At 37.4% G+C, this 113,999-nt stretch overlaps 2 protein-coding genes and 1 long non-coding RNA gene across 4 annotated transcripts; 1 reads left to right on the forward strand and 2 right to left on the reverse strand.

The window, feature by feature from the left end:
• The first annotated feature begins 4,959 nt into the window (after positions 1-4,959).
• cpne5a (copine Va) lies at positions 4,960-84,301 on the forward strand. Of its 2 annotated transcripts, XM_042004335.1 has the most exons (21): positions 4,960-5,409; positions 28,600-28,640; positions 29,427-29,473; positions 35,282-35,385; positions 36,408-36,447; positions 37,351-37,365; positions 37,524-37,600; positions 48,514-48,577; positions 51,828-51,931; positions 53,456-53,560; positions 56,829-56,870; positions 57,166-57,241; positions 60,602-60,655; positions 61,201-61,262; positions 71,382-71,428; positions 72,427-72,608; positions 75,279-75,406; positions 76,911-77,013; positions 80,448-80,505; positions 80,722-80,795; positions 81,793-84,301. In XM_042004335.1, the coding sequence occupies exons 1-21, from the start codon at positions 5,300-5,302 to the stop codon at positions 81,979-81,981; spliced, it is 1,722 nt and encodes a 573-aa protein (XP_041860269.1). In that variant the 5' UTR covers positions 4,960-5,299; the 3' UTR covers positions 81,982-84,301. The 2 variants fall into 2 exon arrangements, with proteins under 2 accessions (XP_041860269.1, XP_041860270.1); XM_042004336.1 differs by lacking the exon at positions 37,351-37,365.
• On the reverse strand, positions 58,953-67,191 carry LOC121651879. The gene is made up of 3 exons (XR_006012518.1): positions 67,179-67,191; positions 62,667-62,671; positions 58,953-59,209 (listed from the first exon to the last, which is right to left on the reverse strand). It is a non-coding gene; the product is annotated as an uncharacterized LOC121651879 (long non-coding RNA).
• A 13,440-nt stretch (positions 84,302-97,741) lies between the features above and the next one.
• Positions 97,742-104,442, reverse strand: dclre1b (DNA cross-link repair 1B). Its single transcript, XM_042004997.1, has 4 exons — positions 103,717-104,442; positions 102,906-103,071; positions 102,615-102,797; positions 97,742-100,925 (listed from the first exon to the last, which is right to left on the reverse strand). The coding sequence occupies exons 1-4, from the start codon at positions 103,912-103,914 to the stop codon at positions 99,763-99,765; spliced, it is 1,710 nt and encodes a 569-aa protein (XP_041860931.1). The 5' UTR covers positions 103,915-104,442; the 3' UTR covers positions 97,742-99,762.
• Positions 104,443-113,999: the final 9,557 nt, after the last annotated feature.

A 113,999-nucleotide genomic window follows, 5' to 3' on the forward strand; every position in this document is an offset into this window, starting at 1 on the left:
TGAGCTTTAACCTGCATTTGTGGAAGCACAGCAAACTGTGCTTACTGACAATGATTTCTAGAAGTGTCCCTAAGCCCAAGTAATGAGCTCCATGGCAGAATGATGCTTGTTTGTAATGTAGCACTGCCAGAGGACATCTAGAATTGATTTGCAGCCACCTCCCTTGCACAGAGATGTACAGTATCCAGGTTCTCTGAAAATTTTGATCAAGTTGTAAAAAGATTGGTGAATATTTAAAGTCTTCACAATTTTGCATTGAGAAACATTATCTTGAAATTACCTCACAATACACAGAGATTTTTGCCCATCTTTATTTTGGAGAGACTCTGTTTCTCTAAAATGTTCTTTTTATAAGAAATAATTTAATTGACCTGCAGCCAATTAAATGTTAAAAGTCCCTCCAGTTGTCTTTTTTCGTTTTTTAGGCATGGAATTGGGGTAACAGTAATAATAGTAGATTTAAAAACTTGGACAAAAAAAAAAAAAAAAAAAAAAATGACAGTAATTTCTTTACTCAGATAATCAATCCATTATTTACTTGCATGGTATAAGTTTGTAAATCATTGCTGTTTGCATGTCCTCCTTTGTGCAGCAATAGACAAACCATTTACTTTAATTGTTGATTTGCTCAGCACATCAAATTGTCGGCATTTCAGCCAGTTCCTCTGTATAGAGCAGCTGTCGGTGGACACATCCTTCCATGACATTTCTGTTTGAGGGTAGAACTTGTAAGCTGTAAAACTTTAACTAAATTATTTTTAATTATTCTTTCGTAGAACAACGTATGTGTTTAGGTCATTGTTTTGCAGAAATATCTACTTGGGATTCAGCTCCTAAACAAAACATTCTGACATTTGTATTTGAGATTCATTATGTTAATTCTGAATGAAATCTTCCATAGTTAATGCAGAACTGTTACACTCGGTTACAGCACAACAGAGACATGAAACTACTACAGCCATGTTTCACAGATGTGATAAGATTATCATGCTAAAAAGAGCTCAGTGTGAGAGAGGTCTTTCATGGCTACATGTCTGCACTCTCTTGAAATACTTGACAACCTCTTTTTCACATATGATATTCTAATTCCCAGATTTTTTTAAAATTCCCTCTTGTTTAAATAAAACAGGGCACAGAATTTCTTCATTGATCAACAACATATGGCTAATTCAGAATTTACTCTAAATCTCAGATTTTTACTTTTGCGTCACGGATATGTACAGTTGGTTCATTTTAATCAGTGAATAAAAAGTTAAATGTAATTTTTTTCTCATATTTATTTGAACAGGATCTTCTTAGGATTTGTGTGGAAATATAATGCGTTATGTCATTTTTATGCAGAATACAGATCAAACACTCAAACTTTAATACACTGATTGAGAATTAAAATGGCCCAGTTTCTTACGATGCTAATAAATTATTCTTAAAATAAAAAACAAACAAACAAACAAACAAACAAAAAAAAAAAAACCCCCAAAAAACAAAACAAAACAAAAAAAATCTAATTTTATTATTTTTAGTGGCAAAAAGTCTTACAGCAAAGATTTAACTTGAATTAAAATGGAATTAACTGAGAGGTATCAATTAAAAACGTCTTGGGACTTCTCACTGATGAGAGTTTGAGCCTGAAATAGCATGTTGATTGTGTTGGTAATCTATTGGTACAATAAGGAGGTTTAGCCATCTTGTCACTCCAAAGTGTCTTCTCACTTTGTATTACAACCTTATACTCACGTACTGCAACGTGGCATGGAGGAGCACTTTCTCTATAAGATTTTACTGGGTCAGAAGCGTATTGTTAGAATAGCATTTCGATCAGAACCATGCATATCTTCTGCATCTTTTCTTTCAGAAACTTAAAACTCTGTCAGTTCATGAAAATAATATTTTTCAAATATGTATCTTAATCTATGAGATTTTGTCAACTGATGGAAAAATTCCTAAACAGTTCAATATTTACTTTAAAGCAAATTAATCCGTTCACTTACACAATACACGTCAGTCAAAAGATCTCAATCCTCCCAAATATCTTATTTGTAGAGGCCAATTCTCTATCCGTTTTAGGAGTACTACATTTTGGGAGCAGTTTTTCTATTTGGCAAGCCATTGTTCATCTGAAAAACAGCAACATGACTGGAAAATCTCTTAAAACCTCTGGAAAAGTTATTAGACATAGAAGAAAAAATAATAAAAAGACAACAAAAGAGGTGTTCACACAGTTGAAAACCAGTGATAAACTGTATTTTTTTCTTAAAAAAAAGGTGTTTCTTATCCACAGTGTCCCATATAAACAGGTTTAAAAGAAGCTCCCCTGTCTGTATCTCCTGTGTGATTCTGCAGTAGTGTTGGCTGATGGCAGCAGGCTGCGAGTTTGTGCTTTTAACAACTAAAATATGTGTCTGAACACCAAGACAAGCAAACATCTGTTCTTTACTACGATCATTAAGGGAATGTGCTTCTTGTATTTCTTTCATGGTACATTTGGAAAATGTTGCTTTACAGATGTTCACTTCAAAGTAGATGCATGGACTGTTTCCAGGCTGAAAAACTAAAATGCTTGTCTTTATTGTAAGGCTTCTTCATAAAACAGGAAATGCAAGCAGCACAGATGGAGATCTTTTCCCTCTCTCACATTTTGTGGTAGAATGCTTTCTTAGGTCTTTGTTAAATTAATGTAGATATGTCACCTGAGACAAATCAGATATATCCTGCATTGAAAATTATGCTTAAAGCTACATTTATTTCTATTCTAATTTATCAAATGACTTTGTGCCATGTGAAAATGGGCTGGTACCATGCTACCGATGATTAATCTGCAGAGGAGTGCAATCCCAAATCACAGCTTCTGAGTTTCTCTTTGCTTATTGTTGATACGTTTTCAATTTCACTCTTCCTTTTGTTTTTATTTACTTTTTTAAATAAACACTATGGGCACTTCTTGCCAACTTGTCTTTGAAACCAGTGGGGACCAGTAGGGTAAAAGGCAGAGTGTACTCTACCGAGAGTTGGGAACACCTCGGGATAACCCAGGATGGTGAATGTGGCCGCGGAGAGGAAAGTCTGGGCTTCCCTGCTTAGGCAGCTGCCCCCGCGACCCAAGGCAGAAAATGGATGGATATTGCCAAACTTGTTTTATGGTTGCACTATGTAAGAAGTACAGAAAGACCCCCCCAAAAAACACATATAACTGTTGCAGTGCTATGTAAGTTTTTACCACTTGATTGACCAGATTGCTGTTTGATTTTCTTTTTATTTACCTGAAGTAGCTGATATTTTGTTACCATAGGGAGCAGATGATTACATGTTTGCTTTTGTGCATTCTGTTACACTAGTGGACCTATATCTCATTTTATCATCTAAAGTTTAGGATCTAATGTTTGCCCCAGAGAAGTAAAAGCACTCAGGAAAATGTAGAGTGATAAAATGCCAAACACTGTAGGTTATATAACTCTGTAGCCATTTGTAGAGCAGAGAAGTTTTCAAATTAAATAAAAAATATAAACTGCACATAATAAAAAAATATATAAATTTGTAATCTATTGTGCCAATTTTAACATATTTTTTGTTCCTTTAGACTTTCACCCCTATGTGACCTCCTATTGTTATTGATGCTGAGGCCTGCTTCTGATGCAGAGCAGGTGTGGGCGGTAATACTGCTTACACACACACACACACACACACACACACACACACACACACACACACACACACACGCACACACACACGCACACACACCCTACTGAGAGAGTTTCTTATGGCCATAATTACACTCTTTCCACAGCTATAGGAAGCGGGTTGGCTGCAGGTAGGAATGGAGGAGAGATTCTCAGCAGGCAGCAAGGAACAGTGAGCTGAAGGGAGCTCAGAATCAGTCTACCAACAGCCACTGCCAGTCCCAATTACAGAGTGAACATGAATAATGGTAAATCAGTGCTCTGTTGGTTCAAAATACACAACATTATGTGCCCAGTCAGTCCAGTTCTGAGACAGATCCCCCACAATTCTTGCTGCTCAGAAATGACAATTGGAGAATGATGGATGGCGTGTTGCATAGACCACACTGAGAATGTCGCTGCATGAATATTTGACATATGAACTATGTAGGCACGTAAAAATGTTCCATATGAGGAGGTTATACATTTGAATATGTCACAAATTGTAGCAGCTGTGGGTGTTTGCCTGAAAATTGATGATTTATAAGGCATTTGATGTTTGCATGGGGAGTATACCATTTATTGCTATAAAAATGTTTCAAAGTAGGAGAACTTTCTTGGGATATATCTTTTCAAAGCACAATATATGGAGTAAATCCCTAATGACTTTCTAATAGTATGTCACAAGTAGTAAATCTCTTATCCTATCTCAATTTTTATGTATTTGAATTTGGTTGTACATGATTTAACAATACAGAGAACCTGGAACTCCCCCCACCCCCCCCCCAAAAAAAAAAAAATTTTTTATTGGCAACACCAAGGAGAAATGAACCACTGACTGAAGCTGTGGGAGTCTGAGGAGCTGTCCAGATGCTGAAAGAGCATGCAGCCTCCCTGTTAATTATAAGCTGGTTTTAGGGGCTGGTGTGATTTAATAGAAGCTAAGAACATGTAATCCAAACGTTTATTTTAACATTTCTATTTGGCATTAATTCAATGCATGTGGGTTTATTTGATAAAAACTCTCGTGTAGGCTGTTTTTTCTTTTCTTGAAAGAAAGAAAGAAAGAAAGAAAGAAAGAAAGAAAGAAAGAAAATTGCTTTCTTGTTGGTTGTTTTAGTTGAGTTAAAAAAATTGTCAACCCTTTCCGAAATATCAGAAGGTACAGTTCGTGGCGTTTCATGTTTCGTGGTCTAGTATTTTCTGTTAGAGACCCTTCAATACAATTTGCACCAATAAACAACTATCTGCCCGCCACAGATCACCAGACTGAAACTACATGTCGGTCACAGCTGCGCTTACAGTTGGAGAATGCGGACGGGAGGGGCGGAGTTCACTGCATTTACTTTTCAAAGCTCCTCTGGCTCAGGCAGAAGAAGCTTCTTCTTTGTCCGAAAAACAGCGGAGTTGGCGTGGATGCGTCTTGGCATGTGATCCCACTTAGGTTAAATCAGTCGTCTTACTACTGCAGCCTCCAGTGAAACTTTTCATGCGGTTGCCCGTCCAACGGACAGTACCTGGCAGGTTTGTCTGGACCGTGTTTGCTTCTGCTCTCTTGTCCGCTGCGCTCCGGTTCTCCACCCTCGGCTCCCCAGGTTTAGAAGGACTCACGCGGCCAGTGGAGCAGGCCTGGGTCTCCCGCACGCATGGAGGGAGACGTTATGGACAAGGTGGAAGCCACGGCGACGGTCTGTGACTTCGACCCCATCAGCGGGAGCATCCCAGCCACCAAAGTGGAGATCACCGTTTCCTGCAGGTGAGTCCACAACGGTGCTGGTGGTACCGTGTCTGCGTCAGCGTTTGGCAAGCTTCGCGCGTTCTGGCTACGTTTTACTGTGTGAGATGATCAGACTAGACATTATGCGTAAGGAGTTTAATTCAAATGATTAATTAATTACGGAACAAGAACCTGAACTGCGCTATTTTTTTTTTTAAAAAAGGAAAAAGAGCAAAATGAAAGATTTTAAGAATAAAAAAAACTTTACAGGAGAATGCTATACACAGTCCTCATCCGCCTATGTACAGGCGCACCAGACGTCGTTAAAAATCAGAGCAAATATATGTAAATGTAAAACTGTGAAGTAGAAAAACAGTTTTCAGTCAGTGTTGCAGTTATTTAAAAAGTTAGAGTTAATCATCTTAACACAAAATTGTCCCTCTGAACTTTTACGATTTTGTTTGCACGTTCCTTTATCGTCCAGATTAGCTATTTGGTGTCTCTTTCATCCAGTGTCAGGTACAGTGCCATGTATTGCTTTTGCGCGCGTCACGTATGGAGATATCTGCCGCGATTGACGCGAGGTTCCCCTTGAGGCAGCGTGTCAGGCGTGAATCTGCTTTCCAGGCTCCGACAACGACACCAGTTTGTGACAGAGGTGTAGAAATAAATGGAGAACATATTTCCCCTGAAATCTTGGGATAAAGCCCACTAAATTTACTTATAGAGTCGTGGGAGAAATATGCCACGAAGATTCGAGGAGCCTCAGTTAGGTAGGGTGGGGCAGCGCGGGTTGCAGGTAGAGACCCTGGATGGATTACGGAATGGTGCTAAAGCATATCTAAGCTTTAAGTCTTGAAATACAGGATGTACAATTATAATATATGTTCACATGAAATGTGGTGTCAATCAGTGTGCGACATTTAACCCCGATCTATAGAGTTATGCTCTCTGTCCCTCCTGGTCTATGACTGTGTTATGTAAATGAGACAAGAAAAGCACCAAAGCTGCTCAAACATTATGACTACATTTTTATTTGGTCTATTTATTCATTTGATGTTCACTCTTACCCATATTATTGATCTGGATTAGGTTAAATGAAATAGACTGATACCGTTTCAAATTACACAGTTAGTTAACAAACTCAGTGAAGCTCCCATTTTGCTGACCTTATAATCCATTTTGGATATAAATTAGTCACATTTTGGAACAAGACACTTAACCTTTATGAGGTGGACAGGCTTGAGGATGATGCAGCTGTAGGTAATTACTTGTCTGAGGAGAATGAGCAGGAGGGAATATTGTATAAAAAAAAAAACAAAAAAAAACCTCCCTTTGATTATGAATTTGGTTTTAAAATACAAGAATCTCTCAAATTTAGGTAAATTGACTCTATGGGAAGATTGTGTTTAAGGCTGACTTAGGAGTCTCATTTTGTCCTTGCATATGTGAATATTTTTATCCATTATAGGTCATTTGTTGTGAGTAGCATCTGGAGCTAATTTCCCAAATCGATTTGATTAGATTCACAACAACCTGATTCAATTTGGTTTCGATTGAATCTGATTCGATTCAGCATCAATTCATTTACAGATATTTATTTACATTTTCAGATAATTGTTCTTTATAAAACACTGAGTCCGTTTACATGACCATCAAAGCCAGACATGTGGGAGTGTCTACATGCACTTCTTAAAATAATATATTTAAAAAAACATTGGCTACATTTACTGGTTAGTGTTTCCCCAGGTTCACAGCCAGAAATGCTGTAAAACACAACCCACTCAGGACAGAAAACAATTCAACATTTTAAATGTTGGATCAATTTTAAGCTGTAAGACTGCTGATAAATTATTACAATGACGGTAGATTCAGCTTGTTCAGGTGTGTGCATTCCTGCATTGTGCATGATGTTTTCAGCGTTAACACCGGAGCAGGAGAAATACTCTGGCTGCTTTATTCATATATAGATATGAATAAATGAAGAAATTAGACTTTAAATGAATTCTTTTGTGACTTGGTGCTGTAAAGAAAACAATATCAAAATAAATGAATCTGACACTGTACATTGTAGTGGGGGTGGTGGGTGTTGTTATAATGGTTGGGAAAACTTCCGGTCAATTAAAAGATTTATTTTGTAGCGTGTACATGCATGGTGAAGACACTTCCTGTCATTTTCAAAACATTTGATTTATTTTAACAAGGTGGAGCCCATGGTCTTAGTGTTAGCTGCTAATGTGAGATATAAGCTGCTAAATAGTTTACAGGTGAATGCATTTTAAAGGTGAATGAAAAATCAAAATTTGGCATTATCTCAGTGACAGATGCTGATTTCGGATGGAACTGATCATGCAACCTTTTAATTGTGCATATATGCTAAGATTGATATTAGATTTATTAAATTTTAATGGATTCAAATCAATTAATCAATTATTTAAACCCAGCCCTGGTTATTACACAGTATTGCTTTACCCACCTCAGACTTTACTCTAAGCCAGGATCTGCCTTGAAATTCTCAAGCTGCAACTCGCTTGTCTGTCTTTCATTTTTGTCCAAACACAAAGCTGTTCCTGGACAGTGTGATAGAAGGAAAAAGTCATTCTTGTTTTCTCTGGCTCTTGAAACATTGCCTGCTTTAAATTCAGACTTGAAGTCCTGTCTGTTCTTCTTTGTGACTTGTGGAGATTGCTCCAGTCTGACCTCTTACAACTGCTTCAAAGATCAAGATCTGGGCAGACAGCTCAAAAGCAGACCACATGAAGTACACAGCCATGCATGCAGCTACTCTATCAACTTATCAGAGAGTGTGTCGTCAGTCTTTCTAATAGAGGCATACAGAAACAATGGGTATTATGAGGGGGAAAGAGGCACAGGCTCCACAACCCTGTGTAATTGATTTAGTAAGCCTGAAAGCTCTGAGATTGCAGTGTGCATGGAATTGAACTGGGCTGTGCAGCCCTACAGGCATTCTCATAACCCTCTGCCAATATTGCAGCAAGCCCCCTGACAAACTGGAAGAACTCAAGCAGACAGACGCTTATCAAAACAAGTACATATCACTGTGATAGCACATCGTTGCCTGTCTACGGCTCTGATTGGTTTTGCTCACAGGTCAACCAGTGATCTGCACCTCCAGTAGCTGCTTCTAAGCTGGAAGGGCTACACAACAGCTCAGTGATACGATGGCTCTTCACACTCAAGTGGCCTCTTTTCTTACATCTGTCTCACATTCCAGTGAATCCAGTTCAGTGGGTTATGACCAGTGGTCCCCTGGTATTTTATAGGCTTGACCCTCTATCTTAAGTTGTACTAATAAATGAGTTAGTTATTTAATATTTAAGCAGTTCTACTTAATGTTTTAGTAGTTTTCTATGTGGTTTGTGACATCATGCTTTAATTATGAGCAAATGTAAATCTCTGGATTGTAGAAAGTGCCCTTTCTATATCTCAGCTTACCAGGCTGTCTGAGAGTTCCCATGTACAATGGCTTGAGGAAAACTGGGGCTTTAGCTCTGCTGTTTCACCGTGAAGCACCCTTTTAGCTACAAATGTTGGAAAAAATGTGCACACAGACGAAAATCATTCAGACCCTTGAGGCTTGACATGCAAAGATTCTTTGAAAAGAGATATTTTTTTCACTCTGTTTCTCTGTGGCTTGTGACAGTACAAATAAAGATAAAGATGGTTAGTAATGACTGTAAATGTAATATGTTTCAGTAATATTTTTTATTTATTTACCAGAACCTGACTTTTGTGCACAGTTATCTTGGACATAAAGTGTATACTCTTAGTGTTCAGTACAATAATATACAAAAAAAAAAAGAACTAGAAGCACTCAGAGAATGTAGACCTCCACCTAACCATAGGGTCACTCACCTGAGAAAACCCCAAAAATAGCCCACCCAGTATCCCCTATATTTTGAAACTTTTGGATCACCAGATCCAGAATATAAACATGATCTGGGTCAAACAATGTTGGATTACAACATCTACCATGATGTCATTTTGTCATTTTATTTTACTTTTATTTTTTGCTAATGATTCTGGGCATTATCTGATAGTTAGAAGCTGTAATGGCAAAATTATCACTATCTCTCAATAGTACAGAATTCTTTAAAAAAATTTCCTGAATCCAGATGGTTATCCAGATCACCCGCAAAATGTAATCACTTGCTCATTTATTGCATTTCTGACATTTCCTGAAAATTTAATCAAAATCTGTTTAATATTGTTTGAGTTATGTTACTAACAGACAGACAGACAAACTAATGCTGCCAAAAAAAAAAAAATTAAAATAACAGAAGTAGAAGAATGAATGCAGAATAAGCTTTGGCTATGCTCCAACAACTGAATGAGGAAGACTCAGATGGGGGAGAAATGAGGCTTTTACCACAACAGGACCAAGTTAGGAGTAAAAATTCTTGTCAAAATGCCGAGGCAATATTCAAATCTAGCTGCAACTAGAATGGCCTGTTGTGGTGTTTTATAACGTTTTGGACATCGCTGTAATGAATGCATCTGTCCTCTACTGAAGCTGCATTGATGCCAGAATGACCCGCCGTGTATTCATTATTAAGCTGTCAATGTGTGATACAATAAATCAATATCAGCTAACACTGAGTGCTCTGTTTCGATACTTTAGTATTATAGTATTAGTATTATTTTTTTCTTATTTTTTTACCTCAAACAATTGATAAAAAATATACATACACATAAAATGATATAATTTTGATATATGTTAGCTGATAAGTGAATGTTGTAAGCTAAAAATTATTTGACATTTTCTAATTAAACGACTGGAGAACTGGGTGGGCTTCTCTGGCACTGCACTACACTGGTTTAAATCTTATCTAGAGAATAGAGAGTACTTTGTGTCATTATCTGAGCAGACAAAAGTTACATGTGGAGTTCCCCAAGGTTCTATCCTGGGGCCTCTTCTGTTTAACATCTACATGCTCCCACTGGCACATAAATGGTCATAAAGAATAACCAAATTAGTTACCATAGCTATACAGAGGACACACAGATATATATTACAATGTCACCAGGAGACCAAGGCCCCATACAGGCTCTTGGTAAATGCATTGGGGAGATTAATGACTGGATTTGTCTAAACTTTTTCAGTTAAAAACAAAACTTAGGTGATTGTATTTGGAGCCAAAGAGAAACCATTAAAGGTCACCACAGAGCTTCAGTCTATACACCTAAAAACCACCAACCAGGCCAGAAATCTGGGTGTATTGATGAACTCAGACCTAAACTTTAAGAAACACATTAAGGGAATTACAAAGTCAGCCTACTATCACCTTAAGAATATATCAAGGGTCAAAGATCTGATGTCTCAGCAGGACCTGGAAAAACTAGTCCAGCTTTAATCTTTAGTCGGCTTGATTATTGTAATAGTGTTTTTACAGGTTCTACCTAAAAAATCAATTAGACACCTGCAGCTTATTCAGAACTCTGCTGCTTGAGTCCTCACTAAGACCAAGAAAGTGGACCACATCAGTCCAGCTCTGAGGTCTTCACACTGGCTGCCTTTTCATCAGAGAATAGATTTTAAAGTTCTGCTGCTGGTCTATAAAGCTCTGAATGGTTTAGGACCAAAATACATCAGTGACCTCTTGATCCATTATGAACCTGCCAGAACCCTCAGGTCATCTGGTTCCAGTTTCTTATCAGTTCCCAGTCAGAACCAGACATGGAGAAACTGCATTCAGCTTCTATGCTCCACATGTCTGGAACAAACTCCCAGAAAACCTCAGATGAGATGAAACACTCAGTTTATTTAAATCCAAGTTAAAGACCCACCTGTTCTCTGCTACATTTCAATAGCTTTTATTTAGAAGTTAAAATCTACATCTGGTTCTTTTAAGCTGGAATTATGTTTTAATATTGTCTTTCTCCACACTGGAACTTTATTTCTAGCATTTTATCTATTTTATTTTAGCATCTTCCTTCTGTTTTTATTTCATTAACTGCATTTTTTTAATCTTTGTTTTTTTTAATACACGTGTATTGCTTTCTGCACCCTGCTGCAATGTTTTATGTAAAGTACTTTGAATTGTCTTGTACATGAAATGTACTATACAAATAAATTGGCCTTGCCTTGACTAATTGAAATACAAGCCTGAAGTAATCCCACATGCTAACCAAATAATTATTTATTTATTGAAGCTTTGTCTATTTCTAAATGATTGAAAAAATTCAAAGGGAGAAAAAACTGGCCTCTGTAAATGCTACTTATAATTGTTTTTTAATGCAGCGTTGGCAGGGTTTCAAAATGACCCAGCGGTTCTAGGGAATACTGGAATGCTGGCAGTTCTAGTGTTAAAATTTTTTTTCCTGGATCCAGGCGGTGATCCAGATCACCCCCAATATCTAACCAGTTGTTGCTTATACAATTTCTGAGATTTACTGAAAATCTTATTAAAATACGTCCATAACTTTTTGAGTTATGTTGCAAACAGGCAGACAGAAAGACAGACAAACCTCCGCATTGGCAGAGGCTTCAAGAATGGGAACCTCCCTCAACCAGCAACATGCAGCATTGCTAACGATGATGCTAGTGGCGCATAAGTGGCACTTATCGCTTTTACAAAGGAAACATACTCAAAACTTGAGGCAAAGCTGGATAACTTTCAGAATGTTGTTGCTGATCACCACCAATGCATTACAAAACTGGACCTGTTTGCAAACCAGACCGAAGATTACTGGTGGGGTGTGCCAGCTAGGTTAATTACAATGGCCACTGACAATGCCAAGCTCTAGGCTAAAGTACTGGACTTCATTATAATGTAGGTACAGTAAAGGGACACATTCTGATTACTATCAGGAATGGTGACCCTCCTCTGATCCTGGTTGTCTGAGACAAGCTGAGATACAATGATGCTCCTATTCACATTATTGAAGAGTACAGCCTAGGAGTTGTGGAACAACACGCTGAGTGTTGACATGGACCTAAAGAACATTAGCATTAAGCCTGCTCCTAAGTTGTTCATCACATCCAAGGATAACTCAAGAAAATATCTGCCCTCACTGAGGGAAGCTGAGGATTTTAATAAATCTTGCTGTCAACTGGGTGTGAAGCCAGAAGTGAACTGACTTTTGTTATCCTTAATGTCTGCAACTATTGTGTTTCACAGTCCACTTCTTGCTAATGTGTAACTGTTTGCCATGCTAATTACACTGCTGTAAGCATTGCCCTTTCAGGTGTTGCTGTGTGTGAGTGATGCATCATTTCATTTTATTATCAAGCCTACCCAGCTGCGTTTGTGGCTGCCCCCTTTGAGTTTTTTTGCTTTTATCTTTGCACTCTATCGGTCAATCCATTTTGTTCAAACAATGTCATTACCATTTTTTTTTATAACTTAATGTAGGAGAAGTTGGGACCTTTTCATAGAAAGAGGAAATTTCTTTGGTGCAAGTGAAAAGTACTTTTTATGCAGTGGACACCTGACTTTTACATTATGTGGGGATTTCAGGTGTGTGTAGGACTTAAGGGGCTGAAGACATTTTATTCCAACAAGCTTTTAATTAGACTTAGGCTCTTATGACTGACTTATGTCTTGCTCATACAAGAACACCCCCCCCCCCCCCGTTCTTTCTTCCTCAGCGCTACTGAACACTGATGCTGAGCCATAACTTCCACAAACAGTGCACTTAAATCAATATCCTGCAATGTGAAGGGGGTGGGAAATCTTACAAAACTAGAGTGGATTATGGCCCATTTGAATGATTTTAATGGTGATATACATTTTATTCAAGAAACACATATGCACAATTAGGTGATAATAAAACTTAAAAAGAGATGGGTTGGTGAGGTGTTTCATTTAACTGTAAAGCCAGGGGCATAGCTATTATTATCTAGAAGGGTGTTCTTTTCATATCCAATAAATCAATTTTGGATCTTAATGGAAGATATGTAATAGTTTCTGGGATGCTCCAGAGCATCCCTATTTTATACATTTCCATCTACGGTCCTAACTGAGATAACAGCTTCATAGATAACAATCTGTTTTCATCTTTTCCAGATCTGGGTAACCACTATATAATTATTTGAGCTGATTTTATTTTTGTCCAAGATCCAGTACTCACCTAACAAAGCTGTTCCACTGACCAAGTCGGCTAAGACTTTATTAACCTTCACACATCAACTTGGCCTTACTAACCCATTCCCAGGAACTTAAGTCATTCAATCTTTTTTTTCCTCCATTTTCACAGTTTCTACTCACATTTTGATATTTTTTCTTCTGGACGTTAGATTACTATTCAGAATAGCTATTTGATTACCATAGTATAGCAATATTGGATTATGCCCTAACCTCTCTCAAAATATAGCCTTACGTGCATGACCTGGCCCTTCAAAAATATGGAGGTTCAATTTTTACAATTCCAGATTACTATATATTTTAATCTTAATGGTTTACCAGACATGAGCAGAAGTATCATTTGGGAGGCATCCAAGGCCAACATTAGGTATCAGCTCATCTCTTTTACTTCAAATAGAAAGAAAGTGGAGATCTCTTGCACAATCAAACTTCTAACAGGCATTAAAATATCAATCCATCATCATCAATCCAGATCAGTCTGTACAGAGAACGTGTTGAGTTACAGAGTTGTAAATGATTTCCACTGCAAAAATCAAAACCCTACTTCTTAAATCTAGACAGTGTTTTTATGAATTTGGGGACAAACCTTGACAAGACCCACACTGATCGAGAAAAGATAAGTAGGACCTTTGCTGAATTTTACACTACTTTACATACCTCTATTGCCCCCCACTCCCTAACAACACCTTAGATAATATTTTTTTTTCCTTAAATACACTGTGATGTGGTAGAAACCATATGCATCCCCATCACCACAGTAAAGGTTCAGGAGGCCATTGTTTCCTTTCAGAATGGTAAGTCACCTGGGCCTGATGGCTTCATTGCCAAATATTGTAAGGGTTTTTTTTTTTTTTTAAATTTGTTCAGCCCAGTTTTAAGGGTTATGTATAACGAGGCATTCACCCTTGGTCGCCTTTAAGACACCCTATCGGAGGCCACTATTTCCTTCTTAAACAGGACAAATACCTCCATCTTTGTAGCAGCTACCAGCCACTATCACTTCTGAACATTTACTTTAAAATACTGTCCAATATCCTCTTCTTACGGCTGTAGCTCAACCAAATAATTAGTCCATTTTTGGAGCTCCATCTTGCCGCTGCTTCATGCATCTCCTCTGTGCTCTCATCCTTTGAGGAGTCTTCAGATGAATGTTCAGAGGAGTCAGGAGCTGTTCCCACCCTCATGCTGATGTTGAGAGCCTCCTTTGTGCTGTAGTATCTTGCCATCTTCAAAATGACTACTCATGCACTACTGCTCATATTTATAATCTATCGCTTGCATAAACTTCTTGAACAAAACCATAACAAAGTCCAATTTAGCATTGGTGCTAGCTGCAGTTGACATAACAGTACCTGAGCAAAAACCAAAACAAAATCCAAATTTGCTTCGGTGCTCACTGAACAACTGGCAAAGTACCTGAGTAAGAACCAAAACAAGCCCAATTTCTGCCAGCTGAGATGATGATAAAAAAAGATGAACATGAAAGACATGAGTGAACATGTAGACTTGAGTGGACATATGCACACACATGCATACACATATACTATATATGCACAGACCTTTGTTTTTATACATGCACACCATTATCTAACACCATTTATGACACACATTTATCATTTCAACAGTATGACACCCTGGCAGAAAACAGTAAAAAAGTGATATTTTACTGGATGGTGTAAAAGATGAAGAAAATTACATCATCTGGTGGACTACTATAAAAATCCCAAGTTTAAGCCTTTTCCTTCACAATTAAAACTTTATATAAATGAATGCATCAATCTATGTTATAATTAATGTGGGGTTAAAAAAAATGCACTTTCAGTAGCCGTAGGAACAAACTTGTCGGTTTTTAAGTTAGTTAGCCGATTTAAGCTAATTCAAGGAACTGACATTAAAATTTTGAAAAAAAAAAGAAAAAAAAAAAACCTTTGGCAAGTTTCAGCTATTTATATTCAACACAGCCAAAATGGCATGAAAATTTGACAAAATGGTTCTAGGGTCTACCTGAAGAGCAAACTATTATTGATTAATGGTCCAGCCAGGGAACTCTCACACTCATTAGTTTAATTTAAAGGGTCTAGTGGTGGTTTTTGATACCTGGGCATTTGTGTTTCCACATCTTTTTTAAATCTTTATTGTGATAACTTTGCCCCTCTAATTGAAAAGTCCAAGGGGGACTTTACCGGATTGGTTCCCTCCGCCCCTTTTTCATGTAGATTGTATAAATATGATCAAGATGGTTATTTTCCCTAAGTTTTTATATCTCTTTCAAAGTCACCCTTTTCTCTGGACTAAATCCTTCATTTGATAGATACAATAATTTTGTCATTCACATGGAACGGTAAAATTGCAAGAGTTTGTAAATCAACCTGAAATCTCCCAAAGAGGAAGGAGTGTTTGCCCACTTAGAAAAGATAGACAGACAGCCAGACAGACAGAAAGACAGACAGACAGACAGACAGACTGACAGACAGACAGACAGACAGACAGACAGACAGACAGACAGACAGACAGACAGACAGACAGACAGACAGATAGATAGATAGATAGATAGATAGATAGATAGATAGATAGATAGATAGATAGATAGATAGATAGATAGAGAGACAGATAGATAGATACTTTATTGATCCTGAGGGAAATTGTGTGGCAGTCTCACTCACATTCACACCATTATGACAGAATCACTAGAATCAATAGAATCATCAAGCAAAAACATATCAACATCTAAAACGTTTAAAAGTAGCAATACATAATTAAATGATTACTAAAATCAACTGTAAAATAGTTAAGGCAGTACAAGAGAGGAGCCTGGAACTTATGGAGCTCCTCTAGTGGGAGAAGACCGGGTTCTGGGGCAGGCTCTGATTGGACAGAATCTCCCTGATCTTAGAGAGCGTCCTCTACTCCAACACTTTCTCCACAGAGTCCATACACAGTCCAACCACAAAGTCCACTTTTGGTATGAACCGGTTTAGCCTCTGAATGTCCTTTATTTTAGTGCTGCCCCCCCAACACACAAGGGCATAGAAAAGGACACTGGATACAATAGACTGATAGAACATGTATGATAACTTAGAGCAGACCCATCTGCTACGCCCCTATCTGTACACAGCAGCCATATTTACTGACCAGCTGCAGCCCCAGGTACTCATAGATGCAGACTAGCTCTATCTCTGATCCATCGATGTTGATGAGCTGCAGAGAGGTTAAATGCCTAGTGGAAATCAAGCACCACCTCCTTTGTTTTAGAGGTGTTCAGCAGGAGCTTGTTCCACTGGCACAAAGTCTTTCACCCTGTACTCCCCCTCTTCACCCTCCCTAATACATGCAACAATTGTAGTGTCATCTGCATGTGACCTGTATCTGAGTTGTAATGGAGGTCAGTGGTGTAGAGAGTGAAGAGAAGGGGTGACAGCATTGTGCCCTGAGGTGCTCCAGTGTTGCAGGTCAGTGTTGAGGACCTACAGTACCCCACTTGAACAAACTGTGGCCTGTTGATCGAAATGTGTGTAACACAAGTCACACGGTGGGGGTCCACAGCCATGAGGTCAAGTTTCTCTTGGAAAAGGCTGGGGTGGATTGTATTAAAAGCACTGGAGAAGTTGAAGATCCCCCACATCCAGGTATGTGAGAACATGGTGTAGAAGATACCCATCTTCTCCTGGAAGGCAAATTGGAGGGGGTCCCTCTCTGCCTGCACGTGAGGTTGCACCAGCTGCAAGACGAGTCGCTCCAGTGTTTTCATCACATGCAACGAGAGAGTGACTGGCCTGTAGTCATTCAGCTCCTAAGGCCGACCCTTCTTTGGAACTGGAACGATGCAGGGCGTTTTCCACAGTTTCATCTCCAGCTTCTTGCTGTATTTCTCATTAGCCTCCTTGAGGCAGCTTTTCACTTCCTTCTGCACCTCCCTTGTCTTCCCACCGTTTTTGCTTCCAAAAACACTCTTCTTCTTATTCAGGACTTTCTTCACCTCACAAGTAATCCACATTTTATTGTTGGCAAAGCAAATCACTGTTAAAAATAATAAAAAGAGGCACCACCTGGTGCATACAAAAGTTAAAACAGTCAGTCAAGCACCCCAACGTACCCCACTGCACCCTCCAGGTGCCCCCCTCCCCCCTTCTTTTTTTTTACTGTGATCAATCCTCTGCTCACAGCCTCCATCTCCACTCTCTGCCTAATCCCTGCCTAATTACCCAATCGTGTCTGTGTCCATAAAAATCTGGATCCAGATCTGAAAACATGTTGGTCTGTCCAGACCTGATGCTTTAACCTGTGTTTATAAAAATTGTGCTTTTAAATGTTCTAATGATGCCAGATTCCATGTTTGGCATAATGCCAGGATAAAATCAGTTAAGGATCTGTACACCGATGACATTTATTCATCCTTCTCACAGCTCTCAGCCTATAACCTCCTCCCTATAACACACACTGCCGTTAGAACTGTGTGGGAGGAAAGCCTTGGAACTGGCCAGCAGTGGCACTCTGCTTTGCCCCTTCTTCAATTTCCTTTGATCTGTGCAGAAATATATCCTTCTGTGACTGACACTTGCAACAGATGTAGTTTATCCCCTGCTAACCATACTGGTATTTTTTGGTCCTGCTCCAAACTGGGATAATTTTTCACAAATTTTTGACTCACTAACCAGGTTATATGGCGTTACAAGAGATGTGGGTGAAGAGACAAATAGACAAATATCCTTTTTTTCATACTTGTTTATTAAAAAAAAAAAAAAAAAAAAGGTTGAAAACATTGGGAATACATGATGGGTGTTTTAGTTCAACAAAACCAACACAAGAACAGCCTGAATCTTTACTTCATTGTCATTTAACGACAGTTAAAGGATTTCATTGGTTATCTTTAGCATTTCAAAAGACACTGCAGGTATGCTGTTAAAAGTGACAGCAGCTGACAAATCCCATTCCTTTCCCTGTTTTCAGCCTCCCACCTGATAGCTTGTACATGAAACTTTATCAGCCCCCACCACCTATTCCATGGGGAGGAAGACGCTGCATCTGGTCTCTTCTATTGCTATGTTGCTCCCCGTAACCATTCAATTTCTGCAATAGATTGGTTAGAGTAGCGTTGTATCGAATCACTGCATTCCATAGATGAGGGATCTAACTCAACCAGGCCAGACTGCTTCCGAGGGATTTATTACCTGGTGAAACACACAAGTGGTCACACGAATGCTGGCTTCCTGATACAAATAGGTCATTGATTGCTTTTCCCTGTTGTCAAATAAAAGCTTGTGGCATCTTGATCAGGTGTGTTTTTGAAGAAAACATTGCAAGGAGGAGGCATAATGAAATCATCAGGACCATTAGGATATGTGCCATCGCTACTTGATCTGTCAGAAACAATTGTTGAAACTGGCAGTTGGAATTCAACATGTGTAAGCAAAGTATTGTTTATTTGAATGGTTTGAATGTTGTAATGGCTTTTCACTCTGTGGATGTTGTTGTGTTAATAGCTGTTATAGTTGTTGCTCTCATTCAGTCCTGGTTACAGGACTTTCAGACAGACCCTATGACCTGTTTTTTTCTGGTTGAAACATCCTTTTGTTTTGCCCTGGCAGGCAGCAAGTTGGAGATGAACTAGTTTTCATTGTGCAGGAACATGAAATATTAATAAAAGACCTCTCTGAGAAAGAGAGACATTTCAATTTGCAGACTGACCTGGGGCAAGCTTTCAGCTTTTATCTTACAGGATGGCTTGTGTTTATGAATGATGTGCCATATCTGTTTTGGAATCAAGGCTCAGAGACATAAGAGTGCCAAGAGAAGGAAAATTGCTTCCTTTTTTTGGTATGCTATGGTTGAAATTCTGGGATCTATGACTGTAAAATGATTTTAGATCCTAAATATTAGGTTTGTGGTGATATCAGTGTTAACCTTTATGTTATTAACAATTTTTAATACTCTTTGGAATATATGGCAGCATGTAGAATCTATTGGAGCACAGTTATGAGTGATATGCCAGAAGTTTACAACGCTGCTTGTTTTCTGTGTCATGTTAAAATGTTGCTTGGATGACAGGAAAAGTTAAACTGGAGGTGTAGCAATAAGAGATCAAAGTATTCCCTCGTGGCTCTGAACTATCAAGCTGCATTTGTCACTATTTTCATGAAAACTTAAGGGTAAGTAGAGAATGTTAAAATTTGTCGAGGGATATTTGACCCAACATCCCAGCTTGTCTGGGAATTGTTGGTGGCAGAATTGCAGAAAGTGTGGCAGACTGCTCACAAAAGTTTTGCCACACAGTTGCATATGTCAAAGGTCTTTCACTTGTTGACAATCTTAGCTGTAGAGAGGAACAAACTACTCATTGCCAGTGTTCAGAGTATTCTGTTTGATACATTGGAGTATACATGTTACAGAGCAGCAAAAAAAGGACTTTTTGCCTGTGTGGATGAATATGTGGCCCATTGGTACACAGCTGTTTATAAACCTCAGTACAAATGCAACTGTACTTCCACTGCAGGGAAAACCCCAGCATGAAATGATTATTATAATAATGCAATATATTGGATTTTTTTCACCAGTAGACCTATATTATTAATATTTAATCAAGTTTTGCAGGTTGACTGCATGCACATACTTTTCCCACTTAAAACATCAATTTTCTCCTATGTCTCCTGTTGTGAGATTTGCATATTGTTATAATTTCTCTAATCTTGATGAACAGATACAGATGCAGACATAAAACCCATGTATTTTGGACATGCTCGTTTGCAAGTCAAAAAAAAAAAAAAAAAAAAAAAGTTTAAACCATTATACAAGACATGCCGTATTAGACTCTCATGAATGGGCATGTTTTAGCCCTTGCTGATGATGAGCTGTTGGAATAACATTTTATTTTGTGTAATCGTTTAAAAAAAAGCTGGAAGAAGGGATTCAAACCATTAGATTTTTGTTGCCATTTTTGTTGGCTGATATTCCATTTTAAAGACATTTCAACTCACGCAGATTGTGTGCCAATATCACTGTGTGCCTCGTTAGGAGTTACATGTTTTTCTGAAGTAAGTTTTCCATATGCTTATTAGGTGCCTGCAACAGGCAATTTTCTGTTTTTTTTTTTTTTGTTTTTTTTTGTCTTAAACTGAAACCATTTGCATTGGATGAATTTGATTGAAAACTTCAGGAGACTGCATCACCTTTGAGTGGAAGTACCTGGCAGTCACACACTAATACATAAAGCCCCAATTTAAACAGGTGATTTAGGTAAAAAGTTATAAAAAATACCCAGAGAAATCAGAATAAATGTCATAGTTTTTTTTTTTTTTCTGCAAACTTAGGCAACTTAAAGCCTTATGGAGGCTGTCTTTTCTTTGTTTGTTTGTTTGTTTCTTTCTTTCTTTACCCTTACCTAAAGCAAAACAAATATTGGTAAAATGCAAACAATCTACAATATAGAGCTTACAAAACATTTTCATTTATGCTGAAGCGCCTGTAAATATATGTCATGAACTGTTGCCCACCTTTTAAATTTTTCCAATTTTGATCTTATCTGGCTATTCATCAATGGAGACTGACACAGCTGAACAAGTTGACTAACAGAAAGAATAACTTTTATATCATCATTTTTGACCAGTATGAAAATGGCTTCAAGAAACTACAAATTCAACTCATTTCACGAAATTAAGCCAATAAGGTGTTATTATCAGATTTTTGGCAAGCAACATGGTACATTACACGGCCAGTCAGTTTCTCTGTGCATGTTTATGTGTGCCTTAAAGTGTCCTTATCTCAACAATGATAGTGTCGGTCAGTTTATGTTTATTCAGTCTTGACTAAATCCTAATCTTTTGATTTGTGCCCAGAGATGCTATTTTCAAATTTTTTCAGTCATTGAACTGAACAGAAGAGTCTAAAACCATTTGTGAAATTGTCAGGAAAGAACTGTTTGTCTATTTTAACACATCACATTATCTGTGTTTGGAAGTTGGAGGGATTTGTTAGTGGTGCTACATACATTAATGTGAGACAGTTGACTCAGTTTTTACTTCTGCCCCTGATGTTTTATAGTAACTTTACTTTAAAAATATTTTTGGATTCATTTGCTGTTTGGAAGTATTTAAACAGTGACAAAGAGGGTTAAGTTGAACTTGGCCAAGGTTAAGAAATATCAGGGCTTGTGTTAAAGCAAAGAATGTGGAAATGTCCTGTGTTAAAAGAACTTATAATTGCGATATTTACCACCTTGACGAAACACACACAAAACTTACTGAAGACACAAATCGAACTTCCAATTGAAATACTTTATACTTTGACAGTTGTACTGGGTGCTTGTGTTCATCTGCACATATACAAAGTTATTTCAAGTTATTTTGCTTTTTGCATGTGAGGCTAGGCTGGCTGATGCCAGTATATCATCAGCTGTTTCCACACTATATGGCACTCTCAGCCCTGACTAACACCAGTTATTAAGATATCTGGTTTGCATGCTTTATTGTGATGATCGCTGTTGAGATTGACTCCACATTTGACTGAATCCATGCAGACTTTATTTTATCTTCCTTAGTTTAATGATGTGTTGCTTTCATTTCAAAGCCATAATATGTATGAGCTTAGAAACGCTTTACTGCGGCTGATTCGGTTTCCAGTGTACAATTTAAAGTATTCTAAAACCATGTCACCAGTCAGTAAAGTGCATGGATAGAGTATGTCTTCAAAGGTATTTGCAGATTGTTTTTTTTTAGATGGAACGGAGAGAGGAAGGGAAATTGCCTTGAATTTACACTAGAGTGCAGAGTGCTTTGCCAGGGTTATAACAGCTTTATAGAATTGATGTGTTTTTTTCCTGAGCTTCTTGCAAAAAAAAAAAAAAAAAAAAAAAAAAAAAAACCTTTCTCTGCAAAAACCAATAACTGTCATAGCGTGCAATTAGCATTGATATTATTCCCTAGTCAGACATTAGTTACACACCAAAAGCCAGTCCAAAGCAAGGAGTTGCAGTATGTCTGCACATTCATTTATTATATCAGCAGAAGAGCAGCTTTATGACTGAGATTCTGTCACTGCCCACGAGATGGCTGTCAAGGGAGTGCTGTGCTGCAGGTATCACCAGCCTGAAGAGATCCCAGGTTGAAACTGTATAATTAATCGGATGGAGCAGAAGAAGAAGACACCTGGTGCCATCACAATCAAAGTCATGGATCTCTTACTAATCAAAGGACCAGAATATACTTTGAATGGAAGAGATGAGATTTTTTTGAGGTACAGACAAGGCAGCATTAAAACATCCAATACAAGCAGAGATAATTTTGAATAACAAAACACAGAAATTCATCTGTGGCTGCTTTGGTTTGTTTTAATTTGAGAGGTGGTGCTTATGTATCTTTTAAGCTTGCCAACATAGCATATTGTGCTTTTTTAAGGTCGCAAAAGTCCCCCTGAGGATGAACATTTCTGTCTAAATAATGGGATTCCTCTTACTTGCATTGAATTGGCTAAACCCTGCAGCTTCATACGCCTCCTCTGCTTGGTTTCATGAGCTTTTGACCCCCAAAAACTGCCTAAGGATGTAAAAGACAAAAAGAAGACCTACTGACCCTGTGAAGCGTGAGTGGAAAGACTTTGTCTATCCTCAGTCAAAAGAGAAAAGGCCATAGGGCAACAAAGGAACTCAAGTGCCAGAGTAGCCCTCAAAATGCAAACCATCTTTCACTTTCTCCTCTCAGCCATCTCCATTGTCTCTAATGTAATATAAAGACTTTTCTTTCTTTAACGGGTCAGACACTTGTCTTTCAGTCTTGCATTTGTGGTGTCCTTTTAAAATACAGTATGGCTTCAGGTCATTGGGAGGTTAGATGGAAAACTATTTAAAACCACTCTAGCCTAACTTAGATGCTGGTTCTGCAGGGTGACAATTATGATTTTGACAACTTTAAAAGTGTGGGAAAATGAAAGGACTACTGACAAAAAGGAGCTGTGGGGTGCAGGAATCAACATCTTAGTTTGATAGTTAGCCACATGGACCATAGAGCTCTACAATTATCTAGCCAAAAGAGAAACGCTCTCCTTAATATATTATTTTTAAAGATTATTCATATTTGATGTGTAGAAAAAAACATTTATTTGTGCTTTAGTATAGCTTAATATATTTTTTTACTAAATTTGCTGGTGCCACTTTAGTTAATTTGTAATGAAAGTGTGTATAATCAATGACTATCAGTTGAAGTAACTACTGTAAAAACAAAAAATGACTTTATTAGGAAATGACTTGGCAGAATAGAAAACCATTCTTTTCTTCTCAAGTGAAACTGGATTTCAATAGTTATAGTTTACTTGCTCTGCATTTATAATAATAGTATTAATCCACTCCTGGCTGCTACAAGTAAATGTTGAAGTTAATAGACAAGATTAATGTGCTCTGAATTTTAGTGATGGTGGTGAGATTAAGAGGAATTGGAAAAATAATGTTTGCCATTTCCATATATTTGAAATTATATGGCCATGGTGGTGGCAGGAGTGGTTTGGTCTGAAAGTGGTCTGATACGTAAAATGTGCTAGGAATGAAAAGTTACTATATCTAATGACATTTGTCCTACTTTCAATGAACTTCTTCATCAAAGCTTTTTTTCTATATCAACTTCCTGGATAATGATCTGGTCTTATCCCAGAGAGCATAGTACTGTGGAAGGAGTTAACTTTTTAAATATGCAGTGTTATTTCAGTGAAAACAGACTAAGATGTTAAAACCCATCCTGCAGCACAGATGTGTGTACTCCGGCCATGTGCACAGGAAGAAAATGGATTAATTTGATGCATACATATGACTGTACATCATTATTTCATATAATAAAGATGTTTTAGAACAAACTGAGACTCAACATGTAAAGTCATGCCAAATGGAAACAGGATGTTGCTGTCCTCATCTCCAAGTGATCCACTCTCTGTGCTGGAGATGGACAAGATAATTGTTGGAAAGATATTGATGCCACACAGAAACAGGTGGCTACAAACAGGCACTTAGTCATGGATGTTTTTTTTTTCTACAATGATAATTGCTCTGACAATTTTCCAACTGTTGTCAGGTCAGCCCAAGGCTAATGCCCCATGAGGCTGGATCTGTTATCCTGTCTCGTATGCCTGTTTTTATGTAAAGGAATGCAGAAATACCTGTAATGAATAGTGTCGTATTGGTTCAATTCAGTTTTGAAACCTCATCTATATTCATTGAAATACTCCTGTCCCCTACAGGGATGAGAATGATTCTCAACTACGTTCCAGTTATTTATAGATACGGCTCACAATGAGAGACCAGGGCTAAGACATATTTATGTTTTTGTGTTATGCTGATATACTGATGAGATCATTGAAACCAACAGAAAAATGGTTTCTGATCTAAAATACTGAATGAAATGATTGACGACAGCACTGTTTCACCTAGTAAAGGTAATGTCTGGCTTATTACATCTTGTGAAATGAAATGAGAAAAATTTAAAGGAAATGATCCAAGTCATTGGGGAAACTCATAATTTCCCTTCATCTCTCTCTCTGGGAGAGGCTAAAAATAAAGATGGTAGGAATAATGTTAATGCAGACACTAGTTTTTTTTTTTTAAATAGTCAATGATCCAGTCAGTATCTGGATACTTGAGAAGGTGACCCAGGAAGGAGGTTAGTCCTGTTAGGGTGTATTTATTATAACTTATTCATTAAGATGTCAGCTTGTCATGACCCCAGGCCTTGGCCTTGAGTTTGTATGTAAAGATCTATGTTTGGTTGCAACCAGGTGTTTAACTGGCTGCCTGGCTGCAGAGTATCCATCTCCCATGCGGGACACCAGAGTTTGTTTCTCTTAGGGGACGAATATCAACACCTTCCAGTTGGCTCCTTAGGCCCTTAACGTCACTGCCTAACCACAGTCGCTTTGGATAAAAGTGCCTGCTAAATGCCTGTAATGTAATGTAATGTAACGTAATGGCTGTGCCATCACCCGCCTGTGATTGGCCCAATTGCCTGATGTCCAACCGGAGCTTCTCTATTAAAGATGGCTGCTGACGATCATTCAGGGCAGCTGTGATCATTCAGCACAGCTTGCTACTTGCAGTCTTGGGACTTGGTGTTGCAGTGTGTGTGTTTTGGCTGAATTGTGATTAGATTGACTTGGTTTGGTGATTTCTTTGAACAAGCTTGGTTTGGATCTTTTTGCTTGTTGTGTAACATTGTGAATGGCTTTAAGCTTTTAAAATTGTTTTGGTTAATATTGAAATCCCTTCTTTGCCTTTTGCTTTCAGAACTGTGTTAATTTACCTTTAGTCCTTTTGTTTTGAATGTTAAATAAACCTTTTACTTATACCTTTTAATTTCTTGTCCTTAATGTTGCCACCCCCTTTCCCCTAGCAGAGCCGGGGTTGTAACATTGAATAGGGGCTCGTCCGGGAGATGTTACCTATTCTGTGGCTTGTGAAAGATAAGTACTGGTTGGTGCTGTGCACTGGATTTTACGGCTGTCAGCTAATTATGCCTGTCACAATCAACAGGTACTTGAGATCATACTGGTGTCTTTATTCACCAGGATGGAAACAACAAGATGAAACTAACAGAAATGTCATATTTTCACATAGTTTTGAACAGTTGACTGACTGGCTGATAAATGTACCCTTGTTTCATCCCTCCTGAATGGACATATCTTTTTTAATCATATTCTTTAATTAATTTCCAATTAATAATGGTTATTTACATTATTCTAATCTTTATCTGGTTATTAGTATCCTTATAGTATCCTTATAATTGTAAAAGAACACTGATGAATTCATGTATTTGCTATTGTATGTATGGAATAAACCTCTTGACGCCTGTTGTCACATAATTTTTACAAACCACTTCTGGCCTTTGTTTATTTTATTTCTTTTTATCTTACTAACTAATTTATTTGATTTTATTCATTTTTTATGTATTTATTTAGATAGGTATGTATTTATTATTTAATATTATTGTACTTTTTATTTTCTTAATTTTTTTCCAGTATTTATTTGTTTGGTATTTATTTTATATTATTGTAGATAAATTGTGGTTTAAAGGGGTTAATCATCAACTATAATTTCATAATCTTGACAGCCATACACTTACATCTACACAGCACAAGAGCAATAAAACATTTTCTGTTTAATTTCTGTTTTAAAATGAAGTTGTTTTCTATTCTATACATTAATGTTTTGTTTAAAAATGTTTTAAAATGTAAGATTTGAAAATAATCACACAGATGGAGTTTTTCCAAGCCTCTTTCTTGGCTTTTGTAAAGGATAAGGAGGCTTACAGAATTTCAGTATACTTATTTGTCTTTTATTCCAAGAGCTAAAGGTTTTTAATTACAGCCTTGCATGCTGTCACTCACTGTGTTTAAGAACTACTCTTTGTAAGGGATTTTGAAAAAATAAAATAAAATAAAATAAATAAAAAGCATTGTCTTTAGGCTTTAAGAAAATGGGCCGTCTTCAATTGATGAATGTTTTATTGAAGTACATGATAAAATGTGTGAGTCTAGGATCTACTCTAGTTGAATATTTCTTACATGGACACAGAAATGTACTAATAAGTCAAATGTGAAACATCACTGTTACATTAATCAGTTTAGGCCAATAAAAGGCAGGGATGGGCAGGTCACATCTTTGCATTTCTGGATGGAAATAAAAACTGAATGGCAGCATACTGAATATACATCCAGGGTTGCAGGGAGTCAGAGGCTATCCCAGCTCTTGTCAGAAGAGAATGAGGGCACAGCCTGGGCAGGCTGATATTAGTGAATATGATGCACATATGAGGCAAATTAGAAGCTGGTTTACTCCACAATACTTGACAAATAAGTAGGTGTACAAATATACTTTGACCTCTATGGCTTCTAAACAATCACATAAACTTTGTAATATAGTTTATTGCTTTTTTTTCCCAGAAGTCAGATTGACCACAAAACTTTGCTCTGTTGTACTTGTATGCTCTGATTGAGTAGCTAAAGTATTAACCATCATGCATTTTATTTTTCACATAATGAGAGAACAGTATAGACTATTTAAATAAAAACTACTCATCTGCTCATGCATGATAGTTCAGAAATGTACTTTTCTATGGTACATACAGTATTCATTAGAGTATGGGAATCCACTAATATACTATTTTTATTTTTGATATGTAGTTATCTGTTGTTTAATCACTAAAATGGATAAAAATAGCCAGCTATCTAGTCTCTTGAGCATTCCCAAAGTTGAAAATGTATTCCGAGTAGGATTTCTCAGTTGGCACATTAAATAATGTAGTGATACAGCCATGCAAAGCTTTGTTTTTTTTCATTGGCAGAATATCTCATTTAATTTTAATACAGAATGAATTTGTGTCATTTACTTCATTGTGTTGCCAGTGTTTTTCTTGTAAACACCCTGTCTGGAAAAAGACTTTCAGCCATTTCACCTGCAGTTGTGACTATGCACATTGTGTCAGAGATGCTGCTTGGATCCGTGCTATTTCTGTGGCTTCTGGAAATGTTTTTTTATTTTTTTTATTTTTATGATAGCTAACAACAGTGAGAACAGAACATTGTGTAAAAACTTTGTAAGACAATAAGTAAGAAAGCAATATGCTAAGCTTAGTATTATAGCAGTCCTATCAGGCTACACTAAAAAAGCAGCTGTCAAATTTCATGTTTGCTTTTCTTTTTAAAATTGTATTCTAGTTGGCAGATTGTAATAAAATGTGTTAGAGGATTTTGTCATAGACTGAAGACCAACTGTAAAAGTCTGATTTAGGTGTGCAACAGCTATACATATATGTATTTGTCTTTCATTTAGAAGTAAACAGCTTTTTATGCAATGCACATCTTCCTCTGTGTCCTCTCTGTCCTTTCTTACTTTACTGTGCTTATTGCACTGCTCGCTTGGAAATTACGTTTCTAGTGCAGGATGGTTTTTGTGAAGCAAGTGTGATTATGAATTATCGTGCACTTACATCCTATCTTTTTGCATATAGCATTTTGTGATTAAACTACACAAAAGAAGGAGGGGTTACATTTGTTTAAAGGCTGATCCACATTTTTATGCCACAGTCATAGATTTATTACAGTATTATACATACATGCTTAACTTGAATGAGATTTTAATTGTTTTCTTCTCTTACAGGAATCTATTGGACAGAGACACTTTCTCCAAATCGGACCCATGTAAGTTCTTAGTTTTTGCAATGAAAGAGTCTAGTTTTTTCCTGCAGGAAACTTCACTCAGAATATTACTCATTGAAACCTTCTGTCTTTTTACACTGCTTTACTTTTTATTTTTGCTGAGCTTAACTTTGATTCAGTTTACTCTGCTATTTTGAAGTGTTTTTTCAATAACTGCATATCATTTGCACAGTAATGTGACAACCTTTCCTCACTGGGAGCTAAAGTACCATAATGCATGCTGGGTATAAACTACAGCCCTTGAATACAAATGGCTAATTTTTGGTAAGACACATTGTGAATTGCCATAAAGGCATTTTTGTTATATTCCCCACAGAAAAGAGAATGGAGGAGACAATTTAAATAATAGGAAGGACGTTCAAGCCCTGTGTGCATGCCTGAAACAGAACAGTGGGATGTGTGACAGGTCACATCACCTCCATCACACCTGCCACAGCTTAGTTTTTAGCCACAAAACTAAATAGGAATCAGGAGAATCTCTCCATTATGAAACTGTGTTTTGACTTCACGGCTTACACTAAACTGTGCCTTTTTTTTGGAGGTTTGTTCTTTGCACATGGGTGTCATTTCTAGGATTATTAGGCCCGTCACTTTTTTCAGCTGCCTGGGTGTGGCAGGAAAATTAATGCAGAGTGTCTGCACAGAAGGAACAAAGCAAACACTTTTTATGGATATAGGATACTTGATTCAGATTGTTCAGTGACACTGTGTCCCTCTGTTCTCCCTCTCTTTCTTTTTACCTCTGTTCCCCACTGCCTCACATCTCAGTGGTTGTGTTATATACCCAGGGAGTGGAATCCAAACAATGGAGAGAGGTAAGAGATCACAGCCATTCCCTCTGTGAACACAAGTGAATCAATGCATTTCTTTTCCATGACAGCCTGATCTCTGTTTACAACCCCCCCTTCCTCCCGTTCTCTCTCTTGAGGTAAACGCGGTGTGCCAATCATTTGCAAATGATTGACCCTGTGAATACTGGTGTGCTGGTCAGCACTGCTTTAGCTGTGACTGATTGACTGATTAAGGTGGCAGTCACATGTATCTCTAAAGATTTTCCTCTCAGCATGAGTCCCTCTGGCTGTTGGAAATGGGGCCTTAATTAGGCTAGAGAGGCTAATAAAGCTGGCAGAGGTTCAAGCAAAACACAGTCTTTTTGGAATAATTGTGTGTAGTTGTGATCAAAATAGATGGAAATATCAAGAAATAACATGATAAATTATGTGATTTTTCTTTTTATTATCATTCTTTTTCTTTTCTTTAATTTTGTTTTGGTCTTACAGCTCAGCCGTTCCTTGTGAGTATTAGTCTGATTGTGTATTAGTGATGTTTTTTATTGTACATACTAGAGATGCACAGGCATATTGTGGGTATCAGCTGGTATTCTTCTAAATGGATAACAGCAGTTGTTGATATTTTTACTGGATATATTGCTTTGACTTTGCCCTGAAAAAAGATTAATTTACATTCAGTTTGGTAAGACAGAAAAATTACAGTTTAACTGGCCAAAAAGACTTTAGGGATGTTTTAATTTGTTTATTTTTTAAACAGAGGATGTTTTTCATGTAAATTATTGTCAGAAGTTTTTTATACATTTGTTTGAATGAATTTGTGTTGAATGAATTATGATTATGATTGTATTATTATTGATTATAAATTTTATTAATGAAAGTGGCAGAATGAGATGTAATTAAGATTTGAGATGTAAACTATAAATATAATAAAAGCCTTATATATATATATATATATATATATATATATATATATATATATATATATATATATATATATATACACAAAGACCATGAAATTGCATTTTAAAATGATGGGGGGAGATTTAAATGGCGAAATTTAAATGACAACATAAATGTCAACAGTCAGTGCAGTAAAAAGAATTAGGAAGGCTATGAGAAAACTCTCATATGCTTCATAAGGTCATTTAGTTTGAAAACAACGTTCAGATTTGAAAGACACACTGCTACACATAGTATTACTAAATTGCTTAATATTGATATGATTTCTATCTTTAAGTAATGTATGTGCTGGTCAGTTCATCAGTTATACTACACTAACAGCTCCAGTTTGTTTTGTTAATACATGTGACTGGTAGGATGTTTTAACCAACAGGTTAAGACATCTTAGCTATAGAATATCACGGGACTGTGTTGACTGTTTGCATGAAGAAGGCTGTTAAAAATCACAAAAATCTCCATCTATCTTCATCAATTTGTTATATTGTCAAAAAAGTTTAGAATATAGAGAACTTGTGACACAGGGATGTTAGATTAACCAAAAAAAAAAAAAGTAAAATGGAGAAAAATTGTGTGTGGAAAACAACAAAGATCTCCTCAGAGAAGAAAATACCAGGTATGATTCAGTTCACAGAGCTTTTGACGGAGTATGAGCGCGGAGGTACAGGGAGGATTGACATGGCGTAAACCATTCATAAATACATAAATCCAAACCATACTTACCAGTTGACAGAAGATTTTCAGCCAAATATATACGAATGGCCTGCACAGAGCTCTGACCTAAATCTCACAGAGCACATCAGGATATGATGGAGAAGGAAACAACTGCCTGGTAATACTGCTGTAAAGACTATTCTACAGTCATTCGGCAGATGCTTCTCTCCAAAGCTCTCAGATGTATTAACTGCACTAACTGATTGGTCACAATGTTTTTAAACTATTTCTTTTAAACTCTTTTTCAAATTAAAGGATGGCAAACTAAATATTAAAACATCAAGCCTTACAAGTCTGCTCACTTGTGACGTAATAAAATTCATACATTTTTAAGGCCTGGGGAAATGTTTCTTCAAACTACATGCACTGAAATTATAAATGCACTACTCTCTCTCTTTTCTTATTAAGGAAACATGGCTGTATAAAAAATTGTGGAAATTATCTGTCAGTCTCTTCGGGGAGACATTTTAGTCATGCATTTAGAATAAAAGCAGATATAAAGGTGTCACAAGGGCTCCACGCAGACTACAAAAAGGCTGCATAAACACCACCCATCTGACTTCAAAAAGATGTTGGGCCTGCATATCTGACTGTAGCCAGCTATCTGACTTGCTTCTCAGAGGTTATATCTGAAAACCTGAATAAATATAAGCTTTATCTCACTTCCATACTTCGTGAAGAAAGTGTGAAACTGAGAAACATATTTCACTAGATTTGGAAGTGTACACAGGCACACAAGCCATTTCCATCATCATACAAAGATCCCTGTGTCCCCAGAGATTTATGTGAAATGATGCAATCAACAAGCTGTATTATTGGCTCTAGTTCCAATCAGTTGTGCTGTAAACATGCAACCAATTTCATAGAGTGTGCTGCATTTCGGACAGCAAGGGTGAGCAAAGTTCACTTTTCTTAAATTAACCCAGGCTTACCGACCAAAGCCTCCCGAGGTGTTTTGCAGAAGCTCTGATCTATTAGTTTAAACAAGCTTTCTAAAACTTTGCACAGTTGCAGTTTTTGAGGTCAGCCATTTGGGCAAAAGTAAAGTAGGAAACATGCAAAAAATTATGTTTATTCAGGGTATAGTGTATGCCATTCCTTCTTGTTTCAATGCTTAAAGAGTTTTACCCTAGAAGAAAATCATAGTAACTGGATGAAACTCCAGCTCCAGAAGTAGATGCATAATCCTCTGTACTTTCAAAGTATTCACACACTGGTAAATAGAAATGAGTCAACTGCAATGTATTCTTGGACTTACCAAGATTTATTAAAAAAAAAGTTTAAAAAAGTATAACTACTGACCATAAATTACATAAATGTATTAAAGTATGTCTGAGTAGTTAAACTGTTGTTTTTAACCTACTGGTTTTGAAGGTACTTTCAAAATAGTTTGGTTTGGACTAAAACTACAGGTGTGAAATGTTCCACAGAACATGGTCCAAAAGAAATTTTCCAAGTCCAGATCAAACTAAATAATGGTTCAGTTCATCCCTGGTGTGAAAATGTTGTACTGTGAGAATGGTTTAGACTTTTGAATCATTTACAGGAAGTTACAGTTGTACAGACCAAAAAAATGAGGGAAAATTAAACACAATAGCATTTTAGTGTAGAGGTGAATTCAATCTTCTGAAACTGAGACTCCCACCCAACTTAGTAGTCTTTGCCAAAATGGAGTTTTCAAGACTGGCAGGAAGCTAGGAAGATGACAACGTGGATGGTGGTACCATTGCTCATAGGCAGCGTTTCATATTTTTTGTTGGTTCGTTTGACAAATTCATTCACCAATTCATTCAGATAGCAATAGGCCACTGGGCACGACACTGGTTTCCAAACCACTTAATGTCAAGTTTAAAACAGTGTAGATCCTGTAGCTGGTTTTCAAAACATAGGTATCTATTTCACCAGCTGGTTGGTGAGCTAGTGTAGTGCACAATGTGAAACCAAAGCTAAACAGAACAAATATATACAATCTATCAAAAACATAAACCTTGTTGCAGACTAAATAATCAAATTGCTTTGAAAGAAAACAATTGGAGAAGCAAATAATGCTTGAGCTTGATTATTTTAAAGGTGGGCAGCTAACCTTGGCTCACAAAAAACACAAGTCCATTGTTCTGATAAGAAGTACCAGTATGTAGCTAGCACAGTGACATTCTGTGTCTAAGCCAAAGTGTTATTTTACTGACTTACATGCAAGTGTTACCAGGCATCAAGAATCATCTTCAAGAGAGAAGAGCCTCCCACACCTGTCACCACTGGTTACAGTGCCCCATCTTGAGCTGAAGGACTGTGGGTGCAGCCCCAAATGTTTCTCCATGAAAGAGATACAGAGCTGTGTTTTCAGTACACATGACAGCTGGCTAAGCAGCAGAGTCAAGCTGTGCAGCATTGATAAAAGCTAAGCGTCTTTCTAGCCCCTCTGTCTAATGTGTTTTGGTTTGTCCTGGGAAAAGATATGGCCGGTTAAAGTTCCTTTCACTGTGCCACCAACCATCTGTCTGTAATCCAATTAATCTTTTATGGGCCAAACTCTCCCACTGGCTTCTTGTCATTCATATACCTCAACTACAGGAGAATATTGTAATAACTCTCATGTATATATTGTGCTTTCTTTTCCAGTTCCAGACCCTTTGACACGTGTCCCCATAACAAATGTATTTGGTCTAATGATCAAAACACAATAGGAGCTCATCACCCTGTTACCATATGACTTTAAAGTATTCGTTTCCAACTCCCTCATTTGTAATTACTTCTATAGCAAGACAGCTTTCCTCTGCCCACCACTTTCACTTGACTGAGCAGCTGACACAATAAAATCTCCCCGAATTCATACAAAGCCTGGCCTTTCCACTTCAAGCTCCTAGACGGTAATCTCTTTACCAAGATAGATTTTCTGAAGCACTGGCTCAAAATGTTTTCTGGCTGGTCTTATCAGAGGGGAAGAAGTGCACATCGGTAGCACTCAGACTCTGTCCCCCTTCCCACAAGAGTTAATTTTAGCATTTTGCAACCTTGACTTTTACATCTTGGTCATGTAGTTGCCATGGTAGGGTTTACCGTGAAGAGAGGGAGATTTATTATTTCCACAGACGGCTTATCAGTGCTGTAGTTTCGACTGAACTGGCTTTTGTAAGGCCTGGGACAAAATATGCTTTAGCCCCCTTGCTATCACACTCATGGTCTATCACTGAAATAGGTCCCTTTTCTCTCCGAGATGTCACCTTCTTGGCATCAGCTGTAACGGAGCCCTCACATGTCCTACGCACAAGAAGGGATGTAGTGCCACATGGCACTCAATCTTTTGTGACTTTAGACACACTTTTATATTTAATAGAAGGATTCATTTCAATAAACCCAAACTCTTGACTGTAACACATAATCTAGCTTTACTGTCTTTTTGCTTCCATTTTGGCTTCAGTTCAAATTGTTTCTGCTGCTGTTGTGTTACTTGTATGCTCCTCTTTTAAGCCTCACTTTGAGTTTTACCCCTGTAATCCTGCTGTTCCATATCCTCATTAGGCCCTTGCACTGCTATTATTAACTCACTGTGTCAGTTTATGGTAACTTTTTAAGTTGAGATGTTTTATTTATGCAGCATAACATCAGTTCTCTGAGTATGAATTATTCATTTTGGATACAGTTTATGTGTGTGTGTGTGTGTTTGTGGAGGAGATTGTAACACAATGTGTTGGATTGTTTTCCTGCACATCACCTTAATACAGAATTGTCCTCTTTCATATTTTCTTCTTGACATTAGTTGATAGAAGTTTACAGCTATTTGCATGGTTTTAAGGACAAAATATGAGTTGTTTTCTCAGACTTTTCACCATCTTTTTAAAATTCTCCACCTGCTGCTTTTAAGTGGTGACAATGGTATGAATGTGAAGTTGATAAATTCAATCTGTGTAACTGCAATCAATAAACTACCTTTTACTCATCCCCTGCACAAAGAGAAAACATGGTGAAAGAGAAGTGACACTGACTTCTCTTAATTAAATAGGATCTAATGATAATCCATGACTACAGTTTTAGGGGGTAAACAGAAGGGGCAGGGGAGATGTTCTCTACACAAGGGAGTGCATAATGTGATGACTCAAAGCTCTGTGCTCAGATCTTCCTTGCCCATCTTTTCTTTCCCCTTCTCTTTTGGTTCTGATCCAGTTTGGGAGAACAGAGGTGATAGACAACACACTAAACCCAGACTTTGTCAGGAAGTACATCCTGGACTACTTCTTTGAGGAGAAGCAGAACCTGCGCTTTGACGTGTGAGTTATTCTGTTTGAACTGCTTTGAATACACAAAGTGTGTGTGTTTCAGATCTTCTGGCCTCCAGTTTATTCTCCTTTTCACTGTTAGGTTAACCTCTTTTTTGTTCATCGCCCTTCCTTGTCCCTTCTATTGCTTCACCCCCCACCCACAACCCATTTTCCTGTCTCTCAATTTCATTTCCTTGTCAACAGCTCAGCTCTCTCCCGAGGAATTATTCAGTAGTGCAATGTCTCAGTAGTCATTTATTTAAAAGGAGATTGGTATAAGCATTATAAATATTTCATTTAAAGTTTTTATCCATAGTCTCCCTGCTGCAAAGTAAAGCAAAGACCCCTGTCCTGCCCTTTTCCTCTTGAAAAGGCCAGACTGATGACCAGGTCAGGAAGGTGCAGTTTCATTTCAAGATCTCTGAGGACAGGGTCAGGATCATTCTTTCCACCACTCTTCTACCTCAAAGAGAGGAGATAGGCCTCTAAAAACCCATACCCCTCAAGCATGAAGTCCCTGGTGGACTTAACAAATGTATACAGGACTGAGCTGGAAGTCTCTGAGGATTTTTAGGCTCTTAACGAATTCATTCGACATGCTTTCATTTTACAGCATTGAAAGCTTGTTCGGGAAAAGGAGTGAGTGCACCCCCTCACAATTAGTGTTACTCATTTACATCTCTGTTTTATCACAGAGTCGGGAGCTTGGGTATACTCAGGTTTAATTACTTTTACATTAAGTTTGACTACCAGATGCTAAAAACTTTCTCTGCTGATGGGCTGTTTCAATATGTCTCCCCTGGCTCAGTATGGAAATTACATCTCTAAACTGTAGAATGATTTACTTGATTAAACGTCAAATTATTGCTTACGCATGTTTTTTCCTGGGTGCCTCCCACTTGCCCCTCCAATGACCCAAGTGTAGTATTACCAGGAAATGTCTATGGGCTCAGTGGTCAATGTATTTGTAACATCTGCTGTGTTACTCATACCTGAAACTTCTATGGTTTGTGGTTTCTTTGCGATTTCAGATATGATATTGATTCAAAAAGTCCAGATCTGGCCAAACATGTAAGTAAAGACCTTTTTTATTCGGATGAGAAGCTTGACTTTAAATTATACCTGTGAATTATCAGTGCATGTCTCTGATATTTAGGTTCTATGCAAACCAAACATTGCAGCATCCATATGTTCAAATATATTTTGAAATAATGAGAGAATTGTTTCAAACAACCCCACCCCCCATAATATCCATCTCCACCAGAGCAATGAAAATCAAAGTTTCACTTGCATCTGAAATAACCTCATTACCCCTTTTTCTCTAATAAAGTGAGAAGTGAAACATTATGCATCATTATCAAAGCTGTTCATTGCATTTTCCTGTGTATTATGTTAGCATACAGCATACAGTATGCGTTTGTTTAAAAATGACAGCTTTTTCTGCATAATGTGTTGATTCAAAGCGGAGTGCGTAACCGAAGTTCATACATTCAGGTAAACTTCTTATTTAAGTGAATGTATGCAATGTTGTCCTATATGCCGAAAGCTTTGACGAATAAACACAAACATTACAAATAGTGCAAAATAGTGTATTTGACAGATTTGGTTTGCATACTACTGAAATTTTCATAATAGCCAATGATGCATTTGTCATGTTGATTCTTTGATTGTTGTGTGTTTGCTCTGTGTTTCGTGCTCTGGATGTAAACTGTTTCCTGCACCACTCTTGTCTGCCTCCATCCTCATTCCTCTCGTGTTCATTTTTTTCCTTCCTCTGAGACTCCGTGACCATACCGATCCCTTTCTAACTATCTGCTCTTTCACATATCCACTTTTGCTCTTTTTTCTTGCACCTGGGTGATGACAGTCTGGTATTTGAGTCATGTGTCTTTTGTTCCATGATATGCTCTGTTGTGTCATTGCTGCTGCCTGGTCTTTCTCTCTCTTCCTCCTCCTCCTTCTCCACCCTGGAAGCCCACCGACTTTAACGTACGTGTCTGCCTCAGACGTCATAAAATATAACTGTACAATGCATATAATGATGCTTAAGTCCTCACCAACTCTCCTTGTTACTCCCTGTAATCCACTTGAATGCCCCTGTCCTGCATCTGTCTCCATCCCACTTTATGCCCTCCACTTTATGGCAGGACTTCCTGGGACAGGTCTTTTGTACGCTGGGGGAGATTGTGGGCTCACCTGCCAGCCGCTTGGAGAAACCTCTAGCGTGAGTGATCATTTTACTCTTCTGTTTACCCTCCAATTTTGCTATTTGGAACTGTGCGATAAGAAGTGGAGCCACTTTGAAGATGGTTTTGTATACAATATATCAACCAGAAAAATTAAACAGTTTAAAGGTTGGAAAACACAAGTGTTTTAATATTATCAGACAATAAAAATTCAGCTGACACACTTAAGGAGATATAAGAATATGTCTTCCTTTTGGGACCAGCTGTATTACACATTACAGTGCAAAATTAGACCAATGTGCTTAGATGAAAATTGGTAATTGAACATGATCGGGTGCTTCCTCGGTACAATCACTATCATTAGGCAGATGATCTAGCACAGAGAGTGGATTGAAGTCAGCATGCGATGCATAGCAGTGTCAGCGTCATGTCGACATAAATTGGGAGGTATGAAGCATTGAATCCACAGATCTCTGGCTCACTCAGTTCTATGTCTTTTTGAATGTGGAAACGATGGGGCGCTCACAAACTCCCCAAGCCAGCCCTGCTAGGTGGGAGTTTGTGAGAAGGCTGTGGCTTTGGTGCCGACCATGAACTCTGCCAGAGACTGGTGGGCTGGATTACAGAGCTCAGTGCCCTTCAGTGCTGAATAAGAGGATGAGGAGGATCAAGAGACAGTGCTCACCAGTATGCTGAATAAGGAGCTTCACACCCCACTTCAGATGCAGGGAGGAGGATCAGCATTCCCAAGCAGACATGATTGAAAAAGTAGGGATTCCACAGCTTCAGTAGAGCACCTTGATCACAGCTGAGATAGTGATGATGATCATGTGTCTCCACAGTATACAAATAGTCTGCTGTGTTGTTATTAACTGCCCCGACAGCTTTTACATTTGGGAGTTTATCAAGCAGTTTAATTCGGTCCTTTTTGAGCTGCCAAACACTGTCTAGCCTTAATGAGATTTTCTCACATGTTGTGACAGACTGTAGACCAGGAGTTTTTAATGGCTATGTGCTCAATTTCCTTGTCGTGCATCCTGAAGTGACAGTTCTTCTCTGGACCGTAGCTTTGAGGAAAAGCACTTGCAGGGACTGAAAAAAATGTTAGTCATGCTTAAACAAGCCCTCCAAAGTCAAACTGCATCAAATGACCTGCTTAACAGGCATTTCAGTACCCCTTTCCCTATTTTCCACACTTTATCTTTCTTTTATGCTTCTTCCATCCATTCACCAGATTCTTTTTTTCTGGCTTGACCCCTTTTTCTCCTCTTTGTGGTCATATTTCTTTATATTATTCCAAACCTCCTTTTGTATCTCAGGATCTCAATTATAGTTGCAAAATTTTTTTAGTATAAAAATGATCTACAAGCAAGGAAATGTAGAAATATGGACAGCACCATGTAAGGCAAATTGATTCAAACGCATTGATATAAAAGCAAAATTGTGAATAGTTGTCATTTCACGTGACTAGTCTATGAGCCTTTCATATATAAAATAATTTACTTTTAACACTGTGGCTGCAGTCTTTTTTTACTTATATTTAGCACCACAAATTGTATTTTCTTTTTTATTTCTGAAAGTACAGACATATTAAAAATCTTAAAAATGAGAGCTGTACTCTCTTATTGACACAACTATACATAGAGTTAAGTCATTTGTGTACTTTATGTAATGTACTTGCTTCCATTTCTGAACAAATTTCCAAAGACTTGTTCGTCTTTGGGATAATAATAGGCCATTATTAATCTAGGAACATATGCCAGTTTAGACAATATTAGCTACAATATACTGAATTAATACAGTGGTACAAATCCTGCTGTTTATACTCTATTGTTAATAAGTTGTGCATATCAAAGAAATTTAAAGAAAAAAAAATACAAAAAATTGGATGGCTGAATCAGATGAATAGCATCTTTATTGAGAAACAGAACCATGAGAGCTGCATCCCCGATCTCATGGGTCTGGTTCTGTGTATAGCCAGCAGGAAAGAATCAAGATGTAGTAGTAGTGTAGGTAACATGGAAACAGCAGTCATTAAACAAATGGCAATAACCTTTTAGCCTGTCAGCTGATTTACACCACACACTACGCCTATGAATTTAGCACAACATTAGCATGTTAAACCCATTAGCTCACTGTGACTGTGTCCTGTATGCTTCAAGCTGGAAGTGAACAAATTGTGGGTGGGTTTGTTGCACCCATAACAGCCTGGTAAAGGGAGGGGGATGTGATTTTTGAAAATATATAAAATAGTGTTTGAAAAAAAATGCATGCATCCCAAAAAGCATAAATTGGTAGCTATACCTCACATCAAAGGCTGACCTCAACTTTCCAAACTGTGGGGAAAAGAACTCATCATTAAAGGACTAATCTTGTGTTTCACTGGTTTGTGCAGTACTGAATTCAGAGTGGTGATTAAATAGGAAGGAGTACAGGTTTTTTGGTTGATGCAAAAAGCAAGTTTTTGTTCATTTATATGTGACTTTGTAGTAAAGACAGCCTCTTTCATTTGTGCAGAGCTGTTCTTTAATCTGATGGCAGCTGAATGAGTCGGTGTCATGTGTTAATGAACCTTGTGGTATTTTTTTTCTCAACAGTTTACAACAATGATCTCAGCCATAAAATATACTTATAAATACAATAATACAAAAACATGATTGTTTTTAAATCTCTGGCAGATGTAGGCAACTGGTGCTGCAACGTGTGTTACTTGAGGACTCCACTAAAGAACATTAGACTTAGAGACAAGAAAGATCTTTGAGATTTGCATGTAAACAAAGAGCAGGAGGATGATGAATATAATTAGTATTTTGTCAATGCTGAGCTCAGAGAAACTGTGGTATTTGCTCCTGTGCTGTCTTTTTTCCAGGCACTGCTACTGCTTCCCTTTAGTGGCTGGGGCAGTGCTTTGGGTTCTTCATTGTTTTTCTCAAGAGGTCCCTCATTAGTCTTTATGGTGCAGTGCCTCGCTTTATCCCACAAGGGAACGGGATCGCTACTAGATCGCTGTTTTTGTGGGAAGGAGGACAGTTAAAGCCAAAGTAATATGACTAGTTAAATTCAATTAAATCAGTAATAAACCCTAAATGTGGAGATGCTTTGAAAAGGTAATATGATGTCAGTGTATTGTTCTGTATATAGTTGAAGACAAATGTTATAATTTAGAGAGTATCTGTCTTCATAGCTCAACACAATCTGCACCATTGCAAAACCTTAAATGAGCCTAAGAGAGGATCCTGAAAATAATAAAATAGAAAAAGAAAAAGAAAATGAAAGTGTAGTAAAACTAATAAATTTTTTGTTAAATATTTTGTTGTTCTGATAAAGATCTAATCTCTCAGTGTGACATGTCTGATATACATAGAAGAAGCAGGATTTAGCAAATATTGTCTTTATTTATGTCAAAACACCATTAACTGTCAAGCAGCATACAAAGTTAAACGGGTTCATATTACACTGGAGTTCCAGTAAGTTCCAAACTAGATCTGACATATGGGGAAAAAAAAAGACTGTGACAGCAATAATCAATAATGAGTTTTCAAGGTTAGCTTCAACTGGCACATTATCTGATGCGCATGCTAAACGATATGTTTTCCCAAGCATTCCCACGTTAAATGAAGTGATAACCATGATATTTGGAAAATGACTGTTTCTGCTGACACCAGATAATTAGCTTGCTTTCAGTGACTAATGTTTTGCCAAAACTAGTCAAGATTTAATGCATTTAAGAAGCTTTTAATTAGGTTTGAGGCTGAATATTAAAATCAGTCGTGACAGTGCAATGTGTTAAAAATTTGCACAAGTTGTGTCAAACTATAACTTGAAACTTGAACAGTTTTATGAGACTGAGAAGGAGGTGTTAAGTCATTTTAATGTTAATTACTTAAACAGTAGTTTCTGATGTTATGTTAGCAAACATTATTTAATTCAAGGTTTGACTCTGAAATGTTGATCAGTTAGCTGTACTTTTCAGTTTTGTCAAATTATGTCATAAGAACATTTAACAGCTTTAGAAAGCTGAAGCAGATATATGCTCCTAGACTTGATAAAAAACAAAGATTCAATCACTAATTTTTACTCAAATACAGATTTTATTTTCTGTACCTAGCATTCCCCAAACCTTTTCTTTTAAATTAATACAACGCTAACCTTCTCCTTAGAATTAATGTTTGGTAAACTGCTGTTATTATGTAATCTAGTCATGTCACTACAAACTCAGGTTTGCCTAAGGAAGAGCTAAAAAGCAGTCTGAATAATCCTGACTTTATTGCTTTTTGTTTGATTGGCCTTCATGTAAACTTTAAAGACATCAAAAGCTTGAAGACCTGCACACCGGGATCTTGTGTTAACCCATGACTGAATAACCTGCTTCAAGGAGAGGTTTAGGGAGGAGTCGGTCGCAGCCTTGCTTTAGCAAGTTCAATTAGTTTCTATGATGGCATTTTTATAAAGCCTGATTTTAAAAAATCACATAACAACCAACTGAAAATACACTGTCAAATATAAACAATGTCATGCTAATAACACTTTAAACTTCAGGGTTTTTTCACATGGTGAAACTCACCTCAAGTTTACTCAGGTAACACTGAAGCAAACGGCATCCCTTGTCTCATTTCTACTTCAAAAACTCAGTTCTTCTTAAGTTGTTAGTTAATGTAGTTGGCTGACTGACTCGAGGCTTCACAGCAGCACTTCATCTAAGATGAAATGAACTTCAGATTTAAATAATGAGTGGGAGTGAAAGGAGTTCATTTTTATTTATTTATTTATTTTTTGCTTAATCTGAACACTCTTGATACTGCAAATGAAGAGCCGGAAGCAGGAACAGTGTTTTCTTAACTTTTAGCCCATGTTTGCTTGCTTTACGTAACTGGGAGGTGAAGTGTTTTAGGCAGCTTACGGTAATCAGCATCCTCTGCCTCAGAACATCACACACAATTAGAGCATTCTGCTGCCTCCCTAAATACCAATTTGGGCTCCAGGGCTGTGCACTAACAAGGGTCCCTCTGTAATAATGTGGAAAACCTAAGCCAAGCTGAGTGTGCAAGAATGCTTTTGTTCCCTGATAAACTAGGGATTTATAGGCACTGTTTTGGTTACGTAAATAACAAAAATACTCTGTAAACTATTTGTAAACCCGACTTTCCAACAAATTAGTTGATTTGTTAGTTTGTTAATAACACTGACATGATAGAAAATCTATTCTTTGTCATGCCGTGCAACAATTAATTTAATATATACAGTGGTTGTTAAAAGTTTTGGTTGTTAAAGCTTTGTATATAACACTCAATAGATTTTTTCTTCCCATTAATAATAGTATTAGGAGCAAAAACAGACAAGGAAGATTTTTACCCAGCAAGAAAGCCTAGCCAATTTGTTTTGTGGAAAGTGTTTCTGTCATGACCAGATGTATTATCTGCTGGAAAGGTCAGAGAACAACCTGAAACGCAGTGAATTAGTGCTCTGCTGGCTCATTTGAAAACTTCTGTGTTGCTGATCTTTATAGCAGCTGAAAACAATCTGGGCAGGGCGACAGTGCAACATGAATTCACTTTCCTTTGCCCAGCACCAGAGGGGCGGGGGGGATGGAGGCGGAGAAGTTTAAGTTTTGCTTCATAAGGGAGCGAAGTAAGATTGTTGATGTCACACACCTGCAGGGGAAAAGTGGGATAAAATGCAATTCACCTTTTAAGTGTAACAAAAATGAGAATTGAGCTTTTCTTGCCGCTGAGAGAAAGATGTTGTACTCTTTGTAGTTGAAATGGACTTGATATGTCATGAAAGGTTTGTCTTCTTGGCAGGGGAGAACACAGGAGTTGGAGTGAGCTCACTGTTGTGGCTTGAGCAGTTTTAGCATTTAGATGGGAAAATGTCCTTCTGATTAACATCTTCTAATCTTCCCCTTCATTGTCAAAACAAGTGATTTCTAGCTTGCAGGTGGTTGATGAAAGCCTCATTTATTTAGAATCCCAAGAAATCAAACACTGTTGTAGTAATTAAAGTAGCGTTGAAATTTATGTAATCAAAATGCCAACACAGGTCTCAGTTTGTCAGAGCACACGCTTAAAATGGAATTTAGTTTTAATTTAATAGGATGTTAAATTTAATGTCCGTGTTAACATGTGTATTGCGTTTGCTGACTGAAGCTGTTGTAGTGATCATTATTTTGCACCCGGTTAACAAGTCTCTATAGGTCACACGGTGGCTCCATTAATGATCACATTGGTGTTGGCGATATGGTGGTGATACATGTAAACTGGTATCCTGACTTGCAACTTGTCTCCACTGGTAAAAGAGCAAACACTTTTATTTGCTTGTTGTGTTTTTGCATTCATCTGACATTCTTCTTCACTTCATTTTCTTGCCCTATTTACCTTTGTGCTCATTTTTAACAAAGATTCAAAGAGCTTCACACAGTTTGCCTTTAGCCATCTGCTTGACACGCTAGCTGTAAAACCAATATGAGGCAGCTCTCTTTCTCTCTCTGAGGACTTCCATATGCATTCTGGTGTCATTTAAAATTAACTAGTGCACTTTTCATCCTCCTTTACCTTTTTTTTTTAATTCCGGTGAGGTGAGGGATTATAAATGCTTATCAGAGTATGTAGATCAGGGGGATTAGTTGTATAATCTCATTTAAATCCACATAGAGTCTTGCCAACCTTGTCTAATTCTGTCAGCTATGATCGGCCCACTGCCCCAAACGTTTACAGTGGCACACAGCCAGGTGGTCTGTCTGTCAGTCTCTCTGTTGCTCTTTGACTCAACTGAGTTCCAGTAAGATTAGTCAATTTATTGCAATCCCCTTGTCATCTAGACAGATTCACTGACCTGGGCAGTCACTAATTTCTTTTGTGTAATAAAGCCTTTTTGTTCTTCATCCTCTAAAATGATGTGTAACACTGGTTTACCTCCACTTGAGTGTGAAATTGCAAAATATTTTATTTATTTTTTTTAGCATGCAGTCGTTTCACTGCTTAGGAAAATAGGACCAACCCTGCAATAATTGCAGTATGAAAAAGAAAAATCTTCCTATTCTGCTCTCACTTGTGTTGTTGAGAAGATAACCTCGCCCCCTTACTCTTGTATGCTTGACACGTTCCTGCGTTGTTAAATATCAAGACCATTCCTCATCCTAATGACCTAATGTGAACTGCATCAACAATGGCTTCTCTCCCTTTTTGGACTTTAATCTCACCCACCTCCATCCACTTCAGCTCCCCTGACAGGTAATGAAGAACATGGGCTTAGTGAATCACAATTTCACAACAGCAACTACCTCTAGATGGGAAATTATAGAAGCCATACATTGCCTCTGAATATTTCTAATGTAATATGTCATGCACTATAATCTTTTATGCTTGTTCTTTGGAGGGATAAATAGCTGGAATGTACTCCCCTGTGGCAAAAACAGAGAACCAGTAGTCTCATTGCTATTCTGTAGAACAGCAGAATCAAAATCTCTAGCCAAGTAATTGTAGTGATGCTGAAATATGCTGTTTGATCTCTTCCCATTCAGTTGATCAAACAGGGCATCTGTCAAGGCAGCTGTGGCTAACTCTGTTTTAGTGTGAGTGAGGAGAATGACAGCAGTACTTCCCTTCACTTCTTTCTCAGTTAGGAAAGCCACGTTGCTCCAAGGTCCTGTTTCAGTTATGTCTCGACTTGTTAGTTAACTTTATGAACCTTTGATCATCAGGGTTTCTCTTGAGGAGAGCAAATGGCAAATATGATGTTAATCTGACTGTAAATAAAAGCATGCAGTGTGGACAAGGATTGGATTGGTCATGACCAATCTGTTGGGTACAGCAGAAGCTTGTAAGTGACTTTATGAATTATGAAGCCGTGTGAATGGTGTTAAGAATCCCAGTTCTATAGTATATAGGTATGCAGCCCCTACTCACCTACTGTGATGTGATGCAGGGAGACTGTTATGTTTTACATCTCTTTAATCCTTCACGGAAATACAGAAGCCATGGAAGATAGCAAGCTGTCAACATGTGTCTTTGAAAAAAAAACTATCACATCAAAGCCCCTCAACTATCTGCACATTACTCTGATTTTGAATATCATTCCTAATAACGTATAATAATGTATAATAGCTACAATATGGGGCACTGTAGTTTGTGTCACCCCACATCCAAGAAACACCATCAAACACAACCCAGAAAGCAAATTGATGCTAAAAGAACAAAGGTGAAAGAGTTTTAAATAAAGAAATTACAGGCGGAAGGAGGACTCCCCAGTACATTTCAGACTATTTCATCATCTGTGTTTTTCCGCTGAGAAAATGTCTGTCAATGAAAGCTGAGGGAATTATGTCTCTTCATGCAAGATGATTTATATTACCTAAAGTCAAGTTTGAGCTGAAAAGCTGAATAGCAAAAGGAAGGCATGCACATTATAGTCTACCAGATGTACCATAGCAGGCAGGAACTGCATTTATCCATTCAGCACATGCTCGCTCTTCACATTAACAGGTAACTGTCAGAGAAATGCCATGCTCAATAATGCATAACTAATTTAAAAGACCACTGGCTTTGCAGTATCTGCCCTCTTATCAGCAGCACTGATTGGAGCAGAGAGATGCATCTGGGGTTGGTATTTCACCAATCACTGGGTCTTATAGCCCAGTTTGATGGGATTATCAGCCATTACTATGACCTCAAGAGATAATTTGACCTGGGGAGTTCACAGGGTTTATGGGCTGTTGGCGAACATTTTACTAGCTCTTTCACGTGCTAACAAACTACAAAGCGTCAGCTGGGAGTACAACATCAATAATTCAAGGACAGTTAATTCACCTTGAGAGCAGTCTCTCTGGACCTTAAAGACAGACCCTGAGAATTAAGTATGTCTGCCATCTGAAGACAATGACTTAATTCTATCTTTTGCCTCATTAAATGAGTTAAAAGCTTTGGTTACCAGATTTGTTTTGAAGTATTAATCATATTTTATGCCAGGGGGTCTACATTTGCTTTTCTGGAACATTGCACTACATCTATTATTGGCCTGAGTAACACCTTAAACCTTTGGACTTAAAAAAAAGGCAAATACTTTCTGCACTGTCAGGAAAGACGGAAGCACACTCTATCTCTTAATAGGTCTCTTGGTAAAATGAAAGTGGCTGGAAGTTTAGTTATTGCAGGTTTGTGCTTCATATTGACTTTGTTAATAATGAAAGCTTCAGACTGCCTCTGGTTTGGTATAGAATCCAGTATTAATGACAGTCAGATCAGCTGTCACAGCTTGATGAGGATCTGCAGCAAGTTTGACCTCCTAATGATTGGACTCCAGCTAAGGCCACAGCAGGACACACATGTAATTTCCTTCTTTATATGAAAAGATGACAGGAGTGTCAGCAGCTGGAGTGCTATGGTGATTGGAAAATTGAAATTCATCTTGTTCTGTGAAAGATGGAAAGTTCAGATAAACATTAAATAAAAGATTACAAATACTCTCAACAAAGGTCTGATTCAATATGTTGTGCATATATACAAGTATTGATTTACATACATATTTGATCTGTAAATACACTAAATGAAAAAAAAAAAAAGAAATTTTGTACTAAAAAAGGTGAGAATCGTAGTGTGGACCAGTGATTCATTAGAGCAGTGGGTTTCTGGTGCTACATTTTAAAAGTCTGATTGCTGTAGGGATAAATGATCAGTGGTAGCACTTCTACAGTCACTGTGGGTGAATCAGTCTGCAGCTGAAGGATCTGTTCAGAGGCCCTACAATCTTGTGCAAGAGGTCAGAGGCATTCAACACAATTGATGCTACCTTGGTTAGCATTCTCCTCTCCCTCATTAATGGATTTGCAATAGAGTTCAGAGAGCAGCCCAGTCCAGAGCTGGTCATACTGACAAGTTTTTTTCTTTTCTTTTCTTTTTTCTTGGCCTGCTCTGTCCATATGCACCCCACAGACCACAGAGTATAAAAGGATTGACACTATCAGTGTCATAGAATATTTTAAGCACACTTCAACCTTAGAAACAACTTTAGCCTTTCTTTTGCAGCATGCCAGTGTTGGTGAACAAGTCCAAGCATTATTGCAGTGAACACCCAGGTACTTGTGCTCCCCATTCACCTCAACATCCAGTCCCTGAATGTTCACAGGTGTCAAATGATTTCCTGTGGAAGTCTAGCACCATGTCCTCATCTCTTTTGTCTTGCTGATGTTTGTGTGTGGTAGATGAATGTGCCCAAGTTCTGAAATAGGTGAGATTCCATGTAGGAAAATCAAATTTTGTACCACTTATGAACAGGAAAAAATAAACCAGCCAAACAACATTTGAAGCATTAACTTATCTTGTTAAATAATGCCAGAGGATTGACAAGGAAATAAAAATGGGATGTGTAAAAACAAAAATGATCTCACTTTTGCTGTAATATGTCTTGATCACTTAATAAGATCAGTGGTAAACAAACCTGGAGAGTTTGATGAGACATGATCTCAACAAAGTAAAAGCAAATGTATTTACATTTTTTTTACCTTCACATATGGTACGAAAAGAAATCAAGCTCATTAGAGTTCTCAAACTGTCAGACTTAAATAGCATTGCCAATCTAAATAAGTTTATAAGTGAAAAACTATAACTTAAAAAAATAGTTGTTTTGTGAACCTGAGATAAAATGTATCTATAAATCTTATAAAACCTCAAGAAAAATATGACCTACACAGAATGAAAGGAAAAGCCTGCCTCTCACTATTAGATAGATTTCTTTCCTCATAAACATCCAGCTAACAATAAGAAGCTGATTGTAAAAAATATATATCAGCAGCTGATAAATTTTAGCCTGAAGAGTTTGCTGCTCTTTGGGGGGGACTTGTGGGTATTGTAAAGTACAACACAGTGTCTCTTAGTGCCAAGCCACTAAAATTTATATTTATCCAGGGAGTCTCTGTGACAGTTTTTATTGCAAAAGTGAATGATGTCTATTTTCACAGTGGCATACCTGGGAAGACATGTGGGACCATTATCCTGTCTGCTGAGGAGCTGGGAAACTGCAGAGTAAGTCCAAAAAGTTTCACTTAGTTTCATTCTGAAATTTGTTTATATAATAAACATTAAACAGTATTCACTGATCTGATTTTAACTGTCCCCTTCAAACAATGTTCCATGAAGTTTAATTGAACATAACTGGTGCAAAATGCACATTTAACACTACTCACAAGCCTGCTAAAGTGAACTAGGATGTTTAATATTCTTGCCGTCAGAGAGATATATTTTCTCATAAATGTCCCCATTAAATGGATACACAGTGTTACCGTGCAAATGTGTTTGTTATTTGGAAATTGTGTATATAGTGAATATTCTATGAGGTTGAATGGCTATTTAATGAGACTGCCTTCAGTTCAATCACTAAATCCTGCATTTGCCTCGATGTGTGGTGTGTTACTCCATGAGTCTGCATTAATAACCTGTGTCCACTAATGCTCATTGGCTTTTCCTCCACACAGCTACATGAAGATAGTAAATAATGACATAACTGCGCTGCCAGTGAAAGAGCAGAGAACAGCAGGACTTACTGGCCTCTTGACCACTTTGTACAGTTAGCCATCAAGCTTCTGTCTACATGTTTATGAGCTTGTAAGACAAGTAATGATCTGATGATTCAAGGCTTTGTTCTAATTGCAATTTGTTACTTAAAATCACTGGTTTGACAATGGTTTGATCCCTCCGTTTCCTATCAGGATGATGCAGATCAGCTGTGCTGATAATGAAACTGCTACGATAACCATTACTGAGTCTGCCCTGCTAGCCTATGACTGTCAGTGCTCACAGTCATTAAAGTTCTGCTGTGAGTCATCAGGTGTGTTGCATCTATGATAATAGGAGTTAGAAACATCAGTGTAAAGCACCACTTCAAGACACTAATATACATGCAGATGATCATTACTGATACAAATGACTGTTTCCTTTCTTCCACAGCCAATTAGAAATGTAAAGACATGACATATCCCCTCAGATCTGCTCTGTTCACACAGAATTTAATCCTGGCAATAACTTAGTCTTGTGAACAGAACTGAAAAATAAAAGAATGGACAGATAAGTGGATAGCTGCAAAAGACACTACTATCAGCACAAGTTTTATATCTGTGAATTATACTACTAACACCTGTGTGGATGGTGTTTATTCTGTTATTCACATGTGACCAATAAATGGAGGCAACAGAGTTACTGCTTTGCCTCAGGTAAACACTGCAACTCCTGCTTGGGGAAAAGGAGACCAGCAGAGCAGGAATCGGCAGGGGAAGTTCTGCAGGGTTGGCTTTCACCTTCCAGGTGGATTTGCCAGGTATCATTAGACAGAGCAACAGCCTCTGCATGCATCAAAGGCTTCCTCTTGGCTGTCGTTATCTCTGGCACATATGACAGTGGCTGGCTCATTTTCAAATCTTCCTCCTGGTCTTCCTACAGTTCTGATTTTAATCTAAGTAAACTCAGACATATGACAGCTGTAACCCAAAGTGTACATCTGCTTATGAATTAAAAAGAGCCAGTGCACAATGAAATCAAATTTAAGCTTATTTATAGAACCCATAATTACAAATGTGGTCTAAAGAGTTGTATCTGTACATCATGTATTCTTCTATATCCTTAGATCTTTAAAGTCCAACATTTGATTCAGTTGTTATCAGTAAATTATTACTTTTTTCTTCAGCTTTTTCTGTGAAGTGTAAAGACTGATTCTTACATTGATAAAAATCCTTCCCTTCAGGCTTCGAGCAAACACAGGAATGAATGGAGTAATGTATAAAGCATCTAAAGGAGCTGTGTTAGATCCATGTAATCCCTGCACATGATTTATTTGGTGAATCACTACAGTCTGGGATCCTGAGGATGTCAGAAAAGCTTATGTAACACAAATGTAGGTATTGTCTGCTTTGCTTTGTGTTCCTTTGAAAGACCAGTCCCACTTTGCGAAAGTACTATGTGCATTGCTCTGCCACTTATCCCATGCATCTTGGTAGAGCAGAGAAAAGATGCAGACCGCATGCAGTATTCCCCTGCTGCTACTGAATCTCAGTTGCTGAAATAAATGTTCAGCCTTTTCCCCACTTAATGAGAGAACACTGCAAAGCACCAAAGTGGGTTTGTGTTATCTGTGCCTAATGAAGGAACATGTCTATTTTTGACTGAAAAAGAACAAAAAACAAAAACAAAGCTTTGATTGCAAATGGCAAGATGACTAAGTTAGCTAATTTTTCAGAAGAGCTTTTCATGTGTTATTGTTCTATGTGGCTGATCATCTTTCTGTCAGCAGCTGCCTCAAAATAAAACAGGTTTGTGCTCCAAATCTGTGTCCAAACCATAAAGTGATGTGATGGGGTTAGTGAGAGGTCGGTCACAGCCGGGGAGCGCCACACTGATGTGGGTCAAAGCAATCAATAGAGACCCTGCTCATCACATTGCTGATTCAGATCAAATAGCTGCACTTCAAAACCTAAAAGCCCTGGGACCTGCAGGGTAAAAACAGCTCCTCTATTGCAGGGAAAAGCTTCAAATGTCTTGTTGCTTTATCATGTATTGAAACTGATATGATAATTAAAATCTTGACTTGGATATGCAGCATGTTTCAAGGCTAAAAAGTTGTGCAAATGGCTCACACAGTGCTAACAGTACTTGGTTGGCAATGAAAAAAGCTGTAGAGACCTAGACTATTATCCGTCCAGTGTGTCTGCTGCACAGCCTTATTATCATGAAATCCAGACTAATAACTTGACCACAGGAGGTTGGTTGAAATCAAGAGCATTAAGGGCTGTAGAGATTGTCCTTGATACAGCAGTACACATTGAAATGCTGCCTAAATAAGTATAATTATAATAATACTAGTCTTTATATTGTATCATTAGCTGCACTCGAAATCTCCTCATCCTTTTTGTACACAGCCCCCAACTCTCATGCTGCCTGTGCAGGGTTTTAGAATCCATTTCTGTGCTCATGTTGTGTGCCTCACATTGTAACTTATTATACTCTGCACAAATAAGGTATTTTCAGTACTGGCAATTAAAGAAATCGTAATGAATGCACTTGTAGATTTTGGAAGCTAGTGCCCAGTGGGTGGTTTTGCTCGCTCTTATTTGGATTCAGTTAGTATTTCTTTTCTTTTTCTTTTTTTGGTGTTTCAGTGCTCTCATATCTTGGGACATATAGTACATAAACAAAAAACAGAAGGCATAGCAGAGGTAGAAGTATAGACACATAATGTCTTTTAATTTTTGTTTTTCTTTTTCACTGACTCTTATTTCTTTTGTAGGATTATGCCACCATGCAGTTCTGTGCCAACAAATTGGATAAAAAGGACTTCTTTGGAAAGTCAGACCCCTTCATGGTCTTCTATAGAAGTAATGAAGATGGCACGTAAGTTTGTCAAATGGATCTTTTTATTAGTGAGCTTCTAAGTGTGTTCAAAGCCAGGTTGGAATTCTTAAAGATCCAAGAGAAAGGGAACCAAGATCGAGAGGATTAGATTAAGACTCCTTAAGCTTGGCTGCCTACAGATACAGTACATTGGTAAAACTTTATAATAGGTGCCAGCGAATTTACTCAGTTACTCTGCAACTTATTAGGAATGAATCAGGAGCAAATGGTTCATTAATAAATTAATTATTAATGCATCATTAGATTGCCATTCCTGTGAAATCGGACAAATTAGCTTTTTTTTTTAAACATGTCCTGTCCAGCATCATAGCAAGCAAAATGATAACCTAGCTGCTGTGTCATGCTGAACAAATTTGCTCTGCCAAGGGGAGGCCTATGGGTAAGGTTCCTCTTGACAATCTGATTAATTTATTTTTTTATTTACTTTGAGAATCTATGTAATCTTACTGGACCTGACCGGACGGGAAAGAAAAAGATGGAAAATAGCAAAAAGAAGCAAAAGGAAAAGAAGAAAGGAGACAAAAACATCACAGACAGAAGGAAACGACCCTTCAATCCACACCATCACCAGACAACAAACTGTTACACCTGTACATGAACACACCAGAAAATTTCTTACAACTTTTGCAAAAAAAAAAAAAAAAAATAAAACAGAGCTGCTAGTCATTAAGAGTTTTTAAATAATAACCAAATCAAAAAGACATATCATGAAAGTAGTACAACAGCAACCAGATACTAACTCACAGAAAAAAAAGAAGAATTATCTCTTAGTATATAAACCCACTGGACAACTCAGTGACTGTGTAACAATGGTTGGATAAATTAACTAATGAGTACTGAATGATTACTTAATGATCAGTTTGTCATAAAATGACTGGAATCCTGATCAGGGATTGATTGATCATTAAATAGATAATGATTAATTAATGGTTCTTTAGTAATGTATCTTACCTCGTGTCCGGCGAGTGGTTCAAGAGGTTCAAGCTAAGCAACAGAACCTTGTAAACTTCTTTTTACTATTTGCTTAAAGACCAATCTTCAGCGCTAGTTCTCCAGTACCTCATCATTATCTCACTAGTCATTGACCCTTTAGTGGCCTCTAATGTAAAGTTAAATTTATGCTACGTACTTAATGAGTAATGAATCATTATGTCATCATTAACAATTTAATGATTAATTAGCAATGAATCCCTGATTAAGTTTCCAGTAATTTTATTATTAACTGACCATTAAATAAGCATTCAGTAATCATTTGGTAATTTATCCGATTTCACAGGAATGTGAAGCTCAGGTAATCAATAATGAATCATTAATACCTGATTCGTTCCGCATTAGTTGCTGAGTAACTAAGCAAATTTTGTGGCCCTTATTGTTAAGTGTTACCGATACATCTATGCTAACATGATGCCAAAGCAGAGCTGTTGTGGGAAGCTTTGTCACTGGGTTTTGTTTTTGGAGATGCACGTTGAAAGATTTCAAACTCCTGTTGATTTTCTGCTACAGGTTCACCATCTGTCACAAGACTGAAGTGGTGAAAAACACTCTGAACCCTGTGTGGCAGCCCTTCTCCATTCCCGTCAGAGCACTCTGCAATGGAGACTATGACAGGTAGGTTAAAAGACAATTAAGTATTTTAAATACAGACACCTGGATAATGATTTTCAAGGGAAAATCAAGCCTAGATGATATGTTGTACATTTTCTGATTGAATCGTTCATCAAATTCAGGAAAAATTTATTATTTAATCTGCTTTTTCAAACTGATATTTATTACGTTTTCTTAGCTTTTCACTGATTCCCCAAAAACAGCAACAGCCTTTCACAGTATTTCTGATTGGCAGCATCTGATTGGCAGAGACATCTTCTATTTAATCTGACTCTCTTCAAAACAAAAAGTCTCACGACTGGAAGAGTTTTGGGAGGAAATTTAAAAATATGAAGATAAACAAAGACAGCATGGAGGAGAGAGAGTGGCTGTGCTCGTCATCCTATAGATGTTGACAGTTGGTTGGAATAAACAGAGCAGCCCTACTAGATGCAAGAGTGTGTGTCTGTGTGTGTGCATGGAGACCCGGGCAGTCATCAGAGGAAAACACGTTAAACCTTGCCCTCCCCACTACACCGGGTGTCAGCAAGGTTCCTTGCTGTGATCCTGTCTCTGCTCACTGGCCCAGAGAAGCTAATTGGGTCAGACAGATGGAGCAGAAGCATGAAAGACACCTGATTCCCTTTGAGGTTTTGTATGGCAAGAGAAATCCACAGAAATTTGGAGTCTTGCCATTTCTTTTTTCTTTTTTAAATATCAATAGTCAGCTCTGCTGTGTTTTTTGACAGAAACCATTTCTAAGTAGAGGCACAGCAATCTTAAATTCTCTTTAAAATGTGTTACTCTTTGATGATTATGAAGTTTAGTTGTAATCCACAGTTTCTGAATAGTTTTTCACTTTGCATACATGGGCAGATTTGGTGATGCTTCAGCTATTCTACTTCACATTTCTTCCTTGTACTGTACATGTGTCTTGTATAACTCTACAGCAAAAATGATGATGAGGAGGAAGACAATAACCCGTTTGCTGCCTCACTGCAATCATATCTTTTAGTCTTGTATGAATTGGTAAAACTCTTGTAATCATCTGGTTTTATTATTGTTAAGAAAGTGAAATTACTGCCATTTTCAATCAAGCAAGTACCATTGGAGTGAAATTGATTTGAATATTGAGAACAAACCAAGGGCTATGTTGTAGGGCTGTATCTGAACCTGTCATTTTAATGCTAACTCAACACAGGGGAACAAGTGACCCTGAGTGCCAAACAACATTAGTTTTGTTTTAGTTAAGATGATAAAGGTGTGATTGTTTTGTTGCTTTGATTCTGTTTATTTGGTTGCATAATATGGTGTTTCAATAAGTAGAGGCAAACAACTATTTTCAGTACAGATTCGTGGCAGGATTTTTTTCTTTAATTTCTTTGTTCACCACATATTTTCCACGTTTATAAGGTAGATGCTGACAGTTTGTTGGGAGGTCAGGAGAGCATGGCAACCTTCCAGCATCCTGACTCCTTGACCCACTGGTACATGATCGACAGCAGCTGATGAAATGGTGGTGGTTTCAAGAAATTAATTTCCCATTCCTGTCAAAAAGACAAAAGGAAGCATGTTCTTCATTTGTAGTGAATTCTTTTTGGCCAAATATTTGGGGGGTTTCTCAAGAGCTGAATTTTTTTACCTTTGGCATGTGCAGTAAAAATTTTGCACCCAAACTTTTGGAAATTATTGCAGTGTCTCCTCTTTGAAACACTAATACCAAACAATCCATTAACATCCTGGATAACAGTGTATCAACAGGTTTTTTTATGTTTGATATTTCTTTTTGTGTTACAAGAAATTCATTCAGTCTCAGAAAGGTGAGCTAAGAAAGCCCATTATGTTTTGCACCAAAGATTGGAGGAACCACTTGCGGACTTGGAGTGTGCAACTAATCCCCAGGGGCAATGAGAAGGTGATAAAATAAGAATCTAGTGCAAACTAGAGCTGAATTTAACTACTTTTCAACCCTCCTCAGTGACTTAAAAAACAACATGCAACACATCTAGCCACTTTTAGGACAAACCTTAGCTACTTACTAAAGAAGAAGGTCGCCAATGTTGGTGTGCAAAGGCAGGGCCTAGTTGTTTGCTGTGTGTGAGCTGTGCGTTTTAGTGAGTGAGAAATAGCAGGCTGGCTCGCATACACTTACTTGCATTATTGACTTTATCCACCTTCTGACAACAGAAACAAAACATATGTAAATGAGAGCACTTTGGTTAGAAACTAAACTGTTTTAAAATACAGTGTATCAGCATGCAGAGTAGCAGAGGAAAAATAGATAAAAAGGGCTGGAATCAAGCAGAAAGCAATGCTAAATAAATAGGACATGATGTAATCTAGAGATTTTTTTTAGCTTACTGTATCCACATTATGTTTGAAATAATTGGTAACACTAAACACAAACTTAGCACAAGCTAGATGGAGAAGATAGTAGCAACTAGGTGAAGGTGCATATTTGGTGTCTTTTTCTCTTTCTGTGAAAATGGCAGACTTCAGATGCTCTGTTTATGGCTGTGATGGCGTGGCATGCTTTACAAATGTGCTTCAAAACAGCTGAGATTTATTAGAAACTAATAAAAGAAAAATCAGATTCTGTTTCAACCATTTATCATTTATGAGTGGGCATGTCCTGCAGCCAGTATGTTGCAGGCTCCCAGCTCGCATGGAGCAGTGCATTTCTGACATTACTAAAAACGACAAGAAGAGAAACAAACTAAACACGTTGCCATTCTGATACTTCCAATTGCACAAGGCCATGTATAATTGAGTGTCCTCTTACTGAAATTTGCTCTCTGGTTCAAACATGTACAGATAAACTACCTCAGTTTTAGACCTGCCCATTGCATAGTGAAGCAGAGATAGTGGGGTAGGTAATCTGCAGGTAAGTGGAGATTTGGGCAACATCAGATTAGCATATTTATAGATCCCCATTCAGGGGATTAATAACTGCTGGAGTGGGACTTTAAATCTTTTTATTCACTGAGACTGGTATTGTTTTGTTAATAATGAATGCTTTCTATATTCAAGATTTTCTAAGTGTCTAGTTGAAAGAGGTTATAAATATGTGCCATCATTTTTCAGTTTTAGAAAACCATTCGTGTTGTTTACATTCAAACAGAGCTCTCCTTGACTGATATAATTCAGCTTTAACCAACAATTAATGGGCTTTTATAGCTTGTTTTGTCTTGCATAATAATTTCACAAATACATTTTCCTTCTAAGGACATCACAGCTCATTGCATAAAAGTGCTCACATAAACTGTCTTTTTGTGTTTTGATAAATTTACAGGGCCATAAAGGCTGAAGTATATGACTGGGACAGAGATGGGAGGTAATGGTGCTCACAACACATTCAGGGTTATAGACTGATTAAAAAGTCATTTTATGGAGCTCTTGCCATGTACTGTTTTTTCATCAGCTTACCGTTTAAATTATTAAACTATTTTACCATCACATTTAGAATTTTACTGACTGATTACAATAGAGAAATAAATTTTATACATCATTATTAGAATACAGCTGGGTTGCAGAGCGAATGAAGTAAGTTTTTCAGTCATGCTTGTTCTCCATTTGTTTAGGTTTACTGAATAAATTTTGTAACGTACCTTTTTGTCTCCCTCCAATAGCCACGATTTCATTGGGGAATTCACTACCAGCTACAAAGAGCTCTGTAGGGGTCCAAGCCAGTTAAATGCGTATGAGGTGAGTAGAGATAAAGGCATTCCATACTATTTGAGCCCTTAATTTGTCTCTGAGGACCTCAATGTTGCACATTGTAAGTTACTACAGTAAAATCTGCATTGCTATGTGGTGTTCCTTTTCTTTAAACTACTTATGAGTAAACTTCAGGACACAAAGAAAACTTGATATTTTCATATTCTTGAAATTTTCATATATATTTGTTTAGTTGTACATTTTTGTGCAATCATTGTGTGGGTTTGTGTGTTATGGCAAATGAACCACATCAAGCACACTATGAATAAAAAAAGGTAAGATACTCACCAGATAAGCAGTTGTTGCAGATATCATTCTGCTCAGCACAAATACAAACCTAAGTTTTGTATCTGGGTGCCACCTTGAGAAACTTCAATTTAAGTACAAATCTGGACGGCCTTTGGCTCAGCAAGATCTTGTTAACCCTAGGATGCATGTTGGGGTCTTTTTTGACCCCGAGAGGTCTTTCTCTTGCAATATCTTTTAAATGGAAAAAATTTGTTATTTCGTACTCCAGCTAATCCTCAAATAACATGTTTTTTATACTAATCAATTGAACATTCTAAATGATCTTTTGTACTTTTTAAGAAATTAAGGAATTCGTAACCCTACCCCTTGAATGCATGTTGGGGTCTTTTTTGACCCCGAGAGGTCTTTCTCTTGCAATATCTTTGAAATGGAAAAATTGTGTTGTTTCATACTCCAGCTAATCCTCAAATGACATGTTTTTTTTACTAATCAATTGAACATTCTAAATTATCCCTTGAATGCATGTAGGGGTCTTTTTTAGCAACTTTGGTTGTGAGTCTCACAGCTCATCAGAATGTCATAGTTAGATTTCACAAGAATGCTTTTATGTCTGAAAAATGTTTATTTTGAATTCTCTTACACACTCAACAATTGGAAGTGAGTAATTTCTTTGAAAAAGAACAATGTTACACAGAACATTTGTAACATGCGTGTTTGTATGTACGGTTGTGTCACAGGTAATTCAATAGAACAAAACCAATGTTACACAGAACATGACAAAGAACAAACATACTGTATGTGTGATAACTTTGTTTGTAACAGGTGACAGACATAGGATACCCCGTGTGTGTGTGTCAGTCAGTCTCCTCACGCTTCACATTTCTGACAGACAACCGCCATGACACCGTAGATGAGAAAATCTAAAAGGGATATTTTGTTATTTGGTATTGTCATAGCACAGGATTGCTAGACATGTTTTATATATTCACACAATAGTCAATAGTCAGGTCTTCTGAATATTCCAATAGATTTTTCTGAGGGTTTCAGCACATGGTAAGGCTACCTAGCTAGCTATAGCAGCTAGCTATAGCTAGCTTAACTACTTAGCTAGCTACTTACCTAGCTAGGTAGCTTAGTTGTTAGCTAGCTAACAAGCTTAGCTAAGCCGATGACACAATAGAATTATAAATGAATTATAATATAATACAGTACTTACATGATTATCAGGTCTTGCTGTGGAAAAAATCTTCCTGAGTGACTTCTGTCTCTCTGACTCTGACAGTGACGTCTGTCACTGGTCTTCTGTGCACTTGTAATATATTCCTGACAGCCTCAACTGCATAATCAGGTGTATCTGATGATCTATACCTGATTATGTATTCAGGTTCCTGTTCCTGAACGAGACTTACTTTGTTTGGGGTAAAAAAAGACCCCCATGTGAAAAGCGGGGTAGTAAGACAATTATCTCAATTTATTAACAAGTATAAAAAAACTAAATCAAAATTGTAAATGAAATGACATATAACATGTTTGTTTAGCTATAGGTGAAATGTCAAATGATATCAACCCTCCAGGACAAAGATATTGCAACCCTAACAACCCTGTTGGATCAGTTTCCATAGGAAATGAATTGGGGTCAAAAAAGACCCCAGAACGTAAGAGAACCAAGTCAGTTGGTCATGCATCCTAGGGTTAAATAACAGGAAACTATTTAGGTCTTGTTTAAGCCCAAGATGCTAGCTGTTCATCTATAACAGCTATAGCATCCTCTGGCTGTCTTCACTTTACCTGTCAGTAAGAGTCTGATAGGTCAAGTGGTGCTGCAGACCAGCTGAGGAATGGTGCCTCTGTGGCATGAATACTAATAGAAAAGCAGCAGATCTGCAGCAGATTCAAGTCTTTTGTAGTATTTGGAAAATAATATCAGGTATTGCTGTTTTCAGCTCATTAAAAGACATGTCATGCTAGCCTCAAAACAATCATGGAGGTGGCCAAAGAAAAGAAAGGGTAGTTAGCAGGGAAACGATGATGGGATGGGTTAAATGAGACAAAGAGGAGTGACATGCAGAGTTGCCTTATCCTGCTTTATTTTGATTAGAAAAAGGAAACAGTAGTTTGTTCATGCCCTGTTCAGGTCAGTGAGCTTGAACCACTTTCAGGATGTGTTCAAGAAACACACAAAGCTTCCTATTCACTATTGACAAATAAAGGCTGAATAGATAACATGCTGCAAAGTTCATCTTTTTAACTCTCAACCTGACACACAAAGCATATGAACATTAGGCCTATGAGCTGAAATGACAGCAGGCAAATGGTAAAAGAGGTTACCGTAATCGCATGTGGTGGTTTTTCTGAAATAATGTGAACTTAGACAGTAACTTAGTGGCAGCCACAGACCTATGAGGCATCGTCTTTGTAGGAAAAGTGGACGAGTAGCTTTAAACCACAGAAGCCGAATGGAAGGGTAGAGGAATGTGAAGAAAAGAAGAGAGTGGGATACCTTTTACTTTATAATACAGCACAGTTTCCTCCAGGCTGATCCTTTATGTTTGTGCAGAGACATGTAGAGTGAGCAGCAGAGATATTTGACCTTGCTTACTGTTGTATGCAAGTTTTTGGCTGCAAGCTTTAAATGTAACTTTCATCCAAAGTAGAAAATGCTCTAATCGCTTAGCTCGTTCTGCTTATCACCTATTTTTGAGCATTTTGTGTAAATGTTTCTGCCCACATTTCACATTATTATCCGCCTGTGGATTTGCACACTGTTAGATTTATTTCACAGGTAGTTATAATTTAGTTTATTGTAAGGACAAAATATGGTACATATGTTTGTTATCCCCAAGGATAGTGGTGGGCATGTTGGATATGGAGTAGGTGCTCATAAAAATCCTCCTGAATAATCCGTGTCTTGCTGCAAGGTATGATCAATGGTATCTCATTCACACCTACTGCTGTTATTGGATTCATTCCCTATGCCCCATTACCCTTACAGACATGGAATAGGAGGACAAAGATGTTTTTATTACTTGCCTAAGGCTGGATAGAAATAATTGTGCTGCAAGTATACATTGTCATTATTCTTATCTGCTTTCATACCAGGTGGTGAATGCCAAGAAGAAACTAAAGAAAAAGAGATACATCAACTCTGGGACAGTGAGTATGAGATCTAAGATAAGGGCAAATCTCCTGGTGCATCCACACTCCTGCCCCTTTTGCTTTTGTATTCATCAGGAAGTTTCCACTAAGTGGATTATACGTGGCAGTTCAGCTCTGTTAATGTTTTTATTCCACTCCCAGAGCCTGTGAGTCAGAGTGGATGGGATAACATTGTCAGGACATCAGTAGTGCTGAATATCAAAGTCTGTTTAAATGCATTAACGGACGCTTGTCGGTGTCCTTTTAATTAAGTAGTGATCAATGTTTATAAATGAGCCACAGCTTTATTACATCTCTTTCTGAATGCTGTGCCTCGGTAATTAAAATCTGTTATCTATCGTGCTGAGCATCCGTCAGTCTACAGCCCTGTTAATGTCAAGTGATCTAATTTGCTTCATGAGCACCCTATACGGTTAAGTAATTTTGTGGGTGGTTAACTCGGAGGTCGGTGTTAATGTAGATTTTAGATTTTATTTAGTTTAATTTTCAAGCATGACTTAATCTGTTTGGACTACCCCCCCCCCCCCCCCCCCCCCCCCCAGGTGTCCTTGTTGTCATTCAACGTGGAGTCTGAGCACACCTTCCTGGATTACATCAAGGGAGGGTGAGTGTAATGATCCCCTATGTGCACATGCAGTTAATATTGCCTTTTGTCTTCTTGTAGCAATAACATGTAACATACAAGATTTCTTCAAGTTGTCTATCACTCCAAAAATATGTCTTAACTTATTGTTACTTGAACAAAGACAGACACTGAATATAATTATTGACAATTCTTAACAAAGTAATTAAGCTTCCTTTTGGCAAAATCATGTCAGACACAAATCACTGTTCAAAGCAGCATATTTATGTGTTTCCTAAAACATGTCTGAAGGGGAGCTTTGATTGCTTTTACCTACAATTCATAACAACAACCAGACAGCTGTGACATTATGGCTAATAAAAGTTTCTCAGAGAAAATAAAGTCTAACAAGAGAAACGGCATAAAAATTCAATAGGAGAAGAACCCCTCCCTTCGTAACCACACAATTAATGTAAAAGATATATTTAGCCACCTAGCTGCACTCATGTTGTTTCTTTTATATGCTTTTGATCTTTCTCTGTTTAAACTACAAAAAATGAGAAAATTGCTTCATACATCGTGATATATTATTATAAAAACAACATACTGTGTTCATGTCAACATGTCAAGCTCCAATTAAGTTCCACTTGACATTTAAAACAGAAGTAAAGTTTAATGTAACTAAACAAAATTTTAGTGGATGTGATGCTGTTGTCACATTATTTAAGTTTTTACATAACTGTTAAATGTGATAATATTGTCATTTAACAGTTATTACATCAATGTTTTTGGCCTTTACCTATTTGATCTAAACTAACATTAACTACCTTTTTACAACTATGTAAAAAGCAGAATGGATGGCAGCCCTCTCGTCCCTGTTAAGACTAACTGTTTAACTTTAAAGAGGTTTAAGCTCCCAGTTGCCAAACATAACAGAACAGGAACCCAGCCCGGTTAAAATATCCTTGCCTCATTTTGCCTCATTTTATTGTGTCTCTTAGCTGCATGTACTTAAAGTTATATATAGTTGAGCTACACACTGGCTTACCGAAATATCCTTAGTCTCTCCCTTAGTATACTACATTTTGTTACAAGAAGAATTTTGGCTCTTATTATTTTGGTGGTAAAAGGTATCACAGTAGACCAGAGGTCTGCAATAAAGGCTAACTGCACAGCATGTGTTTGGCTGGAGACATTTGTTAGATTTCATTTGAGTTATTTGCCTTTCTTTTAAAGGAATCATGAACCTGTACCCAAGTTTATAGAGCTCCTGCATGTTGCTGAATATGTGCGTTCTGACTAAAAGATAACATCTTCTGTTGCCATTTATCTACAATATGTTGGATTCATATTAATGTATATTTAAAGATATTTACAATTGTGGAAAATAAATCTATACAAAAATTTACAAAGTGATCTAATCAACCAGAATTTACTTTCCTAAACTCTTCCTCTAGTTTCCAAAATTATAAATGTCTATTTAATTCTTGGGCTCATTGTAGGGATTCATTCTTATGTTGATACATCAGACTTTGGTTATTTAATAGCCTTAAAGTGATCAAATATGAATGAAGTGTTCTCCCAAAGAAGATGGTGGTTTTCACAGCCAAAACTTCAGTGCAAATGAATATGAATGATTATGATAAAATATGAAGTATGGAGTTCTGAGAGCTTAATTAAGGGTGGACAACCCGTCACATATGGAAATGTTCCTCAGTGAAGCAGCAGCTGCCCTGGTTTTAGTTCTCTGCTGCTTTCCTACTGATGGCTGAGTGTCCCAGATCTGTCCTGTTGGTCTTTCTCCAGTTAACACAATTCAACACATTTACTGTATCCGCACATACAGTAACCACACTCACACATTCAAACACTATCCTCACCTTTTTAACATGTTCAGTTCTTACTCAGTTTGTCCTTAATATACTGCAGAAATATGGGGGAAGAAGGGAAATAAGAAAGTAATCATTTAAAAAGATTAACTTGAATGTGCTGCTTTACTTGTTTTAGTTATTGGGAATTTTGTTTGCTTATTCTCATGTTGCTGCAAGTTAAAATTATGCCTCTGTGGTTCCAAATTACTTCACAAGTTCATTAAACTGCATCTTATGTCATACTATAGAGATTATAATTGGCAGACATTTTATACAATACACCAAAGTCAGAAATCCACCATCTGACCAGAATTGAATTCCTAACAAAACTGTCAATTTGAAATGCATGAGGGATGCAGAAATGCAGAAAGGGTTGATGTTTGTTAGTCCTGTCTAATTCTCTATGTACTGTAAGTCCAGGCAGTCCTGTTTTGGTTGAGGCTCTGTCTTTTGTTGTTTCTGTTTTTTTGTGTGAAACTGGAGGAAGAGAGGTAAAAAAAAAACACTATAGATGTTATAACCATCATTAAGATGAGCTGTCAAAATTAATTTAAAATGATACATTGGAGTAAACGTCCTATGTACAGGAGATTTAATGCAACATTAACGCTTGTTCTTCATGTGAATAAATTGCCGCTACCTAAAACCTTTTTAAATGAGAAAGACTGCTGAATCCATCAAACTCACATGTTCATCATCAAGTAATTGACATATATATATATTTTATTTACTAAACCTTACGTTTATTCTTTCTTTGGTTACTGCTTAAGTGAGACTTTGGTAATGACAAACTTAAACATTTTATTTCTCTGGCATTTCCAGTAAGTAAGTCTTACTTTATTTATATAGCACCTCTCAAGATATAAAATCATAAAGTGCTTCACAAGAGCCAACAATGTAAAAACCAACAAACAAAAGAAATCTCTTGCCTGTCTAGATTATGCAAAACATGTACAATAAATTAGTGTTAAAGTATTCAATATTAGCTGTTGATGACAATGAAGAAATCTTTATTTTTACTTATATCTTAGTTAGGTCAGAGCAGACTCTACTTCTTAAGGAAGCTGAGATCTTTTAATGTCTGCACCAAAATGTTGCAAATGTTCTACGGGTCTGTTGTTGAAAGTGCAATCAGCTTTGCAGCAATCTGCTGGGGCAGCGGCATCAGAACCAGAGACTTGAAAAGAATTAACAAACTGATCAAGAAAGCTGGTTCTGTGCTTGGAGTAACTCTGGAGCCGCTGGAGTTGATCATCAAAAAAAGAATTCTGTACAAGCTGACGAAGATAATGGAAGATCCTTCACACCCTCTACACAACGCCGTGACGAAACAACAGAGTGTGTTCAGTGGGAGGCTTGTTCAAGTCCGATGCAAGACAGAGAGATACAGAAGATCCTTCCTTCCAGCAGCTATCAGGCTGAAGAACAAAGCCCTTAATTAATTAATGTGATTGTTTAAAAAAAAAAAAAAAAAAAAAAATTACTACTACTACAATATTGAATTTCCCTTTGGGATTAATAAAGTATTTTTCATTTCATTCATTTCATTTCATATAAATAACTGTAAAATGTGAGGAAACAATATTACCTTAATATGAAGGCATTGAATCAAAGTGTTTGCATGTTCAAAAATGTAAAACAAAGAACCTGATAGTTTTTGTTAAATGTGTTTTTACAAGATTATACTGTGTTGTTTCAATATAAAATACTTAAATAACTTCCTTTTAATCAAATCAAATAGATTAAATAGCATTTAAAGTCTTGTCAGTTTACAGCAGATTGTATGACAGACTGATGAAGATGAGCAACATTATTAGTTCAGTCAGACGACTTGATTGATAAAACTTTATCAAATATTGTAGCTTGGCGGTTAGGACAGAAAAAGTTTAACTTTTTAAATCCATTTAAAGCCATAATACTACAGAGAAATTCCTAAAATGATGGTAGATTCATCTTGTTCTGATGTGTGCGTTCCCGTGATGGCCTGACGTTGTAAAGCGTGACACCGGAGAAACACTCCAGCTGCTTCTCACTGGAGTGAGAGTGTTTCCATCTTCACCTTCTAAGAATTGAAAGAAAATCATATATTTGTCCGATTTTCATCTGATTGATGTGTTTTCCAACATGTGCACTCCTTTCCTACTTAACTGGAGCCTACAAGTGGATGTGTGGTGGAGGGGCGAGAAAGAAAGGCAGGCACTGAGCAGTGGTCATGGGAGCAGCTTAGCAGTAGAGATAGTGGCAGCAAGCATGAGGCAAACCGCAAGGGAGGACGTGTGCAGCTTAAATACACAGTCCAGATTGGATGGGTGTGTTTAATGTGTAGTATAAACATTTGTGGTGGATCACATAGGATGCAGAACAGCAGCTTGAGTTGTCTGCCTTAACAAGCTCACAGGTGTCGCTTCATTCTTGGCAGTGGAGGGACAAAGCAGAATGTACCATGACAGAAAGATTGACTGTATCCACTGTAACTCACAAACGCTCATACCTGAAGAAACTTTAGGAACAGTAACAGCTGATTTGGTAAATCCAGTGAATGATGTTGAAGCAACTACCACCTAAATACATAAAAACAAAGGTAATATTGAAATTAATTGGATTGTATATCACCAAAATCTGTCCCTTCCTGCAGACGGCTTTAGTGTTGCATTTTCTGTCTGTTGTCTAAGTGAATGTCCAAGTATCTGTAGTCCCCTACCACCTCTACCTCTTCTGCCATGATGCAAATAGTGTTTGGCCTATTCCTAGTCATCCTAAATTCAGCCACCATCCTCTTTGCCTTGTTCACATTCAAGTTCACAGATAGATAATGGCTTTTGGTTTTGATTTGACATCTGTCCTTGCTAGGAGAAAAAAATTTACTTTTACCTAACCTACTAAATAAGAAAATGAAACCAAAACTCAAAAGCCTGGCAACGTTGTTATTCAGACAGATGATGAGCGATATGAAAAGCAGCCTGAGCAGCAGGCTGTATGAAACTGAATTAAGCCCCAACGTTGATATTTTATATGTCTGTTATTGATTTCCCTCCTTTCACAAATGTTTGCTTTCCTGCTTCATCTTTAACAGATGAAAACTAGCATGATGCATTTTAGATGACTTTTTAAGTGGAGGGGAAAAAGCTATTTCTTTTTCAGACCTAGCAATGCACCCTGACCGTTTTCACAGTGAAGTGATTTTCTATTCATTTTCATTAACCTTCAGTTGGTGCAGAGATATAGTCAAATAGAGGTAATTAGACTCCAAAAGCCATATACTGCTTTGTTTCGGAGAGGCTATTGAAAGATTTATGATCTTTTCAAATTTAGTCTGCAGTAAGATCAGCTGTGTAATGGCTCTTTTGTTTGAAGAACACAATATGGTTCAACGGTTTTATCTCAAAACATCCTGTTGTCACTAAATTAGATAAGAAGTCATTATATATATATATATATATATATATATATATATATATATATGTTTATTTTATCGTTTGATCTGTACAAGCTTTGTAGTCTGTCATAAAAATGACTGAATCACAGTTTTTATTTCCTTCATCTTCTTTTATGGCCACTTATTTTTTTTAATGTGGGGAAATTTAAAAATGTTTCTTAGCTGTGACATTTTTTTTCACCTTTCTATAAAGGTTGTTTTAGTGCATGTGCCATGAAGTGTACTTGGCCAGGCTTTGATAAAAAAATTGAACTGAGATGGTAGGGACATTACATCATTTTATGTATGTGTGCTGGTGTGCCAAATTTTGTGGTGGCTGCTGTTTCGTTCTGACAGCGGGCCACTGTGGCTCTTATTCATGTTTGAGTTTACATGGAAGCAGAGGCAGAAAACGTCACTTTGAATTTAAGTATGACACAGCTGTGTTCACTTTTTTCCAGGGACACATACAAACAAGAGTTTTGCTTTTAAAGAACAAACTGACCTTTATTTAAGTTTGTTTTCCAACATTTTCTGTTGGTAAATACTGTAGATCCGAATGTATAACTATTAAGGGTCAGTGCATGTCTTCTTCATGTTTCAGAATCCAACTTTGGATATTTAAATGTGCATCATTTTTGTAGTTTTTATTGGATTTAGGTATTAATCCACCCAATTTGGGTGACTAAAAGTTTGGATATTCTTTTTCTGAGGTTTTTTTAATTAGTTTTTTTCCCCAGTTATTACTGTGTGGCTATTTAACAAGACTGCCTTATACAAGAAGGTGTTTGTGTCATTTAACCTACCCTTATGGGTATAAAAGTAGAAAGCAATATGATCTAATTTCAGTAGAACCCATTTTGACTTAATATGTCTCTGCTGGGCATATTTATAAAGTGGAAACTGGGTTTAGTAACTTCATTGTCCCTTTTTTTTGTGCAACCTTTTGTGCATCTGTTTGCATTATAACTGTACTTTACTTGCCATTTTAAAACAAATTGTTATAAATTCTTTTAATTGGTATGTACAGGCATTGGCAGTCTTTAATTTGTGCCATACATAACCTCAAGACAGACTTTAATTAGTGTTTTGCTCATTTACGTAATGTATTTCTTCCATTGCAACTCATTTTCTTGTTTCTCATATAGCTGAGGTCAGGTGTTGTGATGGGTGAGGGCAAGCGTGCTGTCATTTATTATGTGGGCTGGAAACAAGATGCTACATAGATGCTATTTGTCTGAAAAACTCAGAATTTTGCAATTTGCTGTAAGTCTGACTGGAATAGAACATTAAAAAGACACATTTACAGATTTTTTTCAAACTATTACTGTAATTGTAGGTGGGTGGACTAGTTTTAGAGATGTAATTTTAGCTGAGAACAAGAGTGAGAGTGCATTAAATGAGACTATTTAAAAGCTGATGTCAGATGTATTGACTTCTAGCCAATTATAGGAAATGATGATGGCACATTAACTTGTCATTTGTGTAATACATATCTAAAAAAAAAAAAAAAGTAGGATAATTATGTTTGCTTAAGGATTGTAGATTTGAAGATAAGGATTAAAAAATGATCTCCTGATTAGTCTCTGGTTGTTTGCAAATGGACTTACAAAATAGACAATACTGCAGCATCAGTCAACATTATTCCATATTGATTTCTTATTCTCAAAGTAATTTGCTCAGCTCTTCAACAAATTCCCACTTTGCTTTACAATTAAAAAAAAGAGAGAACTTCAGATGTTTTTGAGCAAGCCTCAGATACACAGCAGCAAATAATGATCCTCAGAGAGATATGTGTGGTCATGCCCTGCTGGTCTTCTCTAATAGAAAATGGCATCGCTGAGAATGCACAGACTTCTGAATTTGTTCAGAAGGGGAAAAAATAATCCTCCTAACTCTGTCTCTGACAAAGAATAAGAGGTTGGTGAGTCATTAGTATAGAAAAGGTTATGTTTTTGCTGGGAGCATGTTGTACATGCCTAAATAAAATGTAATGAAATGCTATACAGTCATGTAAGCAACACAGTTTATCCTTCAGACAGAATAGGATATGATCTTGTTAATGACAGGACTTAAAATGAGATGAATACAACCTTTGAGGAATAACACCACATAAAAAACAAACACTTGTTTAGGCAGGTTGTTCAGGCAAGTCACTGCGTATCAGAATCATTCAGCTTTGTAGCCAGAGACACCTCCAGAAAGGTACTGATGGAAAAAAATAACTTAAACAATTAGAAGATACAAAATTAATAATTGCATTAATATAAATGAAGAGTGTGAGAACAGAGAATAGACAAGAGGCACATGGTGCATCATAGGAGATCTTTTATCAGCCTGAACCTATAGTAGCATAACTAAATGCCAATCTCTCCCTTACTAAGCCAGCAATAAGTAAAAGCTCCTTGCACTCTAAGAGGATGGAGCTCTGTTTGGCTAGAGTAAAGCTTTGTTGTTGACAGTATGTAAGGAGAAAAATTTTAACTTCTGAAGAGAAAGTAAAACCTAGAAAAATGATGTCTTGATATTTCCTGTCAAGATGTTTTTTCAGGGTTGTTGGGACTGATCAAATCAGTATAAAATAGCATATTATAGAAGTAAAAAGAAAATATAAATATCCTTCACTAAGTTATAATTGTAACTTTAGAGCAGGTGACAGAAGGCAGTCACAGACTTGTTTTATGTGTGAGTTAAAGGACAAATCCTTGCCAAAAATCGCTCCAAGTCATACTGGACACCACAGTAATGTCATCCACAGTCACTAGCTGGTTGGACTGTGTTTTTTGTGAGGTTTCTTGGGCCAAAACATATCTAAATGTACAGTACCTGTCAAACGTTTGGACACATTTTCCCATTAAATCTAATGGGAAAGTGTATCCAAACCTTTGGCTGTTAGTGTATGTACAGCAATGGAAATTAATGCTTTGCTGCCAAATAAATTACAAAATGAAAGCGCCAAGAGTTGAAAACCTCTGTTCCAAGTTCACACCCCTGTGGAACTCCATGACTAACTCAAGTGTGTGTAGAAAAATTGTGGTTTACTTAACAAACTGAGGCAAAAAAATGGCTTAAACCAACCTAGTCCAGTCCCTCTAATCCCAGTATGTTCCATCTCTGTGATAGACTGTTATATAAATACAGCATTAACAAGTACAGACATGGTAATGGTCGGCGAGCTGTCTCTAAGCTACAGTCAACACTTTCAGTGCAAATGCTCACATTGATTTGAATGTCTTTGTCAAGGAATTTAAAATGAAGGGGAAGTTTGATATCATGTACCAAGAATGAGCTTTTAAGTAAAATGTTAATTATAAGCACTTTAAAAGCCTGCTGTAATTCCCCTTTTTAAAAAGGATCGTTTGATCAGATTTGATATGCAAATGTTAATTAAGGAGAAAACGTCATCGATCAGTTTGTTAATGTTATAACAGATAAATAAATAAAACAATTGATCTTGTTATCATTGAAATCAGTAGTAAATGTTGATCTGCATGAACCAGTGTCTATGCTCTCAGCCTGAATTAACTCACCACCGCAATTTACTTTAGCCAAAAAAAAAAAAAAAAAAAAAAACCTAACCACAGAAATCAGCAGAGACTTTCAAATGGAGCCGGCATGCCAACGTAACAATTTCCCTTTTGTCAGCCGAGCAGTTCGGCTCAATGTTGATTAATGAGCTGAGGTCAGTCTTTGCTGGAGGAGGCCGCCATTATCTCTGCTACTGGGCTTGGGAGATTTTCTGAATGGGGGTGGAATCAAGAAGTGGCAATCAGTGTTAATCACAACAAAAGTGCGCACACTTTGATCTAAGCTCCCCTTCTCTTTCCTGATCATTTGTCTTTTCTGGGAAACATGCAAATCCAACACAGACTTTATGTCGTAGTTAGTCTCTTTTCAAGGTTCACCAGAACCTTAAAAAAAACAAAACTAACCTATTATACTCATGAATAACACCAATCCAGTGTTCAATTTTTTGTGAATTAAAGGACAAATTTCTGTCAAAAACAAATCCAAATGTGGCTTCTTTTTTAGTTTTTCTGCAATGGTTGAAACACGTAAAAGCATTTTTTTAATGCAGCAACAGCCATGTTATCAAAGACATAAACACTGGGACATTATGGTTGCTTTAATGGCCTCAAGCTTCTGTAAATATATACATTTATTAAACAGACAGGTGAAATTGCTGCTTTCTTCTTTTATTTATTTACAGCTCTATTGCTTCCATTCTCAAACCTTTACTTTCAATGTGATGATTGACTGAACTAGCTACGACATTTTAAAACGCGCTTATGAAAAGTACCAGTGAAATTATTATGTTATTATCAGTTTTGCATCCCACTCTGTTAAATCTTTAAAGGCAGGCTTATTAAAAAAATACACGAAGAAAATAAAAGCTGAGTGTAGCCAATCTGAAATATCTATTTAATTTCTCTGATTTATTGCTTTAATCGGCAGCAGGCTATATTGTTCTTTCTCTTTCTGAACAACTGGAAGTTTTGAGCAGGGCAGGTTTGCTCGAGTTGAAAGTTTATGTTTGCAACAGTAATCACTTCATAAAAAATGTATTTTAATTCTTAATTAAAATCTAATTAGACAATCATTGATTTGCATGTATTTCTCTGTTTTTAAACATTTGATAATAAAATCTTGTCTGAATCCTGCGCTGTTTAATTGAGCGTGGCTGTGAACAAGCAGCTGTGACAGTGGATAATAAAGGTGGATACTGAACACTGTTCGGGTGTGCTGTTGTCACACCTTATCTCAGATGAGAAATACAACAGAGAGCACACTGAAACCTGGGAACTCTCATTAAACTGCAGCTTTGAGTTTTCCTGCCTTTCTTTTGTTAACATTTTCCCTGTTCATCTATTTCAGAACTCAGATTCACTTCACAGTGGCCATTGATTTCACTGCATCAAACGGTGAGTATTTCGACTACCATTACCCTGCTGTGCTTTTATTTATCAGATGTATGACTATGTCATTTTCCATGAATGGAAGAGGAAGGGGTTTTCTGCTGCCTGTGATCTCTATTTCTTTTTTTTCCCACTGTTGAGTTATGATGCATTTTACTGAGGTGTTCTTGTTTTAATGAGGAGTGGGAGCATTTAATTTTGGTCAGACAGACAAAAAGAAAAAGAAAAGGAAAAAAAACACTTAATATCTGCCCCTAACTCTACTATGTAATAACTTAGTTGTACTTTTAAAAAATCTAAAATAATAATAATAAAAACATCCATAGCAAATATAGTCTGTCACTCCTATATTGCAGCTTTTGTTAGAGGAGTTGATTTTTGAATGTTGCGAATAACGTAGTTTCATCAATATGGGCTCAATATTAAGTCATTAAGATTTGGCAGTTTTAAGTGAATGTTTGCATCTGTAAATCAAGCTTGTCACCCTGGAAAAACAACCTGCCTGAAAAATTCAACTTTCCAAATGTGCAGAAAGGGTTAGCATGGTTGTAAAACAGATTTGTAGTTGTAGAAAAAAAAAAATTAAGTTGGAAGGACTGGGAAGCTGTCTGCTCTCTGATTAGATAGTTTGGTTTGTCACCATCCAATCAGATAGAAGTAAAAAGATATGGCCAAAATTCATAAATACAACTTCAGTCTCACACTACAAATCCTTTTTACAACCATGCAATTCCTTTCTGTACATTTGCAAACTTGTTTTTACAGGGTGACAAGCTTGATTTACATATGCAAATTCTGAAATTATCTGAAAACATTGTTTTACAAGTGGAAAATCTTTATGACTTAATATTGAGCCCACAGATCAAGTCCCACCTCGGAATCAAAGCATTTAGTTGTGTTTTGGTTTATTCTCTGTTTGTCCTGTGGTGTCTATGGGCTGTCTATGGACTTGGGCCCAGTTTGTGGCTTTGCATCACTGACTCTGACTTTTATTGTCTCAAAAGGAAATCCATCTCAGTCCACTTCACTACACTACATGAACCCCTATCAGATGAATGCTTATGCCATGGCCCTGAAGGCTGTTGGGGAAATCATCCAGGACTATGACAGTGATAAGATGTTTCCAGCCCTGGGATTTGGCGCTAAGCTGCCTCCTGATGGGCGGGTTTCCCATGAGTTTCCACTGGTGAGTAAACTATGGGATTATTTCAAACACTGGAGTTGTTATTCAGCCTAGAAATTTGTAATGAAATGAATGCAAATCCATCAAAAGATGTTTTGTTCCTTGCAGAGCAAACTTTTGAGTGGTTAGGTTTGGGTAAGCATGTGGGTAGTGTGCAATATGGATGTCTGTATTTTTACATAAATGCAGCTACACCTCTAACATGCATAATTCAGAGGGAATTCCATTTCTCCTTTATAGTGCAAATTAAGTTCTGTAAGGCTGAAGGATTCTTAAATCAATTTAGCTTCTCTAAGCCAGCTAATGTGCTCTGGCAGCTGTATAGTGCAGCCTAATGAGGAGTGTGTCTACAGGGTAACGTCTGCGTCACTCCATGCTTCCATTAAAATTTGCAAATTAAGATTCATCTCACCATATAATTACAGCCTCATTCTTTCATATTGTAGTCATGTAAGTGGGCTTCAAAGTAAAGTTACAGTCTTGGGTGGTATATTTGTTACACTGTCTATATTTGGTTTGAAATTCTCCTTGTTGCAAAAGAAAATAACATCTCAAGCTTTTTTTAAGTCATTTTTTCCCAAAATGTAGCTCAGCCTTGAATTCTGTGCTGTTTCACTTATAAAGCAGAGGACTCTGCATCAGCTCTAATGTATAAATTTGACCTCTAGCTAAACTAATATGGAAGTGTCTAAAATCATGCAGACAAGGAGACTTGAGCTTGGTGAAATGTAGTGCAGGGGTGTTAATTCATGAAAGAGAAGGAGCCCCAGCACTGCAGGTTAAATGAATATCAACACACATGTATTAGTTTTTTTTTAAATTATTATTTATTAAAGTAGGTAAACATTTCAGATCATGCTTTTAAAGGAAAGTGAATCAGCACTGTTCATAGCCTAAAGCCAGAATTTTATTTTGTGAATCGGAGTATACTTTGTCTGCAGTTTAACTTGTTATCGGACAAAATCTTTATTTGTCAGTGTTTACATACCAAAATTAATCCTCTGCGTTTAGCCCATCTAGTAACATTTTACTAGGAGTGTCTGTCATATTCCAGCACACAGGGAGCAGTTAGAGGGTTGAGGGCCCAGAGTGGTTCACCTCTGTTCTCTGAAATTAATTTAAACTACACTCAGCTCTTCACCTTATCCTCACTGAAGTGTGAAAATAGAGGAAGGTGCCATCAAGGGCTTTGATGTAAAATCAGATAGCGTTACTGATCAATAATAATAATAATAATAATAATTATTATTATCATAACCCCCACATATAGCAAACACAAAGTTGGGGTTACCCAAGGACAACTTGGGTGATCTAGTCAGAGCCTTCATCGAGTCATTTTGTATTTGGGTGCCCTGAAAACGTCTTTCTAGTAAATGACCAACCTGACAGGACTTTAGTTTAGCGTCTTTTTTCAAACTTTTTTAGCCACTATCCCCAAGATAAGATGCATTGTTGTTTGCGACCCCCACCCCCACACAACGACTTAGTGATTAATTGTGTGACATATCAAATGGGTCATCCTCTAAATGTAAGGCTGGAAAACTGTCAGAATAGTCATAAATAAGGAGGAGAAAGTGGTTTTTGGTGGTCCGTCGCTGTAATAAAACACATGCCCTAAATCAGTTTTTTTCGTAACAAACACTCAGTTTATTTAAATCCAGTCTAAAGACCCACCTGTTCTCTCCTGCATTTATATAGTTTTTATTTAAAAGCTTCAAATCTGCATTTATTTCTTTTAAGCTTGAATTTTTAAACTTGATCATGTTTGAACACTGTTTTTATCCAGTGTTCTTTCTTTTTCCTTTTTCTTTTGTTTTAATTTTAAATTATGCTTTTCATTTTCTGATGTTTCAATGTTTCTGTAAAGCACTTTGAATCACCCTGTCGTTGAGTTGTGCTATACAAATAAACTTGCCTTTGCTATTCAATAATGATTTGGTAAAAAAAAAAATCCAAACTTTATTTGATAAATGTAGGCTACATATTTTTTACAATTATCTAGCGACCCCCTGAAAATATTTTGCGACCCCAATTTTGAAAACCACTGCTTTAGAGGATCTACAGAGAATAATGACAGAAAACCCTCAAATCCAGGTGTACTAAGCTTGCTGCATCATTCCTATCAGAATTCAAGACAGTAATCTTACTCAAGTGCTTTGACTAAGTACTTAATAAAGCTTTAGGTCCTTTTGATTTGCAAACAGCTTCTACATTTTATTTTCTTTAGATGGATGGGGGCATATTAATCTAAACAATTAATGTGAATCTGCAACATAACAAAATGTAAACCTGAAGGGATCTCAATGCTTTGTAAATGTCTCAGGTAGAACCAGCAACACAGCACGGTAAGACGTATGCTGAGTTGAGCCCATTCGGCAGCTAAAGTTAGTATATGTTTCTGATGAATGTAGGGCTTGTCTACACCGAGTTTAAGAAAATGTGACTGAATGAATTATAGCATTGCTGTGCATTGGTTGGATGTGTATAGCTGATTTGCTAATATCAACTATTACAAATTCATGACATTCATGATATAAAAGCTCAGTTATTAGACATTGTAGCTCCTTGTGGAACGACTGAAACACTGTTCATAAAGATGTCAAGATCCATACTTTGCTCAAATCTGATGGCCATTTTTTCTTCCTATGACACACCTATTTTTGGTTCTTTCAGAATGGCAACATCGAGAACCCCTACTGTAACGGCATGGAGGGGATTCTTGAAGCATACCATCAAAGCCTTAAGACGGTTCAGCTGTATGGACCCACCAACTTTGCCCCTGTTGTTAATCATGTGGCAAGGTGCGAACACAAATGCCTTTTTCAGAGAATATATTAGCACAGCCACCTTTCTCCTGGCAGTCAGTCTATGGGTCTTAAGTTAGTGATTTGTAGTTTCTTTGTGTACTTAGCAGAACTAATAAGGGAAAAACAAACAGTCAGCTGCTCGGCTGAGATGAGTAGAACCGGTAAGCAGGCATATGTGGTTCCAGACACTTTAGGCTGTAGTTATAAACATATGATGAAAGTGAGAAGGTAAGATGGTGTGACCTGCTGAAGAAAGTCCAGACAATATCTGTACATGTTGTTTAATAACTTTTAAACAATCAGTTTGGACTAGACTTGGTGCTTTATGAGTTTGACTCCAAAATAAGTGACACATTATGGACTGAGTAGAAATATGGGATATTCTAAGACTCAAAGGTATAACACAGAGATACTGAGGGCTGCATAATGTTTACATTAGTTTGTGTCAGTGATATTTTTCTTTGATTTTTTCTTCATTTATGCAATAGAAAGAAATCTTCTCACTAACAGAGATGTAAAATAAGAAGAGGAGGTATTTCAGTAAGATCCACTGAGTTTAGAAGATTTTAAACTATAAAGATTATGGGGTTAGTAAATACTGGAGGTGCAGTTGGCAGCTCAGAAATATTCCATTTCAGATCCACCCCCCAAAAAATACACAAGCAGAATCCTTTGCAGGCTTTTTTATTTGATTTTAACAATAAGAATAATAAATAAAGATTTCAAAAGTATTTAATGCATCATAAATGTCCCAATATGGTTGCGTATAGTCTCAGTTTAAAGTACTTGAAAATATTTATGGAGTTACTCTTATTACAGCTTCTTCTTGCACAAAGGGTGTTATATAATTATGGGTGCAATGAAACACTTTATCACAGAGATGTTGCAGACAAAAAGAGACACCGCGCCTCTTTAATCTACCAACATCGTTCATCGTTCTTGCTGCTGTCACTGACAGCCACGCTCTATGATTAAAATGTCTGGGGGGGGGGGGTCCACCTCTGACCCATCCTTGGCTTTCACAATGATCCGCTTTGTTTTTTCTCTCCTCTGGCTCATCAAGTTTGGTCAAATGAGTGCGAGGCAATCAATAATGTTCTGAAAGAATAAGACTGCTGCACTTGCATAAACAGTTTAATAAATTATTCATAGACCAGCCAGCAATGGGCAGCTGAAACTAGGCCACACTCACTGTGGCGTCTCTGATGGGTTTTTGTAATAGTGCCTGTATAGACCTCTAAATTGTGAAGAGCGATACAGTAAATCTTATATCTTTTCATGTCTATATCAAGCTTTTGTGTCCCTCACTTTGTGGAAGAACAAGTTTTTTAATGTTTTGCTTTTTATTTGTGACTCACTGGTTACTTCGCTGCTGCTCTTAGATTCTCTGAGTTTGCTCAAGCCAACCTTAAAGTTTTGTGTAGAACCAAGAAAATACAGCCTTTTTTTTCTATTTTAATATATTCAAGCATGGACCATCATGATTTCTTTCACCCAGGTATGCAGCAGCAGTGCAGGATGGATCTCAATACTTTGTCCTTCTTATCATCACTGATGGAGTAATATCAGACATGGCTCAGACCAAGGAGGCCATAGTGAATGTAAGTACTGCTCCAGCACTATCTGGAGGTTGTTGATGTCTCTCCCTTCTACACTGCTCTGCAGTGCATTGGTATTCCAGGTGCTTTCACTGTGGCACTGCTCTCTGGCTTTCTGTTACTTTGAGGATTTATAAGCCCAGTGACAGCACCAGCTTTGAGGATTTATTGGATGTTTTCTGCTCCACTTGTCTCACTATTTTGTGCTTTGATTCTTTGCACAATATTTGTTCAATATTTTCCCCCACATCCACAGAAATCACCAGCCTGAGGGGCACAACTTGGATTAAGTCACTGGTCAACAGGTTTAACTTTAATAGAGGTGACCTGTTTAATTTTGGATTTATTGTTAGTTTAATGCCTATTCAGCATTTTCTGTATCTAATGTGTCTTGACAACACTGCAGCTCCTTGGATGTGTGTGGAGTGGTAAGACTTGCACTGCGGAGTCACCGTCCTCCAAATAGACCCTCACAGCAACACAGTGCTCTGACCCCCAGCAGACTGGGTTTAAAGGGAATTTGCGACTGTTAATCAAAACATTCGAACAGCCACACCTTCCTTTTAAGATCTTGTCTGCTGCTCTGCTCTCTGCTCAACCTGAAACTGCTGCCACTGGGACCAGCGTTCTCCCCCCATTTGCCTATAGAGCAAAAGTCTGGATGTCCTGCTTCATTTTCAGTTCAGTCTTTGCTCTGTAGAGATGAATTATAAACAAGAAGTTCTGTGGAAAGCTCACTGCATTTTGACTTTCTGCTGTTATGTCTCTAGAGCTATTTTTAAAGACTTCATGTTACATAAATGGACTAAAAGCAACATTTTTTTTCTAACTTACCTGTTCGCCTACCTAGCTCAGTTTAGCTTCCAGTATCTGATGGATCCACGTCTGTAATGAAACAGCCTCTAAAATAAAGCCCACACCTTTTTTTCTTTGATGTTTTTCCTTCAGTGCCACACTTAATTTTAGTATTTCAAATATTATAATAAAGCATTTTAATGACCTGGAAGGCAAAACTATAAATTGATTTATTAGTTGGTATTGGATTATGGCTAGACTGCATATAGTCTGAATGGAAGAGCAGTTCAACCAGTAATTCCTGTGAATATTTGTGGAATTTCACAGTGCCTTATTTGACAGAGTTTATCAGCCAGTTCTAAATGAGAAAATAAAAGGTTTAATCTGTTTGGCCAACTTCAGAGGTTTGACATATTACATACTAGATGTACTTATTTCATGACATTTCATTTATTGTCCTTTTTTTTCATTTTGGCAGAGAAATTTATTGCACTTTTACTTTATAATCATTAAATGGACTATGCAATGTTACAGGTGCTTTAATTGGTACTCACAAACTCTTCCTGAAGAAACAAATGTCAAACAATCCCACAAAAGACAGAGTATTTTAAAGAGAGATACATTTTGTTGTGGGGAGTTGAGTTTAATGCTCATCATTTTTTAACTGTGGTGAAGAAATCGAGTGTTATGCCATCCTGTGTATGATTTTCCCAGCCTTTAAGCGACTGCAGGGAAAGTTAGGATGTTATGGTCCTACAAGGATGGTTCTGTTGCATTAATTTTGATCCTTTTGGAATGTAAAAAGGATTCTGTAGTGGCATCTGACACATCATTTATATAATATATATTACACATAATATGTGAAAACGGCCTCTTTTGCAGTGAAAAAGATGTCACTTAAACCATGAGATTAATTCAGTAGAACCATCAAACTTACTACCTCCTACCCATAACGCATGTCAAGCACTGTCAAATTGATCACTAGTTTTTGTTGGGTCACTAGATTTTATTCAGAGATTTAAAAAAATAAAATCTTATATTTTAACAGTACAATTACATGTAGTAGGTAAATTGATTTTGGCATGTGCAGGTAAGGTGTCTTTCTATCAAAACTCATTAGACTAATTATCTAGATTCCCGTGCTTCTCGGTCAGTGGATCAAATACCCAAAATGTATCTATAGTTCTTTGTTGATGAATGAAATGTTTATCTGAACTGCTTTATCATAGTCTTGCTGTGGCAACAAGGAGTATGAGTAAGACAGATTGATAGCGTGAGGTCACCGGAGGGACTTTACAGTACAGGCAAAGTAACAAATGGTGTTGACTGAATAATTCAGTTCTGAATGCAAGATCTGGTTTTGGCATTTATGGGCACTATATATGCTTATGGGATCTGGTCTGCTGGAAAAAGCAAATCAAAATGGACTTTTTGTGCAAAAGTATGAGATTGTGAGGAATGGGTCAAATTGAGGGAAAGATAAAATGGAAAAAGAGATGGGCTGGGTTATTAAAAACTATGATAGAAGTGGCACTCCTTAGTCTATTTACTCCTATCTGTGACAGGCCTTTCCCCGCAGGAGTTTTTTTTTTTTTTTTTTTTCTAGGAAAGCTGACCTACTTTTACCCTGTAAATGCATTTTACCACAAGCACATATCATTCATTCATTACAGAGCTTTCACACACTGCACATCAGTGCTGTGGTCAACAATCATGTAGGGCAGAGGTGTCCACATACCGCAATCTATTCATAAGACGATACCTACTAAACTCTCACATGTAGGTTTAATATTTATTAAGACTGGGGTTAAATAGACAGCTCATAGGGATTTTTTTCTGATGCTAACAGTGTTTGAAACTTTTTTGTGTGCAAACATCATAAGTTATAAAGACGAGGCTGAGTGGTGTGTATATATTTCTACAACTATAAGAACATATTGTAACCTAATTTTATTTAAAGGTGGAACATGGAATTTATGTCTCCCCCTTCTGGCGCTGAGAGTAATTACACAAATGCTGTTAATTTTAGCCCAATGAAAAACTATTTGTCCTCACTGTTTATTGCTTTTTTTTAAACTTGAATCTTTTCACTAAACACAGCTTGTTTTGTATTTGTAATGTTTAAAATTTTTCTTAGACCGGGCTTTTCTTCCTTTCTTCTAGCCTGATTTTTTTACTTTTCGCCAGTATTGGTGGTCTATATACAAATACAACGTCATCATCTCTGAAGAATCACCACAAATCCCAGATTTAAAACTATGTTGTACTATGAAATACAGAGATGGACAAGCTTAATGAGCACTGTCGGAAATAACTTGACATGCCATGAATGTAACAGACTGGTTCTGTACTCTAGTTTTAGAAACCATGTTCAGCATTGTCACCACAGCCCACAAAATATTATTTATTAATGGTTAAAATATTCTGGTTTGTGCAACTTTTAAACCCCTGAGTTGAATAATGTATGTTGAGATGTGAAATGCTCAAGAATCTTATTATGTTTTATTTATTTATTTTTATCATTTCCGTTTTTGTCTGTTTTTGTTTTTGTTTTTTGTTTTTTTCCTGGGAAATTGGACAGATGTTTGAGCTTGTGCATATTTGTAAAAGTAACCTCTCCATACTCTCATTGTTCATGACAGGCAGCTAAACTCCCCATGTCCATCATCATTGTTGGAGTTGGTCAAGCTGAATTTGATGGTGAGACGATAATGAATGAGGTTGTCGGGAACATGTGTAGAAGCCAAACTGCTGTCTGTCTGCTTTTATCTAATCAGTTCAGAAAAACAAGATTATTAACTACAAGAGTTTTATGAACTGATATTATAAACATATTATTGATAAACATAAATGATCATGTGAATATTTGGATACCGTGAAATGGTTTAGATTTTGTGGATTTTTTTCTCTGTGTAGCAATGGTTGAGCTGGATGGTGACGACGTCAGAATCTCCTCACGGGGGAAGTTGGCAGAGAGAGACATTGTACAGGTGATGTTTTTTTTATGCTGTTTCACTCTCATGTAACATCATCACAAGAAGAAACACAGCACATACACACACACTTTCTCCAAACCCACAAGTGATAAATACTAATATAAATGCCCTGTGTATGCTTGTTATGTTAAATGACAATTACTAAATACATTTAAAAGTATTTTCTTCTTGTACTCAGATTAGGTTTATCATAACTTTATTGACAAATTTATACAACATTTTCTAAACACAAACATCCTCAATCAAGGGTAATTTTTTTTAGATTTAAACAGCCTTTCCTTTCCTCTCAGCATTTCCTGTTCTTATCACATCCTCTAAGGATGGTTTCTGTTTTGCATTCAGGGGCATGTTACAGATTCACAGGGTTTTCATGCAGTCTCCTCACACACTTAAAAAAAGACTGGACAGTAATTGGGAGGGTGCTTGTTGATGTTTCAGATGACATTAATTGACTGAAAATGGACTACAGATCTGATTACACCAACTCTCTGTAGCTGTAACACGTGAGACATTTTTTCTGCCGTGACATTTTCAAGCACTCAAGTAAACATTTCTCTCAAAGCCTTAGTTGATGATCTACCTGAGACAGTCCAAGACAAAGTCCCTGAATATATGGCTATTGCTGTGCTTCCTTGCTACACACTAGATATAAGGAGTTGCAGAATAGCAACTTTAATTACATGTTGTGCTTTGAACTTGTCTGGGTCTTGTGAGGGTTACAGTGCATTGGGCCATCATGATGAAGCTGACATAATATTGACTCTTCTACAGGAAATTGTTTATGATCTCTGCACTTATTTAGGAAATTTTGTGGGATTTAGCCAAAATGAACTGGACAACATAAAATCATGCTGGCAAATACAATGTCATGCATTCCTAATAGTTACAGCAAAATAAACCCTGACCATTTACAAAGAGCTGTCAGAGAATGAAGTCTTTATAACTACATGTTATTTAAAATTACTGTAATTTCTTTCTCATGTCACAACAGTTTGTACCATTCAGAGACTACATGGACCGCACAGGTAACCATGTGCTGAGCATGGCACGGCTGGCTAAAGATGTACTTGCTGAGATCCCTGACCAGCTGATCTCCTACATGAAGAGCAGAGCCATTAAACCCAACCCCGTTCCTCCAGCTTACTCAACCTGTGACCAACATGAAACTAACCCTGTCTGAGCCTCTCCGCAACACCGGTCTGTTTTGAATGCTACAGGGAGCCATTTACTGTTCTTTGAGGAGAAAAAGGAAGTGCTTTCTGGGCCCCTTCTCTAAATGAATATAACTCCAGTTAAACAAACAGGTAATGAGACTCCATTTGGTTTGGAGCAGTGAGACAATTGCAGATGAAGCTGCTTGTGATCAGGGAGCATTTTGAGTGCTTGAAGCTATAAGCACTGAGAGCTGACTGGTGTAAAGAGAGGTTTTAGTTGTTCGCTGTCAAATTTGTCAAAATGTGATGTAACGGATAGCAAGTAAACCCGTAGAGAGGGCCTGTTTGCAGGCATAATATGTTAGGATGTGGCAGTGTGTATCATGTTCGTGATACCTTCTGGAAGTGATGTGTGTTAAACTAGGAAATCTTGTGCATATTAATTTATATGTTTATTTATTGCAGAAATAATTTATTCCTTTTAAAAGGGGTTTTAAAGGGTGGGGACTGAAGTCAAAATCATATATACCCTGTAGTTTTCCATCTTATATTTTTTGTCCAGTGTAAGAAAAACAATCCCCATTTCTACTTTGATAAAGAATATGATATAAGAGCATGTGAAACCTAATAAGCAGTTCATGGATCATTTTCACTTAATGAAATTTTTGTTACATGCTGTAATGTAGATAATCACCATGCAACTTTTTCTGCACCATGTCTTATATGTATTTCTAAGATTTATAGTAACAGAATGCACTAATTACTCTCCAAATATAAGCACAAATGTTGTAATATTAATAAGCTTAAAAACTGCTATTTTAGAAAAACCCAACCACAATGAAAATAATGGAAAGGACTGCACATTGTTTTCAACATGACTTTGACCTCTTCTTCTCCCAAAATTCTAATGAGATTTATTAAACAATTAAGTCAACAGATAGTTACCCGTAAAATAGCACATTTACATGAAAAATAAATGGTAATTTAAAGGACATTGTGATATTCCCTGTTAGTATGCAAGGACGTAAATGGTACTTTAGAGATTCTGCCATAGCCCCGTGGTCATCCTGCTGCTTATGTTCCTTTCCATTGTATTTGTTGTGGTTGCATTTCATTATTTTTTTATAATGACCCTTCAGATATTTTTGTTCAACACTGATGTTAACCTTCACTTACTTTTCCCCTCCTTGAATTGATTTGTTTGTTTTCCCAAAGTGAAGATAATTGGGTTCCGAGTGCTTTTTCTTTTCTTTTTTCTTTATTTATTTGTTAACTACTGAGTGGAGAAAACTGAACCGTCTTAAGTCTACCTTTATTTTCAGTCTGGGTCTCGTGTATTTTGTCGATTGTTGTGTCTAATTATATTTGTCTCTAATTAACATTGAAATTAATTTAAAGTGATATACAAGAGCTCATAACTTTATAAATTACTATCTAATTTGTTAAGACACAATTACAAAATGTAGCTTTTACAATTAAATGCTTTCTAGTTGGCGACACACACACACATTTGTTCATGGCTTCTTATTTTAGTGACTGTGCATACATTTTTGGACATGCTACATAATCTCTACATTACTCTCAGAAATCAATTTTTCTCAGTCACTCAGTATCTTGATCCAAATGTGCCTATTGTATTGAAACATATCCAAATTCACTGACCCAGGTGTCACTCCGCATGCAGCAGCATCTCATGTTTAACATGTACATGCAAAAATGTTGGAGATGTTTCCAGATTAGGACTATTGCAGCCACAAGAGCTGAAACACATTGTCTCCACTACTGGTCTGTACTCTTTATATTTACATGTCCTCTTGAACAATCTTTGAGGTTGTGAAAGTTGACATAATCACTGAGCCTTGTTGTATAATATTCAAAGTCAAAACTTGTTTACAATTCAACTGTGGCTATCACCTCAAGGACAAGGTTAACACTCACGGGTTTTATTAAGAGATCATTCTGTTTTTGATGTGTTTTGTTTGTGCATTATTTTGTACTTAAATGGATTTTCACTGAATGACACTGGAAAACCAATGTTTACACAGATATGTGCTGTTCAAGAACATGAGTCTCTTTTGTGTTTGGAGCAAATGTGTTTACGTAATGATTTTTGTGAGCTGTTCGTTGCTCTTTGACTCCCGCTACTGTAAGTGCTCTCAGAGAGAAGAAAGGGTCTGATGGGTGTGCAGAAACTCAGTCCAGAGGCACTGAACTCATCTTGTCACAAGCCCAGAATCTTATTTGGCTTTTTTCTTTTTAAAATTTTCATGACTGATGACATTTCCCTCACAAGAAAAAGCAGAGTTTATTCTGCTACCAAAGTCGCTGGTTCATCTGAACTGAAAGGAGGCTTAGTATACCTTTACAGAAAGCCATTCAATCCATAAGGAAATAATTACCATAAATATATATAATTCCATGAATTACCACCTCAAATGTTGTATCTGTGTATGATTTTTTTTTTTTTTTTTTTTTTTGCAAGTTATTTTTTTTAAGTTTACTTTTCCAAAATGTGTCTGGTTTTATTCATTTCTCATAATGTGAAAAAGTACATTTAGCAGGCATTAAGCTCGTTGTTATGCAGCTCATAATCTGAGTGTGACTGAGAAGTTAAGAAACACAAACTTGAAGTGGAGATGTTGCACTTTTCAAACACATTTAATGTAATTAAGGCTCCAAATCAGCTAGAGTAGGATCAAATGGCTTTTACCAGCCTCTTCTGCCTTTTTGTTTTGTTTTTCGTCCCTGAAGCCTGTAACCTCGATGAGATCCCCACAGGGAAAACTACCATGGACACATTAATGACACTTATGCAATTGTGAAACATGAAAGGATAATGAATTATATTTTTCAGGAGCAGAATGATTTATTTTCTCTTGTGGATATGACCCAATTTGTCACTCTGTTTGAATGGTCTTTGAGGCTGAACTCTAATTATGTATATAAGCCCCGTATGAAAAATATTCAGTGCCAATATGTGTTCAGTTGTTGAACCTCTTTAGACAATGTGCATGTTTGTGCCAAAGTGGCAGAAGGTTTGTTAGTCTGCCTTCATTTCATAGTGCATCTGCCACATATTGCATTCGATACATATGATGTTATTTGGACATAACAGCCTTCTAGCATGTTGTAACTCTGCTTTCTTTCCATTCTGTTCCAATGACACATATCCTGTATGGGTTCTTCTTGCCACTGCTCCCTTTTATCCCAGGTTGTTTACATACCTCTCTTGGTCTCTGACTTGCATGCTGAATAATTTCCAAGCCAGGTGTTGGACATGATATTGTCATCATACTGTGGTTTGTGAAATGCTTTGTAATGGATTGCCTTAACTGAAATTAATAAAATATTGACAACTTTGGCAGAATACTTGGTGGGTTTTTCCGTGTCACTGTCAGGGATGGAAACTTTTTTTTTTTTTTTAAGTTATGAGCATTGCTAACACATCAACAGAGACAGTGGAGCCTCAACATAAGCTGTAAGTCCAAAATATAGCTTTGTTTTTGATCTCCACCAGCCCTTTAAAGAGGTATCAGACTCTTTAGCAGCTAAAACTCCCCTGAGTCATCGCTAACTTTGTGTTTCTGCTGTTCAGATCTGAGTAGGTAATGTAATTGGGCCAAGTTCCATCAAACCTAATATACTGGAATATAACTGGTAATTTTTACATGATCTTCAGCTTGTGTAACTGGTGAAAATAATGCATTCAGTAGTAGTTTCTCTTTTTGTACCACTCATAAATAACTGTGAATGCCTGCAGCTATACATCATAAATCTGTGGAGATCTCATCTGTTCAACTTCCCCTGAGTCTCTGCACAGAGCATCAGAGAGGAAGCTTGAAGTCAGTCTCAGGTTTAAAAAGCAATCACAGAACATTTATACACATAAATTATGTGAGGTAAAGAGAAAAAAAAATCATTTTTCTCTTTATTATGGGCAATAAAACTGACATTCTTGAATAATTAAAGATTCTAGTAAATGAATATTTAAGTCAAATTAAACATTAAACCAGAATCCTGACATTAGAGAGTTATAAAGATAAAGCTCAATACAACTTAATTTGTGATTTATAGATAATTATTTAGCTTTTATGAGATTGTATTCACTTATTTGTTTGTCATTAGGATTAAGGTATTGATCTATTTTAATCCAGAAAAAGATGAATGCTTGGAAAGGACGTAATGCGTTCATCAGAGGGACAACACAAGTCCAGGTTTTTTCCGTTTCTGTCCGAAATTCTTCACAAATGGGAAGGGGTAAAGTAAATCTAAAACAGTTTCAGGAAACAAATAATTATAGCGCACAGGAGCACCATTTTCTGCAGCTCTTTCTCATTCTGGAGGTCTGAGTGTGTATCTGCAGGTGTGTGACTGTATGTGGTTATTAAGCCTCCATCAGTTGTAATGATTTTGTTTCCTCTTTGTTCATGCAGGTGTCCATATTTAATTGTAGCATCATAATTTTCTGCCAAAATTTTATGGGCATTATTCAAGACTAAGTTCCCTTGTTTCTCTTTTTTTTTTCCTAAAGTACAGCACCCTCCTGATTTTTCTACATCCATCTACAATGTGATTTCTGCCTCTGCAGCTGCATAATTGTAGCTTTTAAGAGCTTTGCTAAAAACAGCTGCCTGCTGTGGTAGACAATAAATCAGAGGTGGAACTCAATATAAAACTTCAGAAAGCCAAAAGGGAGCAGGTGAGAAGTTAACTATAATTATAACTCTGTAAAATGGCACATTATACTCTGTCATAAAAGATTAGATAAACCTAACAGATGTGTAAAAAACTTTAAAAATGTCATTATTTATTGTCATAACATGACCCACAATACAGTTAGACCACACAAAAAACTTCAGTATGACCCTTTAGATCTCCATATATATATATATGTATAAGTTAAGCCTAACAAAGCATGAATGCGAGCGCAATAGAAAATTAAAGAAGGAAAAAACATTTGAACTAATGGAAATGTACAGTGGAAGTTTCAAACTACCAATTTCTTTCGTGAGTATGAGTGGATTAATGGCCCATTTAATGACCAATATTTTGTGTTAATTATACAATCTGCCATGAGGTTACTTCTGTGAATGTGACTGTATGCCTTGAAGAACTTTGATCATATTTTCCATAACTGTTCACATGAACTCAGTTAAAGTTCAGACTAACATCAGAAAAACTTTTGGCTCATATCCTAATTGTGACTAATTTTAAACTGATCATCTTCACATGAAAACTTTACTGAATGGTAGAGGCATATAACTGTTACATACAACTCAGTGCAGCCGTACTATAACCAAAATAGAACGTGTAAAATGTATGGATGTCCATTTTTAGGTATATCATTTTAAATTTTTATCTACCAATACTCTAAAACATAAAGTTAATTACAGGGTGATGGTAGCATTTGGGATAACAGTTACTTTGGTACTCCGGGTCTCCACCTCCATCTGATGGATGTCGAGCAGCGGCTGGGCCAGCTGGATGATGTAATCCCTCCAGAGAGGCTTAGGGCAACCGTTGGGTCTCTGCCCAGCTTGTCATACCTGGTGAATATCTAAAGGGAGGTATCCAGTCAACAAGCAATATTTGTATTCTTGATAATATATATTCAGTTTTACCAAAGGTAAATGGTGATATTAGTAGAGACATACACTGTCTGGTGAACAGAGTTTCCTTTGTCTTAGCTCCTTTCTTAATGCAAGGTATATTTCAGAGAGAGTATCAATGCTGAAGTTACACCAAACTGATTTGGATTGAAATTCTCCACAATCCTCACCCCAACTTCACCTTCAGGAAAACTGTCATCCTATTCTGGGAGAGAACAATAGTCTCAGATTTGTAAACACTGATCCACATTCCAGCTGGACTGCACTCAGCTGCAAACAGCTCAAGTCATTGCTGTAGGCCTGTGATGTCAGAAAGGATCCTAGAAAACATTGCTTTCCTTGTGCTGGAGTCTTGCCTTACTGAGGCCAAGCCTGAAAGTCATCAGCAACAGTGAAGACAAGGCACAGCTTTGGTGAAGTCCAATGCATACATGTAGCAGGTCTGCTTTAAGGCCAAAAATGCAAATACAGGTCTTCTCTGAGTACGCAGAGACCTTACAGCAAGCACAAACAGCCACGTTACCGTATAATCCTAAAGCAGCCGTAACTGAATTTAAGTGAATCATAAGCTGCAGTACTAAGGTGTTCCATAGTGCCACAGCTTGGACTGATTTGGAGTGTTCTTCCTGTATCCAAAGTCCTAACTATGAGTCCTTACCTGGTTCAGCTCTGGCATGACATTTATTAGAAAGGCACCTCTGATGTCCAACAGCAGGTCCTTGAAGTTTTTTCACTGACTTAATTTGCCCTACCTCCTCTGGAATATGGGAAAAACACATATAGTATTGAATTACAATCATAGGTGCATGGTTTTTACCCACTGTTTCCCAGCACACCTTAACTTCCTATCCCACTCCATCGGGTTAGTCTGACAAGCTCCACTCTGTCCCATCTGATCCAGCTTGACTCCAAATGGTGATTTGTTGACAACTTTTTGCTGAGCCTGCCTAGAGTCCTGGGTTATCCTATTCCAGGGGAGATAACCATTTTGTTAACATCCTTAACCATAAAAATCTGCATTTTTCTTAATGAAATAAACTGTCTAAATAGGATCATATAATTAAAAAAAAAATGCTATGAGACTTTATCGAACACTTTAAGCTTTTTTTTTTTCCTATAATGGTTGATGTTTTATGTACACATCTGCTCCTTTGGGAAACTGGTGTCCTCTCACAGAGTGTATCTCCCTTAGACATGTGTTTTTCTCCCCCTAATTAAATGCACTGCTAAGGAATCAAGATGTCCACCTGGGGAGAGGGAGACAGCAGCTGGAGCCATAAATTACCAGCCTAAGATAATACTAATACCTCCCTTGCCCACCCACATACTGCCTAAACAATAACCACCAACTGGCAGCCAGGAAGAAAAACAACAGCTAATGACATAGAATTACATCCCACTTATACGGCGTATAAAATTTCACACATGTGATACGCAAAAATCCTTTAGAGGAGAGTTGCTTAGAACTTATTACTCTGGATTTCAGACAAGCAACATCTTAAGAATCAGAATATATTGGAAAACCCAAAGGAATAGTTTGGCATTTTGGGAAATAACACCCATTTATTTTTCTGCTAAGACCGCTAAAGCTTATTTGTTAATACGTTATATCTCCACTAAAGAAAATGAGGCATATTTAGATTAAAATATCCCAAACCAAGTTAACATCCTTGTTTTTTCATCAGCGATATTTCTTCTTCCCAGGATGTCTTATGTAAGAGCTTTTCACTTCCCTCAAGTGCTTTGATCCCCAGTTATGTTGATACAGAATCATAATTGTTTCTGAGGTTTACTATTGGCTCTACTGTAATTGAGTAAATGCTTGAAACTGATAATACTGAAATTATAAAAGATTATAAAAGATTGATGAATGTTGACAAATACAAATTTGAAAATAATGTTAAAATATTTCTCTTTGCAAACGTTGTCTTTGTTTTAGTCAGTCTAGCTTCAAGATATAAATATATGGTCACTATGGCCAGTACATTTTTCTAGTTTAAAAAATTCAAAGTAATATATATATTATATTTTTTTTCTTGGTAATTGCCACAAAGGTTGTCTTCTATAATTTTTAAACATTTCATTTGTAGAGTACAGCCATAGGAATCTATCATCACCTTTTTGTGCTGAGATACATCAAAGCTCACTTCATAATAACTTTATGGACATGGTACTACAACTCTGCAAAAAAATAATTATTACTATAAGAAAACTATTTATTACTTTAATAGTAAAGTATTAAATGTTAAAATGTATGTATGGTATATAAGGCTGTGATCAACATTTATGACTCTGTGTCAGTTTTAAATCTTTGCAGCAGATTGAGGAGGGAGGTGTGCAGACGCTCTTTTCTCTAATCAGAGATCAGGGTGGGCTGCACTTTGAGTATTGACCTGAAAGCCAACCATAGCCACACATCTTCATTGCATGTCACAGCACTGCCCAATTAAAACCGATTGCACATTTTCAAGCAGCAAGATAAACTTCCTTACAACAACATCCATCGTTTGTTGGGCCCAGCTCCACTGAAAACACATTGCTATTTCTTGTGAGATACAGACTTGAGGCTGGGTCCCAGCACCTACAAGTCCATTTCCCACTAACTGTACGCTACTCCTTTCTTTTCTCAGCTTTCTGCTCTGCTGTTCAAATTAAACTCCTCTCACCTCGAGACAACAACATAGGTCTAGTTTAGCAGCACAAACCCACACACCACAATTCACCAGCCACCCCAGTACTGGCTATAAATCATCATTAAGCTACTGAAAAGGAATGGTATTATAAGAATGAGTGCATTTGTGGTGCACTGGAATAGAGCCAGTGGGGAGCAGTGGGTGGTTTCCCATTACTACCTATTTCAGATAATGTCAGCTTGGGATAGCCTGGAAATAAATGTGATAAATCAGCTGGCCATAAGGTCAAATTCAGTAAAAGGTAACACAAACGTATATATTTCATTTACCTGCTCAATTAAAGAAACAATGGAAATATTTGATTTGCAGTAACCTTGAAATATATCTACCTTGATGTGAATAAGAAAAAAAGTTTACATATTGAGGGAAAATTAATAACAGAGAAGAGCTGATGACCCACAGCATGAGAGTACTTGCTTCTCAATGGGAGTGTTTGGTGCTGGACATCATTACATTTTGTAGAGAGAGACTTATTTACTGTTTACTGCACACTGAAGAAGCCTGCTCCCCATAAAAATGTATTCTCATTACAGACTAAAATAACATGAAATTGAAACTGTCAGGGATATTTTGGGACTTTCATTTGATTCTTTACGCCTATACAAAACAGGAATACTTGGAAGGTAAATAAGCCAGGCTAAAGATGTTAAACAGAATGCCTATACGGTTTTTACTAGCATGTGATGCTTTTGTGACTGAAATGTACCAACCAAAGCATGAATCAGTCCCAAATAAATGATGACAGAGGTGTCAGGAGGGCAATGTGATTTTTTTTTTTTTTTTGACAACATGAACAACAACATATGAAGTCATTTCATTTACAGGGCTTGTTGTTAGATTGCCTGCGGATGGAGAAAGAGCCCATCAAATTGATCAAATTTTTATCTTCCAGTCGGATACACATTTTAGTACAACAATTTTAATCTTTTTATGTTTTTAATAAATCTCAAAAGGGATGTCTGAGGTAAAAACTTGATCCCATGCAAATCAAAAGGCTGTTACACGTCTGAGTGCTGCCAGCAGCTATAAAGCATTTCATCGGTGAGAAGCATTCCCAGTTGACATGTACCATTTAGTACTAAACTGAAAGGCAGTCACAGTTCTCGCCTTGGCCAGACTGTCATGTGTTAAAAGGCTTTGGAGAGTTCACTTAAATGAAAGCAGGTGGTTGTATCATGGACTATCCTGATAATAATTCCTACACTGGCAACTGCTGCTCTCTCTGCTGTGTGCTCTGCATGTGTGTGCTCCTCTTCTTAGGTACCTCCACAGCAACCTGGAGTCAGTATCATATCTGTGGCGCATTGAGAAGGAGGAGTAAAAATTGAGGTAGGAGATTATCAAGTGGAAGAAGGTGAGTGGTAACTTTAAAGATCAGGGAGAAATGCATTTTAAAAGGATGCAAAGGCAGGCAGAGAGGGGAAAAAGGTTTAGGGTGGAGGATTGGAAATGTGAGATAAAAAGGATTGAAGGGGGATAGAGTCAGGAAAACAAGTATATCATGGGGATGAGACAGCAGGCGAGAGTAGAGAGGCATAGTAGGAGTGGAGAGGATGTAGCACACAGGGGAAAAGATTCCCATGAGTCATGGACCAGCAGCTGGATCTATGTAGGCCTGTCGAGGTGAGACTCCCTACTATGAGCTTAGTGTAAGCTAGCATAAAGAAAGAATGAATGAATGAGTGAATGAATGAATGAATCCCAAACAGCTGGTAGTGATAAACATTAATATATATCTTTATGTTTCCACTGTTGGCATGTGAATGACTTCCAGTTTCAATGATGGTGTGCACGAAATACAATCTATGAAAGTCACAAAACTGCAGTAACATCTCAGAAAATAATGAGTTTGGCAGCTTCTACCTTTGCTCCCTAAATCCTTCTTTTCTGTTTTCTCCCCATTTAACAGAGCTGTTTTTTTCATCCCTCTTACTCCCGCTCATCCTTGTGTACTTACAATCTCTGAGGACACACAAGCACATGCACCGCAATATTTGTGTGTAGACCCCTGCACAGAAAAACACTGGCAGAGGCAACAGAAATAGCAGTAGACTGCGAGCAAAAAGATAACAGCTTCTGCTGCTGTGTGGGTGTGACACAGCTGGGCCCATCGTTCTAACTCTCTGCAACAGTCTGGGAGAAGGGACTAAGACACATCAGTACCAAGTGCAGAAACCAGTGGCTTTCTTATTGTCTGTTCTGCCACACTGAAAGACTTGTGCTGCTCGTCTGATGTCACCTTTGCTGAGCTCTGAGTTGGTGCTTGTCTCCTACACAGCTCTGCCAGAGAGGCGTTGGCTTTGAAGAGACACAAAAAGCTGAAAGACTCAGCATTTTCACCTTAAAGAAATGAAATAGGGAATCAGGTTTTCTCTGTGCTGGGAGTTGAAAGGCTGTCCTGTTGCTTATTGGTTTAGCTTGCAGGAAGGCCATGTGTCAAGTCAAGCGGTTAGTCAAGTCGATATGTTTGGTTTAACTTTTCTGTGTAAATTGATGCTTGACTAGAGTAAAAAGGGCTTTTGCATTATAGATCAATGTTTCTCTAAACTCCTAAAACTAATCCTTGTGAAAAATACATTATTCCATTGTGGCAATATTTTCTAACTGGTTGCACAAAAAAAAAACAAAATCAGATTTTTTTTTTTTTTTTTTTTTTTTTTGTATTCACGAAGTTTGTTTCTTCAGGAGGATACATGGTCCAGGAGTTTAACTGGCGCTGTCCATGGTGCTGAAGTGTACTCAGTATATTAACTTGACATGAGAAAAGACAGGATTGTTATGTTAGTCAGACCAAAACTGGACCTTTAAAATGCATGTAAGCATGTTTTTAAAGCCTAAATCTCATCTCTCAAAACTGGACTGACACACCAAGATAATGTAGTATGTTGTATAACATCCGATAGACTCAAATGAGCCTTGCTTTGGTTTCTTTTGTCATTGGGCTAAACATGAACAGCAGCCCATTAAGGTAGAGTGCTTGCAGATGCATGAAGCATTTCCACACAGTCACTTTGCTCTAATAAAACCCTGATGTTATAACCACATTATGTTTGGTGAATATCTGGGGAATAACAGATCAGAAGGGTATGCAAACCTGAGTACCTTGGATAGGGGTTCAAATGTTGTGAGGAGATTTTAAAGAGGTATTATGTGCAGTAACTGAATGAAGAGCATGGGAAAGAGTGGTCCAAGGTCCTTTAGGTGTTGTTAAAGTATACACATACATCTGTTGGCACTATTTTAAAAAGGTCTGATTTCTTTATAAGAAATGTTGAAAAAGTCAACTATTTCCATTGGTTGTGAACTTATTTTGGCTGCCCGCTGGTATGGTGGTTAGCACCACGGCCTCACAGCAAGAAGGTTGCTGGTTCCAGCCTTTGCTGGGGGGAGGTTTGAACAGTGGCCTTTCTGTGTGGAGTTTGCATGTTCTCCCCGTGTATTTGTGGGTTCTTCTGCTTCCTCCGGCTTCCTTCTACTGTCCAAATTCTTAATTTTTGTGAGTGAGTGTAAGCTTGAGTGGTTGTTTGTCTCTCTGTGTTGGTCCTGCGATGGACTGGCGACCTGTCCAGAGTGTACCATGCTAATTGCTGGAATAGGCTCCAGCTTTGTCTGTGACCCTGTGTGAATTGGACTAAGCGTTAGAGAAAATGGATGAATGGATTAATTTTTGGTCTATTCTGCCTATTACATCCCATGCAGCTCATACAGGGAAATGACATTAGTTGGGTTTTAGGTGTTCACAACTCAAAGAACGTCAATTTAATCATTGCAAACTGTGATTCAATTTGCTAAATAAACCACAAAAGTAATCCAAAGTAAATAACATTACCTTCTAAGCAAAGGCATACGGGGGATAACTGGAACATACCTGAACTTAGTGTCTAACAGAAATCCTCTAACCCAATGTGAAGCGTAAGTCTTGAGAAGTCTCCACACAATCACACAAATGCCTTGATTTTCATCAAGAAAATTACACACCCCTTCTAAGTTGGACATATAACTAAGAACACAGAAATAACCACAAGAAAGAAGATGCAAACCCTGCTGTGTTAAACTGCTGGTGAAAATTTAGATAAAGGTATCCACAGGTGTGGGATTACAGAACAGAGACAGAATGCAACCCCGAGTTAGCTGTGAACTAGTGTAACAGAGAAATGCTGCTCACTAAAAGACAAAGTTCCTCTGAATACAAATTAGTTGTACCTCTAAAGAACAGGGATGGTTTATGGAGCTTGTTACAGGGGACCAGACCAGTCAGATCAGAAAGCAGGGATCAGGCAAGAGGCAGGAAAAATGCGGAAAGAGGAGTCTAGCATGGTGTTAGGCATGCTGAAGGAGCAACAGCAGAGAAATGGCAATTAGGGGATAGTGCCTTTTGTTGTGACCCTACAAAGTGCCCATTCACATATGTTTAGTTAAATTTGATAAATTATAGCGTGTCTTGTAATTTAAACTTGTTAGGATGTTGGTTTTGTCAGATTATAAAAGGTTCATTTGTGGTCTGAAAACGCAGCTCATATTTTGAAATATTGGATTAGATTTCCCATCTGACAAAAGAAACAGAAGAAATATGCAAATGAGTGTAACTTTATGGCTATAAGAAGATACAACATACTGTATGTGCTCAAAGAAGAGACCATTAGTTATTAACTTTCCAAATGGATTTACTTTATTTTCTCTTTGATGAAGTACAATGTCTATCCAAGTTAAACTGCAGAGTAGAAGACCAAACTTCATCGTTTCATTAGTTACACCTGAACATAAGTGGGTTAGTGACCAGGTAGTCATGTCAACCAGCTGAATTAATTAAAGTCATTAAATTACAGCTAAACACATGCAAAAGGGGTTAGCTTTCAAATAGTTATTCTGGCTAACTTAATCTGGGAAATAAGAGAAAATTTTCATACATTATGACTAAAATGTCACACCAAGACTGGCATTCAAAATCCAAACTGCGTGGTCACTGTTGTGGAATATAAACAAACAACCAAGCTAGAGCTCTCCTTTGCCAGGTCAAAAGCAATAAAGTCCCAAAATATTACTTGCTGGGAGAAGATATTAAAAAAAAAGCTTAGAAACATCCTTCAAACTCAGGATTTACTGTATATATGATGAGGCAGGCAGTATGGAATAACTTTAGCAAGAGTTTTGAGGCAAATAAAAATATGAAATTGAGATGAATTGAGCAAATCAATACAATACCCAGACTGGAAAAATAAAACAAATATGAATTATAAACAAATCATTCTTCTTTGCTAAAAGACTTTACCATAGTAGGAAAAGTCTGCAGGCTGCATTCTGGCACTCTTAAAACAGAAGATGCGAGGGCATTGCACCATGTGCATTAATTTCTTTTTATTTGTGGTTCGTAGAGAGAACAGAATTTTAGCCTCTAAAGAAAGTCACATTTGAAGAAAACACAGAGAGCTCTTGGTGGAGCAGAGCTATAATTTACGCAGCTGGATCCCTCTCTTCTTCTCTGCAGCACATGGAGGGAAGGGAAACACCCACAGCCACACTGATTCTGAGTGAAATTGTTTACCTCTTGCCCAACAATTACTTCCATAAAATTGTAATCTATCACGTTAATGATGAAAAAGCATAAGTCTTTGATAATCAGATTATCATCCTTAATGAAAATATTGATTTGAAGGGAAACTTTAGTGAAATGCTAAAGGCTCGTTATTGTGTGACTCCTGGTAAGAGGTCTTGGCCTTGCAGGTGGCAGTGTCCTCATGATTTCCACTTTGAAGTAATGGTGTGTGCAAGGAATCCATTACTTTGGGCCTAATACCCTGCTGCGAAGCAGTGAGGGTATGTGACACTCCATTTCCTTCCACTTCCTGGCCCCTCTGCCAGAACTTCATATTCTTATTTTCGTCATTTCATTGCATTACAGTGCACTGTCTTGCAACAGTTTTTGATATAGCAAGTCTGTGTTAAATATGCAGGAATCTTAATGCAAATCCTATCTTGAGTCTGGTCTCGTCCTGGTTACAATTCAACCAATCTCAGGAGGACAAGAGTCTGACCTCCTTGCTGCCAGGAAGGATTACAAATGGCTATAATCTGAGTCACTGTATCAGCATACAAAAGCAATCCATCCATATGTTCCTTTTGTCCTTATTCTAAGTTCTTGGTGTCCCAACAGAGCAGATTACCTCCTGATCAAGCTTATGTAGGTGGGGACTCATCTGTCAGGGGATGAAGTCATCAGAATCAAAGATTAAATGTAAGCATTTGTACTTAAATGCAAAATTTGTTAAGTTTGTTCCTGGAAAGTGCAACAATCACTGCTTACAGTCTTTTCAGTACATGATTCACTATTTAATGAAGATTCTAATGTTTTCAAGTGGTTTTGACCAAATATTATTGACCCAACACTAACTCAGCTATAGCATTAACAGGAACTGTGATGTAATGATGCAATACAGCCCAGAGAGTTAAGCACTTCTGAATTCAACATAATTACAGTCAGGACCTGCACTTGTGCTGAGACTGATTTATTGTAAGAGTATCATCACAGGGAGGTATTAATAGTTAGCTTGAGTTGGCCTAGAAGACGTTAATGCTTCCTTCACCAGACCATCATAGGAATTTGTGTATGAGTTCCAAACTCTCCTTCCTCCAACATGCTGGGAAAAATCCTGCAGGTCATTCATTCTTTATGAGCACAGTAGGGAGCTGAAGAGACTCCTGTTGGCAGCTCATATCAGCCCAACAACCCACTGACAGTGACTTGATGATGCTGCTGCATGATACCTCAGAGACTTCTGTGCTTCACACAGAGATGACTTCTTATAGAGCATGTTATAAGAGTGTAGCCTAATGGGATATCTTAGGTTCAAGGCCAACTAGAAATGTTTACACAGTTGGATTTGTTGTACTATTTTTTAGAGATTTTGTGATGCTCACTGTGCTGTTCTGGAGAGATTTGAGCACACAATGTATTCCTGTTTCTGTGGAGTTCATTGTTTTGAATTTGTCCAGCACATCCTGGTCTCAGGATGGTGGATGATGATCATGCTGTGCTTCAAACTACCTGTAAAAGGACAGACATCTGCTCTGTAGTGAGCTTCACTATTGAGTAACACAGTATTTGACTGAAAGGTAAATCTACTCTATGTAGTCAGGTCAAACCTTGCTTGTCAGAATTAAAGCCCAGAGAGAATCTAGTTATTTTTATATCCCATCAGCCTGTTATAACTTCTATCATATGGCATTATATTAACTTTATATAAGGCTGTGAAGGAGAAAAGGAGAAATTGCTCAAGTATGTTTCCAGCTTCATTATTTTAACTGTAATAACAGCAGGAAAAGCACAAGATCCAAATTAAATTAAGACACTGAGATTTTTTTAACCAACTACTGCCATCTTGGGGATGACAACAGAATTTCAGCTGAAAACCACTTTAAATCTTAGTAAATGTGCCACAAATCCATCTACGAAGCTTTAGATATGACACTTACACAACGTATGTATAACAACTTTTATTATTTGCAAAGTGGGTTGCTTTTCCCTTTGGTTCACAAGAAAGTAGTAGTCAAAACCAATTCACACAAAGGATAATATGCAGGTAACAGATGAGTTATTTGCCTACAATCATTATTTTGTATCCAAAGAGTAGCTTCCCTATTTTTACAGGATTTTAGAAAATAAAGAAGCAAACAGGTGCAAAGCTACACCGACTTCACATATCAGTTATCACTGCATCAAAGTCTTTGCACAGCAACTGAGTCTACATGAGAAAGAAGTCATTAGGAAACACACTAAAGGCAAACAACAATCCCAGCAACCTTGCAGCCACAAGCATTTTCTCTTAAACACAGGATATTGTTTAAGTAAAAGATACCTAAATTATGTGTTACATATTGTAAGGTTACTTAAACACAAAAGCAGCAGTTTACCACGTACACATAATAATCTTCACATATTAACTTACCAGTAATCAGAATGTTAAAGTAGAATAAGTTATCTTACGTGTTTCCACAAGGAGTCAAGAATGGGGTACTTTAAAATTTAACAAAAGTTAAATTGTACAAGTGAAAATCCAGCACACTTCAGACCGCTCCGACTGGATTCAAGCTGCTAAATTAAAAAGAGTGATCGGCTGTAAATTTCTTTAACTTTGGCAACCCAGCACACAGAACCAAGCATCAAAGCGTAAAAGCAATAAAAGCTTAGCCTTTTGGATGAATTTCCAGGAAAATTATGTTTGAAAATTATGAAAAGGTTTTGGGCACAATTTAGAGGACTGGCCTTAAAATTGAATACTGCAGGGACAAAAAAGATTAGGTTGCACCTAAATCATTGGCCAAAAAAAGAGTTACACATTATGATCCTTGTTCAAAAATGGATTTCAGCACCATCTGAACATATCACTGTTAGATGATAGTATTTCCTAATGCCTAATGTCAGGCAACAAAAAGCTAACATTTCAAAATGGAAAGCAAAGGCAATAATAATACTCAGCTCAAACACATCTGTTCCCATTTACATGGTTAGTCCTTTGTTTTGCACAAACCCCAAAACACATTATCACAAAAAATACAGGAAGCATTCATTATTAACCATAAAGTATAAATTACAAGTGTAACAATATTATAAGCAAAATAAAAAAAATATTCCAAAATCAATGCTCATGTACAATCATAATAAACCCATTTGAAAGAATCCTATGGCCACAACTCGTGCAAAATTAAGTTAAAGGCCATTACACAGTCACATGGTAAGCACATAAATCAAAGTTTCTTTTTTTCTTAAAAAAAAAAAAAAAGGCTCAGTGACAAAAATCAGAAAATACTGCTTCTATGCTTTTCCTTATGTTACTTTTAGGTTAATACTGATCCTAAACTAGTTTGCAAGCATGTCTACATCTGCAATATTTATTTCATTTTATTTATTTTTTTTTTACACTGGAATAATTAAGCTCCAGTCTGGCTGTCCCACAAACATCCATATAAACTATGTTACAAGCAGCAAGTATTAAAAAAGAACTGATATCTGAATGTATAAATTAGCACAGTGGCATGAAACTGAAAGCCACAAAGATTCTGAGAAAATGGTGAGAACATGCAGGATTTTACACAGATGTATCTGTTGTCTGCATTACAGCATAGATCCTGAGGACAGGGATGAGAGAAGCTGGTCGGGTGCCACTCTCAAATTAAGTAGGATCATAGCTGAGCGCATGACTGATTACATCATTTTTGCTGTTAAAGCAGGTTCTCCCTTGGTCTGTTGAAAATACACTAAAGTTGACTTTCCAAACCTAAATTACTGAAGACAGAAAGATGTGCTGCGTAAACAATGTCACTGGGTTTCTGACAATGTCTTCAGTCTGCCTGTTTTTGTAAAGTCCAGGTCACCAACAAATAACTGAAGCACCAAAGGAAAATAAATAATCCTAATAAGATAGTGCTTTAAAGGGCTTATTTCTAATCACAAAGAAGAACACAAAGGCCTCTACAAGAATGCAGAAATGCAAACATCACAGCACTTTTCTCAAACGTCATCCTCATCCGAGTCTTTGAAAGGTAAGAGGGTGAACTTGTGCACAAAGCTCTTTGGCAGGAGGCCCCTATGCTGTATGTCCTCCTCTGAAAAGTGGATGTGTCTTAAGAGGTTGTTTTCAAGCTCCTCTATATGTTCACGCAGCAGTTCAGTTGAGGAGTTGGATGAAGCGCAGGAGGCACCATCAGGGCTGCCCTGAAATAAAGTCTCACTATGCTGGCTCATGCTATCCTCATCTGAGAATGTGTGGCATTTGTGAACATTTTCATGTCCTCTGTGGTGATTACTGAATATTTTGGCTTTAGTTTCAAAAGGCTCCCTTGTGACAGGCTTTAAGCAGGCTTTGGTGTTTCTCAGAATCTCCATCGGGGCAAAGTCGCTTTGGGAGAATTGACTGAGCGGCATTGACTCTGCCATCACCACTTCTTCAGAGACTGTCTGGACAATGTTGAGATTCCACATGTCCCCGGCACCTCTTTTGTTCGGGGTGAGTTTTTTGCTTGGATCCACAAGGATACAGTCCGAGTCATTGTCACTACTTTCTATTTCCATTTCCTGCTCCAGGATGTTTGCTTCCCAAGTTTCTTCACATGACTTCCTAGGGTCTTTCACCGGAGAATCAAATATTACTCCTTTGGGAATAAGAGGTCTGACGTGTCTCCGCTTAAAGCTAGTGCACGCTGATGAGCTGAGCTCAGGCTGACTCAACATATAGTGTCGAACAGATTCAGGAACCAGGATTTCATGCCTCTTCTTGCGTGGCAGTAAGGCAGACAAACTTCCAGGTAAATGGCTTCCTACAATGGGTACAAGGGAGGTGGGTTTAATTGCAGAGACAAAATCTTCCAGCTCTTGGTAGGAGGAGTGGTCTGAATAGGGCACTACATGAAGATTGGACTGTAAAGAGATGACGGGTCTGCTGGTTGGCAAAATAGCCAAAGTGGGATGTTCTTGGTTCCACTGGTGCAATGTTGAACGGTGAATCTCTGACTGCATCACGACTCGGATACGGCCAGCCCCTCGCTCAGTAGTGAAGACGTCAGGCAGCTCCAAAGCTTTCAGGATCTCCAATCTTTCAAAGCTCACTTCAATCCAAGTTTTAAACTCCATTGCCAGCTCCAACAGCAGGGACTCCTTACCCAGAGTATACAGGCCTAGAAGACAGTGTGAAGTGAAAAGAAAGCAGGAGTCACTAATTTTACAAGTCTGACATGATCTGATAAAATCACCAGAAATAACAGCTTTATTTTATATTGGCTATAGTTCATGTAAACTGATGCTGAGAATGACTTAATATGTCCACAGTTGAGGACAGGTTGCAGTTGCTCAGCAGTGCTGACAGGAGTGAGGGAGATGAAGTCTCTTTAATGAAAAGTAGCTATAGTTTGTTCAATACAAAGCTAGATTTGATCCTAGGTCTTTTAAAGAGATAGGCATCAATCACCTAGAACATTAACACCTGCCTATTACTAAGCAGGTCCTCCTCATTCTGCTCAAAGTCACTCAGGGTGTAAACAAATAAAATCTGAGGATGTTATTTGTTGACAGTGTTTGCTTACTACAAATTCCACTGGATCCCATGGAGACTGGGTTGACACATAATGTATAGCTTAAGCCTGGTACACGCATAACAATTTTTTTAATCTTGTGAAATTTTTTATCCGTTCGAGACCTTACATGTGAAGACAAAAAAAATCAGGCATTAAAACAGTTTTGATTATAATGTGTGTGGTGTGCACCAATAATCGATGCCGTCCCGCAACTCATCTACAATCTAGTCCTCCGAGCCGGACAAACGTCGAAACGTAGAAGAACCATAGCAACAACCGGCAATATGAAGAAGAAACATAGCAACAATCGGAAAACACAACACACAGCATGGAAGGAGATATATAGCACGAGGTAATGATGGTGGTCTTGGGACTATTGTTAACAGAAAAAAAGCCAGAACTGAAAAAAAATAACAGACTGGAGACGGCATGAACACAGACTTTATTTACTTCCTTGTTCCCCAGCCAGCTCACTTTCTGATTGGCTACATTCCGTACCACGTCACCATCCACACAGTCACAATGCACGAGTCGTTGGCGTTCCTCATAAATCAGCTCTGAAATATTGAACATGTTCAATATTCCTGATTGTCGGCTACAACCCGTTTCAGAGCGGATTATCGGGACAAATCGGCTTGTAACACACCTCAGACCAAATAATGATCGTACAGGGAAATCTCACGATGATCGGATGTTTGTCGTCCGAGGTCGGGAAGAGGCAAAATCAGGACAAAAACAGCCCAAAAATCGTTGTGTGTACCAGTTATAAGCTACTTATAAGCTCAGTACGGGGGAAAATCTAGAGGTAAGTTTGTGACACAGCCCTTTTTTTTCAATTTAATAAAGGAAATGCATGAATAGACTGTGCTCCTAGTGAGAGTAGAAACACAAACAGTAGCTCAAATTTACCAGAGAAATAAAGAGCAGCATCAGACTGTCAAAATAAACTGCAGTTTGAAAATGCATTAAAATAAAAAAGAAAAAAAGTCAGTATAGTGACTTAACCTAGTCATTATCTTCATTTGCGTTAATTTCATCTGTCTCTGCTCGGCACAGTCACACACACACACGTGTGTTTAACAGAGGAGCAGATGCAGGAAGAGAAAATAATGAGAAAAATAATTGACACCACAACGCAGTGGAGTTTAAATTAAATGAATGCACATAAACTGGGTCAGTCACATAAATAAAATATATTAGGGAGATTGTGTACTACTGAACAGTGCACAACCATGCCTCCCAAGCCCAATCAATAGAGACTGTGGATGAAACACTGATTTTATGTTAACTCACCTATAACAACATTGTGGTTGGGATGGTTGCGAATGATCTCTTTGATTTGTTGAGTGGCTCTCTGTCTGGAAGGTAGAGTGCGGTTAGGATCACAGTAGGTGTTGTCCAGGTACAGAACATCTATAGTGGTGTTTGTCCTTAAACATGGCTCACGCAGCATTGAGGGCGTGTATCTAAAGTCACCTGAAAATGGGAATGCCAATGATGAATGTTAATCTTGATAATGTCCTCAAAAGCAATGTATATTCTTGGAAAGTAAAAGAAAAGGAACATGTGAGAAGAGAAACTGACCAGTATACATGATTGAGCCAAAGTAACCCTCAAAGAGAAACATAACAGCTCCTGGACAGTGGTTGGCATCAATCAGTGTGACAGCGAGCTTCTCCTTGCCTATGTCATCCAGTGGAAGTAAGTATGGGTCACCAAGCTCTAGAGGATGGATCCACTGTTCTTTCACCTGAGCAGGGAAATAACTGTTAAGTAGAAGACTGAGGAAGAATAACAATGTTAGAAAATAAAAAGGAGTAGTAAAATATTAATTCTATATATGTGAAAAAATATAGAGAGAGTGACTATGAACATTTTTATTACTTTTCAGTTATTTGTTTAGTTGAGTTGATAGGATACAGTAAACCAATATTTGCATTTGAAATAAAACCCCCTCTGAACATTACATCATGTTCTGCAACAATATTTTACACGCAATTCCAGTAATACAGGATATAATTAAACACACATTTGGGGGTAATAGCTAGGTTTTAATCTTAGTATCTGTAGGTGTGAAAAACAGGACGTTTTCACAGCATCTATTTGACTTGTAATAGCAGGTTAAGCACAGGTTTTCTAATTGCATTAGAGTTGACTTTTTTGTCAGGTAACCGGTAACCCTGGGAGAATGACTGCAACCCAGCATTTATGTCAACTAATCAACATGACAATCACGTCCCACTTCTCCTGTTGAGAAATAAAAACCTCTAAAATGATAAGGACATTTGAAGCCATTCTTTATTTATTTATTTTACAAGTACAAATGATTTTCCACTTTATTCACCACTGATACCTCGTACTTTGAACAACTGAATTGATACGTGTGACACCTCACCTTCAATATGAGTCTGAGCAGAGTGGCAGTGGTTGGGGAGCAATAGATGGGCCGGTTGCTCCATGTGGATGTCAGACCCACCGTGTGGTCGCTGTGCATGTGGGACAGAAAGAACAACCGGGTGCCTGGACATTTCCTCACAAACCAAAAATCTACAGCCAGAGGCGTGTGCGGGATGACTTTCCCATTGACGGACATTGTTCATTCCTTCACTGGAGCTCACCCAGGTGTCAAAAGTTAACTAATATTCAGCAGCTGCTCTTGCGAAAATAATTAGGACAATGAAGCAGACGTGCGACATTGTACATGGCACAATTAAAAACACTGTTCAAAACTTAGCAATAAGTCAAAGTATGCTTAGCAATTAAAAATAAATAGGACACTTCTCTTGTAGCTAGCCGACATGAACGTGCTCCTGCACTTTTAAACAGCTTTGATGCTACGTAGCACATTCCGACTACATACTATCATTTTGCTTTATGATGCTGTGATTTCGCGTTTGAAAATCTTCTGTCCAGCCTTCTTAATCGCAAACATCTGGGCCCGCCGTTATATTTACCTAGTTACGCTGATTACACACCCCGCCATTTCTGTTTTTAATTTACAGTTTAACGCCTCCTCCTTCTTTTCGTCTTCTTTGTTTTCGTGCTGTATGTGCTATGCTGCCTGCTTCTGCACTATACCGCCATCTACAGGTCAAAGTAATACAACACACGTTCTCTGCAAATAGATTAAAACATGGATTCCAGTGACCATTAATGTATACTCACCAGCCATATTATTAGGTACACCTGTTATTTTGCTTATTAACAGTTAATTTGCCAATCACGTGGCAGCAAATCTGCATGTAGACATGGTCAAGATTTATATAGTATAAGTTCAAACTGAGCATCAGAATGAAAAAGAAATGGGACACATGACTTTTAATATGGCATGGTTGTAGGTGTAATACAGGCTGGTCTGACTATTTCAGACACTGGTAATCCACACACAACCATTTCTAGGCTTTACAGAGAATGGTCTGAAAAAATATCTGGTGAGCTGCAGTTGTCTGGACCAAAATGCCTTGTTGATGTCAGGGTAAGAGGAAAATGGGCAGATTAGTTTGAGATGACAGAAAGACGGCAATTACTCAAACAATCACCCATCACAAGTTTAGTATGCAAAATACCATCTGTAAATGTACAACAAGTCAAACCTTAAAGCAGATGGTCTACAGCAGCAGACAACCCCACTGAGTGGCCCTCCTCCTCCCGTCAGCTAAGAACAGGAAACTAAGGCTACATTTCATTCAGGCTCAACAAATAAAAAAAACAGGTCTGACAAGTCTCCTTTTCAGCTACCACACTCAGATGGTAGGCACAGAATTATATGTAAACAACATAAAAGCACAAATTCATCCTGCCCTATTTCAGTGTTTCAGGGTTCTGCGGATGGTGTTTAAATATAAATATGGAAAGCTACATTGAATACTAATTAAATGTTCTATTCTATTCCACAATTTCAATTCAATTAAATTTAATTCAGCTTTATTTGTATAGTGCCAATTCACAACAAAGTCATCTCAAGGCACTTAACACAGAACTAATCAGTTTAAGTCAATTCATTGTGATCCAATTAAAACAAGTCCAAATGTTTTCCAAATTGTAATCACTTTGTTTATACAAGCCAGTTTATAAAATATAATTGCCTAGCTAAGGAAAACCAATGGATTGTATCAAAATTTGCCTTGGTTTCAATCCCCTTCCCTAAGCATGCACAGGGTGGCAGGTGACAGTGGAAAGGAAAAAAGATCCCCTTTAAACAGAAAGGAGAAACCTTCAACAGTACCAGTCTTGGGGAGGGCAGCCACCTACCTCGACTGTTTGGTGGTGGATAGCACAGGAAAGAGGGATCAACAAGCACCGCAAATTCTAGGAGTCAAATTGGGAGCTGGCTCCATAAGAGAGCAACCTGGTAGCTGAAGGCTCTGCCTCCCATTCTACTTTTGGAGACTCAAAAACAAAAGTAAACCTGCAGTGTAAGAGCGAAGTGCTCTGCTGGGAAAATATGGAACCATGAGATCTTTATAAACAATGGAGTTTGTTTATGGAGAGCTTTATATGTGAGTGGCGATTTAACAAAAACACCCAAATGGACGAAGAACACAGACCAAGAAGTAAAAAATATGGGACTGACGTGGAAACAGCTAGGGAAGACGACTCAAGACAGAAGAGGGTAGAAACGATTCATCAGTGGCCGATTTTCCAAATACAAACACCTAAAGAAAGAAGGTGATTTATCAGGGAGCCAATGAAGATTAGCTAAAACTGGAGAAATACGATCTCTCCTGCTTGTCCTCATCAGAACCCATTTTGGATCAGATGGAGACTTTTTAGAGGATATTTGGGACAGCCCAATAATAAGGATTTGGTGTGGTCCAATCATGAAAAAACAAAAGCAGGGACTTGCTTTGTTTTTTTTTTTTTTTTTTTTTTTTCTCTGTGATAGTATGGCCCTAATTTTGGCAATATTATGTAGGTGGAAGAAGGTGGTCCTAGAAATTTATTTTATATGTGAGCCAAAGGACATATCCTGGTCAAAAATAACCCCAAGGTTCTTCACAGGAGTACTGAAAGCCAAGTTAATGCCATTCAGAGTAATAACATAACCAGACAGTTTGGTCCTGAGGTTCTCAGGTCCAGAGACAACAATCTCAGTCTTGTCTGAATTTAATAGCAGAAAATAATAGTCAGAAAAATGGGGAGTTTGTTTGTTTGTATTTACATCCAAGGTTAAACATTTCTGGGTTATTTTCTTGTATTAGAATCATCAGTGAATTCTTTTCTTTCCACCCCACAAAAAAAATCTAAACGTCACAATCAAAAATTAAAATCAATGTTCAGTTTGTCAAAATAAAAAAATCTACCACACACAAAAAGTTGAATTGTGTTCTCTTTTCCACAAGATGGCGGCAATGAAAAATAAAAAGCTGTGTTACAGCAAAGAATTTTTTGACATGAAAATGAATGCTGTACATTATATCTGCTCACAAGATATTATATGACATTATTTCTCTCAAAAACAAAGAACAGCAATAAATAAATAAAATAAAATTTATCATGCATGAAGGTTTTTCTTTCCTGTGATGAAAGGAAAATGGTGTTCACCTGATTCACGTGAAACACATAAGGACATAATTTTAGACATCAGTTTGTTTTGTCCAGCATAATAATAAGAAAATGGGATACAATGCAATGGGAACGTTGCTATGGTGAAAGCAGCAACTGATTGAAGAGCCCCTCCCCCACCATCCTGGCTGCACACTGCTCACTTCCAGGATTATAACTGGGATTGCAGCACATTCCTTTTCTTTCCACACGGCGTGTGTCCTGTTTTCACACCTCAAAGCACTTTAATCGCAGCCTGCTGTACAGTTAATTAACACTATGCACTACACAAATACACATACTTTGCAGGAAGCCAGTAAACTCTTACTGTAAATGTCAACTAATGTTTTTTAACAAGAAAAGCCTTTGAAGCCCTTAATATTATAGGTTGATGGTTTAACTGTAAATAGCCAAGCCACAAGATGAAAAGTAATTTATTAAAGTTTGACTTTGGATGTAAAATACTTAAGTTTATTGTTGGCATTGGTGGATGCCAAATATTCCTAAAACTAAATTACATGCAGCCACACTTGAATTAACAGTATTACATAATGTGATCATCAATCAGTATTTATTTCCCTTAATGAAAATCCTCACTAACACAAACAGCAAATCAGACATTATCAGTGTGCACTGTCATCCCTCTCCAGATTAAGAATGAAAGCTGTGACAAATGAAATCAGCAACCCACTTTACATGCGTCAAACCAAAAGTTGCAGAGGTCGAGAGGATTAGTAGACTTTTCTGTCATGTTATGCAAGAAGAAAAAAATAGAACAAAGTGCTATGAAACAGCAACTGAGATGCTGCAGAAACAGATGGCTGCACAGTCTGTGATCTGCCACTGCTGTTATTGAATTCACGCTTTAAATTCTCCATGTACATTTGCACTGACCTCAGTGAGCTGTGTTGACCTTACTGCTTCATGTGCTGTCATCTAGATTTCATTTAAAGTAGTTATAAGCATTGTGGTTGTGAAGTCTTGATGTTTGCAAGTGTGAGCTAGATGACTGAATGAAATGCTGTGGTCCTGGAATACTGTCTTCTCTGAGGCTCCTTCTGCCTTCTTCCATCTCCAGCATCACTATTTATTGATCCCACAGGAATGAGGAGCAATATGAACCGTCTTCATTGTGTTCATTCATCAGAATGAACAAATTTGTGCAGTCAGAGGTGAAGGCTGCTTATGTCTTATATCTCCCCAGGGATGATGCTGCAGTGCTGCACACAAACCCTTGCAGAGATATTTATACACATGTGAGAGGAGCCTAAAATATCTCTGGAGGGGCTAAAAACGAACAGACGGCTTAAAGCTAGTGGGGAAACTCATTCACATTTTGGCAGGTTTTCTCACTGATCCCACCTGCTTTCTGGTTTTCTCTTTATCACTTTCTTTCCTTCTTACTCTCTCTGCAGACATGTCGTTTCATTGTCCCTAGTAGAGTTCCTTTCTTAATGTGCTTGCTGTTTGTTTATTTCTATTTCTGCTTTTTTTTTCTAATGTGCCAGCACTCTTGTACAATACCACAACACAGCAGCTTGCTGCCTCTGTGCAGTTCTTCTACACCACTTAAAAAAGTCTTAAAAGTCAAGAGCCTGCTATCTCTTCAACGTTTACTTCAAATTCAACCATGATGAGGCAATTACCTCATTTGTATTATCTGATTAGTTCATGAGAACCAAGTATTCTCATGAACTGAGTGGTAGGCTCATCTGATGATGATTCCAGATGGATCAACTAAAGCTGCAGTTTTATGAGCTGTGTTATCTAAAACAGTGTGTTCTGCTGTCACAACAGTAGTGCATATTGAGAAATATTAGTCTAACTGTTTTCCTGGAGGGCTTCAAGTATTTTTTATTTTTCCTGGTGGGGTGCATAGATGGAGAAAATTAGAGGCAAAGAGGACTGAAAGCATTAATAGAGTGCCATCCAAATAAGCATCATGGAGCTGAAGGACTGAGATGGAGATGGTCATTAATTCTCTCCATCTATGTGCAGAGACTGGGCCCTGCTCAATTTATCAGCTAGACTAGTCTTTAATGAAAACAGATGTAACTTGTGCTTCTGAAGGGGAAAGTAAACAAATTGATATTAATCTCCAGTCTTCATGAAAAAAAAAAATCAGCTAAATGAATATTGTTCAAAAAACATGCAGTTGTGAAAATGTGAAAATGTGCACACTGGTTACATGATGTGGTGCAGTATAACTCACTGGATCAAGGTTGGGGTGTATAATCCAGCTATGCTTATTGTGTTGACTCTTCAAACTTAATGTGCTGTACTGAATTTGTAATGTTGTGTATTTAGTGTATTAGGTCAAAATTGTCCTGTGGCTATATAACAGAAAAGTGGAATTAAACATTGAAAGGTTTTCGAGATGAGAACTATCAGACTAGAAATAGTGCTGAAATTTCTCAGAAAATGGATATGATTGAAAAAAAAAAAAAACCCATCAGAAGTGAAAGCATCATTAACTCAAATGAGAAACATTTAATACACGTTTTCAAAGAGGCCACTTACTGTATGTTTGTGTCACAGCTTTACGTGTGTGAGCATGAAAATTCTTTGTGTAAGGTCATTGCTTAAAAATAAATAGTATTAGGGCCACAAAAAAAAACACTAGAAAATTACTAGAGCTTTAAGAATTTGTTTTGATTCTGTTTTATCAGACGTGACCACTGTAATTCCGCTCTTACTCTGAACAGATGTTTCAGATCTAAATAGTCTGTGTGTATGCCAATAGCATGCCCTGAACACTAAATATAATAAAGAATGATGAATAAGTGATTATATAAGCCCTCAAGAAACTGTTCTCGCAGTGCTGCAATATGCTTCAGTGTATCAGTGTCCATGACAAATGATGCCTTTGCTGATGATTTAACAAAGTGCTTCCACGTGCATGCATGAACCAGTGTCACAGAGGGATGTGTTTGCTGCACAAGAAGCACTTTATTGTTTTCCAACATTATTAGAGCATCCACAAGGCTGCAAAGAGACTTCACTGTATGTTCTACTTTCTTGTTTTACATGTTTTCAGTGATGCTGAATAGGAATTGACAGGGAAAGCCTTGACAGTGGATCTGAGCAGTGTTTGTTGGTTCGTTGCTTGAAGCAACCTTAAAGGAAACTGGCAGTGAGCAGCTGGAGGGCAACTTTGTTTTTGTCCATTTCTCACTGGCTGCTAAAGCAGACAAATGTCAGAATAGTACTTTACTCTCCTGGTAATGAGGCACCAGGAGAGTGTACAAACACACATGCACACAAAAGCACAGCAGGCCTGAAGGTCAGTCAGGTGTGTGTCCTGTAAAAGGAGCATGGTCTACAGTTTAATGTAACAAAAACTGTGGTTAGTGAAAATCCAGGTTCAGTGTGTCAATCTGTAAAAGACTCTGGGTGACAGCTCTTCATTAGCTGCATCATTACATGCACTATGTGAGCCATTGTAGTGGATATTCTCACACACTTGCAACTACAGATTGATTTACATTGAATCAAAGGGCATTTGTACTCCCATTGGACTGAAAAGGAATCAATAGATAGTCTCTGAAATATCAGTTTGCTTTATAAAAGCAGGTGATCTTTTTTATGTAATACACGATCAATAAAATATTGTTTTACTGCAGCAGTGAGCATTCAGGTCAAAGAATGTTTAATTAAGGCCCACTAGGCTCTAAAGATTTAAAGGTTTTCACTCCACACATCTTCCCTCAGTAGTTTTCATTTACAATCAGGCAGCTGAGGAGAAAGACTGAGAACAAGTGAGTTCTGGGTTTTATAATAGAACTAAAACTTATGAAGGTTGGAAATTGTCACAATATTGATATAGTTGTGTTTTTGTTTCTAAGTGGATAAGTAGATGAGAAGAAAAACTAAAATGAATGATTGTAAGTTTTCTGCTCAGCGTCTCTCTGGGTTTCCCCTTTCTTGACTTTCTGGCTAACCCACTTCTGTGGTGGCCCTGTCATTAACAAAGTTTTGGATCCACTCAGCACAGAAAATGGCTGAAATTATTTATGCAGCTCCAGTGGAGTTGACATAAAAGAAACTTTTCTGGCTTCTCTCCCAGTTGTTTTTCCCATGATGCTTCTGTTCTTGCTCTCTTTTCTTCAGATCTTTCTGTATTTGTCTTATGTAACCTTAAAAAAAAGAGTAATTCTTCTCTACTTGTCATCATGGTAGCAGAAAGTGTTAAAATCACAACTGATGTAAGAAATGTGATGTTTTTTATTATATAGGCAGGGTCAAAAGAGGTGCTAGTTTTCACTTTATTATTGTCTCTGAACAGGAAAAAAACTATTCAGATACTATCAGGGTCTGATTAGTAAATAGAGTCATTGTTCATTTCAGAGAATCAAGTTGTAGAAGAATATCTGCTGAATTGGATTTTCTTCCTTTAATCTCCTGAAAACAACATTGATAGATCTAAAAATAGGCCCAGTTTACATTTTCATACATCTTAAAAGAGCCAAGTGATTATATTTAGAAACAGAAAGATGAAAAGTGCTTCCACCACAGACTGGAGAGAATGAAAACTGTCCTTTTATTTCATCTTATAGCCTTAGCCAACATATAATGCTTATAGATGACCAACTCGGCATCACTTACAGCCTGTATAAACTGAGATGGATCAGAGCACATGTTATGACTATAGAAGACTTAGAAAGCTGATACAACAGTTTTAAAGGTCATGCAGAGAAATCTTTATCTTATGCAAGCAGGCGTAGGGAGAGTCAATTGGGGTGCAGCTTTGTAATATGTTGTCATCCTGTTAATCTATCAGATTAAGTGAGCGACCTCTTTCTTTGGAATATCTCTTTATAAAATGCAAAATGTCTTAAATTTGTGGGCGTTTTCACTGTTCACTTTAGACATGTGCAAGAATGTTATGATTCACCTCCTTGGTTGTTTTCAAGCCTTTGCACATGATGTGGGTGTACTGGACTGAACTGATTTGAAAGGTGTTTCTAATTTAACCAACATTTACTGGCATTGACCGGTGCCACATAATACATCATTTATATCCTGCTAGCTTGCAACACCCATCTACTCCTCTTCCCTGTCATTAATCTATAAATAAACAGGGTTGGACAAAACTTTAAAAATGTCTTTAAAATGAGCAAAATCCTTTGAATTATTGGTGTTGAACACTTGAAAATTATAAGCCTTACAAAGTTTTTATTTGGTAATAGGCCTTGTTGCACAGGATTGCAATACACTGTGTGTCCAATAAGCTGTTAACCTAGTCTTTTTTCAGATGAACTACAAGCGCCAATATAAATCCACTCTGAAGTAAATTACTGTTCTCTTCATGTGTGAGACAGCTGTAAACATTTCCTGTTAAGTCTTAATGCCTAGAGCTGAAAATGTATACAGAAGAATGATTTTCAGTAATGAGGCTTAACAGCACGCCTTCGTTTGTCTTCATTAATTCTTGTCTAAGTTAACAGACCGCAAGATGGGAGTTAAGTTAAAAAAGAAAAGAAAAAATCCATTGAGGCATTGTAGCACTTATTGGTTTGTCAACATGGCAGCAAACCACATTAAATGAGAAACAACACACTCTGTGCATTCACTTGTTAAGATAAGAGAGTAGTGTTTTGGTAAGATCATGCAAAGGTTTAAAACTGTCAAGTCTTCAATGACTTTGAGTTGCAATCAGTTAACTCACCATGACTGAAATATCACATCTAAACTTGTATAATAGACAAACTATAGAAATAAGATTAGGACATATTCTTCTTGATCGGAAATGAAGAAAGGAGAGGACTTTAGACTGATAATATTAGAAGCATATTCAAAGCAAAAGATAAATACAAAACACTTAATATGTAAACAGTGAAATTGATCAACACTGTATTAAAGATGATTCTTTTCAAATCATTGCATACATTTAATCAACTCCTAGTTAATGTAATGAACTTGAGGCCCTTTTATGCACTGACTGATGAATAGAGGGGTAATGTTCTTTTTATAGCTCCTTTCTTATGTTCAAATACTCCAGAGGGGTTGTGTCTGTTTTTACAGCTATTCAATAGAAACTGTAACCTGCTGCGCCTAAAAATAACACAATGAGAGCAGTAAGAGTCAAGAACATGATAAAGACAAATCAAGCCCTGTAACAGTTTCCACAAGAGAGTAGTTTTATATCCATATTGTCGAGCCATTGATAATACCGCCTAAGAACGATTGATTATAGAGTTTGAACAAAGCAGCTTTATTCAATATTCTAGAAACCATTTAGTTTCTGATCATGGCTAATTCCCTTAGCTTAGACTCATTATCATGCAGACTGTACTTACAGAAGGATTCAACTGTTTGCATCTTGCGCAGAAGTAAATGTCACATTTCCATAAAGGCCTCCTCTGAGATTGAAAAAAACTTTTCATTCGCGTTCATCTCGCCATCTGTTGTGTCAGCTGACCCTTAAGATAAACAAACTGTCAGCCTGATGGTCTTTTAAGTTTTGTGCTTTGTGCAGGGGGTGAAATATCCATACCTTCAAAGGCTTCAGAGCTCAAAGTGTTAACAAATGATGTTTACTATATTCACAGGGGACTGCAGCAAAGGGATGCTGAAGATAAAAATAGCAGCTAGCTCAAATTAGAACAAAGAAAGCAGTTGTCGAGTTTGTAAAGTATGCTCATCAAATTGACAGCTTATGTCAAATTAATCTGTTGCACTGATTTTGCTGCTGTCAATAATGAACCACTAACAAGAGCGTTGACAGGGTAAACCACACATATAGCTCCGGTTTGACAGGCAACAGAATGCAGTGTCAGCAAAAGAAAGTTCCTCTGACTGTTTTTCTTTTGAAAACACTGAAGTAGTGAGACAAAGTAAAGAAACCATAAATGTGTTTTCAAAGTTCTGAAATAAGCAGCCAATCCCGATCTGCTGCCAGTGCTTCTGTGTCTGCGCTGATTTCATTGTCAGCAGCATTCTCATTACCTTTTTATGAGGAGTTGGCAGAGTGTCTTTGGCAGAGTTCTGTACGCCCAAAAACTGTTGGAGTGAATTAATTTAAAACAGGATCTCACTCTGGATATTTTTAGTACTGGTATATTCCCACGCAGAGGCTGCAAGGACCGAATGTCCAGAGCTCAGACAGTAAGAGGCAAAAGCGAAATCTGCTCT

Source organism: Melanotaenia boesemani, chromosome 13 (assembly GCF_017639745.1).
Source record: "Melanotaenia boesemani isolate fMelBoe1 chromosome 13, fMelBoe1.pri, whole genome shotgun sequence".
Classification (NCBI taxonomy): domain Eukaryota; kingdom Metazoa; phylum Chordata; class Actinopteri; order Atheriniformes; family Melanotaeniidae; genus Melanotaenia; species Melanotaenia boesemani.

Excerpts from the sequence above, each read along its gene's own strand:
- cpne5a (XM_042004335.1), top strand. The coding sequence starts at position 5,300 with ATGGAGGGAGACGTTATGGACAAGGTGGAAGCCACGGCGACGGTCTGT. Across the intron at positions 37,601-48,513 it reads CGCTTGGAGAAACCTCTAGC|TGGCATACCTGGGAAGACAT; the intron begins GTGAGTGATCAT and ends CTATTTTCACAG. Across the intron at positions 48,578-51,827 it reads AGGAGCTGGGAAACTGCAGA|GATTATGCCACCATGCAGTT; the intron begins GTAAGTCCAAAA and ends TTTCTTTTGTAG.
- dclre1b (XM_042004997.1), bottom strand. The coding sequence starts at position 103,914 with ATGTCCGTCAATGGGAAAGTCATCCCGCACACGCCTCTGGCTGTAGAT. Across the intron at positions 103,072-103,716 it reads TGCTCAGACTCATATTGAAG|GTGAAAGAACAGTGGATCCA; the intron begins GTGAGGTGTCAC and ends TTCCCTGCTCAG. Across the intron at positions 100,926-102,614 it reads CAACCACAATGTTGTTATAG|GCCTGTATACTCTGGGTAAG; the intron begins GTGAGTTAACAT and ends ACTGTCTTCTAG.